Raw genomic sequence first — 108,408 nt, forward strand, 5'->3', positions numbered from 1 at the left:
CAAAGTCCTGACAACGCACACCCCACGAAGCCGGCGCACGCGCCCCTACGACACCCATTCGGTGCTGCTCCGCACACCCCCGCACACCGCCCGTGCACCTCCCGTGTCTCCTGCCACTTACACCGGCTGCACACTCGCGCGCATACAAACCACGCACCACAGACCCGGGTGCCTGTAGTGCACACACTAGCAGCCCCTGCCCCACCACTCACCACTGTCCCCAACTCATGCCAACCCACCGAGACCCTGCCACGCCCCAGTACACACCCAGGCGCACACGCACGCTTCCAACACATCTCTGCCATACCTGCACCAACATAGCTCCCCCTACCATGCCCCCACCACCTCGAACTCCCCATCTGCCCATTACAGACACCCCACCCACGTTGCCAGCCCAGAGACACTGCAGTCCACCCACCCTGGAGCGAGGTCCCGTCAGAAACCCACATCCCAGCGGCTGACGCTCCCCACGTCCCAGGCACACACCTCCAGCATCTCCAACGCGCACTCTCATCCACCCCAGCACGCGCGCACACCTGCTGGATTCACGCTCTCCAGCACCCTGCCCCGCCCCCATCACAAATAGCCTTCGACACCCCCCAGCACACCTCTGAGTCCCTCCCTCCCTCCCCCCCAACACCTGGCACGCGGGATCTAGAGGCTGCAGCATTTGGTGGCATCCCTGCCAGGCACCTCCGGCTCCCCTTCGGCAGAGGCTCAGCAGCCTTGGGCCCCCCAGGTGCCTCCCTAAACAGACCCTGAGACTCCCCAGCGACTAGCTTGGCCTCTTCCCTAAGAAATAAAGAAGGCACTTTGGGGTCCAAGGTAGGGTACTTAGATGTGGAAGCAAGGGGCCCCGGGGAGGGGCGGGGAGGCGGCGGAGAGAGCCCGGCGCTGAAATGGAGGCGGCCCAGGTGGGACCAAAGGGGCGCCAGCTGCCCGGCAAGCACGTAGTAGGTGGGTTCCATGGGGGCTGGCGTCCGCGTGCGCTGTCTGGGTGCCTGCCTGCGTGTGTGTTACGGGGAGGGCTGTGTGTGCACGTGTGCTTGTGCGTGTCGGGGTGGGGGAGGAGTGTGTGATCGGCAGAAGGAAAAGCAGGAGCAGCTCCCTCAGGCAACAATTGGTTTCATTCATTCATGCCTTCTTTGTTAACGAGCATTTCTTCCGCGAGCGCCGGGCGCGTGCCAGGCCCTGCACTGGGGGCTGGGGCCAGCCTGGGGCCGGGCACACACCCGTTCCTGCCTTGGAGGAACTCCCAGTCCCGCGAGGAGACCGACCAGGAAAAGCAGAAAGCCATCCCCAGCAGAAAGTGGATTTGGTGGAAAAGACACTGGATTTGGCAGGCACGCTGTCGCTGGGACTTGTGCTCTTGGCCATGTGACCCGGCCGCGACAGCCGAAATCCTGTCACTCGGCCCGGCGGGAACGGTGCCTCTCGTGGGGGAAGGCGGCGCGGCGCCGCTCTCGGGAGGCTCCCGGGACCAGAAGGCGCACGCGGCGCGCGCGAGGCCTGCAGGCGGCGGCGTCCCCGCGGCCTCCAGGGGGCGCTGGCCCGGCCCGGCCCGGGGGAGGCCCGGGGCGCCCGGCGGGGGCGGGGGCGGGGGCGGGGGCGGCAGGCGCAGCGCCCACCCTGCGGCGGGCAGCGAGCGCGCGGCCTGGCTCAGCCCGCCGGAGGGGGCCAGACGAGGCCCGGGCGCGCGGCGCGGCCTCCCCCAGCACAGCGCACCCGGGAGCGGCTGCCGGCGGGGCGGCGCCCAGAGCCGGCGCTACAGGGGGCCTGAGTGGGGGCGGCCCGGCGAGGGTCGCGGGTTAGAGGGGGATTAGGGGGTTGGCTGCGCTCAGCCCTGCAGTGCGGAGGTGGCAACAGGTTCCCATTTGTCCTGTTGCTGGCGCTGCGGGCGCTGTGGGCCCCGAGCACTGAGCTCTGACTTTGGAAATTGAGCCCCTCATGGCCTCCTCCCAAATGCTTTCTCCCGGTGGGAGGACTTGGCAGCAGGGCTCCGCAGTTAGGTGCAGGGGAGCCCCTCGCCAAGCGTCGGGAGACGTGGACCCTTGGATCCTAGGCTTCCCCTCCCTTCCCCATTGCGGAGGTTGCCTCTCCCCGTCCTCATTCCAGCCCAGCTCCTCTCACCTCCAGGGAACCCTCTCCAGAGAGCGCCACTGAGCAGCTCAGGAGCTCCCTCTCTAGCCGAACTGAGCCCCCACGGCAGGGCGGGCCGGGGAAGTGGCTGTCCAGCTCCCTGCTGGTCACAGCCCTGGGCCACCCCCACTATCCACAACAAGACTGGCACATGGCAGAACCTCCGTGGTGCCTTCAACCCCTGCCCACTCTGAGCTCCCACCCACAGCTGCAGTGGGCCTGGAGGCAGCCCCCAGGCTGGGTGCCGGTGTCCACCTCCACCACTGTGGAGCTAGGCTGTGGACAGAAAACAGAAGACAACGTCCCTGCCCCAGGAACACACTGAGAAAGGGGGAAAGTGACCACACTAGGGAGCACAGAGGAGGGAGACTACTGGCTCCGAGTTGGGAAGGCTGCCTGGAGGAGGGGGCCTGAAGAATGAGCAGAATCTCAGAATCTGGGCAGGGGGCATAGGAGGGAGGCCTGGGCTGGGGCCCTTGCCCACTGGGTGAGAGAAGGAAGGGCACAGTCCAGCTGCCCAAAGCCCTTGGATGCAGGAATTAGGACTCATGTTAGACGCAGGGACATGGGGGGTGTGGCCGGAAAGCAGCCCAGTGCCAGGGTCCTGGGAGTCCCCGGCTAGCAGCCCACTGCCCAAAAGGGAGGGAGAGAGGCAAACTGGAAGCCCCTTAGAGGTGACCCACCTAGCTTTCCGTCACCTGCCCTCTTACCTAACCATGACCTGAGACATTTTCTCCTCTAACTCCATGGCTCCTGAGAGGAGTCGTTAGACTCGTAGTTTGCTTTGCATTTTCCACTTGTTAGAAAAATGCTTTGTGGTGCCCATCCTCGTGTGCATAACTTTGCTTTCTTTTACTTTAGTTCCTTAGATTCCCAAAAGTGGTCAAAGGGTTGGGATTTTTTCCTAGCTCTTGATATTGCCAGATTAATTTCCAAAGGGGTCGTACCAATATATAACCCTGCAACAGTTGAACAGCACGCTGATTTCACAGCAATCTTGCCAGCACTGCGTGTTCTCAAAAATGAGAACATTTCTAATGCAGTAGGTGGGAAGTGTTACCTCGTTGGTCATTGTTACTTGTTTATTGGAGTGGCTTTCCTTCCACGCCTGAAGTTGAACCTTCCCCCAAATATTTGTTAGGCCACCGCATTCCCTCCTTCCTGCAGTATGCAGTGTTTTCAGGTTCTTTGCCCATTTATCTACAGGGGTCTTAACCTTTTAGTTGGGTATGAGCTTTATCTTATCTGGTGTACATTTTCCTTCAACACTGTTATTTGCTTTTGTTGAGCTTTAAGCAGAGAAGGGACTTTTAGCCAGATCAGCATTGTGGACACCTCCCCCTGACCCTGGTCTCCTGCCTCAGTGCTCACCACACCTGAGACCTTGTCCAGTGCTCTTGCTGCCTGTGGATCTGTCCCGCCTGTTGTGCCCATGGAGGAAAGGATGGAGGCCACCAGCCTTGGTTGAGTGGATGGCATTCTGACATTGGGCAGGGCTGGGCAGGGCAGGGTGGAGGGCAGGTCGTTGCAGGCCCGGAGGCAGGGAGACTGTTGTGCAAGACGTGACAGTGACCTGGCCTAAAGCTGATGAATTTGAGCCCTCGGCTAGGGCAAGGGACAGGGGAGAGAGGCGAGGATGTGAGAGATATTTAGGTAGAAACTAGTTCTTTCCACTTTGATTAGCCGAAGGGGGGTTAAGGGAAGGAGGCAGAGTGGGGAGCCACAGGTGACTCTTAGGATCAGTAATGTGATAAGAGCAGAGTGCCCCAGTTTAGGGCTGGGAGCTCAGGGTTCCTGGGTGCTTTTGGCCAGTCCTGTGCGAGTGAAGCGGGCTGGTATTGGTAGGTATCCAGGAGCTACGCCTGCCTGCCTAGCCCTGCAGCAGACCTCTGGGCCAAAGCTGCACTAAGTTTCTGGTCCTGCCTCCTCCTCCCCTCCGTGATTTCGGTGGCATCCCAAGTTTGCCCAAGCTGCTAGCTCTGAGCCCATTACAGAGATGGGGCCACTGAGATCCAGGCAGGGGAGAAGATGGTCCAATATCACCCTGTGAGTTGGGTTGGAGGCAGCTTCTGCGGCAGAGGGGCTGGGCTCTGGTCCTCACCCCTCCCCCTGCCTCCCGAGGCCAGGCTGGCGCCGGCCAGGGGAGCCGCAGCTGGTCCCCTGCTGGGCCCCTGACCTGCCCTTGGCCTCTGCCCCGACCCCGTCCCGCCTCGGTGGAAGCCCCAGCTCAGCCGACTCGCAGGTCCCACCCGACTGCTTCGGCTAGCACCCGTTGGCTCACCGGCCCGCCGGGCCCGCCCCCGGAGCCCCGCCCCGGCCCGCCCCTCGGAGTTGTAACTCCACGTCCGAAGGCAGTTTCCAAGGTGGAAGCTGGGTCCGGCTGCCAGGAAGCGGCCGGTGCGCGGGCTGCGCGGGGCTCGGCTTCCACGTGCGAGCCTGCACCGCCGCCCCGCCCTCTCCTGGCGGCCAGGCCTGGGGACTGTCTGCCCCGGGACGGCGCCTCGCGTTCCGCCGTGGCAGTGGCCGTGGCCAGAACGTCCACGCGCGGTCGTCCACCGCCGGATCTCGCTCCAGGTCTCTTTCCTTTTGTTCTCTCCTAGGGGTAGGGGGAGATGGGGGACCGGGGGCCAGATCACCTCTGAGAGGACTCGCTGAGGCCCAGCACCTCGTCGCCTCCTCTGTTCCCCTGGCCCACCTGGCCCTGGGGGAGATCTAGGCCTCGAACGGCACTCCTCGCACGCACACCCCCAACCAGAGTCGGAAGCTCGAACTTGGGGAGCGTTCGCGAGAAGACCGAGACAGGAGCAGAAAGGGGGTATGGAGGGAGGCGGCTGCGACCTCAGGGTACCCCAAGATGAGCCTCGAAGGGGCGGTTAGCCGCTCAGCCCTCTTCTCGAGGACCCTTCCCCGGGCCGAGCTGCTGCCTGGGGGTTTTCTTGGGGCGCCTTGTTGGGAGTCCTCATGGTGGTGGACCCTGGGCTCCCGCCTTCAGGACGCGGGGCCGGCTTCAAGTCTGAGCCCCCTCGGCCCTCCGGTAGCTCACACCGCGCCTTCTCTCTCTTCGCAGCGCCCGTGGTCCAGCGTGTAGGGAGCCGATCGCCCATGGAGGGTCTGGGCCGCTCGTGCCTGTGGCTGCGTCGGGAGCTGTCGCCCCCGCGGCCGCGGCTCCTGCTCCTGGACTGCCGCAGCCGCGAGCTGTACGAGTCGGCGCGCATCGGTGGGGCGCTGAGCGTGGCCCTGCCGGCGCTCCTGCTGCGCCGCCTGCGGAGGGGCAGCCTGTCGGTGCGCGCGCTCCTGCCTGGGCCGCCGCTGCAGCCGCCCCCGCCTGCCCCCGTGCTCCTGTACGACCAGGGCGGGGGCCGGCGCCGGCGCGGGGAGGCCGAGGCCGAGGCCGAGGAGTGGGAGGCCGAGTCGGTGCTGGGCACCCTGCTGCAGAAGCTGCGAGAGGAAGGCTACCTGGCCTACTACCTCCAGGGTAGGTGCCGCGGGGCCCTCCTTCCAGGGGGTTCGGGATTCATTTGACCTTAGGCCAGCCCCACTTCTTTTTTTCTAAAGCGAGTTGAGGCCCCCCTCCGCTGATGACCTGCCAGGCTGCTTTGAGAGGAGGGAAGCCTGAGTGTGACCGTGGGCAAGTTCTTCACCCTTGGCAGCCCAATCTCTGAGCCTGGAAAATGGGGAGAATTAGCCTGACCTGAGCTAGTTCTCAGGATGCTCAAGAACGAATGACAAAGTGCGGGCTCCCCAGGGTCTCGGCAAGGGTATCCCCACCTCCCCAACCTGCTCAGGAATGAGCAAGGGAGGCAGGGGTCAGACAGCACTGGTGCAATCACGGCTCACTGAAGCCTCCTGGGCTCAAGCGATCCTCCCGCCTTAGCCTCCCGAACAGCATATAGTGTCAGGTTTCCAGCCCGGGGAAATAGTATCTGTAAATAGAGATGCTGGCTTCTTGAGCCATATTCTCCCCCAAGTTCCCCCACATCTTGGGGTCCCACTTCATCCCTGAGAGTCAGGAGATGCCCAGGCAGAGAGCTGACATCTGAGTTCCTCCTTTTCTTTAGCTGATGGCCGCAGTCCTCCCTAAGGCTGGCAGTACATCTCGGCTCTGTTGAGCCCTCACACCTGCCTCAGCTTGACCCTAGGGGTGTAAGATCCTTTCCAGTGGCTCAGCGTGAGCCCAGCTTCTTGCAGCCCGAGCTGACTGAGGGTGGCTAGGGCCCCACGTGGGTACCAGGACACACCAAGCTGCTGGGTTTTGTGTTCCCTTTGGGAACATTTGCAAACCCTCCAAGTTGTCTAGGGTCATCTCCCCAGCCCCAGACAGAGGCACTTGGCTGCCCAGGAGGCCAGGTCAGCAGGCCCCATGCCCTCTCCCCAACAGGAGGCTTCAGCAGATTCCAGGCCGAGTGCCCTCACCTGTGTGAGACCAGCCTTGGTGGCCGTGCCGGCTCCAGCATGGCGCCGGTGCCCAGTCCAGTGCCTGTGGTGGGGTTGGGCAGCCTGTGCCTGGGCTCCGACTGCTCTGATGCGGAATCCGAGGCTGACCGCGACTCCATGAGCTGTGGCCTGGATTCGGAGGGTGCCACACCCCCACCAGTGGGGCTGCGGGCATCCTTCCCTGTCCAGATCCTGCCCAACCTCTATCTGGGCAGTGCCCGGGATTCCGCCAATTTGGAGAGCCTGGCCAAACTGGGCATCCGCTACATCCTCAATGTCACCCCCAACCTCCCAAACTTCTTCGAGAAGAATGGTGACTTTCACTACAAGCAGATCCCCATCTCTGACCACTGGAGCCAGAACCTGTCGCAGTTCTTTCCGGAGGCCATTGAGTTCATTGGTGAGTCCACCCCACCCACCCTTCCCTCCTGTCCTCCCCAAGGCCTGCTCTGGCCTCCCCCTTGTGAGTACTCCTCCCAAGCCCGGCTGCCATTCCCAGAGCCAAAAGCCTAGGTGACGGTTCTAGGGGACAGGCAGAGCTAGGGCGGCCCCCAGAGGCCACTAGAGAAACCTCCAGGCCGTGGCCATCTGGCTCAGGGGGCAGGGCGGGGTCTTTGAGGGCCCTTCGGAAGGCCTCGGCCTCACACACGCCTGCCCTCCGGGTCTCCCGGGCCCTTTCCTGCCCCATCTAGATGAGGCCTTGTCCCAGAACTGCGGGGTGCTCGTCCACTGCTTGGCGGGGGTCAGCCGTTCTGTCACCGTCACTGTGGCCTACCTCATGCAGAAGCTCCACCTCTCTCTCAACGATGCCTATGACCTGGTCAAGAGGAAGAAGTCTAACATCTCCCCCAACTTCAACTTCATGGGGCAGTTGCTGGACTTTGAGCGCAGCTTGCGGCTGGAGGAGCGCCACTCGCAGGAGCAGGGCAGTGAGGGGCAGGCATCTGCGGCCTCCAACCCGCCCTCCTTCTTCACCACCCCCACCAGTGATGGCGCCTTCGAGCTGGCCCCCACCTAGGGCCCCGTGGCCGGCAGGCCGGCCCCTGCCCCACCCCCACCCACGGGTGTCCCTGCCCACTCGTGTGGCAAGGGAGGGGAGGGCAGGAGGGCTCGGCCTGAGCAGGGTGCTGGGGGGAGAGCGCAATACCTCACGCGGGCTGCCGTCCTAATCAACGTGCCTATGGCGGGACCACGCTCGGAGCCTGCCTCTTCTGCGACTGTTACTTTTTCTTTGCGGGATGGGGGTGGGGGTTCCCTCTCCAGGTGGTTGTCCAGGCCCAGGCCCCGGCCCTGGGTGCTCAGCCAGCTCGGCTAGGCCCTGCGCCTCCCTGCGCTTCCCCCTTCAGGAAGGGTGTGTGCCACCTCGTTGCCACAGGGACTGGATCCCAGTCCCGCCCCTGTCCCCAAGTGGCTGCTTGGGGGAGAGGCATTTGCCATCACTGGTGTTGTCACCTCCCTGTTTCTCCACCAAGGGCTTGGGCCTCTCGGGGCTGGGGCCTCCCAGGGGATGGGGACCCAGAGGTGCAGTGGCCGCCCACATCCATGGCCTAGGAGCTACTGGGCAGGTTCCCGGCCACACATCTGGTGGGCTGTTTTTTTTTTTTTTTTTCCTCTTCCCCCAGATGTCTTGACGGGATCACTGGGGCTCTTTGTGAGTGAGGGTGGCCAAACTACCGCCGGAGGAGATGGGGTCTCAGAGCGAGAGCTGCGGAGCGGGAGGGGAAGAAGAAGGCCCACACAGCCGCTGCTACTTTGGGGGGTGGGGAAGGGGCCAAGCTGCAGACACACACAGTCATTCATTTCTGTCCACACCCCTGTGGGTGGCGGGTGTGCGTGTGTGCGCTTGTGTGTGCGCGCGTGTCGGCACTCACACACACATGCTAGCCCACTGATGCACCCAGCCCAGGGCTGGCAGTCTTAGTGGCGTGGGGCCGTCTCACCCTGGAGCCTGGAGAGGATCTATGCTTGTTTGTTTTTGTAATCCATATCATAGTTGCTTTCTTTAATTGTTCCTTCTGAATAAACAGTTTATTTAAGATACTGAGTAGAGAGAGAAGCTACCTCCTGAGCGCCTTGGAGGGTTTGGGGGAAGGACGCCCTCTTGGTCTCTCTGGACTGCCCATGGTGGAAAGGGGCATGTGCCAGGCTGGCCAGGGACTCAAGTGCCACCCCACTCCCTGCCCCATGTTATCATTTCCCATCTTGTGCTTACACTGCCCGCTGGCCCACGCTCTGAGTCGCCCATTCATTCACCTCCATTTGAACCCCTAGTCTGTGCCACACACTGTCCTGGGGACTAGGTTGCAGCAGTGAGCTCTGCCTGCTCAGAGCAGACTTTCTAGTGGGGGAAGAAACGACAAATGCAACGGTCACAGCACTGCGGTTGTGCCGTAGATGTTCATTGCCATGGACAGAGCAGAAAAGTGAGGGTCCAGCACTCACAACTGATCCCTGAGACACCGGCCAAGTCAGCCCCGAGCCCTGCCTGGAGCCTCCTGAGGGCTGCCCCGGCTGGGTGGCATCCTGAGAGTGACAGGGAGGGGTGTGGGCAGACTGGCACATGTGAGTGTTGTGGTTCTCTGGCTGTGGAATTTGGGCTGCAAAGGCCCAGGCTGGGGACTAGAAGAGCCCCATGGAGAACATGGAGACCAACGGGCCACCTAAAGGGACAGAGGTGAACTGCACCTCTCCTCATCTTGGGACACTGCAAATGGCTTCTCCACACCATAACTGGCGGGGTCTATAAAGCTGTGCCTCTCCACCATGGACATGTAGTAGAGGGGAAGGGCAGCTGGAGGGTGGCGGGGAGCGAGTGCAGCCAGTGAAAGCTGTGGAGGCTTTGGAGCAATGTGGCCCAGAACCCACAATCTAAAGGCATATGCGTGAATGGCTGAGCTGGTAGGAAAGGAAGAGCAAGGTGATGAACTGAGAAATGAGGTGAATCCTCTGGGCCAGCGGAGTAAGCCACTCTGGGGTTAGCCCAGGAGCCAGGACCCTCCACTGGAACGCAGCCCCACCAACACCTTGATTTCTGTCCAGTGAAATCTATTTTGAATGGCTGATCTACTGAAATGGAAGATGTGAAATCTGTGTTGCTGTAAGCCACTAACTCTGTGGTAATTTATTACAGCAGCCACAGAACTCTACTAGAACAGGTGACCTAGGAAGATATATCCCAAATAAAGAAGAGGGTGTGTGCTGATCTTGACCTTGGATCTGGGGGGAAGTGGAATAAAAGGAAAATGTTCCCCCTCCCCTGAGAGCTTATAGCCACAAGCTGAACTGTTCTTTTAGAGTGGTCTAGGCATAGAGTAGTGGACACTCCAGAATCTCTCTCAGAGGGACTTAGAAATAGTGATTCAGCCAGGCACGGTGGCTTACACCTGTAATCCCAGTACTTTGGGAGGCTCACCTGAGGTCAGGAGTTCAAGACCAGCCCGGCCAACATGGGGAAACCCTGTCTGTACTAAAAATACAAAAAAAACAACAAAAAAAAACTGAGCTGGGCATGGTGGCACGTGCCTGTAATCCCAGCTACTTGGGAGGTTGAGGCACAAGAATCACTTGAACCCAGGAGGCGGAGGTTGCAGTAAGCTGGGATTGCACCACTGCACTCCAGCCTGCATGACAGAGTGACAGAGTGATGAGAGAGTGACAGTGAGGCCCTGTCTCAAAACAAACAAACAAAACAAAACAAAACAAGAAACAGTGATCTGGCTGCTGGAGAAGGCTCCTGGATTTGTCTTGAAGCTGCATTCGACTATCTTACCTACAGGGTTTACTGAGATTGTGACAGCCCAATAAAAATAGCAGTTTAAAACATAAATAAAATACATTTTTAAAGTTTCTTATTTTAGAAACAAGGTCTCAATATAGAACTTAAATAGGCCAGGTGCAGTGCCTCAGCCTCCCAAAGTGCTGAGATTACAGGCATGAGCCACCGCACCTGGCCTATTTAAGTTTTAAATGAAGTGGTTCAGAGGTCATATTGCTCCAGAGTGACCAGCAGAAGCAAGCACAAATCCTCTGTGGAGGGAGGGATGTCCTTTAAACACAGGCCTCAAAGCACCGCTATAGAAAATTCCAAAATACGTAATTTTTTAAAATCCTAAAATGTACAAGGAAACAAGCCACCATGAGTTATAGAAACATTTAACATGTGAATTCAAGTATCAGTCCTGCAAAGATAGCAGCCTTTGAAATTATATGACAAAGACTATAAGTATAATTAATATGCTTAAAGAAATAAAAGGAAATATTGAAACTGTAATAAAAAAGCAAGAGAATATAAAATGACTAGATATGCTTGAAAGAAAACCAAAAAGAGCTCCTAGAAATGAAAAATATGACAATTGAAATTGGACATTTAAAGTTTAAACAGCATATTAAACATAGCTGAAGAAAGAAATAGTGAACTGGAAGATGGATTTAAGGAAACTACCCAGAATGCAGCACAGACAGACAATAAGATAGACAGGTCACACATATATTTAGTTGGATTTCTAGAAGAAAAAAAGGAGAATAGGGAATATAAAATATTTTAATAAACAATGCCTGAGAAATTTCCAAAACTGATGAAAGACACCGTGGAAGAGACTGCTGAGTGTCCCCCAGTATCCATTCTCTGCTTCTCCTTTTTAGAAATAAAATGCCCAAAGGTTAATAGTGTGTATGGCTTCACAGCTAACAACTTTATTTCCCATCCTCCCTTGCAGCTAACTGTGGCCATGTTTTTGCATATTGTCTCATATTTCCATTAGAGCCCTTAGCATTTTAATCATAGTTATTTTAAACTTCTGGTCTGATCATTCCAACACCCCTGTCATAGCTGAGTCTGCTTCTGGTACTGGCTCTATCTTTTTGAACTGTGTTTTTTGGCCTTTAGTATGACTTGTCTTTTTTTTACTTTTTGTTTTTTTTGTCAAAAGCTGGACACATACTGGGTAAAAGGACCTGCTGCGAATAGGCCGTAGTGATACAGCAGAATGTGGAGGGAGGAAAAGCATTCAGTCCTGTGATTAGGTTTCTGTCTTTGGGCGTGCCTGTGCCCCTGGACTGTGAATTTCACCAATGCTTCTCAGATTGTGCCCCGCTTAGGTGGGCCAGGATGGCTACAAAAGACTGAGTTGGGTATTTCGCTTCCCTCAGGTCAGTTAGGCTCCGCCAAAACCCTAATAGGTTGGGCCTGGTAAGGGTTACTCTTGAGGGCAGGCCTAGTTAAGAACAGAACGCCCTGGGCGTATTTCAAAATGACCACTTTCCCCTCCCCCTGCCAGAAGCACGATGAGATTTTTCTCACTGTGAGAACCTGGTTGAGCTCCTAAAGGTAAAACTTACAAAAGTATGGGAGCCCCAAAAGACTGCCCCATCCCAGAGTTTTAACTCTCAGACTTGTCCGCACTGAGCCCCCAGCAATTCAGCAATTGCAGTTCGGGTGTCCCTACGCCAGCACTGGTTCCTGTGCCTGGCCTCCTGCTCTGCTAAGTTGTGATTCTCTGTGCCCGCCTGTCTGTCTCCCCAATTTTGGGGGCAGCATTTTGCCCAGTGACTTCAATTCTCTGATAAATCTAAGAGGAGTTGTTGATTTTAAATGTGTTCCACTTTTACTCGTTCTTAGGACAGACTGATGACTTCTGGCCTCCTTACACACTGGACCAGCAACAGAAACTCCCCTGGGTCTGTTTCTATTGACCGATTTTTCTTCTCATGATGGCTCACATTTTTATGCTTCTTCTACCTGAGTCAGAAAGCCGGGATGTAGAGCTCTCCTAGTCTGTCTCCTTTCTCTCAGGGACCACAGTCCTTCACTGACTGCTGTCCCCCATCTGAAAACAATGGATTTTCATATATTTTGCCCAGTTTCTAGCTGTTTATGGTGAGACAGTAATTCTGGACCCTCTTATTCCCTCATGGTCATATTGATATTGAGTGACTTTACATTTTGTTAAGACAAATATGCATATTAAATTTTTTAGCATAACTAGAATATAAATAGGATATACTACTTCCAAACTAGTAGAGGAAAATAGCAAATAATGAAGGAAAATATCAACTAATCAAAAAAAGGTCAAGTAAGGGAAATAAAGAAACAGAAACATTGGAATAAGTAGAAAGTATAATATGTTAGAAATAGATCCAAAAGACGGCCAGGCACGGTGGCTCACGCCTGTAATCCCAGCACTTTGGGAGGCCGAGGCGGGCGGATCACGAGGTCAGGCAATCGAGACCATCCTGGCTAACACGGTGAAACCCTGTTTCTACTAAAAATACAAAAATTAGCTGGGCGTGGTGGCGGGCACCTGTAGTCCCAGCTACTTGGGAGGCTGAGGCAGGAGAATGGCATGAACCTGGGAGGCGGAGCTTGCAGTGAGCCAAGATCGAGCCACTGCACTCCAGCCTGGGCAACAGAGTGAGACTCTGTCTCAAAAAAAAAAAAAGAAAGAAAGAAAGAAAAAAAGAAATAGATCCAAAAAGCATTAAGCAAAATAAATAGATTAAATTCTCCGGTTAGACTGGATTTTTAAAAATCCAGCTATAAGCTGTTTACCAGAGACGCATCTAAAGGGTAGAACCAGAAAAGGTTGAAAGGGCAGGACTGGCTGGGCACAGTGGTGGCTCATACCTGCAATCCCAGCACTTGGGGAGGTCAAGGCGAGAAGATCACTTGAGCCCAGGAGTTTGAGACCAGTTTGGGCAACATAGTGAGACCCCGTCTCTACAAAAACAATTTTTTTTAATTTTTTTTTTTTTAAAAAGAAGGCCCAGGCATGGCGACTCACGCCTGTAATCCCAGCACTTTGGGAGGCCGAGGCGGGCAGATCACCTGAGGTTAGGAGTTCGACACCAGCCTGACCAACATGGTGAAACCTGGTCTCTACTAAAAACACAAAAATTAGCTGGGCATGGTGGTGCGGGCGCCTGTGATACCAGCTACTCAGGAGGCTGAGGCAGGAGAATCGCTTGAACCCAGGAGGCGGAGGTTGCAGTGAGCCGAGATCCAGCCACTGCACTCCATCCTGGGTGACAGAGCGAGACTCTGTCTCAAAAAAAAAAAAAAGAAAAAAGCCCTGAAACTATCAAAAAATTAGTCAGGCATGGTGGTGCGCACCTACGGTCTCAGCTACGTGGGAAGCTGAGGCAGGAGGATCACTTGAACCAGGAGTTTGAGGCTGCAGTGAGCCGTGATTGTGCCACTGCACTCCAGCCTGGGTGACTGAGTGAGACCCTGTCTGGAAAAAAAAAAAAAAGGGCAGGACCTCCACCTATGGCCAAATGCAGATATCAGCAAATAACCTCCCCAAAAAAGTAACTTTATATAAAGCTGGACAAAATTGACAAAAACAAGCTTTTTGATCTGGAAGTCAACGGAAAATGTCTCATAATCCAAGTGGCTGGATTTTGAGTAAGAACAGCGGGAGTCTGTGGCATTCTGGCCCAGGGCTGCTCCCATCCCTCCTGGCTTGCTGGGCATGGAAGCTATGCCAAGGCGGGGAAGGCCATGAAGACCAGCAGCTTCACCCCATGGGCTTGAAAGGCGCTCGCTCATTTGGATGATTGGTGGGCAACACCTGTGCCCAGCGGCATGATCGGTGGAAGTGACTTCTTGGAGGTGGGCTGGCAGGGAAGATTTTTTCCATTTAAAAAATATATATTCTAGTTAAAAATTTTAAGCCTGGTTTCCTAGGAGCTACCCTGTATCTGCCTAGCTTGGTGGTCAGCCAATGACTGGACAGAAGCTGTGCTCAAACATCTCAAGCCAGTAAGGCTTGTGTCCTTGGGTCTGGGTGTGGGTAGGGGAGCTTATTCAATGTTCAGGCTGCTTTAAGGTCTTCTGGGCTTTCCTTTCCACTGGGCCCTCTCACATCTCTTATATACACGTGCATAGTCCCAGGGCAGTCCAGGAGAGTGTGAGTAGCATGGGACCCCTCCAGTCTCTGGTCAGCTAGAAATATACTGCCGCAAGCACATCCATAGCCTCAGTTGAGTAGAGCTGATCTGTTTGCCCTTCCCAGCCCGCCCACCTCCAAGAAGTCACTTCCACCGATGACACCACTGGGCACAGGTGTTGCCCACCAATCCAAATGAGCGAGCACCCTTCAAGCCTATGGGGAGAAGCTGCTGGTCTTCATGGCCTTCCCCGCCTTGGCATAGCCTCCATGTCCAGCAAGCCAGGAGGGATGGGAGCAGCCCTGGGCCAGAATGCCACAGACTCCCGCTGTTCTTACTCAAAATCCAGCCACTTGGATTATGAGTCATCTTCCGTTGACTTCCAGATCAAAAAGCTTGTTTTTGTCAATTTGGTCCAGCTTTATAGTTACTTTTTCGGGGAGGTTGTTTGCTGTTATCCACGTTTGGCCATAGCTGGAGGTTCTGCCCTTTCTTTTTCTTTTCTTCTCTTTTTTTTTTTTTTTTCAGACAGAGTCTCACTCAGTCACCCAGGCTGGAGTACAGTGGCAAAATCACAGCTCACTGCAGCCTCAACCTCCCGGTTCAAGTGATCCTCCTGCCTCAGCCTCCCAAGTAGTTGGGACCACAGGTTCGCACCACCACACCCAACTAATTTTTTTATTTTTTTGTCGAGACGGGGGTCTCACTATGTTGCCTAAACTGGTCTCAAACTCCTGGGCTCAAGTGATCTTCCCGCCTTGGCCTCCCCAAGTGCTGGGATTTCAGGCATGAGCCACTACTGTGCCCAGCCAGTCCTGCCCTTTCAGCCTTTTTTGGCCCTATTGTTTAGATGTATCTCTTATAAACAGCTTATAGCTGGATTTTTTTAAAATCCTAACTGGATAATTTAATCTATTTATTTTGCTTAATGCTTTTTGGATCTATTTTTAACATATTATGTTATACTTTCTGCTTATTCCAACGTTTTGGTTTCTTTTTTTTTTTTTTTTTTTTTGAGACGGAGTCTCGCTCTGTGGCCCAGGCTGGAGTGCAGTGGCACGATCTCAGCTCACTGCAAGCTCTGCCTCCAGGGTTCATGCCATTCTCCTGCTTCAGCCTCCCAATTAGCTGGGACTACAGGTGCCCGCCACCACGTGTGACTAATTTTTTGTATTTTTTAGTAGAGATGGGGTTTCACCGTGTTAGCCAGGATGGTCTCCATCGCCTGACCTCGTGATCCGCCCACCTCGGCCTCCCAAAGTGCTGGGATTACAGGCGTGAGCCACCGCGCCTGCCCCATTTCCATTTCTTTATTTCCCTTACTTGACCTTTTTGTGATTAGCTGAATTTTCCTTCATTATTTGCTATTTTCTTCTACTAGTTTGGAAGTAGTACATCCTATTTATATTCTAGTTACTCTAAAAAATTTAACATGTATATTTGTCTTAACAAAACATAAAGTCTCTCAATATCAATACGGCCATGAGGGAATAAGAGGGTCCAGAATTACTGTCTCACCACAAACAGCTAGAAATTGGGCAAAATATATGAAAATCCATTGTTTTCAGATGGGGGACAGCAATCAGTGAAGGACTGTGGTCCCTGAGAGAAAGGAGACAGACTAGGAGAGCTCTACATCCCGGCTTTCTGACTCAGATAGAAGAGACATAAAAATGTGGCCCATATGGATTGCTTGAGCCCAGGACTTCAAGACCACTCTGGGAAGTATGGCAAAACCCCATCTCTACAAAAAATACAAAAAATTAGCCAGGCGTGGTGGTGCACACCTATAGTCCCAGCTACTCGGAAGGCTGCAGCAGGAGGATTGCTTGAGCTCAGGAGGTGGAGGTTGCAGTTAGCCGTGATCACACCAGTGCACTCCAGCCTGGGTGACAGAGAGGAATTTCAGTTTCTGGTCCAGCATGTAAGGAGCCTGCAAGTCATCAGTGTCTCCTAAGAAGAAGTAAAACCAGAACAGACTTAAAACTGAACACATATTTTGATATGCGTAATTGGAGGCTCTGAGGAAGAGGAGAAAGAGAAAGGGGCAGAATAAATATTTAAATAAATAATGGCTAAACACCAGCATTTGGTGAAAAGCATTCATCAGATCCAAGAAGTTCGAATAACCCCAAGTAAGATAAACACAAAGAGAGCCACTCATACACATTTCATGGTAAATTATCGAAAGCCAAAGACAGACAATTTTGAAAGTATTATAGCAGAAGAAATAAATGACCCATATAGAAGGGAACCGCAATAAAATTAACATCTGACTTCTCATCAGAAACAATGGAGGCCACAAGGGAGTGGAACAACAAACTGAAAGCATTGAAAGAAAAAAAATACTATCAACCAAAACAAATTTGTTTTGAGACAGAGTCTCAGTCTGTCACCCAGGCTGGAGTGCAGTGGTGTGATCTCAGCTCATCGCAGCCTCAACCTCCTGGGCTCAAATGATCTGCCTGCCTCAGCCTCCCAAAGTGCTCAGATTACAGGTGTGAACCACTGCACCCAGCCCCCAAATTTTATATCTAGCAAAACTATGCTTTAAAAATTGAAGCTGGGTGCATAGCTGGGTGCGGTAGCTCACGCCTGTAATCTCAACACTTTGGGAGGCCAAGGCAGGCGGATCACCTGAGGTCAGGAGTTCGAGACCAACCTGACCAACATGGTGAAACCCCGTCTCTACTAAAAATACAATAATTAGCCAGACATGGTGGCATGCACCTGTAATCCCAGCTACTTGGGAGGCTGAGGCACGAGAATCGCTTGAACCTGGGAGGCAGAGGTTGCAGTGAGCCGAGATCACATCACTGCACTCCAGCCTGGGTGACAGAGAGAGACTCCATCTCAAAAAAAAAAAAAAAAAAAAAAAAAAAAATTGAAGGTTTAAAAAAAGACATTCCCAGATAAACAAAGGCTAACATAGTTCATTGCTAGCATGCCTCCTTACAAGAAATACTCAAGGAAGTCCTTCAGGCTGAAAGGAAATGACACCAGTTAGTAACTGGAATTCAAAGTAAGAAATGGAGAGCAGAAAAAATGGTTAATAAGTGAGCTAATATAAAAGCCTCTCAACATATTTTTATTCATTTCTTCTCTTTTAAAAACATAAGATTGCATTAAAAAATAGGTATTACACTGTATTTCAGGGCTTATAACCTATATAGATGTAATAAACATGGCATTACTAGCACAAAAAAAGTGGGAAAGAATGTAGCCATACTGAGGCAAAGTCTCCATATTTCACCAAAATTAAGTGAGTATTCATCTGAGGTGGATTGTGATTAGTTAAGACTCATAATGTAATAGCTAGAGAAAACCCTAAGAAAATAACTCAAACTTGGAGTGAATGAAGCATGCTTATGTCTAAATTTCTGCTTCAATGTAATTAAAAATCAACAGAGGAAAATTGGCCAGCACGGTGGCTCACGCCTGTAATCCCAGCACTTTGCGAGGCCGAGGCGGGCAGATCACTTGAGGTCAGGAGTTCAAGACCAGCCTGGCTGACATGGGGAAACCCTGTCTCTACTAAAAATACAAAAGAAAATTCAAATATAACAGATAGACATTTCAATCCTCTATTTTCAATAGTTGATGGAATTAGACAGAAGATCAGCGAGGATATATAAAATCTGAACAACACTATCAACAAATTTGACCTAACTGATACCTATAGAACACACCATTCAACAATTGCCAAATACACATTTTTTTCAAGTGCACATGAAACATTCTCCAGGATAGACCATAAAACAAGTCTCAATATATTTAAAGGAATTTAAATAATTTAAATAATATAAAACATTTCTCTGACTGCAACAGAATTAAATTATAAATCTAAAAAGATAGAAACCTAGGAAGTCCAAAATACTTGGAAATTATACAACACTCTTCTAAATAACTGGCAAGTCAAATAAAAAACAAAGGAAATTAGAAAGAATGAAATGAGAATGAAAATGAAAACAAAACATATCAAAATTTATGGAATGCAGCTAAAGCAGTACTTAGAAGGAAACTTACAGCTTTAAAGGCCTACACCAGCAAAAAAAGAAAGATCTCAAATTAATAACCTACGTCTCTACCTTGACAAATTAGAAAAAGAAGAGCATGCTAAACCCAAAGCAAGCAGAAGGAAGGAAATAAAGATTAGCATAGAAACTAATGGAATTGAAAACAGGAAAACAATAGAGAAAAATCAATGAAAAGAAAAGTCAGCTCTTTGAAAAATCAGCAAAATTGATCTTGGGTAGAGTGACCAAAAAGAAAAGAGAATGAAATTACCAAGATCAAGAAGAGAAAAGGGGGGCATTACTACTGACATATAGAAATTTAAAGGATTATAAGAGAATGCTCTGACCACTTTATGCCAAAAACACTGGACAACTCAGATGAAATGGAGAAATTCCTAGAAAGACACATGACCAAAACTGACTTTAAAATAAATTAAAAATCTGAATAGACCTATACCAAGCAAATAAATTGAATTAGTACTTGAAAATATTCCCACAAAAAAAAATCCAAGCCCAGATGGCTTCACTGGTGAATTCTATCAAATAACTAAAGAATGATTAATGCCAATCCTTCACAGACTCTTTCAGAAAATAGAGGAGTAAGAACACTTTCCATCTCATTCTATCAGCCCAGTATTACCCTTACACCAAGTATATCACAAGGAAAAAAGCTACATATCAATATCCTTCATGAACTCCTGGATGCAAACATTTGTAACACAATATTTAAAAACTAAATCTAGCAGCACCTAAGGATTGGGCACCATCATCAAGTGGGATTTATACCAAGAACCCAAGCTTGATTTGACATCTGAAACTCAGTGTCATCCACCACATGAACAGAAAAGGACAAAAACCGTATGATCCTCTCAATAGGTGCATAAAAAGATTCGACAGAATCTAACATCCATTCATGATTTAAAACAGTCCTTTTGCGGGTGGCGGCGAGCGCAAAGGACGCCATGAAGGCCCCGGGCACACGACTAGAGTACAAGGTGGTGGGTCGCTGCCTGCCCGCCCCCAAATGCCACACACCACCCCTCTACCGCATGCGAATCTTTGCTCCTAATCATGTCGTCGCTAAGTCCCACTTCTGGTACTTCGTATCTCAGTTAAAGAAGATGAAGAAGTCTTCAGGGGAGATTGTCTACTGTGGGCAGGTGTTTGAGAAGCGCCCCCTGCGGGTGAAGAACTTCGGCATCTGGCTGCGCTATGACTCCCGGCGCGGCACCCACAACATATACCGGGAATACCGGGACCTGACCACCGCGGGCGCTGTCACCCAGTGCTATCGAGACATGGGCGCCCGGCACCGCGCCCGGGCCCACTCCATCCAGATCAGGAAGGTGGAGGAGATCGCAGCCAGCAAGTGCCGCCGGCCGACCGTCAAGCAGTTCCACGACTCCAAGATCAAGTTCCCGCTGCCCCACAGGGTCCTGCGCCGTCAGCACAAACCACGCTTCACCACCAAGAGGCCCGATACCTTCTTCTAAGGGCAGGGCCCTCGCCCGGGTGTGCCCCAAATAATCTCAGGAACGCCCCCCCCCCAAAAAAAAAACCTTTCTACAAACTAGGAACAGAATGGAAGTTAACTCACGATAAAGGGCATCTATGAAAAATCCACAGCTAACATCATACTTGATGATGAAAGACTAAATGTTTTCCCTCTAAGATTAGGAACAAGGAAAGGATTCTTTTACCACTTGTATTTAATGTAGTATTGGAGGTTCTTGGTAGTGCAATAAGCTGGAGAAACAAAAAGAAAAAAAGAGAAAAGGAAGGGAACAAGGAAATTATAAGCATCCCAATTGGAAAGGAATAAGTAAAAATTTTCTTTACTTGCAGATGACACGTGCTGTGTGTAGAAAATCACAAAGAATTCACACAAATAAAACCTACTAGAACTAATAAAAAGGGCCAGGCATGGTGGCTTATGCCTATAATCCCAGTGCTTTGGGAGGCTGAGGCAGGAGGATTACTTGAGCCCAGGAGTTCAACACCCACGTGTGCAGCATAGTGAGACTCCATCTCTAAAAATAAATAAAATAAAATAAAATAAAATAAATTAGAACCGAGCATGGTGGCCTGCTCCTGTAGTCCCAGCTACTCTGGAGGCTGAGAGGGGAGGATTTGCTTGAGCCCAGGAGTTCAAGGCTGCAGTGAGCTATGATTGCACCACTGCACTCCAGCCTCTAGCCTGGGTGACAGAGCAAGACCCCAGTCCCCCCCAAAAGAGAGAGAGAGAGAGCTAATAAAAAGTTTAGCAAGGCCGCAGAATACAAGATCAATATACAAAGAAAATCAATGGTTACTTCTATACACTTTTAACGAACAATTCAAAAATGAAATTATGAAAACAATTCTGTGTACAAGAGCATAAAAAGAATAAAATTTACAAATAAATTTAACAAAAGAAGTGCGAAATGTATACACTGAAAACTGTAAAACATCATTAAAAAAATTAAAGAGCAAAATAAGTGGAATGATATTCTGTGTTCATGGATTGGAAAACAACATCGTTTTAACATAGCAACACTCTCTGGCTGGGCGCGGGGGCTCACGCCTGTAATCCCAGCACTTTGGGAGGCTGAGATGGGCAGATCTCCTGAGGTCAGAAGTTCGAGACCAGCCTGGCCTACATGGTGAAACCCCGTCTCTACTAAAAATACAAAAAAAATTTGCCAGGCATGGTGGCAGACACCTACAATCCCAGCTACTTGGGAGACTGAGACAGGAGAATCATTTGAACCCGGGAGGCAGAGGTTGCAGTGAGCCAAGATCATGCCACTGCCCTCCAGCCTGGGTGACAACAGTGAAACTCCATCTCAAAAAAAAAAAAAAAAAAAAAACCCATGTGCATCAAAAGACACTATCAAAGAGTGAAAAGATAATCCACAGAATGGGAGAAAATATTTACAAATCATATATCTGATAAGGATCTAATATCCAGAATACATAAAGAACCCTTACAGCTCAAGAATTAAAAGATGAATTATCCAATTAAAAAAAGAACAGATGTTTCGAATGAACATTTTTCCAAATAAGATATATAAATAATAAATACATGAAAAGATGCTCAATATCATTGGTCATTAGAGCAATACAAATCAAAACCACAATGAGATAGCATTTCACACACACTAGAATGGCTATTTTAAAAATCACACACAATAACAAGTGTTGACAAGGATGGAGAGAAATTTGAACTTCACGCATTGCTGGTGGGAATGTAAAATGGTGCCGTTGCTTTGGAAAACAGCTTGGCATTTCCTTCAAAAGTTAAACATGGAGTTATCATATGGCCCAGCAATTCTACTCCTAGGTATATACTCAAGACAATTGAAAATCCACATCCACACAAAAACTTGCACACAGTTGTTCATAGCAGCATTATTCACAACAGCTAAAAGTGGAAACAACCCAAATGTCCATCGATAGTTAATAAAATGTGGTCTATCCATACAATAAAATATTCTTCAGCTGTAAAAAGGAATGGAGTACTGATCCATGCTACAATATGGATGAACCCTGAAAACATCATAGTAAGAGTAAGCCAGACACAAAAGCCCATGTATGGTATGATTCCATTTATTTGAAATATTGAAATAAGCAAATCCACAAAGATAGAAAGTCAATTAGTGGTTGCCAAGCACTGGTGGGGGGGGGGTGCGGTGTGTAAATGGGGAGCTACTGCAAATGCGTACAAGGTTTCCTTTTGGGGTGATCAAAATGTTCTGGAATTAGATGGTGGTGATGGCTGCAAAACACTGTAAATATACTAAACACTGCTGAATTGTACATTTTACAGGGTGAATTTTATGGTATGTGAATTGTATCTCAATAAAAACAAATTTTTAATTTGAACGGAAAAGGATTGAAAAAACTATACCAGTTAAATGTTAACCAAAAAAAGTTATAGTTGCTATGTTAATATCAGACCAAGTAGACTATAAGGGAAAATCATTGCTAGTATTAACATATATCACTGTATTTTGATCAAATATTCAACTTACCTAAAATACATACCAATTCTAAACTCAAATACACTGAATAACATAACTTATAAATACATAAAGCAATAATTGAAAGAACTACAAGGAGAAACTGGCAAAAAGCAGTTGAGCCTCTACTCAGGACATCATGTGAGGAAAGACTTGGTTCCCTGGGGTGAGGGAAACTGTGGAAATCTCCATGGGGTGTGAGGGAGGAGCTCTGGAGAGATGGGCATGAGCTTTTGTTTTTTAAAGACCAGCATGATAGTAAGCATGGGCTTTTTCTATTTCTCAAAAGGGGGCAGATAATAGGGTTGAAAAATATTAAAAAATTATCTTAAAGCAAAAATCAGATCCTGTCACTTGTTCTGTTTAAAACGTCCGTGGCTCCCAGTGCCCTCTTGAGAAAGTTCACTTTCCAGGCTGATCTCTACCCACCTCCTCTCACAACCTCCCTCAACCAGAAGGGATTCTTTGTTATTTCTGAAACATTCCATACTTCTTATCTTGCCCACCTGGTGTTGGGGCTAGTGATAGGGATCCGTGGATGAAGCTGGGGTGGGGTGGAGAACATGGTTGCCACATGCCCAGACAGTGCCTGGCAGGAAGAAACATGTGGCTTAGAGTGCCAACTCAGCCACCGCCTGGCCAGGGGGCCCGACTTGGTCACTTCGTCTCTTCAACAGACCTGTTGCTCTCCCGGGTTCCCTGGCAGCATCCTCAAGTCCCTCACAACCCCCCCACCACCCCCATTGAGTCGATGACCAAACTCCATCTTTCCAGTAGTCCCACATCTCTTGCCTTGTTCTCCACATGGTTCAGCCTTGTCTCCCAGCCACCAGCCCTGCCCTGCCCCACTTCCAGTCCATCGCTCACACCGAACTCCAAAGGGATCTTTGTAGGGCCCAGCTCCCATGCCCCATTTCCACCACTGTGCAAAGACCTCCCTGGTTCCCACTTAACAGGACATAAAATTGAGGCACAGAGGAGCTTAAAGGCAACACAAACCAGGTGGCATGGTGGCTCACACCTGTAGTCCTAGCTACTCGGGAGGTTGGGGATCACTTGAGCCCAGGAGTTCTGGGCTGTAGTGTGCTATGTCCATCAGGTGTCCGTACTAAGTTCAGCATCAATATTCTGGGAGCAGAGGACCACTAGGTTGCCTACGGAGGGGTGAAACAGCCCAGGTCGGAAACGGAGTAGGTCAAAACTCGTGTGCTGATCAGTAGTAGGATCACACTTGTGAAGTGAATAGCCACTGCACTCCAGCCTGGGCAACACAGTGAGACCCCATCTCGTAAAAAAAAAAAAAATGGCAACACAAACCATCTGCAAGACCCAAACTCAAATCCAGCGTGGGTTCCCCCAGCCCAGGGTTCTCTTTCCTTCAGACACACAGAGTTTGCATTCACGAAGAGAAGTGGGGAAAGAATGCCGCCTTGTTTTCTTCAATTCCCCACACAATCATGTCCCAAGCAAGACCTCGCTTGCATGGATGCAAGCAAGAGGATGCAGTGGCAGAGTGTGGGTTCAAATCCTCACTGTGCCACAAGCTGTATGGCTTTGGCTCACTTAGCCTCTGTATGCCTCAGTTTCTCCATATGTGAAGTGGGGATGATGATCATGATAGCAGCTATCTCACAGGTGAGGTTCAAGTTAATACATGGAAAGCTCTTCAATAAAGAGTCGTTACTAGAATTCTTTTTTTTTTTTTTTTTTGTAAAGATGGGTTCTCACCATCTTACCCAGGCTAGTCTCGAACTCCTGGGCTCGAGGGATCAGTGTTCTTTTTATTAAAAGGAATAAGCCTTCCAGAAATACCAGATACAGTGCTAGATACATATTTGCAAAGAGAAGGGTGAAAAGTAAGTCTACTTTCATGCCCGTGAAGGCACCTCGAACTCACCACATCGAGAATCAATCTCATTACTCCTCCCCCAAAGTAATGCCCGTTGAACTCTTCTTGATGAATGTTCTGCTGCCAGAAACATGATCTACCTGGATCCCCCCGCTTCATTCCCCACCTGCAACCCATCACCAAGACCTGTCCACATGACTCCCAAAGAGCTCCTAGGACCACCTCCGTGTCTCCCTGTCCCTAGGGTGGACCCACAGGTTGAGCTTCCCTTGAAACTCCGCTACCCACAGGTTTGCTTCAAGATAGAGCACGTGACCCACTCTGTGTGGCCCAGAACAGCAGAGACAGCTTCCTTTTGTGATGCCCACCAGGGTTCCCCTGACCCTCAATTCTGGTCTGGTTCCAGACACCCCAATTCCTAGCAGTCAGCCCCGGCTCAGCACCTAACCCACACTGGGCAAGGATGCTCTCTGGCTACAAACCCCTTCGATGGCTCCCCACTGCTCCTAGACTACAGCTCCAGCTCCTTCCCCTGCCAGGCTTGGTCTGGCCCGTTCCTCTTGCTGCCAGCCTCAGCACCAGCCCTGAGCCTGAGAAGCCCTCACAGTGTCCAGCACAGCTCCCTTGCCATCACTTCACACACACACACCACCTTTTGCCTTTGGCTAAACCAGTCCTTTCTCTCTCCCAGGCTGCCATCCCACTGCCTAGGTGACCCAAACTGCCTTCCTCATATGCGGTCTCGGAGGGATGAAGGAGGGGTGCCGCCTCTGCTTGACCTGGGGGTTCCCCCTCTCGCCCCTATCACAGATGGGCAGGACCTCTCCCCCAAGGTTGGACTTCCCCAAGGCAGGATTTGCAGGGTGTGGGGTAGGGGCAGTCGCGGAGAGGAATGGATTTGAGAGGCTGCCCAGGTGCTGAAGGAAGCTAATGGACGTCTAAAGATGGGGCCGTGGCTCCCCCTGCTGACGGGAGGCCATATTGCACCCTGTGTCAAGGCAGCCCAGAGCTGGCTTAAGCTCCAAGCCGAAGCGATCTGGCCACGTGCCTGGACTGGAAGAGCTGGCTGTTCTGAGCGAGTGCCGGTTTCTTCTGTAACGCTGGCTCTGGCACTCCTGCTCATTGCTCCCAGACCCACAAAGATCATTTTTATCATCCCCGTAAAACCTCCCCTCCAATAGAGGGCGTCCTCCTGGAGGGCAGGCGCCTCTTCTGATAGGCCCAGGTCAGTGCCCAGCACCTGGCACAGAGTAGAGGCTCAGTCAACATCTGACCAAAACAACAGCAAGTAGGTATCGTGGGAGTCCAGTGTGAACAACGGAGAAGATGGGAAGGGGGGCCCACAGCAGGGGTGCCCACAGGCAACAAGGCCCCACGTAGGGGTGAGGGCAGGTGGGACAGGTCTTGGAGGCGAGGAAGCCGTGGTACTGGCTGACTGAGGTCCCCTGTGGGGCCCAAAGCCTGGGGCGAAGGATGGCCTGGGAATGGCTGTGGGGATGGAGGAGGAGGCTGCCCACCCACCTCCAGCCTGCTCTCCCTGGTGGAAGCCAGGTCCCCTGGCTCCAACCCTGAACCCCACTCCAGCCTTCACCCACAAGACCCAGGCCAGCCTTGGTTTGAGCCTCACCGCCTCCCTTTGGGGCCCAAAGTTCAACAAGGAGACTGATCTTCTCTACCATTCTCGCCAGTCAAGCCATGGGTCATCAGGCTTACACTCTGAGGGCTGGCAGGGAGCAAGGGTCTCAGAGGGGAGGGAGGGGTGGCCAGCTTGCCTGGAACTCTCACTGGGGACAAGAAGTGGCTCTAGGGGTCTTCCCCTGATGGGCCCAAGAGAAAGGCCTAGAGGGGCCAGCAGAGCTTTGGGACCCAGCAAGGCAGGGCTCTGGAGCCCTGGCCCCTCCAAAATGGAGGTTGGTGGGGCTGGGGCCACTCAGACCAGAGGACAGGCCACGGCTCTTCACTTCAGAAGCCGCCGCCAAGCTGCCACTGCTCCCAGAGCCCCAGCTGCCAGCCCAGGTCTACCCCAGCCTGGAGCCTGAGGGTTCCAAAGCCCCCGCACAGCAGAGGGGAAGAGGGCCCCGTGTCGCCCTCTCCTGGACAAGGAGCTCCTCTCACCCCCTGACCCTGGGGTCCCCTACTCTTCTGCTCGACAAGATGGCCTCTGGCCATCAAGAAAGGGAAGGGAGGGAGGGATGGAAGGTGACAGTCCTGGGCTCTGGTCACCCTCCATGCACCTGTGAGCCCTTCCCAGTCCCAGGCACCTGGCTGAGGCACCCCAGGCCCGGCCCTGCATGGCAGGGGCACTGGAGCACATCCCTGGGGGTCTGGAGCCAGCACTCAGCCTCCTGACTGCGCCCCCTGCTGGCAGCCCAGCAGGCGTGCGCTGCCTCCACTTTGTCCCAGGACCCCAAGGCTGGGCAGTTACACCTCTGGGGTGGCAGAGCTGCCCGGCCACGCTGCCACTTGTTGGTGCTTTGGGGGGAGGGGACAGGAAGTTTTTGGACAGTTGGAAACTTGTCTGGGGAAGCAGAGGTTCAGGTGGCAGTGGGTGAAGCCGTGTGGCAGGGTCTCATTGGTTTCCTTCCCACAAGTGACCAGGTCCCCTCCACACTCGCCGCACCCCCAGGTCACCACTGGCCCATTGCTGTATCTTTCTTTATTGGTTTGGGGAAAACTGGAGGGGGCTGGAAGGCCATGACCATGACACAAGCAGGACCACCCACACTCAGCGAAGCACACAACAGCCGTGCAGGAAAGACAGCCCCCGAGGCCCGCCTGCCAGCACCCCCTCGGCTTTTGGCGGGGCGGGGGGGCAGGGGCGGGAGAGGCAACAGGGGAGGGGAGCCACTGCCCCCAGGCAGGGCAGAGCCTGGGGACAGACTTGGGGGTGCCCCATTCCAACCCCAGCGCCATGCGCCACACCCTCAAATCTCAAAATCCAGCAGAGGCCAGCCCCAGGGGGAGGGGTTGGGGGAGGGGACCGAAAGCATCCAAGGGAAGGAAATCTGGGGGTCAGTCCACTTGGCCTCGGCATCTGCCTGAGAGGGAGAAGCAGAGGGAAAGGGGGTAGTCAGGAGCCGACCTGCCAGCCCTGTGCCCCCACCCCCTGCCTCGGTCAAATCCCGGACTTCTTAGAGGCCCTCTCCCCCTGCACTCCCTTGCCCAATGTCAAGCACCCACTGGCCCTCCCTGTCCTTCCACCTCTCCCGGGGCCCTGGCTCCTCCCTCTGCTCTCTGCCTTCAGTCCTCTGGCCTGTGGGGGCCACCCCACTTAGCTCTTGGCCACATGGAGCGCCACCACCCTCTAAGCTCTCCAAGGAGCCAGCTCCTGGGGGTGCAGGGTCCACCCAAACACACCTGGGCATCACCACTTGGGGGGCTGGCCAGCATGGAGGCCTGAGTGGCTGTGGCGGGCCATGCCCTGCTCAGAGGCCCCCTCGCCCTCTGGGATCTGCCCCAGCTTCCGGATGTGGCGCAGGAACGAGGTGGCATTGAAGGCTCGCTGCCAGAAGAGAGGGAGATCAGGCCAGGCCTGGGCCCAGGCCCCAGCCCCAAGACTGTGAGGACTGCAGTGGCCACTGGGCAGCCACGGCGATCAGGCTACAGCTGGGGTGCGGCGGGCGACCACACTGGGTCTCTCTCCACACTGACCTTCCAGTGTGTCCGAGCAAAGTTCTTCCGGATCTGCTCACTGACAGAGCCTAAGATGTCCCTGTCGAAGGCTGTGTCCCCAGAGATCCTGGGGAAAGGCTGAAGGTCGGGGGGGGCCTCTCTGCCAAGTGCAGTCCCCCTGGCCCTGGGGCAGCTCAGCAGGGCTCCCACTCACCAAAGGTGCTGCAAGGCCTGTTGGCAGGTGAACCTCTTCTGGGGGTCTCGCTCCAGAAGGTGCCGGATGAAGTCTTTGGCTGGAACAGGGAGGCTGGGTCAGCCTGTCAGGTCCCCACCCCCTTGCATCACCTCCAAGCACGGGCCAGCCTCAAGCTCACCTGATTCTGAGATGTCATCCCAGAAAGGAGAGTCAAACTCATAGCTGGCCCTCAGGATCTGGCTGAAGAGCTCAGGGTCGCTCTCGTCGTAGAAGGGGGGGTACCCACACAGCCTGGCACCCACAGATGAATCATCCAGCTGTCCCACCCTCCCCAACCCAGCAGGGGCAGGCAGGCAGGAGACAAGCCTTCCCAGCAGTCACTCACAGGATGTAGGAGATGACGCCCAGGGCCCACACATCTACGGCCTTCCCGTAGGGTTTCTGCTCCAAGAGCTCTGGGGCTGGGGGCCAGAGACAGACAGACGCACGCACAGGCACACACGCAGCCATGCCGCTCAGTGTCACTGGCTCGGCCTACTCAAGCCCAGGAATGGCCCACACAAAGGCAACGGGCACAACAGCCTTCCCGGCTGTCTAGGGTCCCCCAGGCCACCCCACTCCCAGCAAGCCTCAGGGTGTCGTCCCTCACCCACATATCCAGGGGTCCCACAGGCGGTGCCTAGCATGTTGCCAGCCTGGATTTTGGAGAGTCCAAAGTCAGAGACCATGATCTTCGAGTCCTCAAAGGGCGTGGCATACAGGAGGTTTTCGGGCTGTGACACACGGACACCGGGAAAAGGGCCAGTCAGTCCTGACGCGGTGCCGGTGCTGGGACAGGATGGGGACTAGGCACTCTCAGGTTCCCCAGAGCCTTGGTGGAGCGGGAGATCAAGAAAGGCCCCAGCCGTGCTCCCGGGAAAACAAAGGCAGGGCCAGGTGGGCAGGTGGGAGGGTGAGGTGCAGAGGCCCCAGCCAGGCACCTTGAGGTCCCGGTGCACGATCCCCAGGCTGTGCAGGTAGGAGACGGCGCCAAGGACCTGACCCACCAGATGGCTGGCATCCTTCTCTGTGTAGGAGCCGCGCTCCATGATGCGGTCAAACAGCTCGCCACCCGTCACCCTGGGGGTGCCAGGGGTTTGGCTGACCCAGGCACTCAGCCTGGCCTTCAGCCCCACTCACTGCTCAGTCCCTCCCCGGCTCCCACAGCCTGCCCAGGCCCTCCTCACAGTTCCATGGCCAGGTAGAGGTGGGAAGGGCTCTCGTGGACATCCTCCAGAGCGACGATGTTGGGGTGACTGATCCTGCAATGGCAAGGAAGCGCCTGTGGGCCAACAGAGTCAAGGGGTGCTCTGTCCTGAGGCCCTGGGGAAAGCCTCCTCCCTCTTCTCTTCCTCCCACCTCTGCTCCCCATTCCCTACCACATGCCACCCCTGCCCGGTCCAGGAAGGCAGAGCTCCAGCCTGAGCCCCGGCCTTCCTTCTAAAGCCCATTTGAAAAGCACAGATCAATATCAACTCACTCCCTTTGCCACAGGGATGTGCAGGCCCAGAGAGAGCACTGCCCCAGGCCTCCCAAAGGTTGGTGGCCAGGCCTGGACTAGAGCCAAGGACTGCTTGCACCCCCCCCATCGACCTATGCCCCGTCCCAGGGCCCCGCGAGGTGCGCACCTACGGAGCACTGCGATCTCATTCTCCACCAGGGCCTCCTTGCCCCGGAGGGCCTTCTTGGGGATGCACTTGAGGGCCACGAGGTGTGCGGAGCCCCGCTCCTGGGCCAGCACCACCTCGGAGAAGGCACCCCTGCCGCAGACGGGGCGGTGGGAGGTGGGAAGGAAGTGGGAAGAGAGGAGAGGCAGGAGGGAGAGAGAGTGGAGTGGGGAGGGCCCCCTGTGAAGGAGATGGGGAGGCCCTACCTGGCCCTGTGCCACCCCCCACCACCACTCACACATGCCATCTCACAGACTCACTCACATTCACACACCCCTACATATTCACACACACACACACATCATCTCACACCCACTCGAGTAGTCACACACACATGCCATCTCACACAGGTACACACACACACACATACACACACGCGCGCGCACACTCACGATCCGAGCCTCTCACGGATCTCGTAGACGCTGCTGATGTCCTCCGTGTGTTTCTTCAGCAGCAGCATGTCTGCAGGGGCAGGGGAGAGGTGATGGGGGTCTCTCCCCGCCCCGCCGGGGGCAAGGGCAGCTTCCTCCTCCACCCCCTGCCAGGCAGGCCTCAGCCATTGCCGCTGCGCTCGACCCTCCCCTCCCCCGTCCAGGTCCACACCCCCAGACGGACGCCTCCCAGCGAGGCCACCGCATACACGCCTCCACATCCCAGGCCTACAGCTGCTATCCCACGCACCCTCCCCCGCACCCCGAAGGCGACCAGCGCCTGGATGCTGCCTCTCTGCCTCCACACATCCGGCCGCTTTCCAGAAGGCTCCATTCTCACCCACGCCGTCCCTCCCCCATCCACACATCTACAGCGCCCAAGCCCCCACCCCCGCCTAGACCCGCCACCCATGGCACAGCGCCCACAGGCACCCGCTGCCCAAGCCACCAAGCCGCCCGGGATGCACCTGCGACCCCCGCGCGCAGCCACCTGCCAAGACCGCGGCCACCCACGCGGCCGCAGACGCAGCCCAGCCCTCGGCGCCGCGGAGCAGGGGGACCTGGCAGCCTGGGCCGCCCGCGTCCCGAGCTGCGTGGACCGAGCGCGTGCGGGCAGGGGGCGCGCCAGGCGTGACAGGTGTGCTGCGGACGCGCAAGGCTGCGGCGGCCGCGGGCCGGATCCGGTGCGCCCCCGCCCCGCGCGTCCCCGCGCCCCGGAGCAGGTGCAGACCTGGAGCGGGTGCCGCAGCGTCGTTCCGCGCAGTGGCCGCAGCGCCAAGCCCCCCGCCCGCGCCCCGCCGGCCCCGCCCCCTCCGCGCACGCCCCCGCCAGCCGCCCAAGCACGCAGTGGCCCAGCGCGGCCGCGGCGCCGCAGGGCACCTTGTAAGGCAATCGCCGGGATCCGGCTCGGGTGCCGGCCGCCACCGCCCAGCCCACTGCTCGCTCGCGCCGCCTCCCGGAGCTGCGGCCCGGCTGGGCCGGCCCCAGGGCCTTTGCACCACCGGTGGCTGTCTCCCGGAGAGCTCTTCGGCCACAGGTCGGCAAGGCTCTCTGCCTTCCAGTCTCTGCCTTCACCGCCTCTCCGAGGACAGGCTGACCAGGCCACTTGCCCGAAAGCAGCCTCCATGCCTAGCTCCAGGACCCTGCAACCCTGCACCACAGCTCTGCCACCCTGGGCTCCCGGCACTCACTGGGCTCCCTCTGGCTCCACCATTAATCCCTCACCCTCGCTTTCTTCTCTACCCAGCAGCCAGAGCATTCCTTTTATTGAGATCATGTCACCCTCCTGCAGCTCTCTATGTCAATCCAAGTCAAAGCATGAGTCCTTAGGGGGCGGCCTAACGACTGCCCTGGCCCCTCCTCCTCCACCTCTTCCCCGGCCACACTGGCCTCCTGACGGCCCTAGCCTTTGCTCCCCTGCCTGGAATGTTCTTCGATCAGATATCTGCCTGGCTTGGCTCCTCGTTCCATCAGATCTCGGCTCAAATGTCCCCTCCTCAAACCGGCCTCCCCCGCCCTGCCCCTGCCAATTCTCTCCGCATAACCCTGCCCTGTGTTTAGAACGTCCAACCGCAAAAATCACCTTCTTCGCCTGGTCTTCCTCACCAAAGCGTCCGCTCCCAGAGAGTGTATCTCCGCGAACCCAACCAAGATGAGCCCAGGAAATCAGTGCGGGTGACCGAATTCAATTCTGCATCCAACAGTTACTGGACCCCCCTCGCTGCCCGCCATCCAGTCCCATGAGGTTGTGGTAGCCCTCCCCAGGGTCTGTGCTCCACACCCCTGCAGGCCAGCATCACAAGGGTTCCGTCAAGTGACCGTGGGCCCTGGCATGACACGACGTCTTCAAGAGAGTCCACGGGGCAGGAAGAGTTTTTAAAAAATCATTTTTCCAGACCTCAACTCCCATATATACTCTGTGTAAAAACTGGGAAATCTGAGAAGGCCCCTAGCAGCTCTTGCCCCCTGGCCTTTCCCAGTCACCCCTCCCAGGACACTGCAGAAGGCTCCAGGGACCCCAGCACTCAGAAACTCCAGTCCCACCTGCTCATCTATGTGAAAATGGTTTCCTGGGACCGACATCTAAAACAGAAAAAAATAGGAATGGAACTGATGGTGAGCCCCTTCTCATGACAGCAGGAAGTGCAATTTGTTTACAGATACCTACAGATAGTTCCCCAGAATGTCTAATACGCCAATGGTGCTTTGCTCAAGCAGAGTTCTACAACATGGTCCTGGGTTATAAAAAGAAATAGAAATACACATATTTCTGTGCCCCAGAAAAGTATGGTGGTATGAGTAATAAAAAACTGCCCGCGTGGAAAGAGATGGCACAAAGAGACCTATCTGAGGGGCAGCAGATGGAAACTGGAGGCCAGAAGGAAAACACCCACCTCCAAAGTGGGCCTGGGAAAGACGAGCCAGCGGGCAGGTATTGGTCCACGAGGTGACTCAGGTGGCCCTGGCCTCATGTAAAAGCTGATGGCACAGTTTTTGTTTGAATCATTGTATCATGGGGTTTTTTTGGTTTGTTATTGTTGTTGTTGTTTGAGACAGAGCCTCACTGTCGCCCAGGCTGGAGTGCAGTAGTGCCATCTCAGCTCACTGCAGCCTCTGCCTCCTGGGTTCAAGCAATTCTCCCGCCTCAGCCTCGAGTAGCTGGGACTACAGGTGCACGCCACCACACCAAGCTAATTTTTGTATTTTTAGTAGAGGCAGGGTTTTACCATGTTGGCCAGGCTGGTCTCGAACTCCTGACCTCAGGCGATCTGCCTGCCTCAGCATCCCAAAGTGCTGGGATTACAGGCGTGAGCCACCGCACCAGGCCTATATTGTGTGTTTACAAGAGAAATTACACCCTCCGGCCTGGCAAGGTGGCTTATGCCTGTAATCCCAGCACTTCAGGAGGCTGAGGCTGGAGGATCACTTGAGCCCAGGAGTTCCAGCCTAGCCTGGGCAACATAGCTTTTCTTTTCTTTTTTTTTTTTTTTTTTTTTTTTTTTGAGATGGAGTGTAGAAAGTAAAAAGTTCCTCTTCAAAGTTTCCCTTCTTATTAAAAAATAAATCATAAGTGTTAGAAATAATAGTTTCTTTTAAAGACTAACTTCCTTCAAGCCTCCTTGCTTTGTGCTAATAACTCTTTGTTAAGCCCTATCCTATGTAGCTGTTAAACATGCTTACAGGCACGTAGTACATTCTATGTCCTTGTACTTTAACCAAGATATCTGTGCTGGACGTGCTCACAGGCATGTCCCAGCTCGCAGCCTATCTCCCTTTCCTATTGGGGAATATTATTACTTTTCTAAGCCGTTTCGTAAGCAACTTCCTCTTTTCCTTTATCCTTCCATTACTTTTATCTATTTTCAAAAGTTTTAAACTACTAGCCAATCGGGTTTTAGGTTAGATTGTGAGGTCTGGCTCCAGCCAATGGAAACAGGACACAGTAGCAAGGACAAACTGCATAAGGAATAAAAATTGCTTCCCTCCTTTGTTTGGTGTACTCATGTGGCAAAACTGCTGGCGAGTGTACCCTTTCCGCAGAAAGTTAAAAAATGGCCTTGCTAAGGAGATTAAACTTATGCCGGGTGTGGTGGCTCATGCCTGTAATCCTAGCAGTTTGGGAGGCCAAGGTGGGCAAATCACCCGAGGTCAGGAGTTCGAGACCAGCCTGGCCAACATGGTGAAACCCCGTCTCTACTAAAAATGTAAAAATTAGCCGGGCATGGTGGCTCACGCCTGTAATCCCAACTACTTGGGAGTCTGAGGCAGGAGAATAGCTTGAACCTGGGAGGTGGAGGTTGCAGTGAGCCAAGATCGTGCCATTGCACCCCAGCCTGGGGCACAAGAGTGAGACTTCATCTCAAAAAAAAAAAAAAAGAAAGAAAGAAAGAAAAAGAAAATTAAATTTATGTTCAAGTGCTATATCTTTGTGCCACCGGGGAACAAACATTTCTAACATGGAGTCTCAGTCTTGTCACCCAGGCTGGCAGGCAATTGTGTGATCTCCGCTCACTACGACCTCCGCCTCCTGGGCTCAAGCGATTCTCCCACTTCAGCCTCCCAAGTAGCTGGGACTACAGGCACCCACCACCACGCTGGGCTAATTTTTGTATTTTTGGGTAGAGACAGTTTCACCATGTTGGCAGGCTGATCTGGAACTCCTGACCTCAGATGATCCACCCTCCTCGGCCTCCCAAAGTGCTGGGATTACAGGCGTGAGCCACCGCGCCCAGCCACCTGTGTCCTTTTGATGTCGTTCATCACTGCATGTGTGTGTGCATGCCCGTGTAGGTGTGGGCGTGTCTGTCTCTGTGAGCCCTTCCTTACTTTCTGGCTCTGTGCTCATCCCTTATATTTCCTGAACCGGTCCTAGAAGCAGCCGTTTTCTCTAAGGAGCCATTTTTGAGAAAATGGTGTTGGAGACGAAGATCTGGGCGCTAGGTGTGCCCATTGTTCCTGGAGTATTGCTACTTCTAGGCCCTCTCCGCTGACAGCAAGAACTTATAGTGTGTGTGTATATACATATATATATATGTGTATATATATATAGTGTATATATATAGTGTGTGTATATATAGTGTATATATAGTGTGTATATATATAGTGTATATATAGTGTGTGTATATAGTGTGTATATATAGTGTGTATATATAGTGTGTATATATATAGTGTATATATATATTGTGTGTGTATATATATAGTGTATATATATAGTGTATATATAGTGTGTATATATAGTGTGTATATATAGTGTGTATATATAGTGTGTATATAGTGTGTGTATATATAGTGTGTATGTGTATATATAGTGTATATAGTGTATATATAGTGTGTATATATATAGTGTATATATAGTGTATATATATAGTGTGTATGTATATATAGTGTATATAGTGTATATATAGTGTGTATATATATAGTGTATATATAGTGTGTATATAGTGTGTATATATAGTGTATATATAGTGTGTATATAGTGTGTGTATATATAGTGTGTATGTATATATATAGTGTATATAGTGTATATATAGTGTGTATATATAGTGTATATATATACACTAACCCATGTACATATAGATAGATATATAAGCCCATATAATACCCATTTAATATATATACCAACCCATGTTATGTTACTAACATAACATCTATAAACAGATACACATGCGCATCAGTATCTATATTAAACTCAACAGGAGTGCACACTGATGTCTCCAACTCTAATCCATCACCACCTGGGTCATTCTAGCTGCCTGCCCTTGCTTGTCTATAACCTCCCACTCTAAAAGTGAGAAACCCAGGCCAGGCACAGTGGCTCATGCCTGTAACCCCAGCACTTTGGGAGGCTGAGGCAGATGGATCATCTGAGATCTGGAGTTCAAGACAAGCGTGGCCAACATGGTGAAACCCCAAATCTACCAAAAATATGAAAAATTAGCCAGGCATGGTGGTGCATGCCTGTGGTCCCACCTACTCGGGAGGCTGAGTTAGGATCTCTTGAGCCTAGGAGGTCAAGGCTACAGTGAGCCATGATTGTGCCACTGCACTCCAGCCTGGGCCACACAGCAAGATCCTGTCTCTAAAAATAAAATTAAAAATTAAAATTAAAGTGAGAAACCTGGCTCCCACCGTCTTCCATCCATTGCCATACTTCTTGAATTCCGGTATAAAGGTGGAGAGGTTGCAGAATCATTCACCCCTACCCTGGTGGGGGGTGATCTTATCAATTAGAGTGCAGCGCTTATGTGTGCTTCCTTTTGCTCTTAGTCTGACAGATGCCACTCATTTCCAGAGTGGCTGGGATGAGCCTCTTTCTTCCTGACCCCCTTCAGTAAGGCTGTTTTGTACATTTCTGTTCCTTTTTTGTTTCGTACATTTCTAATTGCCTTTTGTCGCAGTCTGCATTCCGTCTTGTGATCTCCCAACCTTCTAAAAGATTATTTTAAAAGGTGCCTATTTTAAGTTCCCTCTGTCTGCTGTAAAGTTCTATGGGTTTTGACATATTCAGAGTGTCACGTGTCCACCATTACAGCATCATACAGAACAGTTTCCCTGTGCTACAGAATCCCTGTGCTGCGCCTACCAAGCACGATCCCCTCTCTCAGACCCCTGGCAACCATGGATCCGTTTTCTGTCTTTTTTTTTTTTTTTTAATCTATTTTGCTTTTTCCAGAATGTCAGGTAAATGGAGTCATAGAGTAGGTAGCTTTGTCAGGCTTTTTACTATGCAATATGTATTTAAGATTCACTTATTTCTTTGCATGGGTTCATAGCTTTCCCCTCTTTATCACTGACTAGTATTCCATTGTCCAGATATACCACATTTTATTTGTTCACCTACTGAGGAACATCTTAATTGCTTCCAGTTTTTGCCAATTACGAATAAAGCTGCTAATACTATCACACTGGTCTTTAAGGAAAAAAAGGCTGCTATAAATATATGTGTGGTGGTTTTTGTGTGGACATAAGTTTTCAAATCATTTGGGTAAATACCAAGGAGTGTGATTGCTGAATTGTATGGTAAGAGTATACTTAGCTTCAGAAGGAACTGCCAACCGCTTTTCAGGGTGGCTGTACCTTGTCACATTCTCACCAGCAATGAGTGGGAGTTCTTGCTGCTCCAGGTCCTCGCCAGCATTAGGAGTTGTCAGTGTTTTGGATTTTGGCTATCTAGTAGGTATGCAGCGGTATCTCCTTGTGGTTTTAATTTGCAATTCCCTAAAGATGTATGCTGGTAAACATCTTCTGATATGCTTATTTGCCATTTGTATTTCTTCTTTGGAGAGGCATCTGTTCAGATCTTTTGCCCATTTTTAAATTGGGTTGTTTTCTTATTGAGTTGGGATTTTTTTTTCTTTTCTTTTTTTTTTTTTTTTTTGTTTTTTTTTTGAGACACAGTCTTATTCTGTTGCCCAGGCTGGAGTGCAGTGGTGCAATCTCAGCTCACTGCAACCTCTGCCTCGTGAGTTCAAGCGATTCTCCTGCCTCAGCCTCCCGAGTAGCTGGGATTACAGGCACCCGTCACCATGCCCAGCTAATTTTTGTATTTTTAGTAGAGGCAGGGTTTCACCATGTTGGCCAGGCTGGTCTCGAACTCCTGACCTCAGGTGATCCACCTGCCTCGGCCTCCCAAACTGCTGGGATTACAGGCATGAGCCACCGCACCTTGCCAAGACCCCATCTTCTTCAAAAAATTTACAAATTAGCCGGGTGTGGTGGTGTGTACCCATAGTCTCAGTTACTTGGGAGGCTGAGGCAGCAGGATCACTTGAGTCCGGGAGTTGGAGGCTGCAGCGAGCCATGATCACGCCACTGCACTCCACCCTGGCAACCAGAGAGTGATAGCACAACTCAAAAAGAAAAGAGAAAAGAAATTACACCCTTTGCAACTGTGTAAACATCTGCTGAAATCCTGTACGTGTCAACTTTGAAATGCATGTGTGTTGGTTGGGTGGTGGTGATGTGATACGGTTTGGATGTCTGTCCCCTCCAAATCTCATGTTGAACTATAATCCCCAATGTTCAAGGTGGCGTCTCATGGTACGTGTTTGGGTCATGGCGGTGGATCCTTCATGAATGGCTTGGTGCCGTCCTCACAATAATGAGTGAGTTCTTGCTCTGAGTCCATACGAGATCTGGTTGTTTTAAAGAGTCTAGCACCTCCTCCACCCTCACTCTCTTGCTCCCATTCTTGCCATGGATATGCCGGCTCCCTCTTCACCTTCCACCATGAATGGAAGCTTCCTGAGGGTGTCACTAGAAGCAGATGCTGGCACCACACTTCCTGTATAGTCTCCAGAACCATGAGCCAAAATAAACCACTTTTCTTTATAAATTACCCAGCCTCAGGTATTTTTTTTATAGCAATGCAAGAACGGGCTCACATATGACAGATAAAGAGCTTTTCAAATCCATTCAGGGGACACATGACACAAAAATTAACTCAAGCCTGGGCACGGTGGCTCATGCCTGTAATCCCAGCACTTTGGGAGGCCGAGGAGGGTGGATCATCTGAGGTCAAGAGTTCGAGATCAGCCTGGCCAACATGGTGAAACTGTCTCTACCAAAAAATACAAAAATTAGCCGGGCGTGGTGGTGGGTGCCTGCAGTCCCAGCTACTTCGGAGGCTGAAGTGGGAGAATTGCTTTAGCCCAGGAGGCGGAGGTTGCAGTGAGCGGAGATCACACAACTGCCCGCCCGCCTGGGCAACAGAGTGAGAACCTGTCTCAAAAAAAAAAAAAAAAAAAAAAAAAGGACAAAGGACACAGGAGCCAACCGAAAGAGAGTCCAATGGTCCAAGATGGAAAATTTGAGCAAGAAAATAAAGAGTTGTGTTAGATTAAAACCAAATATAAGGTACACATCTATGAGTCCATACCGTTATAAATAAATGATTACATAAATAAATGTGGGAGAACAGACAACACTCCTGCACAGAACAAAACATTACTTGTGTAGATACTGCCCATCCAGGAGGTGGCCCCGCTCCCTAACTGGGCCTCACGGAGCGGCTTCCTTCCCAAGAGCACGGTATGGAAAGGGGGAACAGTCACTTCCCAGTGGAGAGACCCGACAAACAGGACCCCAGCCGGTCGTTCCAGGTCTACATGGCCCCCGATGAGGCGCTTCACCCCCGTGGTCTTCCTCCTGATCACCCCTGAGGCCCACCTGATCATGGGAAACAGCAAAAGTTTCCCAACAGAGGTTGTTTTACAACACACTGCCCAGTCCTCCTCGAAGCTGTCAGGGCCACCAAGAACAAGGAGTCTGAGAAACTGTCACAGCCAAGAGGAGCCTGAGGAGACAGGATGACTAAATGCAACATGTGATCCTGACAGAAAAAGGACATTAGGGAAAAGCCAAGAAAACCTGAATAAACTATGGGCTTTAGATACTAACAATGTTGATTCATTGTTTGCAATAACTGATGTTGATTCATTAATTGCAATAAATGAGCTGTCCTAACATAAGAGGCTAATAAGGCGGGAGATGGGGGTGGGCTGTATGGGAATTCTTGGTACCCTCTTTACAGTTTTTCTGTACATCTAAAACTAGTCTAGAAGGTGAGGGTTGAAAAATTACCTATTGGGTACAACGTTCACTATTCAGGTTGTAACCACCTAATGGGTTCATTTTGCTCACTGCCCAGATAGATAGAGCCAATTTATCAAGACAGGGGAATTACAATAAAGTTTTGTTTTGTTTGTTTGAGACAGAGTCTTGCTCTGTCACCCAGGCTGGAGTGCCGTGGCGCGATCTCAGCTCACTGCAACCTCCGCCTCCTGGGTTCAAACAATTCTCCAGCCCCAGCCTCCCGAGTAACTGGGACTACAGGCATGCACCACCGTGTCTGGCTAATTTTTGTATTTTTAGTAGGGACAGGGTTTCACCATGTTGGCCAGGCTGGTCTCAAACTCCTGACCTCAGGTGATCTGCCTGCCTCGGCCTCACAAAGTGCTGGGATTACAGGTGTGGGCCACCGCACCGGCCTGTTTCGTTTTGAGGCAGGGTGTCGCACTGTCTCTCAGGCTGGAGTGCAGTGGTACAATCACGGCTCACGGCACCCTTGACCTCTTGAGCTCAAGTGATTCTCTTGCCTCAGCCTCCCCATAGCTGGGAGCACAGGTGCGTGTCACCGCCCCAGCTAATTTTTAAATTTTTTGTAGAGACAAGGTTTCGCTATGTTGCCCAGGCTGGTCTCGAACCCCTGGGTTCAAGTGATCTGTGTCAGGCCTCTGAGCCCAAGCTAAGCCATCATATCCCCTGTGACCTGCACATATACATCCAGATGGCCTGAAGCAACTGAAGAACAACAAAAGAAGTGAAAATAGCCTTAACTGATGACATTCTACCATTGTGATTTGTTTCTGCCCCACCCTAACTGATGTACTTTGTAATCTCCCCCACCCTTAAGAAAGTTCTTTGTAATCTCCCTCACCCTTGAGAAGGTTCTTTGTAATTTGTAATTCTCCCCACCCTTGAGAATGTACTTTGTGAGATCCACCTCCTGCCCACAAAACATTGCTCCTAACTCCACCGCCTATCCCAAAACCTATAAGAACTAATGATAATCCCACCACCCTTTGCTGACTCTCTTTTCGGACTCAGCCTGCCTGCACCCAGGTAAAATAAACAGCCTTGTTGCTCACACAGAGCCTGTTTGGTGGTCTCTTCACATGGACGTGTGAGACAATCTGCCCACCTGGTCCTCCCAAAGTGCTGGGATTACAGGTGTGAGTCACCAGGCCCAGCCGAGAAAGAGTTGAATACACGTAGAGGAGACTGGAGTTTTATTATTACTCAAATCAGCTGCCCTGAAAATTTGAAGGCTGGGATTTATTTATTTTTTTTTTTTTTTGAGACGGAGTCTCGCTCTGTCGCCCAGGCTGGAGTGCAGTGGCATGAGCTAGGCTCACTGCAAGCTCCGCCTCCCAGGTTCAAGCGATTCTCCTGCCTCAGCCTCCTGAGTAGCTGGGATTACAGGCCCGTGCCACCACACCTGGTTAATTTTTTGTATTTTTAGTAGAGACGGGGCTTCACCATGTTAGCCTGGATGGTCTTGATCTCCTGACCTCGTGATCCACCCATGTTGCCCTCCCAAAGTGTTGAGATTACAGGCATGAGCCACCGTGCCCAGCCCTGAAGGCTAGGTTTTTTTTTGAGACAGAGTCTCACTCTGTTGCCCAGGCTGGAGTGCAGTGGCACAATCTTGGCTCACTGCAACCTCCGCCTCCCGGGTTCAAGCGATTTCCGGCTAACTTTTGTATTTTTAGTAGAGACAGGGGTTTCACCATGTTGGCCAGGCTGCTCTTGAACTCCTGACCTCAAGTGACCCACCCGCCTGGGCCTCCCAAAGTGCTAGGATTACAGGTGTGAGCCACCGCACCCAGCCTGAAAGCTAGGATTTTTTAAAGATAGTTTGGCGGACAGGGGGCTAGGGAATGGGTGCTGCTGACTGGTTGGGTGGGGGATGATTCTTGTGTGCTGAGCTGAGTCTGCTTTTAGGTAGGGCCACAGGACCTTGAGTCATAGGTCTATGTGGTCCGGGTGGAGCCATCTGGTAGTGAGAAATGCAAAAACCTGCAAAGACGTCTCAAAAAGCCAACCTTAGGTTCTACAATAGTGACATTATCTACAGGAGTAATTGGAGAAGTTACAAATCTCTTGAGCTCTGAACAATGGCTGGTCATCATGAATGCTTCCATGTTAGCAGAATTCAGGCCCCTCTCATCCTCCTCACCTGATGGCCTTTCATTACTTTTACAAAGGCGGTTTCATCTTCGGAAGGTCTGTTATCATTTAAACTATAAACTAAATTTCTCCCAAAGTTAGCTTGGCCCATGCCCAGTAAAGACCAAAAACAGTTTGGAGGGTAAATGCAGACAGGGTTGGTTAGATCAGCTCTCTCACTGGCAGAATTTTGTTACTGTTACAGTTTTTGCAAGGCAGCTTTAGGGTGATGGGTCTGCACGAAATATATGCATGTAACAGAACCGCGCTTGTACCCTCTCAATCTATAAAACAAACAAATAAAACCAGCCTAATAAAAGTTTACATAAAATGTAAAAAACAAAGCAAAGCCTCCTTTCTGCGGGTCTGTGTAAACGAGCACAGCTGGTGGGAAGGGCGCGGGTGGGGGGTTCTGCTGCCCCCCATCCCTGCCCTGCTGCAGGCCCTCGCCCCCAGCCCCATTCTTTCTGTTCTCCGCTTGGCTGCAGCCGCACGTCCGCCCCCTCCCCAGGAGCTGGAAGTACAAAGCCCTTCCAGGTGGACTCTGGCTCCCCCTTTGTTCCCAGCTTATTCTAATTCCAAAGCTCATTGTGCCCGGCTCGCCTTCAGAAGAGGAGGCGCCCCCATCCTGTCTCCAGCTGCCCATCCTCCCAGGATAACCAGTCACCCCAGGGCCGGGTGGCCCCCCACCCAGCCCCTCCCCGGTCCGGTCCGCAGCTGCCCTAGGCTTGAGTGGGCGCTGGCTCCAATTCTCAGGCCTCCCCCAACAAACAGGAGCATTCCGGCTAGCCCCCCTCCCCTGCCCTCCCCCCAGCTCCCCTTCTCCTCCCCTCTCCCTCCTCCTCAGCTCCTACTCCAACCCCCCAGCCCCAGCTGGGGCCTGAAAGGCTGCCCGCTCCCTGGGACACGGTAGGGGGAGGGTGCAGCTCTCCCCCCGCCCCTCCCCGGTCGCCTCTGCCCCAGAGAACAGTTTGCTTCTCACCCAGGAGCCACCATAGGAGCTCTGGGCTGGGCACAGGTCGCAGGGCACCCCCACCCCCTCCTGCACACGCTCGGAACCCCCCTTCAGTGAGTAGAATACAAGGGCCTGGCAAGACAGGCGGAGGCTTGGAAAGGGCTGGCGGGGGACAGCTACCCGGCCCTCAGCTGGGGGCCTGGAGAGCCCACCCTGCCCCTCCCCAGCAGCTGCTGCCCCCGGGCCGAGCCTGACGTGCCTTGACAAAGCCCGAGAACGCTTTGAAGCCTTCGGACGTGGGAGAGGACCCAGCCAGGGATGGAAATCGCTTTGCCTTTGTTCCCCCAACTGCTCAGCAGCTCGTGGGAGCAGCCTCAGAAGACCCTGTCACTGGCCGCCTGGGTCAGAGCCTGTGACAGAGACCAGAGCTCCGGCCGGAGCTCCCCGCCGGGAACTCCAGCCTTACCAGCCTGAACTTCATGCACTGCTCAAAGAGGCCCAGCTCGCCCTGGCTGGGCAGGGGCGGCTCCCAGGGTGGCCGACGTGGGGAGGGTTCCTGAACCTCCCTCAGGAGCCTCCTGGGACAGAGTCCTGGAGGTCAGCAGAGAAAAGGAAGCCCAGGCTGTGGGCCCCGCGTGGAGGGAAAACTCAGGGGGAACGCCCCGAGGCTGGGAGGGCACAGCCCCTCACACTCCATCTCGTAGTCTTGGAGAAAAATTTAGTTCTACCTCCAGGGCACAGAAAAGCCCAAAGAAGGGATGAGATAAAGGAGGGGCTGGTCAGATTTGTGCTTCAGGAGGGTCCCTCTGGCTGCTCAGAGAATGCAGTTTGGGGTCTGGCCCAGGCCGTGAGGAGGAGTTCACAGTCACTATGGGGTCCAGACCAGCTGGGGGCGGGAGGCAGGGCCTGGCCCAGGGGCTGGTAGTGGGTGCACCCCAGGCTGGGCTGGCAAAGGGCGGGGAAGAAGGTGGGTGTGGGAAGGGGTGGCTGCCTGGAGAAGAGCCTAGTTCCAGGAGGTCGTGGGAGTCAGGTATGGGGGCCCACTGGACCTCCCCTCAGATGTGGGGGCTCCCACTCCGAGGGTCCATGGAGCAGTGGCAGCCATTCTGGACAGCCCCCCACCCTTCACTTCTGTCTCCAGTACCCTCCAGCCTGGCCACCTCGCCCTCTGCCTCGGCCTCCTCTGATCTCACAAAGGCAGCAGCAGTCAGGGGTGGCGACTCCCTCATGATCCTGTCCCTGGCCTCGGAACCCACCGGAGGAGTAACCGCAGCAGTGGTCACTTCCCCAAAGTGCCATCAGCTCTCCTACATCCTTCTCGAGCCTCTGCTCTCTCTCCCTTCCACCCCCACCCCTTGGACAAGCAACATCTGAAAGTCTCCCCTGCCCTCCGCTCCCAGAGCTCTCTGGCCGTGGCCTGCACTCTCCCTCAAAGCGGCCCTCCCCCAGGTCACTGTCCTCCCTTCGATGACATCACGCGCCCACCCCGCACTCCTGCTGGGCTGAGGCCCTCCGAGCCTACTTCACCGGGTCCTCTTCTTTCTCTCAAAGGCAATGGGGTTTGCCTGTGGTCCAGCTGGGTTGGCCCTCTTCCCTCTGTCCTGGGTCCTTGAGTGGCCCCGCTTCTTTAGGCCATCTATGAGTCATTTCTCTAACGCCCCTGTCTCCAGACCAGCTTCAGTCAAAGGCTGGGCCAGAGAAGACCCTAGTGAGAAACTTCTGATGAGCAGTGTGACCTTGCCACCTCAGGGGTACCCACCCACCACCCCTGGTCTAAGCACAGGTGACACCGCCTGTCTCCCCCAACCACACACACCCCTTGAGGCTCCTCCTCCAAGCCTGGGTGGGGACACTGTCCCTCCCTCACCCAGCAAGCTCAATCTGGCTTGGGCCGGAACTGCTTTTCCTCCTAAAGCTGGAGGGATGGCCGCGGGCTTAGCTTAACGGGATGAGCCATCTGGGGACTGCAGTGTCCACGATCAGATCAGGGAGCTTGAAGTTGAGGGCGGCACACTTTACCTCCCAGGCCAGGACAATGACCACTGCCTTCCCCACCCCACCCCCAGGCTACTCTTAGCCCTAGAAAATTCTAAACAAGCTGCTCAGCTGGCGGTGGAGAGGCAGCCCAACAAGCTGGCTCTTGCTGGGGAGGCCTGGGGGGTCCTGGGGAGAGGAACACGGGGTGGGTGGGGGGCGGGCAGCCAGGACCTCAGGGCTGAGGCCTTTGGGGAAGGGTCTGTGCACCCGCCAGGCACCAGGGGGCAGCCTTGCCTTGTTCCCGCTCCAGTCCCCTCAAGTCCGAAGCCCCTACCCACTCTCACGCCAGGCAGGGGCGGGGGCCGCCGGGGTCATTTACCCGGGCCCCTTCTCTGCCTTGATGACAAAGTCGAGCCTTGCTCATCAGCCAGGCAGGCTCCCCTCTGCCCACTGTGGAGACACAGAGGCCTGTCACCTGAAGAGCTGGTCCCGGCCTCCAGCTTCCAGGGTAGCCGGGAAGCTGTAGCCCCCAGTGGGCAGCGGTGGACAGAGCTCAAGGAAGGAAGGAGGGAGCACCGGGAGGAGACGGCTGCAGCCTGCCAGGAGCGGGGAGAAAGGGAGAGAAGGGGAGGCAGGCGGAGGGCTGAGGGGGCCCGGGGGACGTCTTCCCAGGGCTGGGAGGGGCCGGCCGGGAAGCCTGGGCTGCACTAGGAGCCGGCGACCCTGGGGCGAGGGGCGGCCCGGAGCCCTGCGGGAGGAGCTGGCGGCCGCCCCAGGTAGCAACCATCCTGCCTCCCGCTGGAGCGGCGTCTCCTCCCCGGGAGGAGGGCAGGGAGGAGGTGGGCGGAGTGTGACGAGGAGGGCGGGAGGGAGGGATGCGGGAGGGGGAGGGGGAGGGGGGCCGGCCTGCCGTGGGGGTGGGGCGATAGTGACATCACCCCGGAGTCGGTTTTTAAGCGGCGGCCGGCCGGGGACGGGGAAGAGAGGGATAGTCGGAGCGAGGTGGCGAGTCGCTGAGCCCGCCGCGGCCCCGAGAGCGGCTGCAGCCGCCGCCGCCGGGAAGGAGAGGGCGAGGCGCGCCCGAGCCGCCGTCGCCGCCGCCGCAGCCGCCGCAGCCGCCGCCACCACCGCCACCGGAGTCGCGGGCGAGCCGGGCAGCCTCCGCGGGCCCCGGCCGGGGCGGGGGGCGCGGGCCACAGGCCCCTGCTCCGGCCGCCGCTTGCAGACCGCGGGCGCCGATGTCGCCCGCGCCCCGCTAGGCTGAGCCTCGGGTCGGGCGAGGAGCCGCCGCAGCCGCCGCCGCCCGAGCCGCGGGCAGGAGCCTCGGGAGCCGCCGCCGCCGCCGCCCGGCCGGGCCCCGCCGCCGCCCGCGCGCCCCCGGGCCCCCGACACACATGAGATTCTTCAGGCTCACTTTCAAGTGCTTCGTGGACTGCTTCTGACTGCGCCGCCCGCGCCCCGCACCCCGCCGCCCGCCCGCCGCCCCGTCCCCCGGCCCGGCCGCCCCCCGGCCCCCGGCCGGCCCGCGCCCTCGGGGCCCTCCCCGGTGCCGCCGGTGCCCCCCGCCTGACCGCCGCCCCCCGCGAGGCGCCGCGACCCCGGCCCGGCCGTGCGGCCCGCCGGGGCCATGGCGAAGAAGAGCGCCGAGAACGGCATCTATAGCGTGTCCGGCGACGAGAAGAAGGGCCCCCTCATCGCGCCCGGGCCCGACGGGGCCCCGGCCAAGGGCGACGGCCCCGTGGGCCTGGGGACACCCGGCGGCCGCCTGGCCGTGCCGCCGCGCGAGACCTGGACGCGCCAGATGGACTTCATCATGTCGTGCGTGGGCTTCGCCGTGGGCTTGGGCAACGTGTGGCGCTTTCCCTACCTGTGCTACAAGAACGGCGGAGGTGAGTTCCCCCGCCCGCCGCGGCCCCCTCCCCCAGCAGGCCGCCGGCCCCCGCCCGACCCCCGGAGCCGCCGCGGAGGGGTGAAGTCCGGGCAACGGGTGGCCCCCGGGCACGCGGGGGTCGGGGCCGCCCCTCGTCCGCCGCTGCCGCTCGGTGGCCGGGCCGGGCGCCTCCACCCCCCTCGCAGTCATGTGCCTGGCATGGTGGGGGGAGGGGGCCGGCGATGCCCGCGAGGCTGCCCCCCAGACTCCCGGGCTGGGAGGAGCGATTGGCCGCCGAGGTGGGAAAGCAGGCCTGCGCCTTGGGGTCTCCGCGAGGTAAGGAGCCCTGGCTGCCCCCACGGGTCGGGCACACAAGCGGCACATTGTGTGGGCCCCCCACGTGTGCACACACACGAACACACACACAATGGGCCACTCTGTCCCTCCCCCTGCCCTCCCCTCCCCTCGCGGCCCTCCCGCCCCTCCCCTCTGGCCCGGGCCTGGAACACTGGGTGCCCGAGCCAGGCTTGGGAAGCCTGCGGCCTGGCCTGCCTGGCGCCGCCACTGGACACACTGCATGCACGTCCCATGCCCGCCCGCCCGCCCGGGCCCAGCTTAGCAACAGCGATGGGCACGCGTGTGTCCTGTGACTACAAAACAGCACTGGGGTTGCTGGAAGCCGAAGTGACCCGGTGATGGGTGGGAAACAGAGGTCCAGAGCAAAGGCCTTTGCCCAAGGTCAGGAGAAGGATGCTGGGACCTGGAGTCAGGCAAGTTGCAGCCAAGCTCAGCCTCTGAGTAGTGGAGCGAGCCCAGCCCGGGCAAGGGTAGGAGGCCCAGAGAGGAGAAGGGGGTAGTGGCAACCAGCTCTCCCTGCCCTTCTGCCACCCCCACCCCAGCCTGCTGGCCTCAGGAGATAGGCCTGTGTCACGCCCTGCCTATCTCCTGCAGAGCCTGACTCCCTGGGCTTGCTAAGGCCGGCCTGGCCCCTCTTCCGCACCTGTATCCCTCTGTCCTTGCACATCGCCATCCCACCAGCAGGGGACTGTGACCCACCCACCCTCTGCCTTGGACCTCACACTTGCAGGCAAGCGTCCAAGTGCAGGACAGTCGCACTCCCTGCCTTTGGATGAGCCCCCCAGGCCTGATCACCCAGCCTTGGCACACATGCACACACGCACGTGACCTCACTGTGCTGCCTGAAACAGGGAATTGCAGCACTAGGGACAGCCCGCGTGTCTGAGCGTGTGTGTCCTCCATGGCCATCGCCCCAAGTGACCGTGGGGGTGGAAGCCCTGTGGGCCTAGGGCCCCTCTGCCACCCAGGGAATAGGGCTCCAATGGCTCAGGGGCTACTGTAGCCCCTCTTCAACACACTCAACCCACCCCCTCAAGACTCCACCTGGGGCCTGAGTCAGTGGCCACCCCTACACTGACTCACCCAGTAGGAAGTTGTGATGGGGCCTTTGGAGTCTGGGCTGGCCCGCTGGGCCTGGGCAGCCTGGCTGGGGGCCACCCTGAGTCTACCCTGTGCCTCCACCCCCAGGTGTGTTCCTTATTCCCTACGTCCTGATCGCCCTGGTTGGAGGAATCCCCATTTTCTTCTTGGAGATCTCGCTGGGCCAGTTCATGAAGGCCGGCAGCATCAATGTCTGGAACATCTGTCCCCTGTTCAAAGGTGAGCAGCCCTTGGCCAGCCTCAGGGACTGCCCCCTTTTCCCAGCTGGCTCCCGCTTGAGAAATCTTTTCCTGTCGTGAGCACCAGGCCTGGGGCCACGTGATGGCGTCCCAGTCTCGAGGGGGGAGCCTGGAGGAGATGTTCAGGCCTCACAGCGAACTTGGGGAAGCGGGGACTAGAGGGGGCATAGGCAGCTCCACAAGGCAAGGACAGGCCAGGCATAGCCGGGCTGGGGACGGGACCTGCCCAGCAGCACCCTTGGCTCTCTAGGTAGGTCCTACTGTTACTATCCCCAAGGACGCTGGGGCACAGACAGGTGGAGCGACGTACTGAGGTTGCCCACTGCAGGGGCGACTGTCTCCAACACTACCTCAGGCGACTAGAAACCCCCCCCACCACCACCATCAACACCAGCTGCTGAGGACTAGAGGCTACTGGGTGGCCAGGCAGAGGCTTGGACCTCCTGGAACCGCCATGGTGGCAGTGGGACCCACAGAAGGGGCCAGGTGTATGAGGCTGGAGACTCAACAGCACTTGGTCAGATGGGGACAGGAGGAGAGGGGCTCGCTCTGCCTTGGGTCTAGGGGGGCGGCTGGAGGAGAGGAGACAGGCTGGGGAGTCAGCGCAGTGTTGGGGCTCACACAAGGGGGAGTCCAGGGGAGTCAGGAGCACCACAAACAAGGCTCCAGGAGGACAGACGGTGGGAGCACGGCCAGCCTGGGTGGGGACATAAAGGGGTGGCAGGGGGAGGTGGCCAGGAAAGAATCTACATGGCAAGGACTTCCCGGCCCCAGGCCTGGGCTACGCCTCCATGGTGATCGTCTTCTACTGCAACACCTACTACATCATGGTGCTGGCCTGGGGCTTCTACTACCTGGTCAAGTCCTTTACCACCACGCTGCCCTGGGCCACATGTGGCCACACCTGGAACACTCCCGACTGCGTGGAGATCTTCCGCCATGAAGACTGTGCCAATGCCAGCCTGGCCAACCTCACCTGTGACCAGCTTGCTGACCGCCGGTCCCCTGTCATCGAGTTCTGGGAGTGAGTCCGGCGCCTCTGGGCCAAGCCCATCCCATCCCCCAGGTCTCCCTCATGTTGCCCGGCTCCAGGGGAATGGCCCTGAGGGGGCACCAGGGTGTTGCCTGGCAGTCCATCCTGGACCCTGCCTGCCCTTGCCTGTCCTCGGAGAGTCCTGGGGCCAGCCCCAGGGGCTGGGCCAGGTCAGCCTCGCTCCTGGGTTCGGCAGCCGATCACTGTCCTGGTCACTCCCCCCTGATGGGGGAGCTGGGGCTGCATGTGAGGTGGGATGGGAGTGGCCTCCCAATGGCCAGGGGCTCGTGGGCTCCAGGCCCAGCCCAATTGGACAAGAGGGACCCGCTGAACCCTGGGCTGTGGGAGAGAAGGGAGCCACGACTCCTGGGGGTAGACCCTGTGGCTCCATCCTCTGCTGGCACAGGCCTCATGGGACCTCCCTCCCTCCCCTAGGAACAAAGTGTTGAGGCTGTCTGGGGGACTGGAGGTGCCAGGGGCCCTCAACTGGGAGGTGACCCTTTGTCTGCTGGCCTGCTGGGTGCTGGTCTACTTCTGTGTCTGGAAGGGGGTCAAATCCACGGGAAAGGTACCACTAGAGGCATGCAGCGGGGAGGGTGGCTCAGCCCTGGGAGCCGGATGTCTGTGCCAGGCACACCTGTGGCAACAGGAGGTGACCAGACAGAGTCTAGCCCTAAGGAAGGGGGAGGTACTGAAAGCCAAGCAATGCTCCCCACCCTGCAAATCCAGGGCCCAGCAGCCTTTGCTCCTGGGGATAGAGGCCCTGGCAGGCACTGTCCCTTCCCTGTGCCCATCACCCCCACTGGTGCCCTCCTGCCAGTCTCTGACTCTTGTGACAGTCTGGTGGACCTGGTCTGGCCATCTGTTACCTATCTTGCCTTGGGGACCCAGAGCAGAGTCTGGCCACATCCCTTGGGGGCTCCTGGTCAGGCTGGGGAGTCACCTGAACAAAGAAGACAGTGTCTAGAGCTGTGGGACATGGCCAGCTCCCTGGGGGACAAGGTCCCCAGAGCAGCATGTGGGAAGAGGGGGCAGACAGTGTGGCAGCTGCATCTCGCCTGCCTCTGCCTGGCCCAGTTCCACTCTCCACCTGCTCAACCCCCACCTCTCTCCAGAAGAGGAGGGGGACCCGGCCCCGATCCAATATCCCGCTCCCTGCCTGGGCCTCCCACACCTGCACTGCCCACACACTCATACAGCTCTCACTCCCCACGTGCTCCACGCCTCCTGTCCCCACTGAGGAGAGCTCCCAGAGGCTCGCCCGCTCCCCACCGACACGCGTCCCTGCAGACAAACGAGGCGCCCAGAGAGCTTCCCCACTGCACTTGCCAGGGCTGCCGGGGCCCAGCCTTGCCCCTAGCTTCCTCTGGCGGGAGCCATGGCTCGGAGGACAATGGGGACCTCTGAACATACCTGCCCGCAAAGGGGACCGGAGGCGCTGGGAGTGGGGGTGTGAGGGACGTGGTGCCACAGCCTCCGCTGAGCAGCCTGGTCCCCCAGATCGTGTACTTCACTGCTACATTCCCCTACGTGGTCCTGGTCGTGCTGCTGGTGCGTGGAGTGCTGCTGCCTGGCGCCCTGGATGGCATCATTTACTATCTCAAGCCTGACTGGTCAAAGCTGGGGTCCCCTCAGGTGAGGTGGAGGTGGAGAGGCTGCAGCAGGGCACTGGGGGGGAGCCCTGCAGGCCCCTCATGCCTGCGCTCTCCGGCCCTTCTCTAGGTGTGGATAGATGCGGGGACCCAGATTTTCTTTTCTTACGCCATTGGCCTGGGGGCCCTCACAGCCCTGGGCAGCTACAACCGCTTCAACAACAACTGCTACAAGTAAGCACCACCGCCCTGCCACCCATGCCCTGTCCTGCCCTGCCCCGCCCTGCCCAGCAGCCTAACCCATCCACTCTGGCCCCTCCACCCCTCAGGGACGCCATCATCCTGGCTCTCATCAACAGCGGGACCAGCTTCTTTGCTGGCTTCGTGGTCTTCTCCATCCTGGGCTTCATGGCTGCAGAGCAGGGCGTGCACATCTCCAAGGTGGCAGAGTCAGGTAGGGCCCTACCCCCAGCCCCGCCTCCAGAGCAGCAACTGCCACCCAGATGCATGATGTACAGGAACATGCAATAGAAATGCTGAAAAGTGACGAGGATTCAAACGGAACTTGTCAGACTGTGGCCCTGTGGGGGCAGGTCCTGGGATTTGTCAATGTTGACAGAGAAAGGACCTCCCAGCCCCTGCTGCACGACCCAGGGTTGACAGCGCCTCTGAGGCAGGCGTGGGCATGGGCGCGAGTGTTGCAGGCAGGGCTCAGGGTGCACACAGGGCAGGACATCGGCTACAAGGTCTAGAGCCTGCACCTTTCCCACAGGGCCGGGCCTGGCCTTCATCGCCTACCCGCGGGCTGTCACACTGATGCCAGTGGCCCCACTCTGGGCTGCCCTGTTCTTCTTCATGCTGTTGCTGCTTGGTCTCGACAGCCAGGTTTGCATGGGGCTCTGGGACAGGGAGCCAGGAGGGGGGCGGAGTGAGGGCTGCAGGCAAGGAAAGGGGTGGAGGGCGGTGCGGGGCTCGGCCTGAGCTGCCCTGGCCACAGTTTGTAGGTGTGGAGGGCTTCATCACCGGCCTCCTCGACCTCCTCCCGGCCTCCTACTACTTCCGTTTCCAAAGGGAGATCTCTGTGGCCCTCTGTTGTGCCCTCTGCTTTGTCATCGATCTCTCCATGGTGACTGATGTGAGTGGGGTGGGGGGTCTGCCTGTGACCTCTGGTGGCCGTCTGCCATCCTCCCTGACTGGGCTCTGTCCCCCAGGGCGGGATGTACGTCTTCCAGCTGTTTGATTACTACTCGGCCAGCGGCACCACCCTGCTCTGGCAGGCCTTTTGGGAGTGCGTGGTGGTGGCCTGGGTGTACGGTAGGTCATGGCTGAGGGCTGGGCTGGGGGATGGTGGCGGGGAAGGCAGGTCTCCAGCTTGGCCCTCCCGCCTCACCTCGCCGCAGGAGCTGACCGCTTCATGGACGACATTGCCTGTATGATCGGGTACCGACCTTGCCCCTGGATGAAATGGTGCTGGTCCTTCTTCACCCCGCTGGTCTGCATGGTAAGGGCTGGGGGAGGTGGGGCAGGGCGGGGGGCGAGGCAGGGCAGGGTAGGGGCCCCATTAACCGCAGCATTCTGGTCCGTAGGGCATCTTCATCTTCAACGTTGTGTACTACGAGCCGCTGGTCTACAATAACACCTACGTGTACCCATGGTGGGGTGAGGCCATGGGCTGGGCCTTCGCGCTGTCCTCCATGCTGTGCGTGCCGCTGCACCTCCTGGGCTGCCTCCTCAGGGCCAAGGGCACCATGGCTGAGGTAAGGCTCCCGCCCGGCCCGCCCTCCCCTCCCCTGCTGTGAACATTCAACCCAGCCTGCTTCCTAGCCAGGGAGTGGCCCCGACTAGGGTGGCAGGCAGTGGGAACTGGAGAGAGGCAGAGGAAGTCACCGTGGGGACGAGCAGGTGACCCTGGGGGCTTCAGCATGTCCTCCTCTCCTGCAGCGCTGGCAGCACCTGACCCAGCCCATCTGGGGCCTCCACCACTTGGAGTACCGAGCTCAGGACGCAGATGTCAGGGGCCTGACCACCCTGACCCCAGTGTCCGAGAGCAGCAAGGTCGTCGTGGTGGAGAGTGTCATGTGACAACTCAGCTCACATCACCAGCTCACCTCTGGTAGCCATAGCAGCCCCTGCTTCAGCCCCACCCCACCCCTCCAGGGGGCCTGCCTTTCCCTGACACTTTTGGGGTCTGCCTGGGGGAGGAGGGGAGAAAGCACCATGAGTGCTCACTAAAACAACTTTTTCCATTTTTAATAAAACGCCAAAAATATCACAACCCACCAAAAATAGATGCCTCTCCCCCTCCAGCCCTAGCCGAGCTGGTCCTAGGCCCTGCCTAGTGCCCCACCCCCACCCGCAGTGCTGCACTCCTCCTGCCCCTGCCACGCCCACCCCCTGCCCACCTCTCCAGGCTCTGCTCTGCAGCACACCCTTGGGTGACCCCTCACCCCAGAAGCAGCAGTGGCAGCTTGGGAAATGTGAGGAAGGGAAGGAGGGAGAGACGGGAGGGAGGAGAGAGAGGAGAAGGGAGGCAAGGGAGGGGCAGCAGAACCAAGGCAAATATTTCAGCTGGGCTATACCCCTCCCCATCCCTGTTATAGAAGCTTAGAGAGCCAGCCAGCAATGGAACCTTCTGGTTCCTGCGCCAATCGCCACCAATATCAATTGTGTGAGCTTGGGTGCGAGTGCACGCGTGCGTGAGTACGTAGAGTATATATAGATCTCTATCTCTTAGCAAAGGTGAATACCAGATGTAAATGGCGCCTCTGGGCAAAGGAGGCTTGTATTTTGCACATTTTATAAAAACTTGAGAGAATGAGATTTCTGCTTGTATATTTCTAAAAAGAGGAAGGAGCCCAAACCATCCTCTCCTTACCACTCCCATCCCTGTGAGCCCTACCTTACCCCTCTGCCCCTAGCCAAGGAGTGTGAATTTATAGATCTAACTTTCATAGGCAAAACAAAAGCTTCGAGCTGTTGCGTGTGTGAGTCTGTTGTGTGGATGTGCGTGTGTGGTCCCCAGCCCCAGACTGGATTGGAAAAGTGCATGGTGGGGGCCTCGGGGCTGTCCCCATGCTGTCCCTTTGCCACAAGTCTGTGGGGCAAGAGGCTGCAATACTCTGTCCTGGGTGTCTGGGCTGCTAACCTGGCCTGCTCAGGCTTCCCATCCTGTGCCCTGGGCTGGGCACACCCCCGGGAAGGGACCCCGGACACGGCTCCCACGTCCAGGCTTAAGGTGGATGCACTTCCCGCACCTCCAGTCTTCTGTGTAGCAGCTTTAACCCACGTTTGTCTGTCACGTCCAGTCCCGAGACGGCTGAGTGACCCCAAGAAAGGCTTCCCCGACACCCAGACAGAGGCTGCAGGGCTGGGGCTGGGTGAGGGTGGCGGGCCTGTGGGGACATTCTACTGTGCTAAAAAGCCACTGCAGACATAGCAATAAAAACATGCCATTTTCCAAAGCAGGCTCCTGCTTCCGCCTCTGCTGCTCTAAGGAAGGGGTCGGGGTACAGGAGGCAGGGGGAACCTCCTCCAGCTGGAGCTGCTGCGGTGAGCAAGGCTCTGCTCTGGAGGCCTCTGCGGCCGGCATCCTTCTGGGGACTGGGAAGGGGGCAGGGAAGGCAGCAGCCCAGGGAAGGCCTTGTCCCCCTGGAGCCGAGGCAGTTGGGGAGAGCAGGACGAGAGTGAGCTGGAGAGCAGCCACACCCGCGGGGAAGGGTGGGTGTAAAGCCATGGGTGCTGAAATTTTCAAAATGTTACCCCAAGAATTTGTCACTGAACAGGTGCCTTGTGTCACTTGGGCCAGGCTGGTAGCAGCAGAGGGGATAACTCTGCATCAGGGATCAATTTTGAAGGTGGAGCCAATAGGGGTTGTGCATGACCAGGATGCAGGGCTCAAAGAGGAGTTAAGGACAACAGATTTGGCCTGAGCAAGAGGAAAGATGGAGCTGCCAGGTCCTGCAACGGGGAGGCAAGGAGAGAATGGTCCGGAGTCAGCCTTGGGTGTGTCATGCAGGAAGTGTCATCCAAGTGGAGATGTCTAGTTGGCAGGTGGACACAGGAGTTCCAGAAAGTACTGGAGATGGAACTTTGCAAGTTCTTACCACATAGAGATGACACTGAAAGCCCTGAGCCTGAGTGAGCTCACAGGGACGCCGCAAGCCCCGGAACACAATGAGAGGGGCAGAGGGAAGACGTGGCAGTGATGGGGGAGGACGCCTGAGAGTTCCTGGTGGGGTCCTGCAACCTGAGCCAGTGAGGACCCCTCACAGGTCAGGGAGGAGCAGTGGCTGGCTCCATCTGTCCAGTGCTGCTGCTGTTGCTGCTGCTGCTGGTGAAGGACAGTGACCTGCAAATGCTCACTGAGTCTGGCAAGGGTCACGGGGGCCTGGCGAGGGTGGCTTGCATGAGCGGGTGCGTGTGAAAGGCTGGGTGGTGTGCAATTGAGAAAAGGAGTGGCGGCAGCGCAGTGTCATCTGCAGACGAAGGGAGAGTCAACAACGTAGTTCACCCAGACAAGGAAATATGAGCCGGCCTGGAAAGGGAAGGCATTCCAACACACGACACAACATGGCTGACCCTGGAGGGCATTTCTGTGAAATGAGCCATCATAAAGGGACACTTGCTATAGGGTTCTGCTCCTGTGAGAGAGACAGGGCCTTACATGAGAGGAGGGAGATCCACAGAGACAGAGGGCAAGGGTGGGTGCCAGGGGCTGGGGACAGGGTGGGGAGTGTTGAGTGGGAACAGAGTGTCAGTTTGAGAAAATAAATTCTAGAGGTGGATGGAAGTGGTGGCTGCGCAACACTGTGACTGCACTTAATGCCACTGAATTGCACATTTAACGATGGTGAAAATGGCTTATTACATATACATTGATGACACTATATATATGTATGATATATATGTGTTTTACCATGAGAAGAGGTGGAGAGGAATTGGAGACACTGAGTACAGACAGGTCCTTCAACGGGCGGGACCCCGTGCACAAGATGAGCATGTGGCACCCCACCCTGAAAGGGCTGGGCACCATGGCAGGGCACAGCAGGCAATGCAGTGGGCGGCTCAGGCAAGCACAGAGAGCATCAGGGATTGGAGCCTGTGAAGGGGGAGCAGGTGACCCCTCAGAGCAAAGTGACAGCTTGGGCCGCTCCCTTTGCGTCCTGCCCAGGACTGCTATCGTGCTATGGGAGAACCCCCAGAGGCCCTGCTCCTCAGCAGGCAGCACCCCCTATGGAGGGGCTTTACCCCTAAACTTCTGGAGCCAGGGGAGGGACCTGGCTTGGAATACGGCCAACCAAGAGCCTGGGTGAGAAATACACGGACCAGACAGGGAGCAGAGAAAGGAGTGGCAGTGCAGTCCCACCCTAGCTCAGCCAGGGGCTCTGGAGCCTGTCCTGCAGTCCCTGGCCCCCATCTCTTCAGCAACCGCTGTTTCCAGTTTTCTTTTTCTCCCTGAGAAGCCTGTCCTCTCACCATGCCTGCGCCTTCAAGAACCCCGCCTGCTGGCAGCTCCCAGATCTCCGGCCTGGCCCTCCTTAGCTGCAAAGGTGCTTCCCAACATCAGCAAGACCTCTCCCCAGGGTGCCCCAGGCCCTCACACAGCCCCTGTCCCCAACCGACTCCAACTGTCCTGCAGCGCACAGTCACCCTCAGGACCCCTGAGCTCAGGCCAACTGCTTTATACACTGTCAGCCAGGTCTCTGCCTGGATGACAATCACCCTCTGCTAATTGTTCTCCGCACCTCCAGGCCAAATGCCCTCCAAGCCACCTCATGCACCACAATGACACTAAACACACAGAAAAAAGACATTGAAAAAAGGCAACTTCACAGAGGCCTGTCACTTAAAGAGGGTCCTGAAATAGAGACACCATTTCCTCAGGACTTAGCTCCTGCATCAGGGGTTAGGACACAGAGATCAACAAGCAGCAGGCTTTGCCCTCAAGCAGCTCACAGTCTAGTGGAAGATGGGTGAGAAAACAGATCAGGACGCCCACGGGTGCAGATGCCCTGGAACAGAAGCTGATCCAGGAAGGCGCAAGCCTGCAGGCCGCCCTCCAGTCTAGGCTGGGCAAGCGCCTCAATTTTCATCTCTAAGAGCCTGTGCCCACACCCCCTGCCCCGTTGTTGTTCCATCACTCCACTAGAAAGGGCGCTCCAGAAGCTGGCCTCGTGCAGCTTTCTGTCTGCTGCTGGCCTAGGCAGAACAGCAGAAGAAGCCATCAGGGCTGGTGAGGGAAGCACCCGTTTGGACTTTAGCCTTTCAAAGCTCAGAGAAGGGTGAGCTCAGGGAGGTCCAAGGTAGCTGAGAGCACTTCCTGGAAAAGTGGGATCAGCCTTCGGCCTTGGCACAGCAACCAGAGGGTATCGCCCACGTGTGCCCTACTCCCTCAGACACCACCTCTCAGACCGCCTGGAAAGGGACAGAACTCGTCATGAGGCGGCTGTGCTCTGAGCACAAGGGAAGGGCGACAGGATGCTAGAGAAGGGAACCACTGGCCTGGGCCCGGACAGGGCAGGCAGAAGCGAGCATGCACAGCAGGCCGTCAGCTACCCTGCCAGCATCAACATCCTTCAGGGGTCCCCCCAGTTCCAGGAGACACACCTCTAACCTGCTCCCCTGACCCTTCCGCCCAGTCCTCATGCAGACACCAGGCATGGCAGAGGCCCTGCAGGGTGGGAGCACTGTGCTGCGGGTGGGGGCTGCCTTCCTCATGTGCTACTGGAGAGTAGCACAGTGCGGGGGCCTGGGCACTGGCGCCAGGCAGGAAGCCCCGGTTCTGGCCTGGCTTGCTGTGGGCCTGGAAGACACAGCTCTGAGGGAGCCACGGGAGGGACACCCTGGAGCCAGCACAGCGCTCTGGTGGCAGGCACACACCCAGCACGTTCTCAGGGCCAAGGGCCCCAGCCCATTCCCAGCCCCTTTCTGCCTAGCTCTGCCCTGGGCCAGCTCCAGGTCACTGCCAAGGACAAGTCTCCTCTCCCAGCTGGCATTAGTCAGAGGTCATCCTGCAAACCTTCGGGGGGGGTGGGGCGGGGAGTGACTAGTGGCGTTCTGCCACGTTCTGTCTGTCCCAAATGTGACGAACAGGAACCCAGAGAAGGCAAGCGAGTTCTCTACCCGGAAGCCCCGCCGGTTTACTGAGCCTCCCAAGCTGCCCACACCCAGGGAGGCAGACAGGACACACACTCGGTGGGTGGCCCTGAAGCGAGGCCTGGCCCAGCCCGGGGAGCAGGAGGACAGAGAGGGCATGGCCTTCGAGAACAGGTGTGAGCCTGGCCTTCAGTGGGGGAAACAGGTTGAAGGGCTGTGGCCGCTTGGGGGCTCCAGGCAGGAGAGAAAGCCCTCCCCACAGCTGCAGTCACACACCGCACCACGTACACACCATGACAACTTTTATTGCCCTCAAGAGAAACTCCAGTCCACCTGCTCCACCCACCCTCCTGCGGGACCAAAGAAAACACCCAGAGGGCAAAAGAAAAAGGGGCTCAAACCAACAGGAAGTCAGCCCCACCGCAAGCCGGACTACAACTAACTCGTGCTCTCCACGCTCAGGCGTGGAAGCCAAGGCTGTGCCAGGCCTGGCCAGGCCAAGCAGGATGACAGCAAACGCATTCTGAACGTGTAGCAATCAGGTCCCCTGTAATGTGCTTGGAGAGTGTGGACAAGGGCCGAGATGACGAGCTATGAGCTGTGGAAGGGAATGGGGGAAGCAGAAGGGCACAAACAGAAGTACTGGAGGGAGAGGCCGGGCTCTCAGGAAGCAGCAGGCACGTGCCGGGTGGAAGCCAGCTGCAGGCAGGGGAGGAAGGAGGCCCTTACTCTTCCTTCTTGTCCATGGGACCATCTACTGCAGCCTGGAAAGGGACAGAAATCCCACAGCAGTAGGTTGGCCAGGTCCACTCCTCCCCTGCCACCTCCAGCCCCATGCCCCAGAGGTCCACCTCGGTTCCCCTCTCTCCTAACAACAGCTATTCAAGTGAACAAGGGGCCCCCTCCCCAGCTGCACCCAAAGGCCTGCCAGGGCGGGAGCGTCAGCCCTGGCCCACGCTCTAGGGAAAGCCCTGGACCTAACGCCAGCCAGGGAGGACTGCCAGGACCTCACTGGGGGCTGAGTCCTGGCTGCAGGGAACAGCAAGGCATCCAGTCCCCTTCAAGACCTGATCAGACCCTTCCCAACTCTGCACACCTTTGACAGGTGCCCTCGAAGCCCAAGTCCCATCTACCAAGCCTGCCCCATACAGAGGGCATGGGTGCCCCCTTTGAGGCTGGACCCTTCCTCCCCACCTGCTGTGGTGCCCAAACTTGGGCCACCAAGCACTGAGGCCAGCTGTCCAAAGTTAGGAGTATTTATGTCGCCCTCACTCCCAACGTCAAGACCGCCTGGGCTTCCAGATGCGGCCTGGTGCACCCAAGCTAGTCTGAGGACTCAGATCAGGCCTAGGGCAGCAGGTGATGGCCACAACTAGCGCCTGCTAGGGAAGGTGCCTTTTTGACACCTTGTGCCCTCACTTGCCCAGGGATCTTTGCCCTACGTCACTCCCCAGCACCCTAGGAAAGAAGGCCAGCAGTGGGTCCCAGAGTTTCACCTGCTTCTTTGTTCTTGACCGGGCCCCAAACCATGGCTGCGCCTGAGCACGAAGGTAGGAAGGCTCAGAGCCTAGTGAGCCAGTGCCACTCCTGAGGGCCGCCTCGGCAAGTGCCTACATCTGCTGCCAGGCCACCCCCCTCCTGCCCGGTGAAGGGTCCCACTCAGTAGGGCAGAGGTGGCCAGGGGGAGTGGTGGAGAGGGCAGCCGGCCCCTGGGCCCCTGGAAGGTTCCCTCCGCACCCACAGGGGCTGCCTCATCCTGCTCTGCTCTCCTGCCCTGGGCGCAGCAATACGGGAGGGCTGACCTGCAGCTTTGCGTGCTCCTCCAGCAAGCGGTCGTACTCCTTGGTGAGGCCCTCAGACTGCTTCCGCATGGCCAGAACCTGGTTTTCAGCTTTCTCTAGTTCTTGAAATGATGTAAATGACCAAGAAAACAGAAATGAAAAGACAGGAATTAGGGGGAAAAAACCCGACTGCTACAGACACCAGAAACTGGCCCAAATCTATCTCAAACGAGGTTATACAGGAGCCTACTTCTCAAAATAAAGCCCCTCTGCTTTTGCAGGCCCCCAAAGTAGAGGGAAAGGGCTGACAAAAAAGCTCAAGATAAAGCAAAAGAAACAGAGGCCATCCCCCAGTCCCTTTAATGGAGAGGAACTCTAGTGGCTCTGGGCAAGGGTAACCTCCAGGGAGGCTGAGAGTGGGAGACAGGGAGCAAGATCCCAGCCTGCAAGCGAGACCCAATGACAACCACGCCTTGCACACAGCAGCAGCAGGCGAGGCCTGTGGTATTGGGGGAAAACGCCCCAGACTTAAGTCTATGCGTGGGAGACCAAAGACAGGCAGGCCGCTTGGGAGCCGCCCACTCCCCTCCTGAACGCCACTCCCACACTCCCCTCATTCTCAGCCCCCAGGCATGCTGGGGCTACCGTGCCACACTCTGGACGGGAAAGCCCCAGCATGCACTGCTCTAGTGCAGGGCAATCGAGGCCCACCAACTGCAGCCTGGTTCTTCCTGAGCCCCATTCAAACCACTTAGCCTCACTGGCCTGCCGGCTAAGCATGGCTGCATTGGGGTTGGAGGCGCAGGGTGCTATTGGTTTGTTTTCAGCCAGCCCTCGAGCGTGCGTGCAAGGCTTGTTACTAATACTTTGGCACAAAATGGGCAGCAGCGGGCAGAGGAGGCTCCTCTGGACTTCCCTGCGGGAAAGGACACGAGGTCGAGCCTCACTTTGCTTAGTGCTGGCCAGCTCGTCCTTTAGCTTCTGCAGGTCAGCCTTCAGGCTCCTGTTCTCTTCCTCCAACTTCACCTCAGCATTCCCGACATCCAACTTGCCTCCGTCAACAGCAGCTCCCTGGGAAAAGTGCCAAAGGCCAGGGTTACTCAGGAGGTAGGGAGGGAGAGGTTCCAGCCCCATCCTCCCCACCGAGCTGCGGTTCCTCAAGCTGCCCTGGCCACAAGCCCCTTCGGAAATGTCAACGCGGAACCGAGCCACCACTTGCTCCCAGCTCCTAGGCAAAGGCCAGGGCGTGGCTGCCCGCCGAGGGAAAGAGAAGCGCCAGCGGGGCCACCTGCTGCAGCTCGCCGGGCACGCCTTGCCTGCCCTGGCCCCTGGCCCTGCCTCCTTTCCGAGCAGCAGGGCTCAGCAGCTCCATGGTGCTCACCAACCCCTCCGCAGATGGCGGTGCCTCGTGCTCCCCACACGGTGCCGCTCACTGCAGTTAGGAGCCCCCAGTCGCCTTGGCCAGCTCTATCGCACCTCTGCATCCACATCCCTCCGAGCTTGCCTTGCAGCTCACCTCCTGACGGGACGTCTAAGACTGGCCAACTACCCCACCCCCACCTCCTCTCCAGCACTGAGGGATGCCACAGACCCCGAGTTCCAGAGGGGGTGCGGCAATCTTGCAGGGAACAAGGGCCTAGCTGAGGGCCTTCGGATCACAGCAGAGGGCCTGGCTCACTGAGGGGCCATTTTTCTCAGGGAAGGGTCTGACTGGAAGCAGTGGATGGAAACGAGAGCAGCAACACCCTCCTCCTCACCCGGACCCTCACACACAGACGCCTCCAGCAGGCATACTCTCCCCACTGAGGACTTCCCCTCTGCGCCTCCACCCAACTCTGGCTTTTCAGGCACATTTCCCAGTGTGACAGGCTAGCAGTGGCCACTGAGGCCCTAAAGAATGTGGCTCCCACAGCGTAACACCAGGATGCCCCATGGTGGGTCGGGAAGCTGGGCTCACCTTCTTGAGCTGGTCATTCTCCTCCATGTACTTCTTGGCCGCCTCACTAGCACTCTCCGCCTGCTTTTTAAAGGCTTCATTGGAGGCCAGCAGCGTGGCCTGCTGCGAGATGAGAGTCACCAGGCGTCTAAGCAGGCTGCAATTATTTACAAAAAGAAGGGAGAAGTGAGAAAAAGAGCATGAAGGGCTGGCAGGAGCACCTCCTGGTTGCTCCCACTCCACACCTAGCTCCAGCCTGGACCTGCCCTCTTGCCAAGGCAGCCGAGCGAGAAGCCGCCAACCTGGTGCTGGCAGCGTGAGGGAAAAGGTGGGGCCCAGGAGCCGTCCTCTGCCGCTGTGCCCAACGGCCACCCTCAGCTCTCAGAGGGGCTGGAAGCAGGAGCCTGGGGGGCTGGGAAGAGCCTCGCTACAGCATGAGGTCCCAGAACGCGGCACTTTCCGGGTCGGGGCCTAGACGTGCCAGATAAGCCACAGCACCACCTTCCTCCCTGCGAGGCTGGGCTTGCCTTGGTAAGGTAACGAGAGAAGCTAATCAATCCGAGCACTTCCAACACGCCAGGCCGCATCCTCACATCTACCTGATGAGGAAGTTACTATCACTGCCCCAGCTTATAGAAGAGGAAACTGAAGTTCAGCAGCGTAAATCAATGTACCCAAGGCCAAAAACCAGAAATGGACATGGCTGGAATTCCAAATTATGTCTGCCTGACTCCAGAACCTGAGCTCGGAACCACTCTACTCTCTAAACTAACAGGGAAGGGCTCCCAGGTCCCAGCGTAAGATAGAACTCTCTTCTCTGGCCAGCCTCCTTCCCAACCCGTCATGCAGGCTGCGCTGGAAGACATCTGTTATGTAACAGCACCCCGAATGAGGTCTTCTTGGGCTGGAGGGTGTAGAGGAATCAGGACACAGGCACACGCTGCCTATCTGAAGCAGCCAGGAGAGACAGGCAAACAGGTGGCAGCTGGAGGCAGATGCTAGTCCCCAAACAGAGATTGGAATGGCCACTTCATTTCCCTTGGTTCACCCTTGCCCCGAGATGTTAGCTGGCAGGAAGAGAGGAGGGAAGGACTCGTTCAAACAGTCAAAACAAGGCAGGGGTTCCTTTCTCACACACCTCAGAAGGCAAGGGTCACACAGGGCCTGGGGGAAGGAAGAGACAAATCTGCTTAGTCCAGAGTGCTTCAACAACAGCTTACTCAGAAGAGTCGAAGTGGCCTCCTGCCCCAGCCAGGCCTTCACACTTCACAGCCTCTGCTCATGGCCAGGGGCAGCCCGGAAGGGCTGGAGAAAGTAGAGAGCAGACAAGGTGAGCTACCTCCCTGGCCCAAGCCATGGCTCTCCAGGGCCTCGGCAGAGCCCCTTTTCAGATGTACTCAGGACAGAAAGTACCCACCCGGGCCAGGAGACACCCCTGAGGTTCCTGGTTTGGGGAGAGGCTCCCAGGGGCCCCTGGCAGCACCAGGAGAGCCAGGCCATTGATTCCTGGCAGAGAAGGAGAGTTTCCAGTGACATGTGCTTTCTAAAATTAGCAGCCCAGGACCTCGTGGCCTAGGGCTCAGGTTTCCCTGCCTCAGCCCCCAGCTGCCCACCAGCCTGCCCCCCACTGGGCTACAGCCTGAAGGTGGAGGAAGCTACTGAGCGCCCTAGGAGCCAGAGAGAAACAACGCATCTGACTCACATCGGCATGGCCAGAAGTCAATGGAGAGGCCTAGAAAGAAAGGCAAGTCTGACTAAGACCCAGCCCCCCGGCAAGGAGCTGCCCAGCCCCAGAGCGGATCCCAGTGATGTAGAAAGAGGAAGAGGACCGCTCCTCCCAGCTGGAATTGAGGGGTGGGGGTCATGCCACCTGGTGGTAGAGAGAGGACCAAGCAAGACTGAAGGCTATACTCCCCGCCACCAGGCCAGGCAAGTGGCTGCTGGTGAGTGCCCATGGCTGTCACCCCAGTACCCAGGGAGATAGCTAACACAAATGCTTCCGCAGCAGTGCAGCAGAGGCCCAGCTCTTTTCGGACCATCCCAGGCCTTTCCCGGCTACTGAGAACCAGGGCTTCCAAGATAGGCCAGGGCATACACAAAGTCCAGCGCAAGATCCACGCCATGTGTGTCCGAAAGCCCGTCCCTGCTCAGCCCCAGCCCAGGCCTTCAGTTCCCAGCCTTGAGACAGTCTGGGGCTCCCCTCTGCCAGGCCCCGGTTCCCCTTCCTCTTGCCAACCCTCACAGGCGCTCCCCACCCCCACAGCACCCCGGGCATACTCCTCCCACTGCACCCCCAGCCCGATAGTTCTTTTTCACACCTTCTAGGTCCTCTCTCTTCCTGCTGGATGACCCGGGATCATTCTCCCCCCAGGAACCTCACCTTCAACTGCCTCCTTCCTGGAGTCACCCTGCCCAAGCCCCTGGTCTTTTCCCTCACATATATTCCTCAACCTAGGCTGGCCAAGGCCTGCCCTTCCAAGCCAGCAGCAGGGCCACCAGTAGCCTCCTAACCGCCCAGGCCGGCGATCACCCTGAACTCCTCGCTCTGCTGCTAAGTTACCCTCCTGAGGTCCCCTCGCAACACCCTCCTCCCACTGTTATTCTGCTCCCTCTGGGGTCTGCACTCTTCAGCTGACACCCTATACCTTCCTCCCAGCCACTCTTATCCCTGAAAGGGTTTTCTCTGTGGCCCAGACTCATACCTAACCTCCTGCTAAACATTGGCTCCTGGATGTCCCCAGAGACATTCTAGACTCAGCTTGTCCAAAACGGGCCTTCCCTTGTCCTGCCTGACCTGACCACCTCGTGTAGCCCCTGCTGTAGTGGTGGGCAGGCAAACCGCCTTAGACTCAGCCCTCTTGGCCCCCTAGCCCAAGCCACAACCCAGCGCTTTCCATGTCAACTGCAAACATGCCCACCATCATCCCCACTGCTGGCACCTCCTCCCTATCTGCTGCCATACGGCTTTCCCATCCACCTCCCAGAGCAAGGCAAATCCGACCACGTCAGCCCTCTGCTTAAGCCACCTGCTGCCAGCACGCATGCCCTCAGTGAGCTCTCCTCCTCCACTAACCACGTGGCCCCCTGCTCTAGTAACACCTAACCCCTCACCATTCCTGGAACACGCCTGGCTCTGTGTGGCAGTTCTCCAGGCCGGAATGTCCTCTCAACCCAGCTCAATCCTCACCTCCCCCCAGAAACCCTTTTGGATCTCCCACCCCATCAGAGGGACGCCTTCTGGGGGCTCCTGCAGCAGCCCCCAAGGCACCCGCATGTAACTACCTCATTCTCTGTTCTCTGCATGGCTGCCATCCGTTTATATGGCTGCCCTACCAGGCTATGAAGGTCTTTAGGCTGGGCACTGTGCCTTCATCTCTGCACTCCCATACCTGGCACACTGAAAAGGGGTCTTCCGCCCACTCCAGCAAGTATAGCTAAAAAAAAAAAAGGGGGGGGGGCGGGGCTGGGCTTCCAGATGACTGGATCCCACTCCCAGGAGAGGAAATGCTCCCTGACAGGTGAGGGGACAGATTTGAGGCTGCACGTAAGGCTGGACAGAATCTCCCTGGGCCTAGACTGCACCTGTGTTCACCTGGGAGCCTGGCACCAAGAGGGGCAGAGGCAGACACAGAGCTGCTCAGTCTAGCAACAGAGGAGACAGAAGACAGGAGTGGGAAGGCGCCGTCTCAGACCCGTTCTGATGGGCAAGCCAGGCTCATGGCTGCAGGGGGAAAAAACATTCACTGCCGTGACCTGAAGGCACAACCCAGAGCTCCAGCCTCTGCATCCTCACACCCTCAACCCCCACCCAGGGCCCAAGCAATGCAGACCAGGTCCTCTCTGATCACTGGCATTTTTCAGCCTGGGAGCCAGCCTTCTGGAACATTTTCCCGCTCCCTCACACTGGGTCACTCAGGCACGTTAACGTGCGCTTGTCTGTTCCCTTGTAGCTTCCCAGGCCCCCAGGACAGGGCACGAACATGGCCTTTAGCTTCTGCCTCTGCTGGATCTACCAAGTAGTCTTACCCGAATCACTGTTCTTAGCTATTCATTTCCAGAAAACAGGAAAGAACCTAAGAGCCAAAGGCAACTCCTACAGATACAGGGTGGTCACCAATAGAATGGCCTGGGGTCCAAAAAAAGGCCAGTGAACGAAACTTAACAGAATCCAGATGTGGCCTTGGCAGACACATGGCAGCCCCAAATGCCTCAATCTGACTGGGCTTTCTTGATAGAATGTTGTTGGACACTGAGCAGGGCTATCGTGCTTTTATAAAAGGTTGAGTAAACCAGAGAAGGCAGGAGAAACAGAACCTCTCCACAGACTAGAGAAACAGGGCCAACCATATCAAATGGAGAGAGCCATGGCTCATAAGCACTTTTCAGCAGCCCTGTCTTCCCCCATGAGCAAGGGGAAGAGGACACGGGCTTAATAGGAAATGGAGAAGGAGCAAGTCCCGACCAAAAGATTCCATGCTGTGGCCACCCCTGGCCCACCCTGCTGACGGGTTTCAGGCGAGTCAAGTCATTCAACCCCCAGCCCCTGCATACACATGGTGTTCACATAAGCTCACTCCTCTGCTCCCAGCCGGCAGAAAGCCGGTGTCCCAGCGCCACCTGCTGACTTTCCAGGCCTACCGCAGGGTGGCCAGTGGACTCTGGGTGAACACGCCCCAGCTGTGGAAGAAAAAAATGAGGCAGCGCCCAGGCAAGGAAGCAAGTCAGGTGACGCCTCAGGAAGGCTTCAGTGAAGAAGAATGACTAACACCAGGGCTTCCACTGCCCTCAGCGACTCTTACCCACCAGTCTGGAATCAGGAAAACAGGTTACAACTGGGAGAGTCACCTAGAGCAGACCCGAGAAGGCTGCCCCAAAGGGCTGCCCCAAGTCCATTTTGGTACAGCTGCGTGGCCTTCCCTGTAGCCTCCCAGCACACAGACGCTGGAGAAGACGGGAAGAGGAGGGCTAGAGCTGGGGGAAATGGAGGCTGTTTCAAATGAGAACATGACTTGTGGCAGCTCCAGCCCACGACCCAGATGGAGCTCGCCCATCCTGAGGACAGTGCAGTAAGCGCAGGGCAAAGGGGCAGGTGTGGGTCTGGCCTGTCCTCCCTTCTTCTTGAGAACAAGTGACACAGACCAGCTGGGTTTCTGGGGTTTTGCTGTGTATCTTTTTTAAAACCAGCTATCTGAGGGGTTTGGGGTAAGCTGGAGGGTAGAGAGCAACCGACTGAGGTAAGACAACTTAGGCAAAGGTAGTCTGTGATTAGATGACTCAACCTAAAAAAGAAGAAAAAGCAGCTCAGCAGAGAAGCACGGGCAGCTCCATCTGGGCTAATGGCAGCGATGGGATTCTATCCTGGAGGGGTAAAGAGGAAACAAAAGATGCCTGTGGATCAAGTTCAGGTCAGCAAAAATTCAGGGGGCTTCCACACAAACAGGGGCCTTCCTGCGACTGGCTGCTAACCAGCACTTTGGGCCTAACCTTGACCGTCATTTAAGCTGAGTAAGGCAGAGAAGGCAGTGCAGGTCCTCTGAACACACAAACCCCAGCCCAGAGGGAGCTGCTGTCCCCAACACACTCCAAGACTCAAGAGGGCCTCTCGCTAGCTGTGCCCCCGAAGTGCAAGGTTGGCAGGAAGGGAACAGGAGCGACTGCCGGAGTCTTCCACAAGCGGAAACCAGTGGCTCATCCAGTGTGGTCCCCTGGAGGTGGCCCCAATGGATCCGTCTTCACAAACTGTCATAGCTCCTAAGACCTGAAAAGCTGGGCTTCTTGGCTAAAAAGCCCGACAAGTTCAACCCAGGCACGCACCTAAAGCTGTCGCCGTCAGCCCGGGACAGCCCAGTCAGTCACCAAAGGTTTCAGCACCCTTCATATGTGCCAGGCCCTTGGCACTGAGCTGAACAGTCTAAAGGGGAAGAGCCCAGGTTTTCCACGACGGGCAACCCTGCCAAGTGCCACGCCTTAGAGCTGCGTGTGCAGGCTGCCCTGGGACCCGAGGACAGCGCTATGGGTCAGCCGGGAACATGGTGTGGGCCCCTCGGAACAGGCTCCACAGGGAAGCCTCGGAGATTCACGAAGAGGAGGTGCCGGCTGGGCCGGCAGCTGGAGGGGGTGTTCCGCACAGAGGTCCCCAAAATGCTCAGAGAATCGAGTTGGGGGAGAGCATGTGTTACGTGAGGCTCTCCCATGAGACCCACATGACTGCTTCATGACGGGGAGGCCGAAGCAGAGACTGTGGGGGAGCCGCGTCCTGGAGGATCCATGTGATAGCGAGCCACTGGAAGTGGGGTGCACAGGCCAAAGGGGGGAAGGCAGGTGGCAGGGAGCCCGCTTGGTCTATACGGGATGGTGGTGGCCCCACCACAGCAGTGGTCCCAAGGGTTGTGAGAGAGAGGCTTAGGAGGTGACATCTACAGGCTGTTTCATGGGTGGAGTCCAGCTCTGCAGGCTGAAGACTTCTGGAGGTTGGCTACTTGACAACGTGAAAGCGCCTCACCCTGCTGGGCCACACACAGAGAAATGGCCACGATGGTTGGGCAGTCACATGGGACAAGAAGAAAGGGCAGAGCAGCCCCAGGCTTCTGGGTCAAGTGACAGGACTGAGACAGTAGTGGCAGAGGCAGGACAAAAGCTCAGAAGGCTTTGGCTGGGAAGCTGGGACTCTCCCACTGCTATCCCAGGCAGCAGCAGCAGACTATGGGGGGCCAAGGGTACAGACTTGATTCTAGGTGTGATGTTTCCCTTCAGGCCAGGCCCCCTTTCCCAATTACAAAGGCTACTCGGGAGCTCTCAGGCTAACCTCCTATGTGTTCTGAGCCCAGTCCCGCTGAAAACTAGTGCCAAGCACCAGGCTTTCTCCAGAATGTGCTCCCCTCCTTGGCCACTAACCTGCTCACATCCTCCTTCTTGATCTTGCTTCCCTCTTCCTTCTGCTCCCCGATCTTCTATCGCTCTGCTGGAGGCTGGAATCCATCCTGCCAGCACATTCCCTTTGCCCTGGCCTCAATGCCTCTGTGAAGCCAGCAACCCAAGCTCGACTGCCCGGAAGCACCCTATCCTGCTCATCTGCAAGGCCTCCCCTGCTCAACCCTGCTCTCCCTGTCCCCTCCTTTCCTTGCTGTCCCCAGGCCTGACCAGAAGTCCCACTCTGCAACCAGCCCTCACACCTAGCACGATAGTGTTACTCCATGGGCAGCCAGAGCTCCCTTTCCAGCAGGGGGCTGCGTCCTCGCATTCCGCAAGTCCAGAGCAGAACCAAGATCATCTCAGACTCCCAGAGACTGGAAAAGCCTGCTGATTCAACTCCACCTGGGCCTCTCAGCTCTGTCCCCTCCACCCCACTTCTACTACCACTGCCCCAGTTCAGGTTCCCAGCAAGTCTCACTGACAACCTCCAACTTGGTCTCCCCACTTCAGGCTCTCCTGCTCCACTCCATCCCATACACCCTTGCAAAATGTTAATCCACACAGGTGACTGCATCCCAGCAGTACTGGAATACCCACTAGGCAGGCTCTCTACCACTCAGAAAAGTTGCATACGAAGTCTGGAACCCTTAACTCCTAACCATCTAACCTGCTCGGGCCATGAGTACCTGCTCGCGCCATGAGTACCTGCTCGCGTTCAAGAACTGAGCCTCTCAGTGGGACATAAAGAACATGGAAAGAAAGAGGGGTGGGTGTGGTGGCTCATGCCTGTATTCCCAGCACTTTGGGAGGCCGAGGTGGGCAGATCACATGAGGCCAGGAGTCAGAGACGACCAGCCTGGCCAACAGGGCAAAACCGTCTCTACTAAAAATACAAAAATTAGCCAGGCGTGGTGGCATGTGCCTGTAGTCCCAGCTACTTGGGAGGCTGAGGCATGAGAACTGCTTGAACCCAGGAGGAGGAGGCTGCAGTAAGCCAAGATTGTGCCACTGCACTCCGGCCTCAGCGACACGGAGAGACTCTGTCTCAAAAAAAAAAAAAAAAAAAAAAGAAAGAAAAAGAAAAAGAAAAAAATCAACAACAACAAAAAAGAAAGAGACAGATAATAGGAGTGGCATGGGTGCTCCAAGAGGATCAGGAGGCCCAAAGAAAGCTGACTAGCTGAGGCCACTGTTTATGACATCAGAAACAGAGCTGCAGGCTCGACGTCCACCAATGAGGAATTGGGTAGACACTAAAGAACACTCAAGAACGCTGGAGAGGCCAGGCACAGTGGCTCATGCCTGTAATCCTAGCACTTTGGGAGGATGAAGTGGGAGGATTTCTTGAGCCCAGCAGTTTGAGATCAGCTTGGGCAACAGAGCAAGACTCTGTCTCTACAAAAAATTAAAAAATTAGCAGGACGTGGTGGCACATGCCTATAGTCCCAGCTACTCGGGAGGCTGAGGCAAAAGGGCAGGGCTGCAGTGAGCCATGATCACACCAATGCACTCCAGCCTGGGTGATGGAGCGAGACCTTGTCTCAAAATAAATAAATAAATAAATAAATAAATAAATAAATAAATATGCTGGAAACAGGTCAGTTGTCCCAGAAAAACGTTCATGATAAACTGAGTAGAACACTCAAGTCACCAAGGGGCATTTAAAGCATGTGGTGCTTAAAAGCCCCGTGGTTAACTTTTTTTAAACACGGGAATGTTTTTAAAAAGCATGTGGAGGCTGGGCGTGGTGGCTCAGCTGCCGCACCCTCCCGTGTTCCCATCCAGTAGCCTGATCCAAAAAAGCCATGAGGTTGGTCTTGCGTGACTTCTTAGAAAAGGAAACGGTGATCCCAGAGATCAGTGTGGATTCACCAGTTGCCCATAAGCGATCCAGTTAATCATTTCTGGAATTTTGCCAGAAATATATACTCCTTGCTAGTCTAAGAGTTAAATCTAAGATGGTGGCTGTGACCCTAGAGGAACTTGGCTTTCTGTGTGATGCTCTTGTCCAGCCTTACGGCCACACAGCCCATTTGCAGCTTGCAGGAAACACTTAAAAAACAAAGCAGGCCGGGCGCGATGGCTCACGCCTGTGATCCCAGCACTTTGGGAGGCTGAGGCAGGCGGATCACCTGAGCTCAGGAGTTTGAGACCAGCCTGGCCAACATGGTGAAACCCCGTCACTACTAAAAATACAAAAAATTAGCAGGGCATGGTGGCGGGCGCCTGTAGTCCCAGCTACTTGGGAGGCTGAGACAGGAGAATGGCGTGAACCCGGGAGACAGAGCTTGCAGTGAGCCGAGATCGAGCCACTGCACTCCTGCCTGGGCGACAGAGTGAGACTCTGTCTCAAAAAAAAGAGTGAGCCCCCTAAGGCTTCTATGTGTATGTGTGGATAGAGCCAATCCACATGGCAGCCACTCATGTGGGTTAGGACCACACCTAACTACACTGTTCTGCCAGCACCTTCCCCACACTTCGGCATCTGGTCCTTAAGAACAGACTCAGACTGGCAAGCATCATGCTAAAAATCCATCTACACTCCATCTATAGAAGGCTGACAGAACTTCTCCAGGAATTCACAGCAGTCACCAATGATCCCGCTCTTCTTTTCCAAAAGCATACAAGCTATTCTTTCTAGAGCATGGCTGGAGATCAAAGTCAACCCTCCCCAGGTCAATTCCTCATCTACATTCTCCTCCCTTTGCAAATTGGGATGTTTGCCAGGCTGCAGTCTGCCAGTATCTCTCCCACTCTGCAAATCCTCAAGCATCGGTGGCAATGCCTTCTGCAGATGATCTCAACAGCTTCTGGACATAATCTCATCAAGTACATCCTTTAGGGATGCTACTCTTGCCCACCTGTAATTTCCATTTTCTCATCCTAGTGTTTCCTTTGCCCTTGACCACCTACCCTCCATCTCCTTCCTTACACAGACATATGAAAGGGACTGCCTTCTCCTCACTTCTCCATGTCTTTTATGATTCAGAGCTCCCGGCAGGTTTTCACCTTCCCGATACTATTCTTTTTTTTTTTTTTTTTTTTTTTTTTTTTTTGAGATGTCGCCCAGGCTGGAGTGCAGTGGTGTGATCTCGGCTCACTGCAACCTCTGCCTCCCAGGTTCAAGCAATTCTCCTGCCTTAGCCTCCCGAGTAGCTGGCACTACAGGCACCTACCACCAAGCCCAGCTAATTTTTTTGTATTGTTAGTAGAGACTGGGTGTCACCATGTTGGCCAGGCTGGTCTCGAACTCCTGACCTCAGGTGATCCACCTGCCTCGGCCTCCCAAAGTGCTGGGATTACAGGCGTAAGTCACCGCACCCAGCCCACCTCTCCCCCATACCATTCTTAAAGATGCTTTTCTGGTAGATGGCCTAGTTTCCTCTCTTTCCCTCCTCAATGTGGTCTTTTTTCCTCATTTTGCTGACTGTCACACTCAGAATTCTGGGTTTGAGACTCAGTCTTTCAGATCTGCTTCCCTTTCAGCCTCAGACCACAAGATAATACTTGTTTGGAACTTCCTGAAAAATTTAGGGTATGTGTCTGACTCCTCCCAGCCTTCCTGACTTTCCTAAGTTTGAAGATAGCAAGCTTGTAGATCAAATCTGTGATCAAACCCATTATCTTGAAAAAAATGTGTTTGCCTTTTCTAGCTCCACCCCTCTTTCCAACTTGGTCACAGAGAGTACCAGATCATCTAAACGACAGACTTTAAGACAAGTAGTCATCGTAGCACCTAGTAAAGCAGGACACACCAGGTGACTAGAGAGCAAGAATCTCCTAGGCATGGAGATTCTTGAGTCTCGGGGCACAAAACCAAGTGGGGAATAACTGTCCATGAGCCTGAGAATCACTTGGTGCTATGGTCTGAGTGCCCTTCAAACTTCATGTGTTGGAATTTAATCCTCGCTGCCGTAGCATTAAGAGGTGGGGTCTTTTGAGAAGTGATTAAGTGATGAGAGCTCCGCCCTCAAAGCAAGCGCCTTTCCAATGCCTTCATACATGGTCTGAGCTCCCATCCACCTCCCAGCCAGGCCCTGCTGATCAGAACGGCTATGTGAAGCAGGAGGCAGCAAACAGGGCCCCAGGCTCAAATAGGCACTTCGTAGTGGTCTAGTTTTGCCCGACTAGTTACCCTTAGCCTTGATTAAGGTACTTAGTTTTACCAAAAAAATCATCAGAAATACTCTGGCTGCCATGGAACGTAACATGTCCTCATTACGAGTTTCACGTGGGGAAGGCCCTGAGGTGAGGAGAGGCCCAGCCTCTTCGTGCCACTTTTACCTGCTGTCCCTAGGTCAGCACTCCGGACACAAAGAGTCCCCCATTCAATCGCTCCCTTGTGAGCTGGACTCTGAAGGTCCTCTCCCAGAGGAGGGCAAGGCCTTACCGTTACATCTCACTCTCCATGCAAACAGACCGTGAGATAGTCATCTGTTTGCTTGAGAGTATGTGGTGTGTGAGGGTCTTCTGATATTTCAGGCAGCCCTCTCCTACTCTCCACGCTGCCTCTGGAGGTCAGGAGAAAACTATGTGGCTTCCCTAACACAGACAGGGCTTTGGGATCCAGGCCACAGACTGAGGAGGAATCAAAGTCACAGGGGGAGACTGAGCCCACTGAGCTCGGTGTCCGTGGCTAGCCCAAGGCTCCTTTCACAGCACCTGCCCCCTCAACCCCCCACTCACAAGGACAGCAGCAAGGAAAAGCCAGCAATGTAGAGATTCCTCTGGGCACGGAAAAGCTTCATGTGGAAGTGCTCCATGGCCCCGGGATTGTTCTGGAGGTTCACCTTTTCCGTCACATCATCATACTTCCGAATTTCGCGCACGGCATCTGTGGTGGAGCAGAGAGGAGACACAGGCATTTAGCGGACACTAGGGCAAGATAAGGCCATACCAGGCAGACAGGCGGCATGAGACAGGTCAGACTCACTTCCCTCAAATCCGCCTCCCCAGTTCTTCCCACTTCTACGCACACACACCCCTCATGGGATGCTGTTATCAGAAGCTCCCACCCTCAGGCCAGGTGCAGTGGCTCACGCCTATAATCTCAGCACTTTGGGAGGCAGAGGCGGGCAGATCACCTGAGGTCAGGAGTTCGAGACAAGCCTGGCCAACATGGCAAAACCCCATCTCTACTAAAAATACCAAAAAAAAACTTAGCCCGGTGTGGTGGTGGGCGCCTGTAATCCCAGCTACTCGGGAGGCTGAGGCAAAAGAATCATTTGAACCCGGGAGGCGGAGGTTGCAGTGAGCCGAAATTGAGCCACTGCACTCCAGCCCGGGGGACAAGAGCGAAACTCCATCTCAAAAAAAAAAAAAAAAAAGGAAGCTCCCACCCTCAGACCCACTCCTTCCTCCAGCTTTTCAATCCCTGGCCCCATTCTACACAGGCCCCAGGCTTGCTCTGCAGTTCACGATGCTAACCAAGCCTAAAGAGTTTCTGGAAATGGGGGTGGCTTCCTTTTCCCATGGTACCCTCAACCGCATCTTGTTCTGTTCATCTCAAGTTGGCCCATAGCCCCCCAACCCCCACAATGATAAGTTGAACCTGGAGATGGAAATGCCTGCTCCGGGGACCTAAGATGCTTAAGAGTCAAGACCCAGGCCAGATGTGGTGGCTCACGCCTGTAATCCCAACACTTTGGGAGGCCAAGGCAGGAAGACTGCTTGAGGCCAAGAGTTCAAGACCAGCCTGGGCAACACAGGGAGACTCTCTCTCAACAAAAAAAAAAAAAAAAAAAAAAAATTTTAAATAGCTGGGCATGGTGCTGCACACCTGTAGTCCCAACTACTCGGGAGGCTGAGACAGGAAGATCGCTTGAGCCCAACAGGTCAAGGCTGCTGTGAGTTACGATCACACCACTGCATTCCAGCCTGGGCGACAGAGCAAGACTCTGTCTCGAAAAAGCCAAAACAAAACAAGCAAACCAACAAAAAAATAGGAGTCAAGACCTGCAGGATACCAGCTAGGAGTCAAGGGTTTCATTTCAAAGCTTTACAATGGGTTTTATTATCTATAATGTTTTATTCTGATTACGAAAGGAATTCACACTCATCGAAAGTTCAAACACACCCAAAATGTAGAAACGGAAAGGATCCCATAACATAATCACATCTAGCAGTATATACAATAAAAATGTGGTCACCTCATCTAAAGTCATTTTTAGTCACATTACACTGTTACCTGCTTCGTAATAGACATCCATCTCTGAAATTCTCTTTAAACACATTTTTTGGGTCCATCTCTCCCAAAGTAGACTACAAACTTCCTAAGAGCAGAAATCTTTTATACTATATTCCCAGGGCCTGGGATAGCTCTGGGTGCAGAGTGGGCACTGAAATAATTGCTGAGTCAGTGAGCAGCCTCTGCTCCTGAAAGAGCCGCTGTTAGACATATAGAGCTCCAGTTAGCAATATATTTACAACTGTCTCTACTTGCTGAGTCAGTGAGCGGCCTCTGCTCCTGAAAGAGCTGCTGCTAGACATATAGAGCTCCAGTTAAATATATATTTATATTTGTCTCTAATGTAGAAATTGAGCCACGCCAAACCTACTGCTTTTCCCCATGCATCCTGAGACATCGTTTTAAGTCAATACACTAAGATGTACCCAAAGAATGCTCTTAATAGACTCCCATATGAGAGGAGCAAGGTATCACTGTATGGGTATCGAGGTTCTTTTTGTATGGTGGGTTACAGGGTCTCACTCTGTCACCCAGGCTTGAGTGCAGTGGCACCATCCCAGCTCACTGCAACCTCCACCTCTCAGCCTCCCCAGTAACTGGGACCACAAGTGTGTGCTACCACACTCAGTTAATTTTTTCTTTTTCTATTTTTGGTAGAGACGGGGTTTCGCCATGTTGCCCAGGCTAGTTTCAAACTCCTGAGCGCAAGCAACTGCCTCAGCCTCACAAAGTGTGGGGATTACAGGCGTGAGTCAGGGCACTGGCCTCATTGGGTTCTTAATTTCCAGTTTTAGGCTGCTTAGTTTTTATGTTGATCTTGCATTATAAAAATCTGCCCATCCCTCAGCACCACGAAGCGAGTACTCTCAAACGCTGTTAGCGGGGTAAAAACAGCACACCTGTATAAAATGCAAAATGTTCATACCCTCGGGTTCAACAATTCACCTCTGAAATTATCCCACAGAAGTATTTGCATAAATTTGCAATGATTCGAAGATGCCTATAAAGAATGGATTACGGCACAACCACATGAGAGAATACTACATGATCTTTAAGAAGAATGAGATTGCTATAAAAAGATGTTGGCCGGACACAGTGGCTCATGCCTGTAATTTCAGCACTTTGGGAGGCCGAGGTGGGCGGATCACTTGAGGCCAGGAGTTCAAGACCAGCCTGGCCAACACGGTAAAACCTCGTCTCTACTAAAAATACAAAAAATTAGCCGGGCATGGTGGCGGGCGCCTGTAATCTGCAGCTACTCGGAAGCTGAGGCAGGGGAAATCGCTTGAACCTGGGAGGCGGAGGTTGCAGTGAGCCAAGATGGCGCCACTGCACTGCAGTCTGGGCAACAAAGTGAGATTCCATCTCAAAAAAAAAAAAAGATGTCTAACGTGCAGCAAGTAGAAAAAGCACAATCCAAAGTATTGGCTGGGCTCTGCTATGGACAGCAGTCTCATCTCAGAGCTGTGCTACCAGCTCAGGCGTGGAATGCTCCTCCTGCCATGTCCCAGCAGGAATGTGGAAAGAAACATAAATACTTTGTGTGTATGATCCCACCGCTGTAGACATTTTATTAAAGATGTCAGCATACAAAACCCCTCTGGAAATGCACAACAAAATACTCATGATGGTTACCTGTGGGACATGGGATTATGGGGAGTTTAACTTTCTAAATTCAACTTTTGAATTTTTAAAAATAATTACCCATTATTTTTGTAATCAGAAAAACAAGATAAACATGTTTCCTTACACTGTCACCTGCATCCAGGAATCCCACCATCCTAAGGACCACCTTGGCCAATGACCAAGAGTGGGGATGGGGGACTGAGCAATACTAACCCAAGTCCCACAGTAGAAACCAGCCCTCCCTGTCTCGGGCCTCAGCCCAGGTGGGAAGATCCTGCACCCTCAGCAACTCCATCCTCCAGGAGGATCTGCTCAACCCTCCCCACCCCCAAGCAAGGCCACAGCTCTAGCTAGTTATGCCTGTTACCCTTCACTAGTACCTGTGACTAACACTTCTGTTTGAAGAAGGCTCTGCAGATCTTTCTAGATTATGCTTCTTAACATGGGAGTAGGAAGCAGCCAGTCATCATGGCCATATGTCCCCCTAGAACTTCCAAGCAGTTCCCCGATCCCAAAAAAGAATGAAGGCTTTGTCAACTACTGGATTCCGCAAAGGATCTCTCCAGCCCACTCAGCTGCTCTAGGAAAGAAACATACTCCTTCTGGTTTGGGGAAGGGGCAAGACCCTGAGGGAATCATCCTCAGCATGGTCCCTCCCTTCCCCAGTTATTACCCCCACCCCAGACCCAAAAGCCAAAACACACATGCTCAGTTCAAAAACTCAGTGGCCTGGGGATGACACATATATTACCTACCTACTCCTGGCTTGGAGGCTGCTCAGGGCGAGAACCCTGGTTAGAAAGAGCTACTACCTCTTGGGGCCTTGCCAAGTATTTCAAGAACACTGAGGTGCTCAGGCAGCTGGCACCTACCCTATGTGGTTGGAAGCTGTCAGGTAACACTTGGCCTGTTCAGAGGCAGTCCAGCCTGAACATATCCTATCAGGCTCTGAGACATCAGGAAGGAGAAATGCCTAATGCTGAAGCTGGTGGGTGAGGCTTTGCACATTCCCCTGAACCACAGCCCCCCACCCGCTCAGTGTTTCTGCTGGGACTCGGTGGGAGGAGTGTTCCACGCCTAGGCAGGCACCACAGCTCTGAGACAAGAGTGGTGTCCACAGCAGAGCCAAGCCAATACTTTGGAGCCCAAACAGGGGGACATATCGATCACTTACCACAGCAAAACAACAAACATCTACCAGTCAGACAAGAGCTTTATTGATTCTTGTCTCCAGATGGTCACCCTACCACCTCATTGCAAAATGTCTGCCTTTCATCTTAACACCACCTGGCCTGGCCTTATCCCAGAGCCTGCTTGCCCTTGGACCAGTTTATCTTTCAAGCACCTGCTAGTGTACACCTCAATGTCAGAGTTTACAGAACTACAGAGCTGGAACGACCTGGGAAAACCTCAAGTCTAGCCCAGATGCAGAGAGGTCTAGGATCTCTCCCCAAGATATGCTGCCACACACCTCTGTGTTCTCCTCCTACTACTACAGGGAATGGCAGGACTTCACTGTGTGCTTGGTTGCTCAGTCCCCCATTAGAGGCCCTGCTCCAGGCAATTCTGCTGTTTAAGTGACTGGTGAGCAGCACTACTCAGACCAAGGTCACAGGCCAGTTAGCTTCTCTTGGCTTCAGTTCTAGAGTGACCTGAGGAGCAGCCTCAGAAACCTTAGGCGTCCCTTCTTCCAAGGTCTTGAAAAAAAGCAATGTAAGGTGGCCGTCATAAGCTGCATACAAACTGCTTGGTATAAGCCCACGCCCACTGCTAGAGGGGCCTCTTTTTTTTTTTTTTTTTTTGAGATGGAGTCCCCTTTTGTTGCCCAGGCTGGAGTGCAATGGTGCGATTTAGGCTCACCGCAACCTCTGCCTCGTGGGTTCAAGCAATTCTCCTGCCTCAGTCTCCCAAGTAGCTGGGATTACAGGTGCCCGCCACCACGCCCAGCTAATTTTGTATTTTTCGTAGAGATGGGGTTTCACCACGTTGGCCAGGCTGATCTCGAACTCCTCATCTCAGGTGATCCACCGACCTCAGCCTCCCAAAGTGCTGGGATTACAGGCATGAGCCACCATGTACGGCCTAGAGGGGCCTCAAAGTGAAGAACCGACTAGCGGTCAGCAGCATGGGCAAAGGGAGCCTCTTCCCTCCCTCAAGAGAAAGACACAGCATTTCATTGGTCTGTCTCCTAGCAGCCAAAACTGGATGCTACACATCAAAAGTGGCAAAGGGTTTTGCAGCACAGACCAGGGTCTAGGTCAGGTAGCTGCCCTCAGCTATAGCTCACTCACCGATGACCAACAGCACAAGGATGACAATGAGAACCACAAAGAAGGTGTTGCCATAGGACACTAACAACTCCACCAGCCGGGACTTGAAAATCTTCTGCCATCTGTGAAGAAGACAAAAAGGACAGGAGTTGAAGAGAAAGCACACACACGAGCTCTAGGGCCCTGAGCAAAATGGAAATCCAGCTTTGTACTCTTCTCCAATGGCCGAATAGCCCATGCAAAGTCAGCCTCAGTGGCTTGCAATTCTCTAATTTGCATCCGTTCAAGACTATTGGAAAAAAGGCCAGGTGCAATGGCTCACACCTGTAATCCCAGCACTTTGGGAGACCAAGGTGGGTGGATCACTTGAGGTCAGGAGTGCAAGACCAAACTGGCCAACATGGCGAAACCCTGTCTCTACTAAAAGTACAAAAATTAGCCAGGCGTGGTGGTGGGCACCTGTAATCCCAGCTACTCAGGAGGGTGAGGCAGGAGAATCACTTGAACCTGGGAGGCGGAAGTTGCAGTGAGCCGAGATCGCGCCACTGCACTCCAGCCTGGGTGACAGAGCGAGACCCTGTCTCAAAAAAAAAAAAAAAAAGATGCTGGTCCACGTATAGATCGAAATGTCTGGAAAACTAATCTTTTTTTTTTTTTTGAGACAGAGTCTTGCTCTGTTGCCCAGGCTGGAGTGCAGAGGTGTAAGCCACCGCGCCCAGCCTGGAAAACTAATCTTAAACGTGGGCAGTTGGCTGGGCGCAGTGGCTCACGTCTGTAAACCCAGCACTTTGGGAGGCTGAGATGGGCAGATCACCTGAGGTCAGAAGTTCAAGACCGGCCTGGCCAACATGGTGAACTCCCATCTCTACTAAAAATATATATATATAAAAAAATTAGCTGGGCATGTTGGCAGGCACCTGTAGTCCCAGCTACTCGTGAGGCTGAGGCAGGAGAATTGCTTGAACCCGGGAGGTGGAGGCTGCTGTCAGCCGAGACCATACCACTGCACTCCAGCCTGGGTGACAGAGCAAGACTCTGTCTCAAAATAAAAACAAAAACAAACAAAAAAACCACAACAACAAAAAGAAAACATACTGGTAGTCTCTGAAAAGGGAAACTTACTTTTCATTGTACTCCCCTTTGTAATATTCAAATGTTTGCCCCATACACATTATTTCTTTAAACTGTCTTTCCACATGATAAACCTTGGTTTGTCTATATCTCCCCACCCTGTTATGATGAGATGGACCCCAGACCTCACATGATTTCCATCCACAAATGCTTTGGGATGCAGCTCTAAGAAGAGACTTCAGAAGTGTTTACATATTGTTCAAATCAACAAGAAGCCCTCGTCATCAGGGCTAGAGTTGAATATGCCAATCACTGAAGGCAATGATATTTGTTTGAATCCGGACCCAACAAGGTACCGATTTGGCATTCGGTAGATAAACGTCTTAAATCCAGCTTATTCTGGAAGCTCCCCCTTCCCTCTCCCTCTTTCATTTGCTTTTCCAGTTTCCTTTGTGTAGAAATCAGATTGTCTGTCCTCTAAAGCTTCCCAGATTAAAGCTCCCCGGGGCCCTCTATCTCTGCATGTCTTGTCAACTGTACGAAGGTGTGGTTTTCTGCAAGAATCCTCCTCAGACAGCACTGCATACTTTCTATGGTATCACATCAAAGATAATTTTTCACGAAAAAACGGCTTTTAAAAATACCTGTGGAGATTTGGCCTTATTTGTAATATCGTAATTTAAATAGGGATGTGTTCAGGTATTATACATAATTAAAATTAATCTCCAATTCACTTTTAACAAGTCCTCTGTTCATTAAAAGGGAATATGGCTTCATCCTCCACAGGCTGAGTAATGTTCATGCAGCCACTGCGCAATACCAGTGAGACTAGTTAGGAGGACAAGAGTCACCAAATCAGCAACAACGTGACCCAGTGGTGCAAGTCTTCCGAATCCCACGCTACCATCCCAGCACCCCGTGGACCAAGAGTGGGTGGGAGGGCATCATTTCCAGAACTGTAACATAGATCTTCCTGCCTCTCGGGGGCATTCTGAAGACCAGAAGGCAGGGGACACAGGAAAAGGAACTGAGCAAGTCATGACGAAGCAGAACCCTGGGAAGGGTTGGCAATAACAAACACAACCCCTGCCACCCCCACCCCAGACAGGTTCTACCTGTTCCATCAGGTCCCAATTCCAGGGTCCACCAGCTGCACACACCAGTCCCAGGGCTAGGGCACAGGCACCCTCCTGCCTAACTCGCCTGCTTGCTCCATAGGCCATACCTTTTAGGAGAAATGAAGGGAATGCAGAGAAGCAACACAACAAAGACCTCCGCATAGAGGAAGGTGGCAACTGCAGTCCACTGCAGACTCATCCTGTTGCTAGAAGGTTTCCCACAGGAAGATGTGAGCTTGTTTCCTGGCAGGGCACTAAAGGTACAGGACTTGTAAGCGCTGGGCAGCCAAGAACATCCAGTTCAGTTACCCTGCGAGGCTGGGGCCGCCACTCTCCACCCTGACCCCCTGCACTTTGCTTCAGAGTCTCTGATGCGCTGGCGGAAGCAGGGCTCCACTCGGCAGGGCCTCTTGGCCAGCAGCGTTCACAGGCCCCACAAACTTCCGTTCGCTGGTCAATTACCTGCCCCCTCCAGCACGTGTGTCAACACGTCCAGAGCGGCCTCTCCCGACGATCCCTGCCCCAGGAAGCCCGAGATTTCCGACGCCTGTTTAACTGAAAGGCGTTCTTCGGGAAGAGCAGTGCCAGGGCACCAAGAGGAGGACGCCTCGGCACCCATCGGGCGCTCCCTTCCCCGCCAGGCAGAACTCAGCCGCAGAGGCGGGCGCTCTGCGGGCCCAAATCCCCGCTACCAGGCAGGCCCAAGGCCGCACCTAGTCCAAGCGCTGCCGACGCCCCCGCCGCCCACCGTCCCCACGGCGCCCGCGGAGAGAAACCGGCACCTCCCTCGAGGATCCAGCGGCCTTCCGCCCGGGGCCGCTTCGCCTCCGGTGGGCTGGAGGCCCGCAAGAGCGACTCCTAGAGGGCAGGATTCGGGACCAAGCGCAAAGGCAGGTCTCGACCAAGCACCTCAAGGCCCCATACGGAGAAAGTTCTAGACGCAGTATCCTCAGAAGCCAGGGGTCCTTAGAGTAGCCCTCGCGGGCCCCAGCGCCCACCCAGAGCGAGGGGCCCCCGACTTGGCCCCGGCCTGGCACACCGTCCCGGAGGCCCATCCCGGCCGCTCCTCCAGGTGGGGCTTCACCGCCCCCCGCCCCGCCCCCGAGACCAGCTTCTAGAGGCGCCGCCCGGTTTCCCCTCGCCCCTGCCTCTCACACCCAGGTAGGCTGCGGGCCCCGAGATTCCCCGGCCCCCGGGCCTCCCCGCGCCGCTCGCCTCTCTCCCTCGTCGATGGGCCGGGGAGCCTCCGCGGTCCCGGAGCCCAGCCCGGCGCGCGGAGCCCGCTCACCGAGTTTCCCACAGTCAGCGTGCAGGCCCCGCCGCAGCAACCGAACTCTCCCACAGCAGCCCCGGCCCCGCCCCTCATACCGCGGCCGGAAACCGGAAGCGCCCGCCGGGCACCGCCCACCAGCCCTCGCGAGGCCCCGGAGGCTCCGCCCATCTCCGCTTCCCACCCCGCCCCGGAGCGGAGGGCCGGCGCTCCGAGCGCGAGAGGAAGAGGCGCCTCGGGCTCCGGGCGCGCAGGGCGGGGTGGAGCGAGCACGCGGGCGGGGCGGGGCGGGGCTTTGGCGGGCCGGCGAGGGCCGCTTCTCTAGTCCGCGCGGCCGTCCCACGTCTCTGTGGTGCGGGAGGGGCCCCGCCGAGGAGCGAGAACGGGAGGTGGGGGTGTGGGCGGGCCCCGCCGAGGGGCGAGAACAGGGTGGGGCTCCCGCGCCCGGACTCCGCCCCTCGCCCCTCCTCCGCCTCCTCCCCTTCCCCCGACTCGCCCCTGGGGAAGAGTGGGTGGGGATTCTGGGCCGGTGGAGGAGTCACTGTCGCTTCAGCCAGGCTGCGGAGCGGACGGACGCGCCTGGTGCCCCGGGGAGGGGCGCCACCGGGGGAGGAGAAGGTGGAGAGGAAGAGACGCCCCCTCTGCCCGAGACCTCTCAAGGCCCTGACCTCAGGGGCCAGGGCACTGACAGGACAGGAGAGCCAAGTTCCTCCACTTGGGCTGCCCGAAGAGGCCGCGACCCTGGAGGGCCCTGAGCCCACCGCACCAGGGGCCCCAGCACCACCCCGGGGGCCTAAAGCGACAGTCTCAGGGGCCATCGCAAGGTTTCCAGTTGCCTAGACAACAGGCCCAGGGTCAGCAACAACCCTTCCAGCCACCTGCCTCAACTGCTGCCCCAGGCACCAGCCCCAGTCCCTACGCGGCAGCCAGCCCAGGTGACATGCCGGTGCTCTCCAGGCCCCGGCCCTGGCGGGGGAACACGCTGAAGCGCACGGCCGTGCTCCTGGCCCTCGCGGCCTATGGAGCCCACAAAGTCTACCCCTTGGTGCGCCAGTGCCTGGCCCCGGCCAGGGGTCTTCAGGCGCCCGCCGGGGAGCCCACGCAGGAGGCCTCCGGGGTCGCGGCGGCCAAAGCTGGCATGAACCGGGTATTCCTGCAGCGGCTCCTGTGGCTCCTGCGGCTGCTGTTCCCCCGGGTCCTGTGCCGGGAGACGGGGCTGCTGGCCCTGCACTCGGCCGCCTTGGTGAGCCGCACCTTCCTGTCGGTGTATGTGGCCCGCCTGGACGGAAGGCTGGCCCGCTGCATCGTCCGCAAGGACCCGCGGGCCTTTGGCTGGCAGCTGCTGCAGTGGCTCCTCATCGCCCTCCCTGCTACCTTCGTCAACAGTGCCATCCGTTACCTGGAGGGCCAGCTGGCCCTGTCGTTCCGCAGCCGTCTGGTGGCCCACGCCTACCGCCTCTACTTCTCCCAGCAGACCTACTACCGGGTCAGCAACATGGACGGGCGGCTTCGCAACCCTGACCAGTCTCTGACAGAGGACGTGGTGGCCTTTGCGGCCTCTGTGGCCCACCTCTACTCCAACCTGACCAAGCCACTCCTGGACGTGGCTGTGACTTCCTACACCCTGCTTCGGGCGGCCCGCTCCCGTGGAGCCGGCACAGCCTGGCCCTCGGCCATCGCCGGCCTCGTGGTGTTCCTCACGGCCAACGTGCTGCGGGCCTTCTCGCCCAAGTTCGGGGAGCTGGTGGCAGAGGAGGCGCGGCGGAAGGGGGAGCTGCGCTACATGCACTCGCGTGTGGTGGCCAACTCGGAGGAGATCGCCTTCTATGGGGGCCATGAGGTGGGGCAGGTTGGGGTGCTGGGCACAGAGGGAAGCGTGTGGCAGGGAGGCCCGGGGGCAGGCAGCCGTGAGCGGTGGGGACAGTCCGGGGCGGGCCGGGGCTGATGCCAAAGGTGTGGGCAGGCCATGGGAGAGCGGGGCTGGGGTGGGGAGGGCCTTTGGGCAGCCGTGGACTCAGGCGCGGCAGTGGAGAGGCAGGAAGGCTGGGTGGGGACTGTCCTGTGCTGGTTGCCTGCACGCTCGAGGCCACTTCTGCTTCCTCTCCTCCTCAAGGAGGTTGTCCTGGCCTTAGAGCTGCGATCCTAGCGGTTTGAGCCTCGAGAGCTCCTGCCCGCCCCACTCCTGCAGCCAGCCAGGAGGAGACGCCTGCCATTCGTGAGCGGGGACCGAGGGACGCAGCCTGCTGCCTAGCCCCTCCTGGGCCCTTGGGCCCTTTGAAGGCCGGCGTCCAGCAGAGCTGGCTGGCCAGGCAGGCCGGCATTATGGGCATGACTCAGCCCAAGCGGAGGTTAATGAGCAGCGCCCAGCACAGCAGTGGGACTTGGGGTCAAGGCCACCCCCGCCTGAGCCCACAGGCCTGCCCGGCTACCAACTGGCTCAGCTGCCTTCCCGGGCCCCCAGACCAGAGATGCCGGGCCCAGGCCGCCACTGCGGCGGGACACACTTCCTGCTCCTGGCGTGGCTGTCCTTCCAACCCTGTCTGTCTCCTGGCTCCCTGGTGGGCCGGGGCCGGCGGGCCAGGCAGGCGCTGGGAAAGGTTACTCCAGGTCAATGCTCCCTTTATCTCGCCTCAGCCCCTCCCCTTCCTCGTGCCTGGGGTTGCAGCTGCCTTGGGCCCTGCTCTCTGCGACTCAGTTTCGGTTCCCCAGTGCTTCTTGGGAGGAGGGGCACAATGGCATCCATCCCCCGAAGGCCTGTGTGTGCTCCCTGGGTCAGGTGGCCTCTTGCCCTGGGACCTTGTCTCACTGGCTGTGCACCAGCAGAGAAGCAGGCTTGTCCCCGAATTCCACGGAGAGGGGCATCCCGGGTGTGGGCCAGACTGCAGATTCAGAGAAAAGGCCCCTGGACTTCAGCCACCACCCTGGCTTCCCTCTCCTCTTCTCCCGCATGCTGGGCTGCAGGGCCTTGGCAAGCAGCTGCAGCCTTGGGCGAGGCGCTTGGCACATTCCCCGCAGCTACATTGTCAGCCTTGGCTGGCACCCCTGCCAGCTCCCAGCACGAGTCTGGATTGCCAGGGTGCTTGCTTCAGGAATGGGAGATCGGGCTTGCAGGGAGCTCAGCTGTGCAGGCCGACCTGGGTGGCGGGGGCAGAAGAGAGATCACTGGTTCTTTGAAGGCCTTCGTCCGGGCTAGCTTCAGGAAGTAGAGAGATTACTGGTTCTTTGAAGGACTCCATCCGGGCTAGCTTCAGGAAGTAGCACGTTGGCCAAGAGGGTTTGTTGGCCAGGGCAGGAGGGCCCGGTGTGCATTCACGGCCTGTCTGCATAGGCCTCGGCTGGAAAGCTGTGTGGGGTGAGAGGACCCCTCGGGTAGCATGTGGCCCATGGCAGTCCCACTGGCTGATGTCCCCGTGGACACTGGCCTAGGCTCAGATCAGGGCAGAAGCAGCTGACTGGCTGGAGGGCACATAGCAGAGTATTCTGTCCTTTCTGGGATTGCCGCGAGGAGGCTTATTGAAACGCACATGCACACGATCTCTTGTTTGAGAACAAAGTAAAGCTCTCTTGATAAGTCTAAGCATCATTTACAAGAATGTGGTTCTTCTGGCAGCTCTGCCAGTGTGGTCCAAATTCCCACACTGGTTGCCACCATCAGGCTGTATGGGCTTGGGCAGGTCACTTTGCCTCCCTGGGCTTCAGTGTTCTGTGTACAGTGGGCACGTGAATACACATGCAGTGGGATGTGGGGAGAATCAAATGCAGAGACGTGAAAGCACTTGGCAAACAGTGGCAGGCTAGGCAGCTGTCATCAGACGGCTGTGGGGAGGCAAGGCTGGGGTGCGTGCCCCTGGACTGAGCCCAGAAATTCACAACCCCTTGGCTACCTTGCTGGGAGCACTTCCCAACACCTCCCACCTCCCCCGCCTGTCTGACTGCTGCTGCCACCTCTTCCCTGCGGCTGTCCCTTTCCCCACCTGCTGGTGTCCTGACATAGTGGTGGCCAGTGCAGGAAGGGGGACAGAAGGACAGGGGAGGCCTACCCACTGCTGAGGGAGCAAGGTCCAGGCTCAGCAATGGGGACATCCACTGGGGCAAGTCCTGTAGGGCCCAGCTCAGGAGCGCATCCTCCTGGTTTCAGTGGGAAAATGCCATGCAAATTTCTCACCAAAAGGAAGTGTGGGAAAGTTGAGGGGAAAGAGGGCCTAAATAGGCCCAGACTGTTGAACCGAGTTTTTCAGAACCAAGAGACAGGGTCTCACTGTGCTGCCCAGGCTGGGGTGCAGTGGCGCCATCACTGCAGCTTCAAACTCCAGGGCTCCAGCGATCCTCCCACCTCAGCCTCCCGAGTAGCTGGGACTACAGGTGTGTGCCACCACACCTGGCTAATTTTTTTTTATTATTATTTTTGGTAGAGACAGCATCTCGCCATGTTGGCCAGGCTGGTCTCCAACTCCTGGGCTCAGGCAATCCTTCCACCTCAGCCTCTCAAAGTGCTGGGATTGCAGGTGTGAGCTACTGCACTCAGCCCAAGAGCACTGCCTTTTGCTGTCCTGCGCTGCTCTTTGCTTAGTTTAGGGGGGAAAAATTAGAGCTGATGGATGATCTCTCCGAGCCAGGAGGAGGGGGCTGGCAGGGAGCCCAAAGAAATGGGCTCAGCAGAGGACAGAAACAAGGTGACTAGAGAGGGAGTGGAGAGGGGACGGGAGCCGCACTGTGACATCAGCCAGTCCCTTATACCCCCTTACACCTTGAGTTTGAGACCTGGCCCCACCCAATCGTAACCTCTGGCTCTCGGCCTTCTGATGGCCACCATGGCACAGCGTGTGTGAGTGGCACTGGGAGACCCTGACCATCGCCCCCACGGGAGCTGCCCCTGTGCATGGCCAGGAAGCCTCTCTGTGTCTGTCACCCTCCACAGGTGGAGCTGGCCCTGCTACAGCGCTCCTACCAGGACCTGGCCTCGCAGATCAACCTCATCCTTCTGGAACGCCTGTGGTATGTTATGCTGGAGCAGTTCCTCATGAAGTATGTGTGGAGCGCCTCGGGCCTGCTGATGGTGGCTGTCCCCATCATCACTGCCACTGGCTACTCAGAGTCAGGTGAGACCCAGGGCTCCAAGAGGATCCAGGCCAGGGGCCTGTCCCCCATACCGCTGGGTGCTGAGCTCACGAGGGCCCAACTCAGCCAGCCCGCCGCCCACTTCTGCTGCCGGGGCCACCGAGGCCCTGCTGCCAGCCTTGATGCTTTCAGAGGTTGAGCTTGCCTTGCCCCTCCTTGTTGCCTTTTGCCCTGCGCGCACCTCACGCCCTTTGTTACCACTCAGACAAGCCCAGGACTGCAAGTCAGGAACACTACATGTCACTTCTCCAGGCACGATACCCTCACCCACCTGTCCCTGTCCTCAACCCAACTGCGACTTAGAGGTGGGAGGATGTGCGGAGTACCTGGAGTGAGCCCCTTCATCACTCCAGCCTTGGTTTCCTCGCCCTGAAACAGCTCTTGCACCCTAAGGTGTTTTAGAGGAGTGGGAAGCCTGTTCTACCTGTTATTTTAGTGATAAGATTAAATATTTAGGTTTCTGCATTCCTGTTGTTTTTGTTTGTTTGTTTTATTTTCTTTTTGGCTTTTGAAACAGGAGTCTGACTGTCGCCCAGGCTGGAGTGCAGTGGCGCGACCTTGGCTCACTGCAGCCTCGACTTCCCAGGCTCAAGTGGTCCTCCCACTTCAGTCTCCCCAGTCGCTGGGACTACAGGCACAAGCCGCTGTACCTGGCTAATTTTCATATTTTTGGTAGAGACAGGGTTTCGCCATGTTGCCCAGACTGGTCTCGAACTCCTGGTCAGGTGATCCTCCCGCCTCAGCCTCCCAAAGTCCTGGGATTTCAGGCGTGAGCTGCCGCGCCCAGCCTGCATTCCTGTTTTGTTCCTCTGCCGGATTGCAACTTCTGCATTTGATTTTTAGTCCATTAGTGGTTACCCTTTAAAAGGTCAACACGCAGCCGGGCACGGTGGCTCACGCCTGTAATCCCAGCACTTTGGGAGGGTGAGGCGGGCAGATCACGAGGTCAGGAGGTCGAGACCATCCTGGCTAACAGGGTGAAACCCCATCTCTACTAAAAATACAAAAATTTAGCCGGGCGCGGTGGCGGGCGCCTGTAGTCCCAGCTACTCGGGACGCTGAGGCAGAAGAATGGCATGAACCCGGGAGGCAGAGCTGGCAGTGAGCCCAGATAGCGCCACTGCACTCCAGCCTGGGCGAAAGGACGAGACTTCGTCTCAAATAAAAATAAAAATAAAAAATAAAAGATCAACACGCATACTTGTTAGGTTAATCAATAGCTCCGCCTTCTCCTGGACCTTAGAACACAGAAGCAGCCCCGTGGGGCATGGCATCATAGCCCAGCCAAGAGTTGGATTTGTACCTAGTTTTTCCTCTTTGCTATCGCCTTATCCACACGTGTTGAAACTCACTCACATGTTTGCTGAGTTCTGTGCTCACCGTTTCGTTCCTACATCTCAATTTCTTTTCTATGTTCTGTTATCTTCCTCCAGATAGACATGTTTTTAGTTTTTTGTTTGTTTGTTTTTTAACTCACAACTATGCTCAGGACAAACAGTCATCAGTGCTTCTAGTTGTGGTTGGTTTTTAAAAAAGATTCTTTCAGCAAGGGTTTTGTCATGGGAAATTCTTGATTATTTTATTGTAATTCTTTGTGTTGTTTAGTTTTTTGTTTGTTTGTTTGTTTTTTGTAGAGGCAGGTTCTCGCTGTGTTGCCCAGGCTAGTGTGGAACTCCTGGGCTCAAGCGGTCCTCCCGCATTAGCCTCTCAAAGTGCTGGGATTACAGACGTGAGCCACCACACCCAGCCTGTTGTCATTCTTGATTATTTTTGTTGAAAATGTTTCTATTTCACCCTTATTCCCAAGCTAAAGTTGAGTTGCGCAATGGAGTCTAGGTGGACTGTTCTTTTCTCTCAGCCCTTTCACAATGTCTCATTGTCTCCCTGCTTCTTCTGTAGCTGCTGACAAATCTGTAGCTGCTAACAAATTGTCCTCCCTGAGTACCCTGTGTTTCTTTTTTTCTGGGTACTTTGATCACTTTCTTTCTTTTTGGCATTCTGCAGTTTCACTATGACATGTTTAGGCGTCAGTTTTTGTTGATTCTGCTTGAGACTTGTTATATGTCCTTTGAATATTTGAGTTTTTCAATCATTCTGGAAGATTCTCAGCTATTAGCTTTTCAGATATTGCCTGACTCTCATTCTTTTTTCCTGTTTTTCTAGAACTGGCAGCCAGTGCTGGACTTCTGACTCTCTTCGTTGTGTCTTTTGGTTTCTGTTTACTGTTTCCCATCTCACACTGTCTGTGCTGAATTCTGGGGATGCCCTGAGACCTTCCTGTTTGCTCATTTTCCAGTTCACCAGTTTTCTCTTTGGCCATGTCTAATTGGAATTTTGTTCACATTTCAGTGGCTGTTTTGTAAGTTCTATTTCATTCTATTTCAAATAGAAATTTGAAAATGGACATTTCCTTTTTCAAGTAGAAATGTCAGGCTGTTTCTGTGTCTTATTTGCTCATCTTTTTGACTGCTCCTTTTATACTGTGTATCAGGTTAGTCATACTTACCCCACCATCTCTATCTGATGGTTTGGTTAGCTTCAGTTCTTGGGAGTATCATTCACCTGTCTTCTGTCTGCTGGTCTTCACTCATGGTGGATCATTTCCTTGTGGGTTTTGCAACAGAACTTCTATGGGGATTGGTGTGGCCTCAATGGAGGGTGTAAGTCCAAATGTCCTTCTGTTTTGGCCAAGCACTCCAGGGTAAGCAGTTGGAGGCCATTAGTTAGTGCGGAGGGGATGGTTCCTGAATTGAGAGGTGGTTTCATTTGAATTCATTTGAACTCCAGGCACATTGTTACAAATTTTCAGAGGAGGCTTTTTGTTCATTGGGCATAGAGCCCAGGCTAAGCAAGGAAAGCTTCCTGGTCTTTGCCCTGCCTGCCTCTGGGGCTATCAAAGGATCACCTGGCTGTCTGCTTCTCTTTGCTCCCAGAAGTTTCCCTTGCTTTCCGTCAAGCTTGGCTCTGCTCGAAATAATGTCGTAGTTTACCCAGTTTGGTGGGAAGAGGATTTTCAATTTATAAACAGAAGTCTGATTCGCTCCCTGTTCCTGTTTCCACCTTGGGGCTTCCATGCCCTCAACTGTCTGTGTCATCCTCTGGGTGACTCACCAAGAGGAAGGATCTAATTCGGGGACTGCACATCAAGGGCAGCCTTGATGCCGGCGTAGGTGCCCAGCCCAGTCAGCGCACCTAGCCCCGGGCACTGAGACAGCCCACGAGACAGCACCTGCAGCCGCTTCGCTCCATGGCTGCCATTGGTCACATCGGGCTGCTCCCTGCCCTGAAGGCTTAGGACTTTTCTGAGCCTTTGCTGTGCCAGGCTTTGTGGGCTCCTGGCCCTGCTCTGGTGGTCCTCAGAGCCAGCAGCCTTTGAAGGCTGTGAAGCGTTCCCTTTCCCCTGGCTTGATAGGCTCTGTCCTGTGGCCGTCTGTTTTTTTTTGGAGGGGGAGCTTTTGAGATGGAGTCTCACTCTGTCTCCCAGGCTGGAGTGCAGTGGCACGATCTCGGCTCACTGCAACCTCCATCTCCCGGGTTCAAGTGATTCTCCTGCCTCAGCCTCCCAAGTAGCTGGGACTACAGGTAGATGCCACCATGCCTGGCTAATTTTTGTATTTTTAGTAGAGATGGGGTTTCGCCATGTTGGTCAGGCTGGTCTTGAACTCCTGACCTCAAGTGATCCACCTGCCTTGGCCTCCCAAAGTGCTGGGATTATAGGTGTGAGCCACTGTGCCTGGTCCTGTGGCCTTCTTATTTCCCCAAATGCCAGGCCTGCTCTGTCTTGGGGCTTGTGCCAGGAGCACTCTTTCCTCTGCTGCCCCGTGGCGCAGTCCCCCTAGGCAAGGCCCGGCCTGCCCACCGCCACCTTTCCTGTCTCCTTCCCTGCCCCACTGCTCTCCCAAGCACTCGACACCCCGTCAGTGGCGCTTTTCTCTCTCCCTGCCATGGACTGCAAGCTCCATGGGGTCAGGGATTTTTGTCTGTTTTGTCCCTGCTGTGTCCCCTGCATCGGGTGGCTAGTGAGGGCTCCAGGTGCTTCAAGGAGGTGGAGCGCACTGGGTGGGAAGGCAGGCTCTTACCGGTTGGAAGATTTAGATAAGCTTTGCTGGGCTGGTGTGCAAGGCAGGTGGGCTCAGGAGATGGGCAGGGCCTGTGGCTCCCACTCCAGCCCTGAGGCCTTGCTCTGTCCAGCTCTGGGGCCCTGGCCTTATTCACCCAAGGCTCCAAGAGAACCTGCAGAGGGCAGCTGGTTCTACGCCAGGATGCCCTGGGCACAAAGACTTGCAGACCCTTCCCTTTGTCCGCAGCGACTGTCCAGCTCTCAGAACACCTGGGGAGGAGGGCTGTGTCCTTGAGAGCACCATGGGAAGGAAGGTCGAAGGCCTTCGACCTTTAGGATTCACGTCCCCGCCCCGCCAGCCCAATCTAGTTCCCTGGTTTCCCGGGCCAGGCCCCTTTCCACCCTGCATGGCCCTGAGCGGATACTGCGTTCCGTGTCTTCCCCCAGCCCCCAGCCAATGATCCCTGAGGCTTCCCCCTCAGGATCACACCCACCCCTGGATACAGTCCTCGGGTCCTTCACAGGACATTCCCACCACTTCAGCCACACCCCAGCACCCTCAGAGGCGGCCTTCGCCCTTGCTCCCCACCTCTGCTCCTGTGGGGACTCTAAGGATCAAGAAACTGAGAGTCAAGGCCATTGATGAGGGTCAGGGGTGCTGCCACGGGGCCTAGAGTGTGACAGAAAAGCAAATTAAGACAGGAGCAGCTCCTGGGAGAAGCAGACACCAAACAATACGGCTGCTGGCCCAGAGGTCAAAAACCATGGCCTAGAGGGGGCGATCAGGAAGTGGGACATTAGGCCGGGTGTGGTGGCCCACGCCTGCAATCCCAGCATCTTTGGAGGCCAAGGCAAGTGGATCACCTGAGTTCAGGAGTTTGAGACCAGCCTGGCCAACATGGTGAGACTTCGTCTCTACTAAAAATACAAAAAAAATTAGCTGGGCTTGGTGGCAGGTGCCTGTAATCCCAGCTACTCAGGAGGCTGAGGCACAAGAATCCCTTGAACCTGGGGAGGCAGAGGTTGCAGTGAGCCAAGATCACACCACTGCACTCCAGCCTGGGCAACAGAGCAAGACTCCATCTCAAAAAAAAGAAAAGAAAAAAAAAAGAAAGTTGGCGTTTCAAAGCCAAACAGCCCTGGGCGTTGGATGACAAAGTTCAGATGTGCCCCAGGAGGGGCGACATCAGTGGTGCAGGACAGACGGCCGGTGGAAGGAGCTGGCTGTATGCAGAAACAAAACCAGATGCCTACTGGTGCATTTAAAAATCAACGTTATTGAGACGTAATTAACATACTATACAATTCCTCCTTTTCCATGTACAGTTTAAATTCATTCACAGAGTTGTGCAGCCATCATCACTAACTCCAGAATGTTTTATTTTTATTTTATCCCCCAAAGAAACCCCAGACCCATGAACAGTCACTCCTCATTCCCTCTCTCCAGCCCCTGGCACCCACTCATCTGCTTCCTGTCTCTGTGGATTTGCCTATCTGGACATGTCCTAGAAATGGAATCATGTGCTCTGTGGCATTTTGTGACTAGCTTCCTTCACTGAGCATCATGGTTTCAAGATTCGTCCATGTCATAAGATGAATCAGTCCTTCATTCCTTTTCATGGCTGAATAATATTCCATTGTGTGCATAGACCACAATTTCTTTATCCATTCATCCCTTGATGGACATTTTGGGTTCTTCATGTTTTGGCTATTGTGAATAACACTGCTGTGAACAGCCATGGACAAGTCTCTATGTGTGCAGATATTTTCGTTTCTCCTGGGTGTGTAGCTAGGAGTAGAATTGCCAGGTCACATGGTAACTGGACGTTTCACTTTTTGAGGAGCTGCGAGACTGTTCTCCACAGTGGCTGCCCCATTTTACCTTCCCGCCAGCAGTGTTGGAGGGTTCCACCTTTTCATCGTGGCTAGCACTGGTTATCATCTCCTTTGTATTCTAGCCACCTAGTGGGTGTGAGGCAGTATCTCTTGGTGGTTTTGATTTGCATTTCCCTGATGACTAATGACGCTGAGCCTCTTTTGATGTGTCGAGTGGCCATTTGTATGTCTTCTTTGGAGAAATGTCTGTTCACGTCCTTCGCCCGTGTGTGATCGGGTTATCTCTGTCGCTGAGTTGTAAAAGCTCTTTGTATATTCTGGATACTGCACCCTCATCAGATGTGTGGTTCACCAGTCCAGAGTTTTCTCCCAGTCTGTAGGTTGTCTTTTTCACTGTCTCGATGTTGTCCTTTGGTGCACAAAAGTGTTGAGTTGAATGAGGTTCAGTTGATCTGTTTTTCTCTTGTTGCTCATGCTTTTGGTGTCCTAGTGAAGGAACTATTGCCATATCCAAGGTCATGAAGTTTTATCCCATTTTCTTCTGAGAGTTTCATACTTTGGGCCACACTACACATCAGCCTGTGACGTGCTCTGGGTTGGTTTGTCTGTATGGTGTGAGGGGTCCCTCTCTTGCACATAGAGAGAAAGAGAGAGAGATCTGGTTGCCCCGGCACCATTTGCAGAAGAGCCTCGCCTTTCTCTCCAGCGGCTCATTTTTGACTTTCCGCTGTCTCTGCCCTGCCCCTCCCCGCCCCGCCACCCACCCCTCTGGGGCTTTGCAGATGCAGAGGCCGTGAAGAAGGCAGCCTTGGAAAAGAAGGAGGAGGAGCTGGTGAGCGAGCGCACAGAAGCCTTCACTATTGCCCGCAACCTCCTGACAGCGGCTGCAGATGCCATTGAGCGGATCATGTCGTCGTACAAGGAGGTACCCCTGGCCCAGCCCCACCCTTGCCATCCTTGCCATGCTTCTCTCCCTGCAACTGGCAGGGGCTGAGCCAGGGTCACCCTCCCTCAGGTGACGGAGCTGGCTGGCTACACAGCCCGGGTGCACGAGATGTTCCAGGTATTTGAAGATGTTCACCGCTGTCACTTCAAGAGGCCCAGGGAGCTAGAGGATGCTCAGGCGGGGTCTGGGACCATAGGCCGGTCTGGTGTCCGCGTGGAGGGCCCCCTGAAGATCCGAGGTAAGGCTGTCCCCTCCCTATGAGTGACCCCGCCCCTGCTGCTACTGCAGGTGCTGACCTGCTGCCCCAGCTCCTCCTATTCCCGCTCCCTCACTCAGGGACCTCCATGTGCTTCTGGCCCATCCCAGTCCACCCAGGACGGGAGGGCTGCCGGGCAGGGTCTTTGAGGACTTCGGCCTGGTCGAGCTGGGCCCCTGGAGGGTTTCCCGCAGAGAGGTGCTGGTCCGCCCGCCTTCCTTCCCAGACAGTAGCTGCCGGCCACCCTACTGACTCGCCCTTTGAGGGCCTCAGCCTGGATTATTCATTCAAAACAAGAGGGATGTGGTCCCCTCACCCATGCAGGACAGCAAGAGAAAGTTCCAGTCAGTGTGCCAGCTGCTGGCTGCCACGGGAGGCAGGTGCTGCAGAAGGGAGTGGCGGCCCAGGGCACTGTATTAGACACTGGGGGAAGAGTTCAGCTTGTTGGAAGACCTGGCTGTGTTCCCTAGGGACCCTGGACCACAGGCTGCTGGTCAGGAACCAGCTGGCATGCTGCCAGGGATGGGAATGAGGGCATGCAGCCAGGGGCACGCAGACTCCCCGGAATGCAGAGGGGTCGCCACCACTCCCTCTCCACCCCAGCCCCGCTGTGCTGTCTCTGCAGGCCAGGTGGTGGATGTGGAACAGGGGATCATCTGCGAGAACATCCCCATCGTCACGCCCTCAGGAGAGGTGGTGGTGGCCAGCCTCAACATCAGGGTAGGTCCAGCGGGGAGGGCGCCAGCCACGCACATATGCAAGCCTCAGCCCTTGGCTTCCCGCCTGTCTGTGCTGGCAACAGCCATTGTCCCTAGATGTACGTGGCAGGTGGGCCAAGGTCAAGGTGAGAGACCAACGTGTCTCTGACTGTTCATCCTGGGGCAACAGAGGCAGGGCTCATAAAAGAGACTAGTGATACCAGGATTGACCAAGGTTCACCCCGGCGTTCCTGGCCCTATCATCTGATGCCAACTCCCCATACTCCTAAGAAAGCCAAGACCCGGGCCGGGGGGCTCTGGTTCAAACCTTGCCGCTCGACCTCCCTCGGAAGGCCACAGCAAGGAATCCACAGATCACCTGTGTCCCCAGCCAGGGGTTTGGACAGGGCTGGGGAGTAATGGAGTGAGGGGGAGACTGGGGTGGAGGGACAGGTAGAGAAGTGACAAGGAATCACTCATTCATTCACTCATTTAACCAATGTGCCCTGAACTCTGAGCCGGGCACCAGAAACCCGAGGTAAATCAGGAGACCTGCAATCAGGGAGTCTTCACTGTGGAGGGGCACTAAAGTGTTACAAAGGGTCTCCAGGTAGACAGCTGTTCAAGGGACAGTGGGGGTCACAAGAAGAGTGGTCAAAGTCCCTGGGGGTGGTGGGGGTGGGATGAAGCCTTGCCCAGGAGTTGCTGTGAGCGAGTGGGCAGGCAGCTGAGGGTAGAGGAGTGAGGGGCCGTGGGCCTGAGGGGCAGGTCACGCAGGAGGAAGCAGAGAGGAGGGGCATGCCAGGGAGGAGGGGGCCGGCACAGGTGGTTACCCCTCACCGCTGGCAGCGGCCCCTCCTAGGATGTCGGGGGAGCTGATCACCAGTGAGTCCAAGGAGGGTGGTTTCCAGGCTGGCCCCGGGCAGCACAAGCAGGCAGGGGCAGCAGGCAAGCTCATGGGGCCCCTGCGCGCAGGGCCACATATGCTCAGGGAGCCGGGTATGCGAGATGGGGCAAGGCTCAGGCCCCACCCTTCAGGAGGGGACAGTCAGGTGGCTTCATTAGCATCCTGTGGCTGCGGTCACAAAGCGTTACAAACTTTGAGTGGCTTTCCCAGCAGAGATGGCCTCTCTCCCGGCTCGGAGAATGGCAGTCCGAGAGGAAGGCGCAGGCAGGGCGGGCTTCTGCCGAGGACCGAGAAGGCGCCGCCGCTCGGGGCCTCTGTCCCAGCTTCTGCTCTGCTGCCCATCTGCGGGCTTCCTTGGCTTCTGCCACGGCAGGTCGGCCTCAGCCTCTGTCTCCACACGGCGCTCTCCCTCTGGGTGTGTCCGTGTCTCTGTCTCCCCTTTCTGTCAGGACACAGGTCACACTGCATTAGGGCCCACCCCTCTGCAGAATGACCTCGTCCAGACCTAACTCATCACGTCCGCAATGACCCTGTTTCCAAATAAGCTCACACTCCGAGGTAGTGGGGATTAGGGTTCCCACATAGGAATTTCAGAGGACAGAGTTCCACCCATGACACTGCCTGAGGTAAGCTAAAGACCACGGCCTCAAGTCTTCCCAGGAGCCCCGTGTAGCATTGTTGTTGTTACCGTGAACTTCACTGACTCCAGGCCCCTGGCCTCCTCCCTGCACACAGCCCGCTTCCAGCCTGGCCGGCATTTTCCCAAAGTAGGCATTTCCTAGCTCCAGCGAGGACCATGGAGTCAGTGAATTGAGGAGCCTGAGGTCCATGATGCAGAGCCCAGGGGCCACTGTGGCATCTCTGGGCCACTCTGGCACCTGGGGAGGCAGTGGGGTCTGTACTGTCAGTCTAGAGACGTAAAGAAAGTGCTTTTTGGGCCGGGCGTGGTCGCTCATGCCTGTCATCCCAGCACTTTGGGAGGCCGAGGTGGGCAGATCACTTAAGCCCAGGAGTTCAAGACCAGCCTGGGCAACATGGCAAACCCCGTCTCTACAGAAATTTTTAAAAATACACAAATAAGCCAAGTGTGGTGGCGGTGCCTGTAGTTCTAGCTACTTGAAAAAAAAGGCTAAAGTGAGAGGGTCTCTTGAGCCCAGGAGGTTGAGCCTGCAGTGAGCCATGATCCCACCACTGCACTCCAGCCTGGGCAACAGAGCAAGGCCCCGTCTCAAAAAGAAAAGAAAGAAACTGCCTTTTGTCCCCAGTGACTCAGGAGGCCAAGGTGAGAGAATTGCTTGAGGCCAAGAGTTTGAGACCAGCCTGAGCAACATAGCAAGACCCTGTCTCTAAAAAAACATTTAAAAATTAGCCAGGCATGGTGGCGTGCATCTGTAGGCCCAGCTACTCAGGAGGCTGAGGTGGGAGGATCACTTGAGCCCAGGAGTTGGAGACTGCGGTGAGCTGTGATCATACCGCTGCACTCCAGCCTGGGCAACAGAGTGAGATCTCGTCTCTTGAAAACAAAGTGCCTTTCAAGGCAGTTCCTTAAAGGAGGCTGACAGTTGACCCTGCACTTGGATTCCTGGTGAAGTGGGAGTCGGATGGGACTGAGGACGGCGCTGGCTGTGTTGGAACACACCTACTCATTCAGCTGTGGCAGAATAGGCCCTTCCTCTTGTGCTGGCACCATGTTCTCTAGGCATGTCAGGGCCTGAGGACCGGGCCGGGGCTTGTCCATTCCTGTGTCCTGGGCCAGGCATTTAGCGAGAGCTAAATTTAGCTAGGGCTGTGGACGCTGGACCCCATCCCCCAGGCCCTGCTGTCCCTTATCAAGAGATCAAGAATGGCCTGCGTGCTGGCCTCGGGCATTGGGAGCCTCTCAAGGCTGGTCAGGAGGCCATAGGGTGCGGGAAGCGGCCTGCGCTCTCTGGCGTCAGCGGCTGTTGCCCCTGCAGGTGGAGGAAGGCATGCATCTGCTCATCACGGGCCCCAATGGCTGCGGCAAGAGCTCCCTGTTCCGGATCCTGGGTGGGCTCTGGCCCACGTACGGTGGTGTGCTCTACAAGCCCCCACCCCAGCGCATGTTCTACATCCCGCAGAGGTAAGGAAGCCCGTGCGCCTCTCCTCCACCTCTTCCTGCCTGTGCGCTCACACATGGCTTCCTGCAGAGGCCCAGGAAGTGGTGAAGAGTCAGCACCTCAGGAGAGGACACTGAGGCACTGTCCCCAGAGCCAGAGACGGGCTGTGGTTCCTGCTCCCTCCAAACCCGCCCGATCCACTGCCCTGTTTTGGATCTGTGTGGGGTGTGTGCACGGGCGGCGATGTGAGCGTGTGGATGCGTGTGAGCGTGGCATGTGGACACTGCCTGGGAGGCGCAGAGTATCTTGGGGGAGGCAGGGCCGGCCCTTCCCTCCGTGGACACCCAGCTTTCCCACAGGCCCTACATGTCTGTGGGCTCCCTGCGTGACCAGGTGATCTACCCGGACTCAGTGGAGGACATGCAAAGGAAGGGCTACTCGGAGCAGGACCTGGAAGCCATCCTGGACGTCGTGCACCTGCACCACATCCTGCAGCGGGAGGGAGGTAGGAGGCCTGGGGCTGGCAGCCACCCTTTGTCCCACCCTGGCCTCTCCCTTGGCCTCCAGGGAGTGAAGATTACCTCAACATCCAGAGTCTAAAGTGCCAGGTGCCACGGGGCGGGGCAGAGGCTGCTACCAGGGAGGACCAACACCACACAGATGGCCCCAGCTGGCATGGGTGCTCTAGGGAAGGGGGCACCTAGCAGGGATGCGCACCTCACTGGGGGACCCAGGATACCCTCTCCCAGAGAAAAGGGGTCTGAGCTGAGCCCTGCAGAATGCTGAGTGGTTACCCCGTCCAGAAGCCAGGGGCAGCAGGGCGGAGTGCGGCCCGCAGGCTTGATGGTGCGAGAGGCTGGCTCACAGAGGGCCCTCCGGACCAGGCGGGAGCCTAGGCTTTCCCTGAGCAGGATCAGACGCTCTTGGAAGGACCATGGGGTGGTGGGCAGGGGCAGCCTGGGAGGGGCAGGCACATGTGTGCAGTGATGGCTACTGTCAGGAGGTTTGTGCAGACGCTTGGAGGGGGCTGGGGCCAGCAGAGTCAGGTGGATTCAGAGATGAGTTCACTGAAAAGGAGGCCAGACTGAGCTGTTGTCTTGTCCTGGGCTTATCAAGGAATACTGCTTGTCCACAGTGTCTGTCAGGCCGGGAGAGCGGAGGAGGAGAGGGGGCTGCAGCTACAGGGACACAGTAGATGGAGTGTTCAGTTCTGTCTTTGAATTCTGAGCTTCTGGGTTCTGCTTCCAGCCTGCACTGCTGGGTGCGAGATGGCCCTGGGCAAGGACCTCACCTTGCTGGGGCTCCCCTTCACGGTTCAAGGGCACGGGCACCAAGCCCTTCCTTGGTGGCAACATGAGAAGAAGTGGCTCCTGCAGGAAATGGCTGGGGTGTTGTCACCTGCCTGTGGAGGAAGCGGGGACACAGGTGGCAATGGCGGTGGAGCAGCCCCTGGCCCGGCCCTGCCTCTTGCTCCTGCTGCCCTCGGCCTGGGAGCACGTGGCCCCTCCCACCTCTGTGGCAGCCTGAATGCCCAGGGCCTGTGGCCGGCCAGCATGAGCCGTTAGGATGGAGTTGAGCTGCGAGGAACAGAACGGGCCTCCCCGCAATAGTGGCTAAGATCATCTGTGAGTTTATCCTACTGAGCTGTTAGGTCCCAAGAGAGCCAGGCCACGGTTGCCAGGGCTGGCCCTGCTCTGTGAAGGCCCCAGGGCTCTAGGATTTTCTACCAGGTCACTCTGCTGTGTTTGGCCTCCGTTCCCAAAGTCACCTCATGATCCAGGAGGGCTGCTGCAGCCCTCACATCATGTCCCAGGCTGTAGGATAGAGGAAGTAGAAGGGAAGGGGCAAAAGGTATGTGCCTTCTTTTAAGGAAGGTTCCAGAAGCCGCCATATTGAATACTTACAGTTATATCTCATTGGCCACAACTTAGTCTCATGCGCACACCTCATCACAAGGCCACCTGGGAAGCGTAATCTCTACTCTGGGTGGCCATATACCCTGTCGCCACTTCTAGCCCTGGGCCACTGGGGAAGGCAGCATGGGCGAGAAGACAGGAGGGGCCACTTCTGCCGCAGCGCCCCGGCCTAATGGAGCAGCCGGCTCACCTGCTCGTTCAAGCAGTCCACTCGAGCCTTGCCAAAGTGCTGACACAGGGCAGTGACAGGAGGCCCAACCCCTGTGGGTGACAAGCCCCCGGTCTGGGGAGAGCACTCAGGCCGCTCTGGAGCTCTGTGCCAAGGAACTGTGTGGGTGCCCTGGGGCTGCCATAAACCGCAGGGATGGATCATCTCCTGGATCCAGCAGTCCGAGATCCAGGTGCCAGCAGGGTGGGCTCCTTCCGGGTGCCATGACAGAAGGATGTGTTCCAGGCCTCCGTCCTCGGCTCGCAGATGGTCCACTTCTCCCTGTATATCTTCACCTCGTGTTCCCCTGTGCATGTCTTCTGCCCACACACCCCCTTTTTATGAGGACACAGTCATATAGAATTAGGGTCCACTCTGATGACCTCATCTTAGTGTGATCACCTCTGCGAAGGCCCTGTCTCCAAATAAGGTCACACTGAAGTGTTGGGGCTTGGACTCCACCGTATCTCTTCTGGGGGAAGGCACGATTCCAGTCCCCACTCCTCCATGATTAATGCCTGTCAGACAGACAAGGACGCAGAGGCACAGGGGCCCTGTCGTCACAGCTAGCTCATTCCCGCAGCTCCCCCAGCTCCCCAGCTGGCCCCCGGGTCTGGGTGCTGGTGGAACTGAGCCAAGACCATTGCCCCCGCCTAGGTTGGGAGGCTGTGTGTGACTGGAAGGACGTCCTGTCGGGTGGCGAGAAGCAGAGAATCGGCATGGCCCGCATGTTCTACCACAGGTGAGCACTCCAGGCTGGCAGGCTCCCTGGGGTCCCCTGGAAGGGGAAGTAGCAGCTGTAGGGAGGCCTGGGCTCAGAGGAGCCTGAGCCGGGCTGGGGTGTTGGGCCCTGGAGGGTGCACAGACTCTCCTCTCGGCCCGGACCCCCAGGCCCAAGTACGCCCTCCTGGATGAATGCACCAGCGCCGTGAGCATCGACGTGGAAGGCAAGATCTTCCAGGCGGCCAAGGACGCGGGCATTGCCCTGCTCTCCATCACCCACCGGCCCTCCCTGTGGTACGTGCCCTGTCTCCCTGCCTGGGGTCGGTGGGAGTGGCTGCCTGAGGGGAGGAGGTGGCCTGGCGGGCCCGGCAGCAGCAGGCGGCTGTTATCAGCCGCCCTCGTGCTGTGCCCCTGACCCTGTCCCTCTCCTGGCCAGGAAATACCACACACACTTGCTACAGTTCGATGGGGAGGGCGGCTGGAAGTTCGAGAAGCTGGACTCAGCTGCCCGCCTGAGCCTGACGGAGGAGAAGCAGCGGCTGGAGCAGCAGCTGGCGGGCATTCCCAAGATGCAGCGGCGCCTCCAGGAGCTCTGCCAGATCCTGGGCGAGGCCGTGGCCCCAGCACATGTGCCGGCACCTAGCCCACAAGGCCCTGGTGGCCTCCAGGGTGCCTCCACCTGACACAACCCTCCCCGGCCCCTGCCCTGCCCCCAAGCTCGGATCACATGAAGGAGACAGCAGCACCCACCCACGCACGCACCCCGCCCCTGCATGCCTGGCCCCTCCTCCTAGAAAACCCTTCTCGCCCTCGGGAAAGTAGATGTGGAGGGTGGCGCCCTGTGTAACCCTCGCCCTGTCCCTCCCACTCCCTGGGGGCGCTGTTCCACAGTGACTGGGCCCTGTCCAGGGCAGTGAGTCCTCTACTTTGCTCCGTGGAGGAAGCTGGGGTACAAGGGGCCCAGTGCTGGCCACACAGCAGCGCAGCCGAGCCCCAGGAGCCCGTCAGGCCACAGCCTCTGGCACTGCAGGTGGCCTCCCTCCGGAGACTCGAGTCCCCATGATTCCCTCCTCGTCAGTCTCTCAAAGACCCCATGGTCCATCCCCTGAGGGTAGTCAGCCAAGGCTCCCGTTCCGTGGGATGCCATAAAAGCCGCCCAGTGGGACCCACAGTCACACAGAGCGCCTCACCTGCATCCTCTCCCCCACAAGAGCCCCAAAGATCCCACGGGAGAGGGGAGAGGGACGCACAGCACTGCCTGCCAAGCGAGAATGCAGGCCCCGCCCCCTCAGCCCCTCACCACCTCTTTCTACAGCCTAATTTATTGGATTCCCTATTCGTAGCCATCTCCATGGCCAATGTGACTACCGTGCCAGCAGCGGGGGCGGCCCAGCCTCTGAGTCCTGTGGGGCCCCGGCTCCCACCGGTGCCAAACCCAGCCCCTGCAGCCATCACCCCGCCAGCCTACACTGCCAGCCGCCACCAGGGCACACGGGCCTCTGCTTGCCAGCCAGGAGTGCGGACACCATGTTCCCAGCTCAGTGCCAAAGAGGGGTCACCAGGGGGAGCTGTCTGCAGAGCCAGCGCCTGCCCGAGAGAGACCCCACTGCCACCGTGTGCCTTTCCCATGCCCTCAGCCCTCGGGCCGGGCGCCACCCCCAGTCCCCCCAGTAAAAGCCTCCATTGGCAAATGCAGTCCTTCCTCCCTGCCTCAGAGTCTGGTGGTGTCTGCTGTGGGTCTCGAGGAGAGATGGAGGAGAGGGAGTGGGTTGCCTGTGGGGGAAAGAGTGAGTTTGGGAAAGGAGTGGGCCTGACCCCCAAGCCCCTCCGCGGGGGAAAGTCACCAGAAGACATGGTCCAGCATGCCCTCCGCCGAGCCTCACGCCAATGCTCTTAGGATTCCTGTGATGGTGGCGGGGCGGAACCTGCAACAACATTGCACAGAAATACTGGCTGAGCCCGAATAGGACTAGGGGAGGGGATCATGCTGGTCCCTGTGGGAGGAGCACGAAGGCAAGAGAAGGGATGTCTAAGCTGCCACACAGGGTGCTGCTGGCCCTTCTAGGGAGAGGCGGCCACTTGTGCAGGGGCCTGGGGGGAACCGGGAGCACAGCGCAGGGTGTTCGTGCTGCATGCAGGGGAAGGGAGGGCAGGGGAAGGGAGGGCTGTGGCCGGCGGGCCTTGGAGGCCACACTACAGAGACAGGACTTAGCCCAGAGGCCACCGAGGAGCTTTCAGCAACAGGGAAGCAGTGTCGAGTACTGCAGGCCACGTGGCTGCATGTGAGGGTGGCTGGTGGGAATAGGGTGCGGCAGCCCATCTGGCCTCAGAGGCACGAGAACTGAGAACAGCTGTGCGGCCATACCTTTATGCATGGATGGCCACAGCCTCCCAAAGGTGGGGCAGCCTGAGTGTTCATCAACAGACAAATGGACAAACAGCCTGTCCATAAGGCACAGTGCCATTCTGCCATAACACAACAGATAGACCTCAAAGAGTTCGTGCTGGGTGAAAGAAGCCAGACACAAATGTCCAGAATAGGCTCATCGGGACAGAAAGCAGACAAGTGGATGTCAGGGGCTGGGGCAGGGGAAGGAAAATGTGGCGGGGGGAGTCCTTTTTAAAAAATTTTGTATTTATTTTTTATTTTTTAATGAGACAGACAGGGTCTCACCCTGTCACCCAGGCTGGAGTGCAGTGGCGCAGTCATAACTCACTGCAGCCTTGATCTCCCGGGCTCAAGCAATCCTGCCCCAGCCTCCTGAGTAGCTGGAACCACAGGCGTGTGCCACCATACCCTGCTAATTTTGTGATTTTTTTTTTGTAGACAGGATCTCACTATGTTGCCCAGGCTGGTCTCAAACTGCTGAGCTCAAGCGATCGTCCTGCCTTAGCCTCCCACAGTGCTGGATTACAGGCATGAGCCACCACACCCAGCCTCGGGTTTCTTTTTATTTCGAAGAAAATGTTCTCGAACTATAGAGCATACTAAATGCCACTGAATTATGCACTTTAAAGGGATTGATTGTATATTTTGTGAATATCGCCTCAAAAACAGATGATTGATGGATAAATTGATACATAGATATATAGATATGTAGACATGATTGATATAGATAATTGATTGATAGATGATGGATGATTCATAGGTGATAAGTGATAGATAAAATACATGATAGATACATGGATAGATAGATGAATAGAGAGAGATGATAGATGGTTTTAAAAGTTTTTTTAGAGACAAGATCTCACTATCTTGCCCAGTCTGGACTCGATCTGCTAGTATCAAGCAGTCCTCCTACCTCAGCCTCCTGAGTTACTGGGACTACAGGCACATGCTACTGTGCCTGGTGATAGATAAATGATTGAAAGATAGACATGATAGAGGCATAAATGATAGATAGATGGATAGACATGATAAAAGATAGGCAGATACATGGGATATATCAATGATTGATTATATAAGTAAATGATATAAATTGATAGATTATTGATTATAGATTAATAGGTGGATAGTTGATTGATAGATGATTGATCGATTGATTGGTTGATTGATTGATGGAGAGAGACAGAGAAGCAAGCATAGCCATTGCAGCCACCCAGACAAGACATGCTGAGGCCTGAAGTTCCAGAAGGTTTGAGCAGTTGGAAGAACTCGACAGGCATGGGGGCAGCTTCTTCAGGGAGTGGAGGGGGCAGCAAGGTACCACTGGGTTCTGGCTTGGAAGGTTAGGTGAGCGACAGCACCCTTGGTGGACAGAGGCAGCTCCAAAGGAGGGGCAGGCCTGGGGAGCAGGTGCAGCCCGAGGGGATGGTGTGTAGGCAGTTGGTTCAGAGCTTGGGGCTCCTCAGTGGGACGTGGGTCAGCAGGGAGGCCAGTGGTCGTTGAAGTTTGGATGGAGACAGCCTGGCTGAGGGGAGGGGCATGCTTGGCATCTCATTTAGGGGACAAGAGGTAGACTGTTTACCTGCATTTTGAGATTAGGATTTATTCCTGATCCCAGGAGGTGGCCGATTCGGAGGGCTGAGAGTTGTTCCTCCATTTCTTTTGACGATTGTGTAAGTCATCCATGCTTGATCATAAACCCCGTTTGTTTATTTTTGACACATAGCTGGAATGGCTCTAATTACTACAGATAGAAGGAGACACATCTGGCAAAGACCATCCAAAAGGAAGCTAGTGGAGAGAAGCTCATATTGCACAAATAGGCTCCAGGGCAAAATCATTATTAGGATTAAAAGTGGTTGCAGCATACTGATAAGTATTCATTCCAAAGCATTCACTGGCGGGGGAGGGGTGGGGGAAAAAGAATAAATACATAAATAAGTTAATTATTTTAAAAGAAGTATTAGCGGCCAGGCATGGTGGCTCACGCCTGTAATCCCAGCATTTTGGGAGGCCAAGGCGGGCAGATCACCTGAGGTCAGGAGTTCAAGACCAGCCTGAACAACATGGTGAAACCCCATCTCTACTGCAGTACAAAATTAGCCAGGCGTGGTGGCTCATGCCTGTAGTCCCAGCTACTTGGGAGGCTGAGACAGAACTGCTTGAACCCGGGACGCGAAGGTTGCAGTGTGCCAAGATCACGCCATTGCACTCCAGCCTGGGCGACAGGGAAAAAAAAAAAAAAAAAAAAAAAGAAGCATTAGCCATTCTGATCTTGTGTGCACCTGCATAATGATAGAGCCCCAAATGACTACAAAACAAAAAAGTGTCAAGAAAAGGAAAAATGAATAAATGAGCACATTCTCCACGCAGGAAATTATACCACTTCTCACTGGAACTGCTGGTTTAAGCAGACTCAATGAGTAAGAATATAGAAAAATTGGGCCAGGCATAGTGTCTCATGCTTGTAATCCCAACACTTTGGGAGGCGAAGGCAGGCGGATTACTTGAGGTCGGGAGTTTGAGACCAGCTTGGCCAACATGCTGAAACTAAAATAAAAAATACAAAAATGAGCCAGATGTGGTGGCTCATGCCTGTAATCCCAGCTACTCGGGTGGCTAAGGCAGGAGAATCACTTGAACTTGAGGTTTCAGTGAGCTGAGATTGTGCCCCTGCACTCCAGCCTGGGCAACAGAGTGAGACTCTGTCAAAAAATAAAAATAAAAAAAAAAGAATATGGAAAAGTTGAACAAACTTGATTTAGTGGACACCCAAAAACTACAGACCACACATTGTTTTCAAGTTCACCTTGGACATTTACTAACACTCACCATGTCCTAGACTGCAAAGCAAGACTCAACAAATAGCAAAAGAACTTGCATCACACCAGCCATGTTCTTGATGCAACAGAATAAAGGCATAAATTGGCAACCAAACTAAAATTAAGGGCTCCCCTATGTTTGGAAATTTAAAGATACACTACTGGCCAGGCACGGTGGCTCACACCTATAATCCCAGAACTTCGGGAGGCCAACGCAGGAGGATCCCTGGAGCCCAGGACTTCAAGACCAGCCTGGGCAACATAGTGAGACCCCCCATCTCTATAAAACTAAATTAAATTATTTTTTAAATTAAAAAAATAAAAAATAATGCACTGGTCCGAGAAGAACTAGAATGAAAATCTAAAAGCATTTAGAACCGAACAATGAAAACTATGTACAAAAGCTTAAGCCATGTAGCCCAAGCAGTACTATGAGGAAATTAAAAAAGAAAAAAAAAGTGTGGCCAGGCGCGGTGGCTCACGCCTGTAATCCCAGCACCTCGGGAGGCCAAGGTGAGCGGATCACCTGAGGTCAGGAGTTAGAGACCATCCTGGCCAACATGACGAAACCCCATCTCTACTAAAAATACAAAAATTAGCTGGGCGTGGTGGCGGGCGCCTGTAATCCCAGCTACCTGGGAGGCTGAGGCAGGAGAATTGCTTGAAACTGGAAGGCGGAGGTTGCATTGAGCCAAGATTGTACCACTGCACTCCAGCCTGGGCGAGAAGAGCAAAACTCCATCTCAAAAAAAAAAAAGTGTAAAAAATAAAAATAATATTATGAAGTACAGAGGGATCTCCCTGCAGGCACCACTGAGAGCTGAAACATCGGGGCACCTGGGGGCGAAAGACATGAGTGGGAACAACTTCAGCCCTTGCTTCTCCAAACACCGCTAAAAGGAATGCAAAGGGATTGCAGATGTAAAAGGGAGAGTTCACAGCAGAGAGTGAGAGGAGCGCCTGCCAGGAACATCACAGAAGCTGGAAAACAAGTGGGGGAGTGATAACTGATTCAAGGGATCAGCGTGAACTTGGAAAAAAGTGGTGGGAGGCACCAAGGGCACGTGCCCACAGAGGAAAGGCCACATGAGGCCACCACCCAGATGAGAGGCCTTGGAAGAAACCAACCCTGCTGGCACCGTGATCCTGGGCTTCCAGCCTGCAGGGCTGTCAGACCATTACGGTGTTGGACCGACACTGTAAAGAAAGAAGTAGTGATAGCACACATGGTTGTCTCGCTCCAGTTCTAAAAGGGGGAAGGATGCTGGGCGTGGTGGTCTCCAGAAGGCCCTTCCATGTTTCTCTGTGGCACCCGCAGCACCTGGATGTCAGCACTGGGAGAAACCGCCTCCACATTCATCTGTAAAATCCGAGCATCAGTGAGCTCAACTCTCCCGCTTTCTCAGCTCTCTGTTTCCATTAGGTTTGGTTGATCTGGGCCAGGGCCAGCATCAGAGGCAAACCCAAAGCTGTTCTCTGTGGACTGACCTCTTCTGCCTTCTCTTACGTGTCTGCCATGTCCACTAGCCTGTGAGCTTCAGGAGACAAAGGAGCATGTTTCTTCTTCCTGATACCCCCGAAACTTGCACAGTACATGCTATCAAATGCAGATTCAATGAGGGCTCTTTGCATTACAATTTTGAAAAAGAATCATGAACTATGATTTAGCGTCTCTTCCCATCAAAACCCAGGCCCATAGAGCAATTGCCTTTACCTGTGATGCACACCTCCTCCCTGTTCTCCCCCCAACCCGGCATCTCTGTCTTGCAGACCAAACACAAAACTCATTGCCATCCCTCTTCAACCTGGCTTCCTTTCTGACTTCCCTTCAGGTTCCCCAGGCAGAACCATGGGGATCATCTGACCCTCTGTCTCCCTCATCCTTCCCTAACCCACCAGCCCGTGTCCTACTGACTCAGTCCCCAAAGTCCCTCTTGCTCCCCACTGGATCCTCAGTGTCTGGTAGTACAGTGCCTGACGTGGGAGGTACACAGCGACCACTAGATGAATACAAGAATGATGTGATTGAGGGTGTTTTCGGTCTCATATGCTGCCCATGCTCGGTGATGCAGTAAATCATCATCTGTTTGGAACGGTCTAAGTCTCCAGCCAGAAAGGAGGGAGAAGGCACCATGTGACCCTGCATCTCCCTTGCCAGTGCTCTGATTTGACGTTCTAGAAGAGTAGTCTTTATGCCGGGGCACATGCTCCCCTGAGGATTATGAAGCCTGTCCAGGAGGGGCTCAGCATGGATGGTCCCAAGGAGCCAATGTCCCTCCTCAGCTTGCACAGGGGCTCTAACCTAACCTGCCTTTCCCAGAAACCTGACCCCAGTTGACAAGAGCAGGATGTTGCACCATGATACGTCGTGGGGTCAAAGGCTACCAGGCACCAGGAAAAGAAGCCATTTGAAATACTGCCTCCTTTCACCAACCTGACATCTCCACCTCTGCATTTCAGGAAAAGAAATACATCCAAAAGAATTTTCCCTTCACATTTAATAATTACAAAAATTGTGTTATTTTCCTCAATTACATGCTAGGAAAACTTGTAGGAATTTTGCC

General features: G+C 55.1%; 6 protein-coding genes across 32 annotated transcripts in view; 4 read left to right on the forward strand and 2 right to left on the reverse strand.

Annotated features, from left to right (window-relative positions):
- DUSP9 (dual specificity phosphatase 9) overlaps positions 1-8,617 on the forward strand; it is an 8,910-nt gene extending 293 nt beyond the window's left edge. Inside the window, exons 1-4 of one of the 3 annotated variants that reach the window (XM_016947658.4) lie at positions 1,811-4,713; positions 5,207-5,614; positions 6,518-6,973; positions 7,266-8,617. In XM_016947658.4, coding sequence (XP_016803147.1) covers positions 5,242-5,614; positions 6,518-6,973; positions 7,266-7,591 — 1,155 coding nt within the window. In that variant the 5' untranslated portion in view covers positions 1,811-4,713; positions 5,207-5,241 and the 3' untranslated portion in view covers positions 7,592-8,617. Of the gene's footprint in view, positions 1-1,810; positions 4,714-4,748; positions 4,955-5,206; positions 5,615-6,517; positions 6,974-7,265 lie in introns of those variants that run through there. The other 2 variants (XM_016947660.3, XM_016947659.3) reach the window with 2 other exon arrangements.
- Positions 8,618-19,423: 10,806 nt separating this feature from the next.
- Positions 19,424-19,969, forward strand: LOC738693 (large ribosomal subunit protein eL20-like). The gene has a single exon (XM_054676529.2). The coding sequence runs from the start codon at positions 19,439-19,441 to the stop codon at positions 19,967-19,969; it is 531 nt and encodes a 176-aa protein (XP_054532504.1). The 5' UTR covers positions 19,424-19,438.
- Positions 19,970-26,967: 6,998 nt separating this feature from the next.
- PNCK (pregnancy up-regulated nonubiquitous CaM kinase) lies at positions 26,968-31,584 on the reverse strand. Of its 20 annotated transcripts, none has more exons than XM_016947641.2 (12): positions 31,151-31,584; positions 30,233-30,302; positions 29,802-29,933; positions 29,361-29,435; positions 29,115-29,253; positions 28,784-28,907; positions 28,520-28,595; positions 28,313-28,425; positions 28,153-28,231; positions 27,978-28,065; positions 27,684-27,828; positions 26,968-27,364 (listed from the first exon to the last, which is right to left on the reverse strand). In XM_016947641.2, exons 1-11 carry the CDS (start codon positions 31,395-31,397, stop codon positions 27,691-27,693), a joined length of 1,281 nt encoding a protein of 426 aa, XP_016803130.1. In that variant the 5' UTR covers positions 31,398-31,584; the 3' UTR covers positions 26,968-27,364; positions 27,684-27,690. The 20 variants fall into 20 exon arrangements, with proteins under 20 accessions (XP_016803130.1, XP_016803134.2, XP_054532219.1 ...); XM_016947645.3 differs by having other exon boundaries at positions 31,496-31,516; XM_054676244.1 differs by having other exon boundaries at positions 26,968-27,360; positions 31,151-31,412.
- Positions 31,585-45,410: 13,826 nt separating this feature from the next.
- Positions 45,411-54,088, forward strand: SLC6A8 (solute carrier family 6 member 8). Of its 2 annotated transcripts, none has more exons than XM_016947673.4 (13): positions 45,411-46,321; positions 47,848-47,979; positions 48,774-49,023; positions 49,468-49,600; positions 50,533-50,667; positions 50,755-50,858; positions 50,954-51,078; positions 51,397-51,509; positions 51,622-51,759; positions 51,836-51,938; positions 52,025-52,125; positions 52,211-52,381; positions 52,566-54,088. In XM_016947673.4, exons 1-13 carry the CDS (start codon positions 46,060-46,062, stop codon positions 52,704-52,706), a joined length of 1,908 nt encoding a protein of 635 aa, XP_016803162.2. In that variant the 5' UTR covers positions 45,411-46,059; the 3' UTR covers positions 52,707-54,088. The 2 variants fall into 2 exon arrangements, with proteins under 2 accessions (XP_016803162.2, XP_016803163.1); XM_016947674.4 differs by lacking the exon at positions 45,411-46,321 and adding an exon at positions 46,772-47,072.
- Positions 54,089-58,004: 3,916 nt separating this feature from the next.
- BCAP31 (B cell receptor associated protein 31) lies at positions 58,005-82,029 on the reverse strand. Of its 5 annotated transcripts, none has more exons than XM_054676758.2 (8): positions 81,909-82,029; positions 80,728-80,874; positions 78,453-78,553; positions 73,035-73,182; positions 61,458-61,593; positions 60,448-60,571; positions 59,522-59,622; positions 58,005-58,483 (listed from the first exon to the last, which is right to left on the reverse strand). In XM_054676758.2, the coding sequence occupies exons 2-8, from the start codon at positions 80,817-80,819 to the stop codon at positions 58,445-58,447; spliced, it is 741 nt and encodes a 246-aa protein (XP_054532733.1). In that variant the 5' UTR covers positions 80,820-80,874; positions 81,909-82,029; the 3' UTR covers positions 58,005-58,444. The 5 variants fall into 5 exon arrangements, with proteins under 5 accessions (XP_054532733.1, XP_054532735.1, XP_054532732.1 ...); XM_054676760.2 differs by having other exon boundaries at positions 81,836-81,986; XM_054676757.2 differs by having other exon boundaries at positions 81,778-81,922.
- A 339-nt stretch (positions 82,030-82,368) lies between these two features.
- ABCD1 (ATP binding cassette subfamily D member 1) lies at positions 82,369-102,338 on the forward strand. The gene is made up of 10 exons (XM_016944534.4): positions 82,369-83,730; positions 86,809-86,989; positions 93,687-93,829; positions 93,920-94,088; positions 94,732-94,826; positions 97,667-97,812; positions 98,149-98,294; positions 100,571-100,655; positions 100,805-100,930; positions 101,073-102,338. The coding sequence occupies exons 1-10, from the start codon at positions 82,831-82,833 to the stop codon at positions 101,317-101,319; spliced, it is 2,238 nt and encodes a 745-aa protein (XP_016800023.1). The 5' UTR covers positions 82,369-82,830; the 3' UTR covers positions 101,320-102,338.
- The last annotated feature ends 6,070 nt before the right edge of the window (positions 102,339-108,408 follow it).

Source organism: Pan troglodytes, chromosome X (assembly GCF_028858775.2).
Source record: "Pan troglodytes isolate AG18354 chromosome X, NHGRI_mPanTro3-v2.0_pri, whole genome shotgun sequence".
Taxonomy (NCBI): domain Eukaryota; kingdom Metazoa; phylum Chordata; class Mammalia; order Primates; family Hominidae; genus Pan; species Pan troglodytes.

Coding starts and splice junctions, on each gene's coding strand:
- LOC738693 (XM_054676529.2), top strand. CDS start 19,439: ATGAAGGCCCCGGGCACACGACTAGAGTACAAGGTGGTGGGTCGCTGC.
- PNCK (XM_016947641.2), bottom strand. CDS start 31,397: ATGGAGGCTGCTTTCGGGCAAGTGGCCTGGTCAGCCTGTCCTCGGAGA. Junction 29,436..29,801: donor GAGATCGCAGTGCTCCGTAG/GTGCGCACCTCG, acceptor TTGCCATTGCAG/GATCAGTCACCCCAACATCG. Junction 28,232..28,312: donor GGATGACATCTCAGAATCAG/GTGAGCTTGAGG, acceptor TCCCTGTTCCAG/CCAAAGACTTCATCCGGCAC.
- SLC6A8 (XM_016947673.4), top strand. CDS start 46,060: ATGGCGAAGAAGAGCGCCGAGAACGGCATCTATAGCGTGTCCGGCGAC. Junction 50,668..50,754: donor CAAAGCTGGGGTCCCCTCAG/GTGAGGTGGAGG, acceptor GCCCTTCTCTAG/GTGTGGATAGATGCGGGGAC. Junction 52,126..52,210: donor TCACCCCGCTGGTCTGCATG/GTAAGGGCTGGG, acceptor TCTGGTCCGTAG/GGCATCTTCATCTTCAACGT.
- BCAP31 (XM_054676761.2), bottom strand. CDS start 81,239: ATGGGTGCCGAGGCGTCCTCCTCTTGGTGCCCTGGCACTGCTCTTCCC. Junction 78,554..80,727: donor CCCTTCATTTCTCCTAAAAG/GTATGGCCTATG, acceptor TCTTCTTCACAG/ATGGCAGAAGATTTTCAAGT. Junction 58,484..59,521: donor AGGAGCACGCAAAGCTGCAG/GTCAGCCCTCCC, acceptor GTCCCTTTCCAG/GCTGCAGTAGATGGTCCCAT.
- ABCD1 (XM_016944534.4), top strand. CDS start 82,831: ATGCCGGTGCTCTCCAGGCCCCGGCCCTGGCGGGGGAACACGCTGAAG. Junction 86,990..93,686: donor CACTGGCTACTCAGAGTCAG/GTGAGACCCAGG, acceptor GGGGCTTTGCAG/ATGCAGAGGCCGTGAAGAAG. Junction 94,089..94,731: donor GGGCCCCCTGAAGATCCGAG/GTAAGGCTGTCC, acceptor CTGTCTCTGCAG/GCCAGGTGGTGGATGTGGAA.